The sequence below is a fragment of the Podarcis muralis genome, chromosome 14 (genome assembly GCF_964188315.1).
Source record: "Podarcis muralis chromosome 14, rPodMur119.hap1.1, whole genome shotgun sequence".
Lineage (NCBI taxonomy): Eukaryota > Metazoa > Chordata > Lepidosauria > Squamata > Lacertidae > Podarcis > Podarcis muralis.
Window position 1 is genome coordinate 31,140,239 of NC_135668.1, and position 119,420 is coordinate 31,259,658.

At 50.3% G+C, this 119,420-nt stretch overlaps 7 protein-coding genes and 1 long non-coding RNA gene across 15 annotated transcripts; 4 read left to right on the top strand and 4 right to left on the bottom strand.

Annotated features, from left to right (window-relative positions):
- Positions 1–3,730: 3,730 nt before the first annotated feature.
- Positions 3,731–28,508, bottom strand: COG7 (component of oligomeric golgi complex 7). Of its 2 annotated transcripts, none has more exons than XM_028705750.2 (18): positions 28,353–28,508; positions 26,731–26,942; positions 24,197–24,345; positions 23,043–23,159; positions 22,088–22,256; positions 20,757–20,839; positions 18,879–19,001; positions 15,675–15,873; positions 14,197–14,324; positions 13,414–13,568; positions 12,550–12,666; positions 11,193–11,258; positions 10,782–10,965; positions 8,786–8,923; positions 8,478–8,561; positions 7,301–7,415; positions 4,582–4,725; positions 3,731–4,109 (listed from the first exon to the last, which is right to left on the bottom strand). In XM_028705750.2, exons 2-18 carry the CDS (start codon positions 26,894–26,896, stop codon positions 3,943–3,945), a joined length of 2,304 nt encoding a protein of 767 aa, XP_028561583.2. In that variant the 5' UTR covers positions 26,897–26,942; positions 28,353–28,508; the 3' UTR covers positions 3,731–3,942. The 2 variants fall into 2 exon arrangements, with proteins under 2 accessions (XP_028561583.2, XP_028561584.2); XM_028705751.2 differs by lacking the exon at positions 28,353–28,508 and adding an exon at positions 28,168–28,189.
- A 595-nt stretch (positions 28,509–29,103) lies between these two features.
- Positions 29,104–32,482, top strand: LOC114584170 (uncharacterized). Its single transcript, XR_003703638.2, has 2 exons — positions 29,104–29,177; positions 31,411–32,482. It is a non-coding gene; the product is annotated as an uncharacterized LOC114584170 (long non-coding RNA).
- On the bottom strand, positions 30,648–48,050 carry GGA2 (golgi associated, gamma adaptin ear containing, ARF binding protein 2). 3 transcript variants are annotated; one of them, XM_028705752.2, is made up of 15 exons: positions 47,908–48,050; positions 45,003–45,087; positions 43,677–43,752; positions 42,459–42,557; positions 41,537–41,660; positions 40,552–40,655; positions 39,772–39,852; positions 38,837–38,983; positions 38,079–38,160; positions 37,186–37,290; positions 35,614–35,784; positions 34,416–34,559; positions 32,586–32,755; positions 31,722–31,832; positions 30,648–31,125 (listed from the first exon to the last, which is right to left on the bottom strand). In XM_028705752.2, exons 1-15 carry the CDS (start codon positions 47,948–47,950, stop codon positions 31,015–31,017), a joined length of 1,653 nt encoding a protein of 550 aa, XP_028561585.2. In that variant the 5' UTR covers positions 47,951–48,050; the 3' UTR covers positions 30,648–31,014. The 3 variants fall into 3 exon arrangements, with proteins under 3 accessions (XP_028561585.2, XP_028561586.2, XP_077775286.1); XM_028705753.2 differs by lacking the exon at positions 32,586–32,755; XM_077919160.1 differs by lacking the exons at positions 39,772–39,852; positions 40,552–40,655; positions 41,537–41,660.
- Positions 48,051–50,123: 2,073 nt separating this feature from the next.
- Positions 50,124–62,718, bottom strand: EARS2 (glutamyl-tRNA synthetase 2, mitochondrial). Its single transcript, XM_028706552.2, has 9 exons — positions 62,561–62,718; positions 60,920–61,075; positions 58,866–59,055; positions 56,955–57,427; positions 54,576–54,684; positions 53,944–54,097; positions 52,771–52,901; positions 52,140–52,275; positions 50,124–50,968 (listed from the first exon to the last, which is right to left on the bottom strand). Exons 1-9 carry the CDS (start codon positions 62,649–62,651, stop codon positions 50,885–50,887), a joined length of 1,524 nt encoding a protein of 507 aa, XP_028562385.2. The 5' UTR covers positions 62,652–62,718; the 3' UTR covers positions 50,124–50,884.
- A 1,384-nt stretch (positions 62,719–64,102) lies between these two features.
- On the top strand, positions 64,103–77,087 carry UBFD1 (ubiquitin family domain containing 1). The gene is made up of 7 exons (XM_028705570.2): positions 64,103–64,258; positions 64,968–65,243; positions 65,356–65,564; positions 66,297–66,362; positions 66,541–66,646; positions 69,243–69,325; positions 70,478–77,087. Exons 1-7 carry the CDS (start codon positions 64,234–64,236, stop codon positions 70,586–70,588), a joined length of 876 nt encoding a protein of 291 aa, XP_028561403.1. The 5' UTR covers positions 64,103–64,233; the 3' UTR covers positions 70,589–77,087.
- Positions 77,088–78,749: 1,662 nt separating this feature from the next.
- Positions 78,750–95,163, top strand: ERN2 (endoplasmic reticulum to nucleus signaling 2). 5 transcript variants are annotated; one of them, XM_077919161.1, is made up of 22 exons: positions 78,750–79,003; positions 81,055–81,172; positions 81,320–81,353; positions 82,318–82,390; positions 82,535–82,607; positions 83,738–83,860; positions 84,095–84,196; positions 85,662–85,923; positions 86,094–86,172; positions 86,271–86,421; positions 87,075–87,196; positions 87,406–87,579; positions 88,619–88,877; positions 89,056–89,149; positions 89,853–90,042; positions 91,634–91,733; positions 92,006–92,205; positions 92,424–92,571; positions 92,972–93,099; positions 93,231–93,354; positions 93,505–93,572; positions 93,788–95,163. In XM_077919161.1, exons 1-22 carry the CDS (start codon positions 78,917–78,919, stop codon positions 93,962–93,964), a joined length of 2,886 nt encoding a protein of 961 aa, XP_077775287.1. In that variant the 5' UTR covers positions 78,750–78,916; the 3' UTR covers positions 93,965–95,163. The 5 variants fall into 5 exon arrangements, with proteins under 5 accessions (XP_077775287.1, XP_077775289.1, XP_077775291.1 ...); XM_077919164.1 differs by having other exon boundaries at positions 78,982–79,003; positions 82,335–82,390; XM_077919163.1 differs by lacking the exon at positions 87,406–87,579.
- Positions 95,164–97,651: 2,488 nt separating this feature from the next.
- PLK1 (polo like kinase 1) lies at positions 97,652–109,255 on the top strand. The gene is made up of 10 exons (XM_028706148.2): positions 97,652–98,261; positions 100,199–100,367; positions 101,515–101,659; positions 102,305–102,398; positions 103,389–103,608; positions 104,472–104,630; positions 104,730–104,807; positions 105,876–106,030; positions 106,831–107,013; positions 108,492–109,255. Exons 1-10 carry the CDS (start codon positions 97,860–97,862, stop codon positions 108,696–108,698), a joined length of 1,812 nt encoding a protein of 603 aa, XP_028561981.1. The 5' UTR covers positions 97,652–97,859; the 3' UTR covers positions 108,699–109,255.
- Positions 109,256–111,007: 1,752 nt separating this feature from the next.
- LOC114584779 (ras-related protein Rap-2c-like) lies at positions 111,008–112,573 on the bottom strand. The gene has a single exon (XM_028706867.2). It carries the CDS (start codon positions 112,439–112,441, stop codon positions 111,794–111,796), a length of 648 nt encoding a protein of 215 aa, XP_028562700.1. The 5' UTR covers positions 112,442–112,573; the 3' UTR covers positions 111,008–111,793.
- Positions 112,574–119,420: the final 6,847 nt, after the last annotated feature.

Genomic DNA, 119,420 nt, shown 5'->3' on the forward strand with positions numbered 1-119,420 from the left:
AGCTGCAGAGATGGACCTGCCCTTTGCAGTAGGCCTAGAGTTGCCTTGTGCAGGAGGAGCCTTGCTGCAGCCTCCCAGAGGCTGGCCCTTCCCAACCCCCCCAGCACTGCTGTTGCAAGTCTCTCCCCCGCCCCGGGTGAATCGAGAGCTGAGCCACGAACAAGCCCATAAAAATGGGCAGGATGGCAGCGAGGGCAAAGTGATCCCAGGAACTAGGAGAGGCCACCTGCTGCAGACAGCTGGATCCGGTCTGTGCAGGCCACTTCTTGGCTCAGGCTGTCCGTCAGAAAGGGGCCAGCCTGACGGACCAGCCCAGGAGGAATGTCCACAGCCAGCCCATCCCACTTGGTCACCAGAGCACATGGCAAGGCTGCCCTCAAGAGAGGATGCTGTGCCAGGCAAGCAAGGACTAAGCCTCACAATCGTCGGCTTGCCTAAGCTCCTCCCCCTCTTCCCCAGCCTGTTTTGGCAAGTTGCAGAAAATGGCACCCAAACGCCACGTGCACAAAACTGACACCTGCCGCAAGGTGGGCTGGGGGGAGGAGAGGGTGCAGTCCAAGCCTCACGTTGCTCTCCTACCTGCTCCACTCATGCTGTGCCCTGAGCCTGGAGAAGAACACCCCTCACCCCCTACACTGCCAGGTTTTAATTTTTTTGTTACAGAGCCAGAAAGAGGGCCCTTGAAACAGGCAAGCCCCATCAGCTCACCTGCTTGCATAACCCACCTGACCAGGCCAGAGTTTGTTAACCCCAGACTTGGGAGGAGAAGGAACATTTTAGGTGCAAGCTTCACTAAGGTAAAAGGGTAAAGGGGACCCCTGACCTAAATTAGGTCCAGTCGTGGTCGACTCTGGGGTTGCGGCGCTCATCTCACTTCACTTTATTGGCTGAGGGAGCCTGCATACAGCTTCCGGGTCATGTGGCCAGCATGACTAAGCCGCTTCTCGCGAACCGGAGCAGCGCACGGAAACGCCGTTTACCTTCCCGCCGGAGTGGTACCTATTTATCTTTGACGTGCTTTCAAACTGCTAGGTGGGCAGGAGCAGGGACCGAGCAATGGGAGCTCACCCCGTCACAGGGATTCGAACCGCCAACCTTCTGCTTGGCAAGTCCTAGACTCTGTGGTTTAACCCACAGCATCACCCGCGTCCCTTCACTAGGCTGCACCAATTACAAGCAGATGCAAGTTTTGAATTTGACAAGAGCTCTGGCGGCTAAAGAATTGTGTGTGAAATGCAAAAGCCTGTCTGGCTCCTAGAAAAGTCAAGAAAATAAACTCTTGCTTTCTCTTCTTGCCGGTCCTTGTGAATTCAGAGGTTTTGCTGGTTGGAAGGTCACTTAGCCCTCATTAAGGATTTCCATTAGATCAGGCAAAAAGCTCCCATTGGTGAAGCACCTGCTTCTTGTAGTGATCAGCCAAATGCCCCAACCAGAAGTCCCAAAGCAAGAGATGAAGGCAAAAGCCTTCTCTCAATCTGCTGCCTCTCATGGGGAAGGGAGTATCAAGCCATTGTAACTGGTAGCTTTCGGTCATAGACAAGGATGGCCATTGAGTTGGGTGGCTTTACACGGGAATGAAACAAATTCATGGAGTTGAGGGCTATCAGAACACCTACTAGTCGTGATGCCTACATATTGCTTTGTGGGTCGCAGGAATCATTGCCTCTGAATACCAGTGGCTGGAAAGCCCAGGTAGAGAGAGTGTCATGGGCCAGGAGTCAGCTTCACCTGCTGAACAGCAGCCTGAAGGGGGTGAAGGCAAAGTGACTCCACCTGCACCTGATCAGCAGAAGGCATCAATGAGAACCAGCTGGCTCTGGGCTTCTTAAACAGAGCTCTCAGCAGCAGTCAGGTGCCGGAAACAATGCCTGTGGTTCCTGGCCCTACCTTGCTACTTCCTGCTCTCCATCTCAACCCTTGGCTCTGTGATTCCCTGACCTTTGAACTGTCTGACTTCACATGTGAATTCTGCTCTCAGGCAAGTGTTCCTCATAGACTCCTAGCCCTTGCTTGCTCGGAAACGAGACTTCGGTGGGGCTACGACAGAGAGTCCCTGTTGCGCTCAGGTCCAGCTTGGTGGCTTCTTCCCTTTGGGGCATCTGGCAGAAACAGGACTACGACAGGCCCTCTTTTTTTACCTGATCTAGCTGAAGCCAGACTCTCCTGCTGTTCTCAGCCATCCTGGCTGCCCTATGTTCAGTTGAGGCAAGAACAAATTAGGGCTTTTTAGAACCGATGACTGGATTTTCCCAGGAAGGAACAAGAGCATCGCATCCAAATTCCAAGAAAGGAGCCTGGGCCTCTCACAAGGCAGGCAGCGTTAATCTCATTACAGCAACCCACAGAACTGGTTCCCTGGCCTAGCGGGCGCAGCACAGACAGGTCCCTTCAGGAAGAGCCTCTACCTGCTGCATGAGGACACCCTTGAACAAGAGGTGCTTGATGCCTGGCAGGTATCGTGCCCCATCATGCCAGAGCCGGCACAGATTAGCAGGCCTGTCCCTTCTGCAGAAATGTGATTATGCAGCAGCCGCTGCTTGAAGGGATTAGAGGGGGCAGGCTGGGCAGTTTTATGCCAGTTGCTCCCTTCCCCAATTTGAATCCAGCCCCATTTATGGTCTGCCACACCTCTCGGCCTTACCCCTAGCCAGCCCAGCACACCTTTGGCTGGTTGCCAGCAATGGCATAGCATGGGGGAGCCACAGGGGCTGTTGCCCCCAGCGCAAAATTGTTAGGGGCACAAAATTTCAACACCCAGTGCTGCCTCAATACAGCTGCGCACTTCCATTGCTGGGCTCTGCTGAAAACAGCTTCTCCTTGTGAACCAGGAAGTGACCTCTCCAGATAATGGAACGACTCATCTTATTTCTAGGGCTGTGATCTCATGGGTGATGCAGAAGCCGTTAGATACTTGAATGTGCATGCGTACTCTGTCTGTTTCCCTCCAACCCCACCATGTGGTCACGGGTACTAGCAACTCATGCTACGCCACCGATTGTCAGATTTGCTGCAGTATTTGGATTCCACCTGAGGAAATGTTTGTTGGAACTCCCCATTCCTCCAACTCACTTCTGCCTGTTGTGGAGTTTCCAGGTACAGACATCCCCCCACATACACACACTTGTGCACGACCACGTATACACATGGCACCAGGAAATAATTAAATGGTTGAATTCATACCCAGAAATGGAGGGAGAGAGCTGGAGAGTTCCGTGGCTCATGAGAAGCACCTCCCCAGAGCCCAAAAAGGGCTTCCGTGAGGGTGGAGATGAGGCTGGAGGCGCAACGGGGCTGTTTAGGCTGCTCAACTTCTCCTGCAGCAGCAGCTTTTCCATGCAGCCTCCAGCCAGCCCCCGAGCTTCAATTCCAGTCATGGATATTTTTGGTACTGTGTTTTTTTTAATCTGTATTGGAAAGAGAGTGGCAGAGAGGGCATTTAAAGGGTGTTTAGAGGCTGTTCCTCACTTACGTGATTTTCCGGGGTGCCAGAACGTAACCCCTGCGTAAGTTGAGAGTGGTCTGAAGTTCCAATCAGAACAGCAGCTGGGTGCTGGTTGAGGAGCCTTGCCCCTTCACCCTCCCACCCACTTGGTCTGATTCCAGCAACCATTCTCCCAGATCTGATCAGCATGGTGATGGGTGCCTCCACCCCTAATACAGGTGACAGCACTGTTTGCATATGCCCAAGGTTTCCCCAATCTCCGAAGAAGCCTCCTTGGGGAACAGCTGCCTCTTTTACGAAATTTATTGAGCGACTTGCAGATAAACCCTCTCCCTCACAAGTGCCCACATCTCTTCTGTGATTCGACAGCGTTCCTCCACCTGGGAAGGAGTCCGTCCGTCCTGCTGCAAGGAGTTCTGATTCTCCACGCACCTCAGATGTTTCCGCATCCAAGTGCCAGTCTACGATTCTGAACTTTGTGCTAGGAGCAATCAAGGAGTTTAGTAGTCCAGGCCCCTCATGGATGCGATGCTGGTGGCCAAGCGACGGGGAAAGCTTTTGGCTGTCTGCTTGTAGTCCTCAGGCTTGGTCTTCAGGAGAGCCACCATGTTCTGCAGAGCCTTGGAAGGCTGGAGGCCCAAAGCATCCATCACGTTGGCCAGGTAATCTGCAAGGCCAAATGCCGGTCAGAGGGAAAAGAAAGAGGCCAGGCAGCCCCCTCCCCACCCCTGATTGGTCAGGACCAGACCTCAGCCTGATTCAAAGCCCCGATTTGTCCAAAGCAGCTGACAGCTGCACCCAGAGGAAGGGTTGAGTCCCAATAAGGTGGCGGCCAAAATCCTTGTCCTGGTGGAGATTCCCAGGGAAACTTCACTGACAGGCAGTGTTGTATAGTGGTTAGAGTGTTGGGCTAGGAACTGGAAGGCCAGGGTTCAAATCCGTGCTCAGCTATGAAACTGTCTGGGTGACTTTGGGCCAGTCAGTGTCTCTCAGCCTGACCTAAGAGAACCATGTATTCCACCTTGGAAGAATGGGATGGGATGTAAATAATGAAATAGAGGTTGAAAGGACAACCTCCTGGATCCTAGCCAGAGAGAAACCACCAGCTCCCTTCTGCAAAGAGAGGCAACCACCCTTACCAATATCCGTGGCCAGCTGCTTGGTGGAGTGTGGGGTGAGCTCGGGGATCTGGAGAATGACCTCGCAGTATGTCTGCATCGTGGCTCTGGCGAGGGAGCCCAGCCAGTAGTCGGCCATGTTGTCCAACTCGGGGAGGTCATCACCTGGGGGCGACAGGGTGGGGGGGGGAGAGAGAGAAGCATGTCAATTGGAAGTCACCAGGATTGAGTTCTGGCACCTCTCAAGTGGGCGCCATTGCCATTCTAAGAGAACAAGGGTGAGTGAAGTGTTCTATAGCCTGAAGGAGAGTGGCAGCCCTAGTCTCTAAGGCAGGGGTCTGCAACCTTTAAGACAAAAAGAGCCACTTGGACCCGTTTCCGAAGAAAAAAAACCTGGGAGCCGCAAAACCATTGCCACATAGAAAATTAATCAGGGCCCCAGTGTACCATAAATCATAATCAGTGCCTGATGTAAATAATAATTAATAATGAGGGCCCAATGTCATCCTCGTCATTATAAAAATAACTTTTTTGTCACTTTTTTATTATTTCTTTGTTTGACCTCTCAGAATTACTCCTCCTCATAGAAATAAACGTTAAATTAACAAGTTACCTTTTTTGTGTGTGTGTGTTCTTCACTCCCCTTCAAAACAGTGACCAGTGTACATGCCCCCTTTCAATGCAGTGACCTGCGTACATGCCCCTTACAATGTAGTGACCAGCATACATGCCCCTTACAATGTAGTAGTGACCACCATACATGCCCCTTACAATGTAGCGGGCGGGCGGGCAGGTGACGTCGGGACGGTGCGTGACTAACGCACGCACCGCCCCCATGCGACGTCACAACCAGTACAGAGCCCGCCACAGTGGGGAGTGTCGGGGCGCACAATGCGCCTCCTCCCCTCGCTAGTATCCACCCCGGAGCCACAGCAAAGGTGTAAAAGAGCCACATGCGGCTCCGGAGCCGCGGGTTGCAGACCCCTGCTCTAAGGAGAACACCAGCTGTCCCCAGCACCAGTTCTGGCGCCCCTTCACTATCCTGCCCAGGAAGATTTGCAGCAGGGCCACCTCGGACTAGGGCTCCCCAGCTGGTCCTGTGAGGGGAAGGGGTCATAGCTCAGGGGAAGAGCACCCATGCTTTGCACAAAGAAAGTCCCAGGTCCCAACCCCAATGGCATCTCCAAGTAGGGCTGAGAATGTCCCCTCTCCGAAGGAAACCCTGGATAACTGCTGCTCATGCAGATGGCCTGATCTAGAAAGACCAACAGCATGATGGTTCCTCAGTTCCAGCATTTGCTCAGCTGAAGGCAATGTAAGGAAGAGGTAGAGGAGGAGAGAAACCCACTCCTGGCCTGCTGGGGCACCACCGAGCAGGCTGCCAGCCTTCAATCCACACACCCCATACCACAAGCAACCTGCAGGTTTTTAACTTTTGCCCAACCCTTCTTTCATCTCTCGCTCTTTCCAAAGGTTAGCAGAGTATGGCTCTGGAGAAGACCTCCAGCGGGAGGGAGGGAGACAAATCACTAAGAACAAGTTACAGACAGAGTCCACAAAGGCAATGCTTGGCATCCAGAAGGACCTGGACAGGATTTTGGAATCCAAACAGCAGCCTAAATTATAACCAGAAGTCTAGTGCCAGGGCAGACTGCCTTACACTGAGTCAGAAAATTGGCCCATCTAGCTCAGTATTGTCAACACTGATTGGCAGCAATGGCTCACCGGGGTATCAGGCAGGGGACATTCCCTGGGGCCAGGGCGGTTTTGCATGCAAATCTGATGTTCTGCCACTGAGTTACTACAGCCTTCCCCAAAAGGGAAGATCCTGGGGCACCAGCAGCCCATTTGGCTTCAGGGAACATCTCAGGGAATGCTTCCAACCCTTCACACCAATAAGCCAGACCACAGTCCTCCCAGACAGATCTGGTCCACGGCGACTGCATGCCCTGAGACACACAGACAGCTGCCTTTGTGCAAGGGGCTGAGTGCCAAGAGGGAATTAGAACATGGTGACCTGGGCCACGGCCAACATTCCCCCCTTCCCAGCCCATGGGTAACAAAGGCAAGATTAGTCATGCTCTGCTAATGTTTCCCCGGCAGAGACTCCTGGGCTGAGCCGTGCGGTGGGTGCCCCACTCCCAGCACCCAACGCTCAAGAAGAAGTGAGGGGTGAAGAGGGGACCCTTAACGCAAGGATATCTCCCAAAGGAAGGCAAATCCTGATCCTGGCCAGGGTGAGGGTTAGGATGGCCCAGCTCCAGGCACAGCTGTCCAGCTCCATACTAGAATAAGCTTGGAGAAGAGGAGGTGATGGGACAGCCACCTTCAAATATCCAAAGGGAATATCTGCAGGGAAGATGGAGCCAGCTTGTTTTCTGCGACGGCTTCAAATGGCAAAGAAGGGTATTCCTACTAAACGTTAGGAAGAACTTGTTACAAAGGAACGGATGACCTCAGAAAGTGGCAGGATCTCCTTTTGTTGGAGGTTTTTTAACCGAGGTTGGGATTCTTGAGCTGCAATTCCTGTCTTGCAGGGGGCTGGCCTGAATGGCCTTTGGGTTCCCTTCCAAGAAGTTCTATGAATCGATCCCTGCCTGGCCTGCCTCGGGAGCAACACAGTCGACAACAGGATTCGCGGAGAGGTAATCCTGGACCATTCAAGCAAAGGAAAGAGCAGCACAGGCAGCTGTGGGAAATCCCGAGAGCAGATCCCTTTCAAAACTTCACCTTCCCCCACCTTGCTCTGGAGGAAAGGGCAGCTTCCCAGCATGCAATGCCAGCTCCAGAGCTGAGTCTTCCTGGGTCACAAACGGTTCCAGGTGGAGAGGCAGAGACATGATGTACTGGCCAATCTAGGAAGAAACAGAGGGCGCTCCATCGTCACACAGTCATTTATATAAGAAGTTTACATACCGCTCTTTGTCAAAAAGGCTGGTTTACAACATAACAGCATAACAAACAACACAAAGTACATACACACCATAATATCCGTAAAGTACACACAAAAATTAAGAACACCTGCAAAATGCAAGTCTAAGAACCGAAGACTAAGTAATTATCTGCGCATTTTAGGTACAACTATAAAGCACGATACATATTTAACAACAGCTGTAGTTGCTTTTTTAAAAAGTATTTCTGAATCCAGGACTCAAGTGCAACAGCAGCACTCTGCATGCCCGCAACTCCCAGCAATGGGTTACACAGAGGCATCTTGCCTCTGATGCTAAATGTAGCAATAACGGAAAATGAGCTGCTGGATCAGGCCAATCGCCCATCTAGTCTAGCCTCCTGGGCCAAACAGATGCTTCTGGAAAACCCACATGCAGGATTCAAGCCCAAGAGCACTCTCTCTGCTTCTGTGGTTTCCAGGAAATGGTTTTCAGAAGCACTGCTGCCTCTGACTGTGGAGACAGAGCACAGCCATTGTGTCTAGCAGCCATCAATAGCCTTCTCCTCCTGCATGAATTTGTCTAATCCTCTTCTAAAGTTGGTGGCCATCACTGCCTCCTGTGGGAGGGAGTTCCATAGTTCAACTATGTGCTGTGTGAAAAAGGACTTTCTTTTGTCTGTCCTGAATCTTCCAACATTCACTAGATATCCATAGATCTCTAGTGTTAGGAGGGAGAAAAGCTTTTCTCTATGCCATACATGATTTTATAAACTTCCACCCCGCTGCCTCTTACTCGCCTTTCCTCCAAACTAAATGCCCCAGACGCTGCAGTCGTTCTTCATGGGGGAATGGCCCCCATCATCCCCTTGATCATTTTGGTAGTGCTTTCCCTGAGCCTTCTCCAACTCTACAGTATTCTTTCCAAGGTGACACAACCAGCATTAGGGCAGGGCTTGTGTTGTCCTGCCTGCCTGCCTGTCTCCCATGCATGCGCGCACGCACACACACACACACACGATCTTACATTGCTGATGTATTCCAGGGGCGTGAGGCTGAAGTTGGGCAGCTCATCTGTCAGCATCTCCCCAGTGCCACTGGTGCTCCAGCTCTGGCGGGCAGCAAAGCAGAGAAAAAGGCAGCTGAAGCCACACAGGCACCAAGAGCGGCACCGGCATGATGGCTGGAGGGGGAGCCCACTGAGCAGGGAGGTTCTCCCCGAGATGCAGCAACATTCTTGGAAAGATTGCCCCACCCCCTCCTCACCGCAGGAATCCCCACCCACCCTAAACCTAGAGGAACCCATTGGAGTTTCCCTCGCAAGGTGCTGCTCACCTCCATCTTGGAAACCAACAAGAGCTGCTGCTTGATGCGAAGGAAGACGGAGTCGAAGGCCAGCTGGTGGGCCTGCTGGTTGAGGCGCATGAGGGCCGAGCGCGAGGCTGACAGCAGGTTGTGGCTGGTCCCTTTCTCCTAGGGTGGGGAGTCAGGGAGTCAAGGCCGGAGGACACAGGACACACTCAGCCCTACCAACGCCACCATTTTTGTGTGTGTGAGTCTTGTGCACCCTGAGGACCAGGGACCACTGGCCCATCTAACTGAGTACTGTCAACACAGCAGCTCTCTGGGGTTTCAGGAAAGTCACCCCCCCCCCCAAAAAAACCCCTACCTGGAGATGCCAGTGACCAGGGTCCTTCTACAAGAAAAGCAGGTCCTTTAGCCACTGAGCTACAGTGGTCCTTCCTTGAGCCAACACTGAGCATCTGCTTTGCCTACAGAGCCTGAGCTCTGGAGCCCATCATACAATGAAGCCTCATCAGGAGGATTCTTGCTTCTCAGGCTTGCAGGGAGGGGTGGAGGGGGCTTGTTTGGGCAAAGGACAAGATGGTGCCCTCCCCCAAGGCACTTACAGAAGCCAACTGGATTGACAGTTAAATTGGACTCCAATATTGGATAGGATAGTGTCTTCCACTGCACCTGAGGGCAGCTGGCTAGCATGGGTGGTACTGGGAAGGCGGCATGGTGCCTGGACGCTCACCCCACCTCCACATCTGCCGCTTGAGGCAGCTGCCTCACTCTGTCCCATCACAGGGCCGGCCCTGACCCCTCCCCTCCTTCCTGACACCATGGAGAGCTGCTGGGAGCCAAGTAGGAGATGCTTCGCCAGGTGTGACTTGCTCAAAAGGCCCCACACTGTGTGGCTTGAGGCAGCCTCTTTTGCAGCTGCACTGAGAAGGGCCCTTTTTGGGGCCACCTGATGCTCCCTCCGTCATCAGTTCATGCAACCATCCTGGCTTCTCTCCATGTCCCGCGGGAAGTGCGCCCTGCCCTTTCCAAAGAAACAACTGAACAGCAAAAGAGAGGTCAACTGGGGCCAGCCAGGGCAGGGCAGTCCCGGAAAGCAGAGCCGGCACACGGGGCTCTCGACACCCAGCAGGCACGTGGCGGGGCGAGTGACCTCAGCAGGGGCGTGCCCTGAGCGGCAAGAGATCCCAAACCCCCGTGAGAAAATAAGCAAGGGGGCAGGAGCGCCGCAAAGAGGCCCCCGGAAAAGCAAACAGGCTGCTGCAGGGAAGGAGCTGTAACCAGAGCTGCTTGCATCCCCTCCCCTGGGACAAGTTGGGAATAGGCAGAGACCAAGGGCAGCCTGGGAAAGCACCGGCAGGAAAGGAAGCCTCAAGGGTTCAGGGCTGCAGGCGCACCATGTATTTAAAGCACATCCTCCCCTTCCAAAAACAGAACCCTTGGGAGCTGTAGCTTACTCCTCACATAAGAAGAGCCCTGCTAGGTCAGGTCAATGACCCGGCTAGCCCAGCCTCCTGTTCTCATAGCGGCCAGCCAGATGCCTGTGGGAAGCCTACAAGCAGCACCCAAACACAAGAGCACACACACACTCCTCCTGTGATCTTCAGCAACTGGTATTCAGAAGCATTGCTGCCTCCAACTGTGGAGGCAGGGCATAGCCATCCTGGCTAGTAGCCATCGATAGCTCTCTCCTCCATGAATGTGTCCCATCCTCTTTTAAAGCCGCCTGGGTCACTGCCATCACTGCTTCCTGTGGCAGCGAGTTCCACAGTTTAACTCACAGAAGTACGGTTCCCTAAAAAAGCGCCCTGAAAGCTACAGTTCCCAGGATTCTTTTTTGGGGGGGGGAATGTGCTTCAAATGCACTTTCAATGTATGGTGTGTGCGCACTCCCTGGTTCCAGACGGCACATTCTCTCTCTGCATCTCCCCATCCACTTCAAGTGTGGGGGACAGCTCAAAGCCAGGAGGAGCCCAGTCTGCCCCCTAAGTACAGAGCTCTGCCAGCAACCAGCCGGAAGCCCCACCTTGAGCGTGTAGAGGGTCTCCAGCAGGGCAGCATACTCAGCAGGGCTCTCTTGCTGCAGGTAGTTGTGCTCCTGCCAGGGGTTCTTGAGGGGGCTCTGCTTCTCTGTGCTGGGGTCTTGGAGGCCGCTCAGGCTGCAGGGACTGTAGGAGTCCGAGAGGTACTTCCCTGCGGCGGACAGGATCCTGCAAACGGCAGGAGAGAAATGGAGCTGAAGCCCGTCCATGGGGTAAGATCCTTCCGCCTCCCCAAGCCAAACGCCACCACCCCCAACAGGTCAAGGCCCACCCAGAAGACCTCCAGATCTTACATCCTGCACTCTGAGCATGACAGACAACCGACAGCTGTCACAAGGAGACTGGCACCCCTGCTCCCCCTGAAGCCCACCCAAACTTTGCACAGAAGACATCACCTGTTTGCCAGCTGCTGCTCAAAGTCTCCACACTGGCGCAAGAGCTCCCCACAGGTGGCGATGATCCTGGGGGAGAGGAAAAGCACCTATGACATCACAGCATTCGTAAACCGCCACCAGGCCCAATGGCAGGAGAGAGCAGACATTGTCAGAGCATTGGGTTGGCCACTGTGAGAACAGGATGCTGGGCCAGGTGGGCCAGGCGATTCCCATCATGCAAACATCAGAAGACCCTGCATGGCCCATCTGTATCCTGTTAGCAAAGTGGCCAAAAGAGTGGGCACACTGTTTCCTTCTCATGCTGTATCCGAGAGCAGAGGGAGAACCTAGCCATTGTGGCCGGCAGCAGCTGCTTATATCTGTATCTCCCACTAACCTTTTAAAAGCCATTTCAATTCGGTGGCTGTCATTTGTCTGTACACAACTAGAAGCAGCTTGTTGGGGTATGAGTCGGTGGGGGAGTAGAGTTGCCTCCAAGAATCAATGGATGTATTTTTGATTAAGTTCTGCCCAGTTACGGGGCTTGGGCACGCTGCAAGCCCTGCGGTAAGTGCCGGCCCCCGCAGTGTGGCGCCCAGTACCAGCAGCATTTCGTTACGTTGTTGACTGAATTAAAAAGTTTCGTGAGCCCAATTTATTATTTTTATTAATTTTTTTGTCATTTTGCCACCCCCCCTCAGTGTTGACACCAGGGGCTGCCTGCACCCCCCTTCCTCCACCACTGCACAAATGCCTTCTGCAATGCACCTGGCTCTCTCCATGTGGCATGTGCTGGGGTGGTCTGAACCATTCAGGTTATTGGGGGGAGCTGGGGTTAGTGCAGGGGTCTGCAACCCGCGGCTCCGGAGCCGCATGTGGCTCTTTTACACCTTTGCCGCGGCTCCGGGGCAGATACTAGTGAGGGGAGGAGGCGCATTGTGCGCCCCGACACTCCCCACTGTGGCGGGCGCTGTACTGGCTGTGACGTCGCATGGGGGCGGTGCGTGCGTTAGTCACACACCGTCCCGACGTCACCTTCCCGCCCGCTGTCAGATCGCAGCTCCGGAGATATATTTGTTTTAAATGTCGCAATGGTTTTGCGGCTCCCAGTTTTTTTCCCCTTTGGAAACGGGTCCAAGTGGCTCTTTTTGTCTTAAAGGTTGCAGACCCCTGGGTTAGTGGGTTGGTACTGTAGAGGAGGGGGGGCTCAGCGTTATGTTTAAATCTGCTCCCAGCTTGCGTGAAACCACAGCTACAGGTACACCATACATTTAAAATATGTTCTCCTCCCGCCCTGCAAGATTCCTGGAAACTGTAGTTTACCCATACCAGAGCTACAATTCCCAGCACCCTTCATGAACTGCTACCCCACTCTCACCGGATTGCGTTCTGGAAAGCGGTCCAGTCTTCTTGGAAGAGTGAATCAGAAGGGATGTCCTCCAACTGACACTTCTTCCTGATTGACTGGAGGGCGTTGCTGAAGTCAGAGGTGTATCTGCAGAAAGACCCAGAAGGTCATGATGCACTGAATACCGTGCCAGTTTATGATCTTTGATGGCAGGGTCACATTACTGGTACGTTTCTAATTCTTCATGTGTTTTTAATACTTGCATATACGTTGCTTTGAGAAGACAACTAAGAAATCGACATCACCACCACACAGGGTGAGAGCTGAGCACCAACCCTCCAGGCAGGGCAGCCGTCACAAGAGAGGGAAAGCGGGGTGGTCAGGGCAGCAAGATGCCACATCCCCCAACCCAAATAACCAGGCTTGCATCTTCTCTGTGCTAAAACTCTCCCACCCCTCCAAAAAGCAAAACTCTGTGGCTTTCATATATTGCCCAGTGTGACACACTGGATTGCATCCAGCTAAGTTCTGCCCTGAGTGGAGCTCAGTTAGTCACGTCTAACAAGTTCAAAGGGTCTACTCTTAAGCATGAGCAGTGCTGGAATACAACCCACTGTTTAGGAGGCATCTCTTATTCTCCTTGTCACAGGAAGCAGCCAGGAACTATGTTGGGAGGGGATTTGAACAACCAAACCCCCAGCAACCCTGTGGTTTTTGGGAATCTGAATCCTTTGCTCACAACCACATTTGGGGATGCATGGGTGGACTGGCACTCACTTCCAGAGAATGACAAAATCCAGCTGCCTTTGCCAATGGCAGGGAAAGCTTCAAAGGAAGGAAGGAAGGAAGGAAGGAAATAACAGCTGACTTGGTAGCCAGCTCCCTGGGACTCACTTGCTGAAAAGGGCTCGCAGGGCCTTGAGGAGGCCTCCTACCCCCAAGCCGTCCGTCAGCTTGAGGCAATTGTCCACAGCCTCCAAGGCCAACCGGAAGAGCTTGTTCACGGAGTGGCTGAGCTCCTGCACGCAGTCGATGACCTCCCCGTGCTCCTGCACAACCACAGGACATAAGTCATACCAAGAGAAAGAGAGGGGGGGTACATCCCACTTCGTACTGAAGAGACAGGAAATCAAAGCAAATGTTTCCAGTCAGACCCAGAAGCCTCCATCATTCCTCAACGCATCCAGCAAAAATGAAAAAACCCTCAGCATTTAAAAAGAGCTGGAGGGGAAAAGATTCATTTCTGCCATCACTCACCTGGCAGGATAGGTAGGACTGGACCTAAGTAGCCTGGCAGGTGTTTTCACAAGATAAACACCCTCCAAAGACAGCAGAGCACCTCAGCGGTGCAAATACCCCCGAGGAAAAGTTCAGGGAGCAAAAACAGCCAGAGGCTTCAGCCGCCAGTGCAAGGGGTGACTCAGAAGCCCTGGCCTACAGGAATGGTGGTTGAGTTTCAATGACTCTTGGCACTGCACTTTTTGTTGTTGGTAGAAAAGTGGGATACACACACACACACACAGCGCTCACAGACAGGAGGGTCAGCCAATGTGGTGCCCTCCACAGCGTGCTGGACCGCCAGCCATCATCCCTGCCCCCTGGCCATGCTGGTTGCTGGGGCTGGGAGCTCAAAGCTCCGGGAGGGTCCCTTGGGGTCAGCAGGCAGGGCTCCCTTACCAAGGGGACAGCGCTCAACTGGATGAGGAGGTTCTCTTCCTCCAGGGCTCCATACTGCAACTGGAAGAGCTTGTAGGGACCATAGACAGCTTCCACCAGCTCTGTCACCTTCACCAAGTTGCATTCTCCTAAAAGCTCAAGGAAAGAGCATCACAGCACTTGTCCCCAATGCTTTTCCTCCCACCACAAAAGTCCCAGGACAGGTCCTAAAAAACCCCACCCTTTAATCCACTATAGGCATTTTCACGCACTCCCTGCCCCTTCCCCCCGTTAGACCCCAGAAGAGGCCCCCTCCCTCCATCCCCCAGCTCTTTCTGGGTCCTACACTGGCTCCCACTGCATGCCTTGCTGAAGCTCCCCACTCTTCCCCCCCAGTTTTCATCGACTCCTTTGTCCTGGGGAGGGGTGGGTTAGGTTGCTTTGGCACCTTCCTGGCACAGCCCAGTGTACCCCAATTTTTCCCTCTCCTGAAAAGGCCTACACAAGCAGGACAGGCAGAAGGACACTGTCCTGGCACAGAAGGAAACTGCATTGTTCACGGCACACATTTTATTTTATGATGGCGATGTGATGTCAGCTGCCTTGTGGGGCCCTAAAATGCTGCAAATCAAACAAACTGAACACCCAGCTTGGGAAGGGTCCCCCGGGGTGAGAGGGAAATAAAAGGCATCCACATGCTCTTAGCGCTGTGTTTTCAGCCTTCCTTGACTAGAAGTCTTCAGTGAGTTCCTCACAGACACCAGGACAGGCTGCTGCTGCTGCCAGCCAGAGCTGGGATGATGCAGATGCAGCATCTAAGCCTGAGAGGGAGAAAGGCCTGGCCTGCCCACTGCCGGCATGTGGCTCCCGGAAGATTGCCCAGGACAGACTGAGTACCTTGGGCTGAAGGAGGTTCCCCACCCCAGACCCAAGAGCAAGTGAACCCAGGCCGGCAGCTCAAGAGGTGGTTCAAAGGCTGCCTCCCCCCTCCCAAAATGCGGCTGGGTGGGAACAAAGCAGCCGCCTGTTCCAGGAGGGTGCTGGGATGCTACGAGAGTTTGTCGAAAGCAACAAGTGCGAAGATGTATTTACTCAAGGTAGTATCAGAACTGTTCGGCTTCAGCAAACACTTTAAGAACTGTGTCAACACCGCTCAAGTTAGTTAAACAAAGTTTGGTACAAATGTTATGTAACCGATAAATGGCATCAATGCAATGCTAACAAATTGCATTCCGGTAAGAATATGTATAAATATATCCCGTGCACAGAAAGGGAAAAAAGGAAGGGGGGACGAGAACAAAGATGTTATAAGAAAGAAAGAAAAACTTTCCACTTTCCCACTCTGTATCACTTTACTTCTTTATAATTTGAATTCTTTCTTTAATATTAAAAAATTTAAACAAAATAAAAAAGGAGGGGGGGAGCAATGTACTTAGAGGACTTGCACAGGGATGGATCGGGACAACACGCAAGCAGGCATGGCTCAAGAGGGCACTTACTCAAGACGGGCGACATGGCGACCTCCAGGCCGCGAGCGAAGTAGACTGTGGCATCGTACAGCCCCAGGAGGCGGCTCAGCCTGCTTTCAGGGCCAGCGCGCTCCATGGCAGTGCTGAGGCAGACAGGAATGGAGGGGACCAGGGCGCTGAGCACCTGGATCAGCAAGACAACCACGACTTGGTGGGGGTTCTTGAAAACCTGTAGGAGGAAGGGGTGGCAGGGGATGAGACCGGAGGCTGCAGTCAGTGGAGCTGTCTGTGAATGAACACTGGAAGCTTCCTTACGACAGTCAGACCAGTGGTCCATCGGGCTCAGTGTTGTCTGCACAGACTGGCAGCAGCAGCTCGCCAGGATTTCAGGCAGGGGCCTCTCTTTCACAGCTCTACCAGGAGATGCCATTGGGGGTTGAACCTGGCACCTGAACCTGCAAAGAAGAGGCCTTGAACGACACCCCCTATGGCTGGAGGCATCCCGCAGGCTGACCCATGTGGGTGAAAACTTGCCTGTTTCAAAAAGCTAGAAAAGGAAACCCACCCTGGAGGGTCCGTCAACAACAAGGAGATGCCGAACTAGAACTGGTCTCAAAGGCTGGCAGACTCACCAGGCGCTGTTAAAAGATGGGAGGGTGCTAATGGCAGCTGTGACACACAATCAGTTCCCCAACCAACAGCCTCTCTCTGGACAATCATTTTATAGATTCCTGCACTCCATGTGGAGCACACAAGCACAACACTTTCCACAGCCAAAGGGATGAAATATTATCCTACATATTTGCACATCTGGCCAGTTCAGAAGCGACTTGGGATCCATAGCAGCATCTTCTCGCTCACTCTCACTCACAAACACACACACACACACACACACACACTAGTTTTTCTCTTTCTCTCTCCCAGAGCTACAATTCCCAGAGTTCCCTGGGAAGAGGGGTCGACCATTAACCACACTGGGAACTGTAGCCCCGGGAGGGGAAAAGGGGCCTCCTAACAACTTTCGGCTACCTTACCAAACTACAGCTCCCAGAGTTCTTTGGGGAAGCTACAGCTGTTTCAAGTAGTCAAATTGTGCTTCAGGTGTATGGTGTCCACACAGCCCATGATTATCACAACCCGGAGAGGGGTGGGGTGGGTTGAGAACTCCCTCTGGGCTCCTTGCTATAAAGAGGCCTCCAACACACAAGAGATATACATCAGCTTTCTCCTTCATGGGTGATAGGTCAGCTCCAGTGGCCTAATCTGATGAAGTTGGCAGCAGCCTTCTGAAACTCCAGCCACAATAAACTAGCTGAGCCTCCAAGATATCGCAAGGACCCTTGGTATTATGCTACAGGTGCTGCTGCTGCAAATGGTTCCCTTCAGGGACTCCACCTGCCTTCTTGCTACAGGCACAAGCCTCCCACAGTACAGGCATTTATTCTCCCCAGAGATAAGAATAGCCCGGTGGCTGGACCAGGCCAATGGCCCATATCTAGTCCTGCATTTATTCATTCAGCCATTCATTTATTTATTTATTTCGCAAAATGTATATGCCGGGTGGTTGTTAAAAAAATAATAATAATCTCAAAGTGGTTTACAAAAAGGATAAAACGATTAAATCATCAATTAAGATAAAAAGCAAAAATAAAAGCAGAGGAACTTTCTAAAACACCCAAGTAGACTCGTCTAAACAAGAATGTTTTTAGCAGGCACCAAAAATATTGCCGTGAAAGCTCCTGCCTGATGTCAACAGGCAAGGCGTTCCAAAGTTGTAGGTGCAGCCATACTAAAAGATTGAGTTCTTACAAATGAGGAACAGGTATGATGTGGCATCTGTAACAGGGCCAGTTCCACCAATCAAAGTGGGACAGAGCTCATGGTTTGTTTAAAAAAGCTATGGTTTAAACAAAGCATCACATGGAAACCAATGTGTGCAACCTGTGAGAAATACGGAGGTACGGGGGCTCCAGAGGAACAATCTGAAGCATGGCGAGAGGTCACTGCAGCCTCCTATTCTCCCTAATTTATACTCTGCTTCTCAGCCAGCTTTAGCTCCCAGGGAAGCTGACAACTACAATTAAGTGCTAGCAGCACTTAAATACAAATGAGAGCCAGAGTGGTGCAGTGGTTAGAGTGTCGGACTGGGACCTAGGAGACCAGGGTTCAAATCCCACCACTTGGCCATGAAGCTCACTGGGCAAACTTGGGCCAGTCACTGCCTCTCAGCCTAACCTACCTCACAAGGTTGTTGTGAGGATAAAATGGGGTGAGGGAGATCTATGTACACCCCTTTGAGCAACTTGGGAGGAAAAGAAGGGATATAAATACCATAAATAAATTAGTGCCCCCTCTCCTGCCCCCACTCAATTTTAGACATATGCAGAACTGCCCACACTTCAGTCTGAAGGGCATCAGTAACACTGATATTCACACTGTATATATTCACACTGATATTCACACTGTATATCTGAAGAAGTGTGCATGCACACGAAAGCTCATACCAAGAACTAACTTAGTTGGTCTTTAAGGTGCTACTGGAAGGAATTTTTTTGTTTTGCCCACACTGTGTAATTCATCTGGTCCTGTTTGTCATAAAGAAGGATGAGGAGCCGGGGCGAAACGCCAGACAGAATCCCCTACTGAGCAACCTTCCTCAGAGACTCCTTTTAGCATTGCAAGGCTCCGCAACCACGAGCGTCAGAAACCTGCTTTTTAAAAATATATATATCTGAGTGAACATACACACAGAGGATGCCACCAGGATGCCAGCATCCACTTCACATGCCAAAATCCCAGACCTGCCCAACGCAATTACAGAAACACAGGAAAAACACCAGCGGAATCTTTTTGTAGAACCGGGCTCGAAAACGTTGGTTGCAACAGCCCATTTGCATTCAAGGCCTCCTTCGTTATCAAGATGAAAATGCTAAAAAAATTGCAAGGGAACTCTCCTTCGAACTAAAATCCAGCCAAGCTACACGAGCTGGTTGGGAAAACCCTGGAGGGGATATGCCAGGCGATAAACGAAGTGCGCATTTTGCAACTGCTCAGCTGAGCGACTCGGCTGCATTTCAAAGAGATGGAGGAGATAGAGCAGCTTCAGAAGCAGCTGCACTCCAAGACCAGACCTACCCCCAACCCCTGCCACCCTGGTTTGTGGCCAACTCTTCCACCTCCCTGCCTGGCCCAGCCCCTCCTCAGCCAGCCAGCCAGCCAGCCCCATGGCCATACCTGCGTGGCCCACTGCAGCTGAGAGTGCCACGTCCCCAGCAGCCCATCGTAGAGCTCCGTCAGCTGCCGGTCCAAGGGGAGGGGAGACTGGCACAGATCCTGCCACACGGCCACCAGCTGCACCTGAGGATGAGGACACATGTCAGGATCGCATTTGCACAAGAGATTGCTTCTATGGCGCCTCTGCTTGGTGATGTGTAATAAGTGGCACCATATGGATTCAATAATTGGGTTTTGTTCTTCCAAAATGACATGGAGAATAAGAGAGGCCCTAGAAAACAGCAGCTTTTTATGATTCTATAACCTGCACCCCAAGAGCAGCGGACTGACTTCAAGATTGCCTTTGAGCAAAACAGACGTTATGGTTAAGAGTGTCAGGACTGGGAGACCAGAGTTTGAATCCCCACCCGGCCGTGAAGCTCACTGAGTGATCTTGATCTGGTCACTGCTTCTCAGCCTGACCTCCCTCACAGTGTTGGTGTGGGGATTAAATGGGGAGGAGAAGTATTTATGCCCCCTTGAGCTCCTTGGACAAAAGGCTGGATGGAAATGTAATAAACACAAAGTAAACGAAGCTCATCCTTCCATCTGATGAGCTGTGGGCAGCAGGATGCCAGACATGGATCAGAGTTCAAGCCTTGGCACAATTTACAGGGTGGCCTTAGGTCTAAGCTGCTTAGCAGGGCTGTTGTGTGGACAGAATGAGACAGGGCCACACACCAGCCTGAGGATGCTTAAGTGGAAATCTGATAAAACAGCAACTGCTGCAGGGAGCACCGTTCAAATAAAGAAGCTTGACACTAGCATTGCGCACGTGGCCCCCCCAAAAGCTTGGAGACCAAGGAGCATTCCTGGAGCCAGCTGCCACTCTGGGCAAATCACACATACCCAAGCACAAACGATGTAAGAAGAGGGCATGGCTCCCTTGCCCATTTAATTAAAACTGGTATGTTACTGGTAACCAGGGATGAAACCAACACTACTCAGTCCAGCCCCAGCCCAGCTGCTGAACTGGCTGTGTCTCAGGGAAGGGCAGCCCAGAAAGAGGATTATTTGGCTAGGGTCAGCCCTGCCACCCAGAATGTATCCCTTCCCACTGCCAAGAGCGTTGCATAACTCTCACCCAGTGGGCGATGGGAATCTGGCGTCACAAAGGAAGGGGCAGGAAAGGCTCTTGGAAGGCACACAAGCAGGGGGGCGCAGGGGGAGCGGGAGGAGGAGAAGAGGGCAAATGAGTGCCACCCTTGCCTGCCCCCTGGTGTTTCTTCACACTGTTGCTTGTGCAGTTTTAGCACTAAAAACAGAAGGACAGGAAAGAACACCTGGAAAAAAGAGGTGCAAAGAGGCAACGGGAATTTGGCCAGGATTGCCACAGGGGACTGGCACCATCCTGATTTTCCCTTGCCACAAGGAAACAGGATTTTGTGTGTCATGGGCAGTAGCAGAGCAGAGAACTAGAAGATCTGACCTATGGGGGTCCAATCCAACAGGGCTTGTGGCGGATGCCATGTGAATCAGCAAGAGGTGCCATGACGCTGTACCAAACATTAGTCAGAGTAGATCCCCAGAAATTAGGGTGCATTAACTTCAGGGTGTCTACTCTGAGCAGATCTTAGTTGGATACAACCCACAGCAACCAAAATGCCATAAGCAGACCTGGGCGCCGAGGGTACAGGAGAAGCACCCCCTGCTGCCACCACCGTCACCACCCCATCTTGTGATCTGCCATCTCCCCAAGGCTGGCCAAGGAACAGGGCAGGCGGTGCTCAGGTCTGCAAGAGCAAAAGGAGGGATCAGTCTTCCTCATTCCACCCAGAGGAAGGCAGTGGGGGTTCGATCCACAGCAACTTGTGTGTTTCAGGGGGAGGAAGGGAGTACCTTGTGGCACTTGTAGTAGTAAGCCAGCAGCTGCGGCATCCGGTCGATTTCAGTGAAGACTTTGACGAAAAGGCGGGCCTGATCTAATAAAAGGCAAAAGAGCTTCGGTCAGCCAGTTTTGGGTGGCAGGTGGGGAGAGAGAGAGGTCAGCCTCTTGCCCAGGCAGAGCTCAGATCAAGTGGGAAGCACAGAATCCTTTGCCTAATCCTCTTTTGAAGTCCAAGTTGTTGGCAGCAGCAGCAGCAACTCTTTTGATTTCCTAAAGTCCCCCCAAAACTTGCAGGTGCAAATTAGAGCAGATCCTCGCTTCACAAATGCTGTCCGTAGACAACCCAGCCCCACTCCCCTCCCCTCCCTCCCACACATATGTGGGTTTGTATATTGGGGGTGGGCAAGTGGACAGGTAACCTCTGGACCAAACATAAAAGCAGGAAATGCTGTGCTGGATCAGGAGGGAAAGAAGCTCAACCTCTCACAGGGCCAGGCAAAAGCCTCATGTTCAGTACAAGGGTGCCCCCTCCTGGTGGCTCCCTAAAAATGCTCCAAGTGATCCACTTGTGATTGGAGAGTCTGCCAAGGATCTGCAATGGATTACTACAGTTCTTTAATTTATAGATCTAGGCTACTCAGGGGAAATTAGCCATTTAAAACAAGAACTTGAGTCTAAAGGATTTCTCCCAGGAAAGAAACAATTTAAATGATCAAACCTGAACAACTCACTAACAAGCCACCTGCTTCACAATTACTGGGGCAGCTTTGTGGCACAAGGAGCATCTCTACTCCAGCCATACTCCTTGGCCAGAGGACAGAATGACATGGGGCACAGCAATGCAGGGTGGTCCATCTTTTCATATCAAGTGGGCTCCAAGAGTACTTTGACACAGAACCCCTGGGGCCCCACACTGCCTTGTCACATCGGATGGGGGAACGAGGTCAAAATCTGACACCTCCCACCCTGCCCTCCCATTGCCTGCCCAAAGCCAGCTAAGCAAGGTGCCGGATTTTCAGAAGGAGGTGCAAGGCTCTGGCAGGGTCCTGGAGCCCTTCCACCTCCTTCCCAAAGCTGGGGAAAGCACTAACTAGGCTTTGGGAAGAAGGCCTAGTTGGACCATCCTGGTAGTATCAGACTAGGACCTGGGAGACAAGGGTTCGAATCCCCACTCAGCCATGAATGATCTTGGTGATCTTGGGCTGATCATTGCCTCTCAGCCTATCCTACTTCACAGGGTTGTTGTGGGGATTACATGAGGACAGGGAGAGCCACCTTGAGCTCCTTGGAGGAGGAAAGGGGGTATATAAATGAATAATAGGACCAAAGGCCACAGACTCACCAACAGACTGAGCGTTGAAGGCAGCCACGATCTGGGGGCTGGCCAGGGCCTCCAGCCGGTTTTTAAGCGCTTCCAGATGCACACACTTTTCCGAATAGTCCGGTGTGTCTACCAGGACTGCCAGGCTGCTTTGCATGCTGGTCAGCTTGGCTGAAATCACAGACACGTCCTGGACCCAGAAAAGAACACCACCACTTGGTCATCAGAACTGCCCAGCGAGCGCATGTTTTGCACATCCCACCCACACCCGCAAGGCACACTTCTGTTCCCCTTTCATATGAAGTGCAGGACAACCTCAACAGCTCATTTTGCTCAGGGCAGGGGAGAGGTGGAACCCGAAAAATAGATGGTGTCCACTTAAAAAGAAATAACCTTGCACAGTTCCAGCTTGAGAAGAAGCCAAAGAGGATAACCAGCCAGCAGCAGAAACAGAATTGGAGCAGAGTTCCAAACTCAACAAACCATGAGACTCTTCTGCCATGTCAGCATCTTACACAAATCAGTAGCAGAGAAGCAGAAAAAGTGCACAGGCTGCAGAGACAACCCAGACAAACGCCCAGCAGTCTCCTTCAATGGCTAAAAAAACAACAACAAACTGTTCCCCAGGCAGCAGCTCAAAGATCTCTCTTGCTCTCTAGCTGACCAGTGCCTGGTTGAAGGCTATCAACCCCAATGGCTCTTCTTTGCCTCTAGTCTGAGGCTGCAATACCAGTTGCTGGAAGCCACAGGAAGGGAGAGGGGTCTTGTGCTCAAATCCTGCTTGCTGGTTTCGCACAGGCATCAGGCTGGCCACTGTGAGAAAAGGATGCTGGACTAGATGGGCCATTGGCCTGATCCAGCCGGACCTGTGGCTGATGGGAACTGTAGTCCAAAACATCTGCACTGCAAGAGGTTGGCAAAGGCTGACATCTAGAGGTGAGATGCACTTTGCAGCCGTGTGAGAATATAGACATACCTGTGTTTTAAACGTCTCCTCGATGTCAGCACTGAGGGTGCTCCACTTGTCTGCCTCCTGGAGAGAGTCGGCGGCCAACTGCATCCTAGATTTCACATGATCCAGTTTGACCAAAACCTGGGAAAGAGGCAGAAAGAGCCGCAAAAGATGACAGCGAAACCTGCCTTGTGTCGCATCTTAATTTTGCAAGTGACGGTTGGTTGGTTTTTGTGTTTTTCATTTTAATGAAAAAGACACTCCCTGTGAGTTACACATTTCTCTGGGGCTGTTTCTAAATAACTAATGAATGTTGAAAACATATCCAACTAGAACAGAGAAATTTGGCTGCATAACAAAGCACAACTCTGGGATTTGGGGAGGGGGGGTGTTCCATCTACCATTAAAGAATATAAGGAGAGCCCCACCGGGAAAGACAGGTGGGTGGGAAGCAACCTGTATAGATCGGCATCCTGTTCCCCAGAGTGAGACAACCGGACATCCTTAAGAAGCTCTCAAGCGGGACACTAGAGACAAAGAGTCTCCCAATGGCTGCCACTGAACCCGAGGCAGCTTGAGGGCTTTTAAAAGGGGTTAACAAATTCACTGAGAAGCAAAAGGCTATCAATGGCTACTAGCCACAATGGCTTTGATTTTACCTCCACTGTTGGAGACAGTAAATGCTTCTGAATGTCAGCAAACAGCACGCAGGCAGAATGCTGTTGCATTTATGTTGTGCTTGTGAGCTGCTTCCCTTTGGGGCATCTGGTTGGCTACTGCGAGGGCAGAATGCTGGACTAGATGGGGAGGCTCCTCTGCTCTTCTCATCTATTCAGTGCTTTGCAATACTGTACTGTACGTACCAACGTGGCAGCCAGAACCAGCAACTGCCATGAGCAGAGCAGAGGTGCGAGTTCGGGAGTTGAACTGGCTTCAGGCAAGGGTGGGGAAACATCTGTGGCATCCCTCCTAATGTTCTTGGACTCCAGCTCCCACCAGCCCCAGCCAGCTTAGCCAATGGTCAGGGCTGATGATGGGAGTCAAAGAGCAACAATAGCCGGAGGGCTGCTGGTTCCCTGCGCCGGGCTGACCCCTTCCACGCTTCCGCCTCTTGCAGCCAGCCTGCAACTACTCCAGGAAAAGGACAGCCCGCCTGGCCATGCCAGAGGATCAAGTACCTGCATCGACTGGGCTGTATCCTGCTCCAGCTTCTTAATATCTTCCCTCACCAGGACCATTTGCTCCTTCAGGAAGGTTGCCTCCTGCTTCAAGGCCTCCATCTCCCGGAGAACTCTGGGCATGCTCTGGAGCGCCTGGTGGCTTGTCTCTGCAGAAAGGGAAAGGCAACCGTCAATGATTCAGTGGCTTGGTGTAAAAAGGAGAAGAGATTCCTTACTGAGAGTCCAGAAGCAGGGCAAAAAAAAGAGGAATTATATCCCAGAGGACGGGGTGTGGGGGAGAGAAGAGGAATCACCAAGTGGGGAAAGCAGGGGTGGGGGACACTGCAATTCAACACAGCACTGAAGGCTAGAAATACAAGGATATGAACAGCAACTTTAAATTCTGACTTCTCAGATCCCCCATTTCTGAGCATCCAGAACAACCTTGCAGGCTCACTTCTGACCTGTTCATCGGCTTTCTGGAATAACATGTCTCTTCCAGCTAAACTGGCACTCCACACTTCTCTCACCCACTGCTCAGCATCTTCAGCACAACCAGTTAGCACACACTGTGCCTTTCCATGACATCACAGAAGCTCAGCCATTGGCTGGGAAGGCTTCTGCACTCTCAGCAAGTCACCTAAAGAAGCACACTATGTCACATTGCAGACCAGCCTTCCCTAACCTACGGTTCTCAAGCTGTTTTGCACTGTAACTCCCATTAGTTAGCACAGCTGTGCGATGCTGGGGGGATGGCAGGTGAACAGTTGTGCTGGACTGGGCCGATGAGAACTGTAGCCTGCAAAAGCTAGAAGGCACCAGGATGGGTTGGCTGGCTCATTATTTGTGAGTCACAACATCTGCTTCTACTGTGGCTGCTATGCAGGATGTCACAGGAAAAACTTCTCAAAGACTCAGCTCATTCTACTCTCCAACAAAAAGACTTTGCATTTTTAAACTTTAAAGTCAACCAAGCTGCTTTCCTCTTCTGCGGTGTGAGTGGCCTCAGTGTGAAGCTTCAAAGAATCCCTCAGCTTTTTTCTCTCCTGTTTTCATCAGTTTTCCACCTCATCTAAAAACACACAGCAAACTGAAAAATTGCTACCTTTGAGTATTGCAATAGGGGTCAATGGTCACAAAACCAGGCTCCAGTAAATCCACTTGCCAAGTTAATTATGGAATCAGGGAAATAGAAATAAAAGAGCATGTAAAAGGATAAAAAAGGAAGATGGAACGCCTCTCTCCTTTCCTTTGATAAGCTTTCTACTTCTGACCGGCAATTTAAATGGTAAAACATCTTTGCAAGATAGTTTGTTATTTCAAATTAAAGCTAAAGGCTGCATTTCAGGAAATCCTTTGTGGAAGAAATGCTCAACGTGTTTTGCAAGTTGAACTCATGCACATTTAATCAAAAGCAAGCTCTGAGTTCAGTGGAGCTTACTTATAGGATTTCAGGCTAAGCAGCAGAGTGTGGTTGGGAACAATTGTAAGCTAGGTGGGGGTCTATAGTTAGAATACAGCAGATCTTTCTCCCATCTACCCCTCCCCCCATTTTAAATAGGGACATTTAAGCCATTATTTTATTCCCACAGAAGTGTTAAAACTCTAACATGAATTTTGGGTTTTCTCACAAGAGCAAAGTAGTACAGTGGTACCTCAGGTTAAGTACTTAATTCGTTCCAGAGGTCCGTACTTAACCTGAAACTGTTCTTAACCTGAAGCACCACTTTAACTAATGGGGCCTCCCGCTGCTGCCGCGCCACCAGAGCACGATTTCTGTTCTCATCCTGAAGCAAAGTTCTTAACCTGAAGCACTATTTCTGGGTTAGCAGAGTCTGTAACCTGAAGCGTATGTAACCTGAAGCGTATGTAACCCGAGGTACCACTGTATCTGTTTGTAATAGTTTGATTAGATCATGTATTATAGAGGACATAAATCACCAAAGGGGAGTTTACATGCCAAAAGTTTGGTCCTTTCATGAAGAAAATCCTAGTGTAGATTTCAAAATCCCAAAGACAGAGACATCTACTGATCCAAGTTGGGGGGGAAACACATTTGAGAAGCAGACTCCAGCCTATGAAAGCTTGTGTCACCAAAAAATTTACTCTTTATTAAAGTGCCACGGAACTGCTAAAGAAACTAGCCATTTTCTCTACATTCTTTTGCAATAAAAATTTTAAAATAAGCATCTCACTGGCCAGCTTCCACACTCTGTGGCTGCACCAGAAACGGCAATGTAATAGTGTTTTATTATTTTAACTAACTTGTTTAAACCACTGCAGTGGGATGGGACAGTCTTTAAATTTTGAAAAGGCGAAAAACTTGTCAACAGCTATAGAACAAATTTCAGATTAAAGGTTTCTTTTTAAGTCAACCTATGTAAAGTCTGTTGCATAATTTAATCAGTCAACATCCATGCTGACAAAATCATACAATATTGCTGTGCTGTCAAGGTGAGATTGGACTTCACAGCTGGCTTGCAGAAACTAATGTTTAGCTACTAAGTTCCTGCCATGGAACCCCAAGTTGCGCCTCCTTAAGTTGCCATTACCTTCCACGGCATTGTTGACCTCTTGGATAAAGAGCTGCAATTTCATCACCACCGTGTTTGCATGGGCATCCAGCTTCCCCGGGGCCTCCTGTTGGACTGCTCGGAAGACCCCGTTCACCCAAGCCTTCACCTCAAAATCATCAGCCAGGAACCTGGAGAAATCCATGCTGTCTTCCACGCTCTCCCCTTGCGTGGGAGCGAATCAGCAGTACCTGGAAGGATACAAGATGGACAGATGTGAACAAGGACAGGGTTGCAGCAGCTCAGTGGCAGAGCACCTGCCTGACATGCAGAAGGTCCCAGTTTCAATCCCCACTGGTGGCATCTCCAGGAACAGCTGAGAAAAGTCTCCTGCCAGAAGCCCTGGAGAGCAGATGCTGCCGATCAGGGTAGACTAGGAGGTTGGCTGACTTTCACAGGTCACAGGTGTGAATAGGTAATCAATTCAGAGTTCTGGCAAGAGTAGCCTCTCTGTCAGCTAGCAGTCAGAGTGGATTGGAAGGACACAGGGAGACAGAGGGAGAGCTTGGTGCAGTGGTTAGAGTGTTGGACTATAACTAGTTGGGCTGTGAAGCTTACTGGATGACCTCAGGCTAATGGCCACCTCTCAGCCTAGCCTGGCCCACAGGGCTGTTGTGAGCAGAAAAGGGGGAAGAAAAACATGTATGCTGCTGTCAAACTTCTTGGAGGAAGGGTCGGGATACAAATGAAATACAGAAGTATGCCATAGTGGTTAGAGACTTTGACTAGGACCTGGGAAACCAGGGTTTGCATCCCCCCTCGGCCAAGAAGCTCACTGGGTGATCTTGGGCTAGTCACTGCGTCTGAGCCTAGGCTACCTCACAGGGTTGTTGTGGAGGCAGAATGAGGTAGGCCACCTTGAGCTCCTTGGAGAAAAAGGTAGGATAGAAATGCAATGAAATAAAGATGTGAGATGAGGAGGAGAGGGCAAGACCATGCCACTGCCGTCCTTAAATACAGTATTACTATTCCCTAATCCAGGGGATGCGGGTGGCGCTGTGGGTTAAACCACAGAGCCTAGGACTTGTTGATCAGAAGGTCGGCGGTTCGAATCCCCGCGACAGGGTGAGCTCCCGCTGTTCAGTCCCAGCTCCTGCCAACCTAGCAGTTCAAAAAGCACAAAGTGCAAGTAGATAAATAGGTACTGCTCCAGCGGGAAGGTAAACGGCATTTCCGTGTGCTGCGCTGGCTCGCCAGAAGCGGCTTAGTCATGCTGGCCACATGACCCGGAAGCTGTCTGCGGACAAACACCGGCTGCCTTGGCCAATAAAGCGAGATGAGTGCCGCAACCCCAGAGTCACGACTGGACCTAATGGTCAGGGGTCCCTTTACCTTTATTCCCTAATCCACACTTATCTATATAGAGAGAAAGGGGTGGGTGTCAGTGAGAGCGAAGGGAGAAAAGACGTGACTTACTCCTGAAGGAGATAAAGAAAAGAGGGCGCCCCTATGTGGCCCTCACCCTGACTTCCTCATCAGGAAATAAGAGGCGTTCAGCACAAATTTCCTTCCCCCCCCCCTCGCCCGCCCCAGTGCTCTGCCTCTAGGGCTTGGCCCTGAGGGATAGACTGCCCCTGTCCATGGCGGATCCGCTGTCTCACCTGCCCGCCCGGAGCCCACCTGCGCGCACGCGCACAGCCCCGTCTATCTCCGTCACTCTTCAGCCCAGTGGGCCGCCATCTTGACAACGGGCCTGGGCTGGCTGAAGCTCCGCCCCCGCCAGCTTCACGCCGGGCCCCGCCCTTCCATCCCGTGGATTGGCTCCGCTCCTGCCGTCGTGGCTCCGCTGAGGGAGACCCCGCCTACACGCTGCGTGCTGCTTGTCTGGCGCCGGGGCGGAGACGCCTCGAGGGGGTTCTGCTGCGTTTTCCGTAAGGGGCGGGCAGGCAGAGAGCCAACAAGCGCAGTCTTTTCCTGGCTGAGTTTCTGCCCCTGATAGGCTAGGCAGCACAGGCACACGTTGGCTGGCAAAATAATAACGGGCAAATAATAACGGGCTGTAGGGACGCGGGTGGCGCTGTGGGTAAAACCTCAGTGCCTAGGACTTGCCGATCGTCAGGTCGGCGGTTCAAATCCCCGCGGCGGGGTGCGCTCCCATTGCTCGGTCCCAGCGCCTGCCAACCTAGCAGTTCGAAAGCACCCCCGGGTGCAAGTAGATAAATAGGGACCGCTTACTAGCGGGAAGGTAAACGGCGTTTCCGTGTGCTGCGCTGGCTCGCCAGAGCAGCTTTGTCACGCTGGCCACGTGACCCGGAAGTGTCTCCAGACAGCGCTGGCCCCTGGCCTATAGAGTGAGATGAGCGCACAACCCTAGAGTCTGTCAAGACTGGCCCGTAGGGGCAGGGGTACCTAAAAAAAATAACGGGCTGTATGCATTGCTAGCCCTACTTTGGGTAGATCCATTGAAATGAATGATCATGACTAAGGTAGGTTCATTTATTTCAATGAGTTTGCCCTGAGCAAAAGGTAGCTGGATATAACCCAGAATAATGATCGATTTATGCCTCTTTTTACATTCATTTCATGTATTTTTGTTATGAACCTCTTTGATATTTTTCATGAAATAGTGGTCTATAAATTCTTTGTCGATTATGATGGCTTTTGATTTGATTTCATTCTGCAGACAAAAGCATTCCTCTCCTCCCTGGCATTTGGCTCATTAGCAGTCTATGGCCTTTTAAACAATATTACGTGTTTTTGTGGTTTTTATATTGTGAACCACCCTGTGATCCTCAGATGAAGGGCAGTATAGAAATTGAATTAATAATTCTGAGCCATTTCTCCATATTTATTTCTGAATGCTGAAATTGACTGTTTACACTTCTGCACTTCACTCAGTCATAATTACGGTTACAGTTACAGTTTTTTGACTGATCAGTATGTTGACTTTTTGCAGTTGTATACTTAAAAATTAAGAAAACCGTGTTAGAAGTCGGGCAACTCAAACAGAGGCAGCCACTCAAGACCCCCCTGAAGGCAACCTAGGAAGAGTCCTTGCCCACGACAGCTGCTCTTGGGTTGAGAAGACACAGAGAAGACTGACACCTTTGGAAAACCAGGCCATGCACACTCCACGTGCTTGCTCCTAATGCAAAAGGAGTCACACAACCAGCAGCATCTCCCTGGGAAGCAAGGGTGCTGCTACCTCACCACCAGCTCAAAGGAAGAGGCATGCAAACCAGTTTTCTCTAGACCTCTTGGCAAGAGGCGGCTACCCAGGGCAACATGTTTTGATTGGGTGTCATTAAGGGAGGCCACAGATCGAGCCCACAGGGCAGAAGGCTTAAGCTGTTTTCAGCATTGTCTTTTAATTGTTATAAGCTAAACCTGGGACTTTAGGATGAAGGGTGGGTAATAAATTATACTAATGTTAGCCAGCAGCTCTTCTGGGCAAGGCGCTCTGTGCCGGCGGCAGCAGAGCATGGGTGGTGCAGAGATAGAATCAGAATTGTAGAGCTGGAAGGATCTGGAAATGTCATCCAGTCCAAACCCCTGCAATGCAAGAGTCACAACCAAAGAACCCTTGACCTCCAATGAAAGAGAGTCCTCCACACAGACGCAGAGGTTCCTTCTCCACTCCCATCCTCTCAATAGCAAACTGGTCCACACAAGGCACTCTGCAATTTCAGGCAGGCCCCTCTTTAAAGCAGGAAGCCAAACTCTTTGGAAAGTAAAACAAATCCAGCCTACAGCAAAGCATTTGTCACACATGTGCATCGCGTCATGTGTTCTGTTGGTCACATCTTGCTCCCTCTAGTCGTTCCCATGGCCCTCTTTCATCTCCGCTTTTCAGCTTCCTCCACAGCCCCAAATTCTTTATTTCCAACAACCCTCTTGCCAGAAATTAGCCAGTATATTCTGTTGTTTGTTTTCCATGTTTACTTTTGACTCGTGTCTTAGAAATACAAAAACTTTATTATCAATATTCTATGGACTATTGGGTTGCACACATTCCATGACATCACAGCAGCTCAGCCAACAGGTGCGAGGGTAGCTTTCATGTGGACCATCCTCAGAAACGAAGTGATCCCTTCCAAGATTATTGAAGAAAAAGTGTCCAGTGCTGTTTACATAGTCCAAATGAATATAAAGATAGCTGCATTTTTAAAAAGGTACTGATTGGTATACGCGACGAAGAAGGTCTCTTGCTCCAAAGCGTAATTGGCATTGAATGTCTGGGCCCTGGTGAGGCTCATCCCGGTGCCCTGAGGCCATGAAGATGGTGCTCTGGGGGATCTTCTGAAGTCACCAGGCAAGCAGTCACTAAATCCCACCCCATAACTCTGCATGGGGGAAATCAGATACCTCCCCAGTTTCTATGCAAGGTGTCCCATTTTGGACGAAGGACAATCTGTATCTCAGTCGGAGTGGAGCCTGGGGACATGGAAAAAAAAGATATAAAGAGGAAAGACAGACACATAGACACTCTGCAATTTCTGGCAGGCCCCTATTTAAAGCAGGAAGGCAACATCTTGCCCGTTCTCTCTCTGGCGCAAACCTGCCAAGGCAAATTCAGCTGTAGTGGAGGTCGTTCCACTCCTATCTAGAGCACGGTAAATCTGGGGAAGGGGATTCTGCCAATGGACCTAAAATGGGCCTCTCTGTTTTTCCCCAACTTCCTTCCGGCAGGCTTCTAAATCTGTTTCTTTCAAAAAGCAGGCGCTGTGATCCTATCTTGGATATGGGCTTTACACGATTCCCATTCAACACTCTGAGGAGAAGCTGAACCCTCATCAGTTTCAAAATGTTCCTGAAGTTTGCCTTGCCCCATCCCCATCTTCTAACATTCTCATCCCTACATCTCAGTCAGCAGGGCCAGTGGTCAGAGGTGATGGCGAACAAGCACAGATGCTCCCCAGCCCTGCCCCACATTCTGAACAGGCAGCCAAAGAAAGGGGCCACTGGCACCCAGCTGCTGCTGGGCAGTCTGCTGCCCAAACCACACACCCCAACCTGATCCAGCCACATACCTGGTGAGGGTTGGCCAGAAGCAGAACTTGAGATATCACCGTTGGGGGAAGGAGTGGGTTGAAGGCCGGCAGCTCGGAGCCTGTGGCCGGTTGCAGCTTGATGGCCATCGACTATCATTCAGCAGCAAGGAAGAGGAGAGGGAGAGAGGAAGAAAGATGAGCTCTCCTCGGGCACAAGCTCAGCCCAAGTGGGGTCGCTGGGACAACTCCATGGCCCAGTGCCCCAGCAGCATATCAATCACAACATTTTATAAATTATCCCCTCTTTCTGCTTCAAGTTGAAACCCCCAAGGAAAATACACCCTCATACCACAAAGCAGGAAGGCAAGGCAAAGGTGACAAAAACAGTGGTCAGGCCAAAGACCTGCTGGAAGAGAAACGTTTTCTGCTGGCCTGGTCTGTATGGAAGCCTAAGATCCTTGTGACATCAGGTGACTGACAGGTGGGAAAAGCCTCACCCTTCCCTGACAGCAGCAAGAAATGGAACCTTTAGCATCGTCGGCCAAGTCCTGTGGGACCTTCTGCCACTGGAGATTCAGCAGGGGCCATCTAACGCCTGCTGAAAACCTTTATTTTCTGCCATACCTGTGCAGGCAATTAAGAATAGCTCCTTCACAATGGTTAACTGGTGTCTGCTTTTTAACTTTTGTTACGGCTTGTATTGTATTGCTTTATGTTTTTATTGCTATAACCCGCTTTGTTAAATTATTTATGGCACTGCAGCATACACATATTTTTATAAGTAAATAAATGAAGGGCACCATGTAACTTCCTTAATAAAATAAAACAATCCACAGGGAGGAAGGAATCCTGCTGATCAGGAGCACAGCTCTCTTGCCTAGATTAAGAGCCAGTTCCTCTCACCTTGGGCACGGCAGCCTGGAAGACGATGTCCTGGACTGGGTGAGGGGCAGTGCTCAGCAGGGAGAGAACCAGCACCCTGGTGGCTGGTTGGCCAGGAACCGGGTCCCTGGAGAAGTGGAGCATGGCTTTCAGGCCCTTCTCCTCATAGACCGTGACCGGGGGGATCGTGCCTGTTGGGGGCAAGAAGGCAGACGAATATGGGAAGCTGCCTTATACAGAGTGAGACCACTGGGGTCAACTAGCTCCACACTGTCTCTACATTGACTGGCAACAATGCAATGACCCTCCAGGATTTCAGGCAGAGGTGTCTACCAGCTATACTTGGGAGATACTAGAAACTGAACTCGAGACCTTCTACCCCCAGAACAGATAGAATCATAGAATTGTAGAGTTGGGAAGGACCATGAGGGTTATCTAGTCCAACCCCCTGCAATGCAGGAACCTTTTGCCCAATGTGGGGCTTGAACCCACGACCCTGAGATTAAGAGTCTCCTGCTCTACCAACTGAGCTATCCCAGCTATGCTGTACCACTGTCCTTCGGCAATCTGGTGGCTTGGATGAGGATGCCAGGATCCAGAGGGAGGGGCGGGGAAAGTGGCGGGGGGGACGGACGATTTATTTATTTCATACAATTTATATACTGCTTGATTGCAGAAATCTTCATCCCAGTTTGCATAAAGAATAAGGCAGTAAGGTAATTAGTAAAAACTATTACAGCATGGATCACTGCCTTGCCGTGGCGAAGGGGCTTGAATAACTCAGAGAAGCTATGAACTATGGCGTGCAGGGCCATCCAAGATGGACAGGTCATAGTGGAGAGTTTTGACCAAACGTGATCCACCTGGAGCAGGAACCGGCAAGCCACCCCAGTATCCCTGCCAAGAAAACTCCACGGACAAAGACAACAGGCATATAAAAGTTATGACGCTGGTAGATGAGCCCCTCAGGTCGGAAGGCGTCCAACATGCTACTGAGGAGGAGAAGGGGACGACAGAGGACGAGATGGTTGGACAGTGTTCTCGAAGCTACCAGCATGAGTTTGACCAAACTGCGGGAGGCAGTGGAAGATAGGAGTGCCTGGCGTGCTCTGGTCCATGGGGTCACGAAGAGTCGGACATGACTAAACAACAACAAATTACAGCATTCAAAAAAATTAAAACCATCCATAGAGCTAAAAACACACCAGCATCCCAAACATCAGGCTTGTCTAAAAATGTTTTTGGCAGGTGATGAAAAGAATAGAGAGGCAGGGAGTTCTCATGTGTAGGTGCTGCCACACTAGGAGACCGATTTCAAAAAAAAGTGGAATGGGCATTGTGTGGCACCTATAACAGGGCCAGTCCTGCAGATCAAAGCAATCAAGAGGGTGTATAATATGGTCTCAGATCACTGGGGGCTCTGTATACTAATGGTGTAACACCTTGAGCCTGGCCAGCTAGCAAATAAGCAACCACTGCAGATATCTGAGCACAGGCGTGAAATCCTAACACAGCCTCACTCCCGTCAGCAATTGTGCTGCAGTATTCTGCACTAACTGCAGCTTCTGAATCGGGCGCAAGGGAAGCACCGCACAGAATGCATTGCAGTAATCTACTCTGAAAGTAGCCAGCGCATGAACTACTTGCAGCCAAGCCTTCCCGGTCCAGGAATGGCCATAGCTGTCATGCCAAATGCAGTTGGCAACAGGTAGCCACAGAGCCTCACAGAGGGGCAAAGCCAAACCCTATACGGGGCTCTGTCGCCCCACCAGAGTCCACATCCCACCACCAAATCGGGAGCAGCTGCTCAGCTCCTGCCCTGTGAAGAAAAGCTGCCATCCTGGCACTTACTCAGAGTAATGGAACTCAGCGGAATTGAAAGCTTAGCCAAGGAGCTGCTGGAGGACGCAGGACAAGGCGGCAAAAGTGCTGGTGCCATTTCAGGTATTTGGCTGGAGACTGGAGGAGCTGCCGCTGTCGGGCTGATGGGGAGACCTGGGGAAAGAGAGCCACCGGAACGTAGAGGCAATGTCATTATCCCAGCAGGGAACTAACCCTTTCCTTCCGCAGCTCCCCTCCCCATGCCCTGGTTGCCTCTTGCTTAGATGCTAATGCTGCAACAACATCCCCAAAGGCTCCTCCTCCAGATTTGGTTATCCATGAAGACCCTGGTCCAGGATGCGCAGCGGGATCTGAAGCCAACGAGGGTGCAAGCAGCTCAGACCCACTACTCTTCCTTTCACCAGCCCAGGAGAAGGAGGATGGCTCTTGAGGCCCCTGGCCTGGTTTTCTCATAGATGGCTATCCCTGGGGGGCTCGGAAGACCCCACCGGAAGGAAACAGGGTGACTATAACAAGGACAGTTCTAATGGATTTATTTATTTTAGGGTTTGGAAATGGTTCCACAGCAGTGTACAAAAACAGAGTCTAAAGCATAATGGAAATCATAAAGTGGTGTTGAAAACATGGAGCCAACTACAGCTTGTTATGTCCTGGTTTGGAAAACACATAGAGTTGCATTCAATCATATTCAGAACCAGTGTGGTGTAGTGGTTAGTGTTGCACTAGAAAGTGGGAGAGCCAGGGCTTTTTTTGTTTCGGCCGGAACTCTCTGGAACTGAGTTCCAGCACCTCTCAGAGAACCAGGGAGGCATTCATAGTGAGTTCTGGCACCTTTTTTTTCTAGAAAAATAGCACTGGGGAGAACTATGTACACCACCTTGGGCTAGTTGGAGGAAAGGTGGAATATAAATATAATACATAACATCATCATAATAATAATAATAATAATAATAATAATAATAATAATAATAATATTTTACCCAGAGTAGACCCACTCTGAGCCCAAGTTAGTCATGGCCAGGGTTTACACTGCATAAAAGCTAAGTCTATTAATTTCAATGAGTCTACTCTAAGTAGGGCTAGCACTGAATACAACTACTGACCTCCTCAAACACTCTCCTCCTTCCTAGACACAGGAAGCCAGAAAGCAGGGCTTTCTACATCAGGGAAGATGCAGCCCCTGAGAATTCCAGTCCAAGACACTAACCTAACATCAGCTCCTCATCCAGTGAGTGGGTAGAAGAGGAGGAGAGGAGCCTCTCCAGAAAAGGCTCTGTCTTTGCGTTCTCTTGCAAGGGAGCCTGGCACCCAGCACCCAGCTCAGAGAGGTCGATGAGGGTGAGGCTGCTTGCAGCGTCTGGAAGGGGCTGAGGTCCAGCTGAAATAATAATAATAATAATAAAAAAATAATTATTTATATCCCGCCCTCCCCAGCCGAAGCCGGGCTCAGAGCGGCTAACAACAATAAAAGTAACACAATTTACATAAAATCACAATCAATTAATTGAAATGCATTCTAAAATCAATTCAAAATCAAATTAATGGCAATCATTGGGCTAGAGTTCTATGTGGATTACCGAAGGAGGGGGTCAGACTGTGCCTTGGCCAAAAGCCTGGTGGAACAGCTCTGTCTTGCAGGCCCTGCGGAAAGATGTCAAGTCCCGCAGGGCCCTAGTCTCTTGTGACAGAGCATTCCACCAGATTGGGGCCACAGCCGAAAAAGCCCTGGCTCTGGTTGAGGCCAGTCTAACCTCCCTGTGGCCCGGGATCTCCAAGATGTTTTTATTTGAAGACCGTAAGGTCCTCCGTGGGACGTAACAGGAGAGGCGGTCCCGTAGGTATGAGGGTCCTAGGCCGTATAGGGCTTTAAAGGCCGTATAGGGCTTTAAATAAAGCAAGATTTGTTTTTTAAACAAAGTAGATGGCCATCCCAAGGAGGCTTAGCTGGTAGAGAACGCTGGGGAAAGGGAAGATCTTCCACCCACAATTTCAGATTGCTGCCAGCAGTTCTCCCAACACAAAGGTGGGACTCCCTTCCTCTCCGCCCCCCGCCCCCGCCACTCTACCAGGCTTGCATTTCACTTGTCTATTACTGGGTAAGGCAGACAGCCAAGAACTAAACTGAGATCCACCACTCAAAGCAAAACGCTTCTGACACAAATCCGTTCTCTTGGGAGCAAGTTAGCATAACTTCAGCCTTGCTAAACAAGCAAGAAAACCAGCAAACTGTGTCAGGCTTTTGAAACTGTAGGTTGGCTAGCTGCTCTGGTTTAGCAAAGCTTCCCAAAGTGCTCCCTGACTGTTCTGACCTGCAGAGCAGAATGTTTTCGTTTACTGTGGTGCTTCAAAGCAAAGACTTAAAGAGCTGGCAGCTTTTTGAAAAAGGGGGGCCATCCTGCAGTTCGTGGTTCGCAAAACGGAGTAGTCACCTGATGTGGTTTTCTGCTCGCCCTTCTGACCCTCCTTTTTTCCTTCCTTCTCGAAGCCACCTCCTCACCCCCCTCTTTAAATCCCTTCCCAACAACTCTGAAGAACAAAAAAGGCACCTGTATGATAGCTCAGTCAGTAGGGCATGGGACTCTTAATCTCAAGGTAGTGGGTTCAAGTCCCACATTAGGCAAAAGGTTCCTGCATTGCAGATGGCTGGACAAATGTGGTCCCTTCCAACTCTACTATGATTCACCCTAGCCCATCTCAATCTGCCCCTTGGCTTCACTGCAAGCAGGGCCTCCCCCAGACCCTTTACAAGACAGGGACAGCCTTGCCAACCTTGACCTACCAGCAGCACCACCAGAACTGGTCCCAGAATCCCCAGCGGTGCCCACAACGTCCTTGTAAAAGCACAGCGCCCGCGTGAGCCTGTCACTTGCCTGCAGAACCTCCCCTACAGAAGCAACAAGAGCGAGAATTTGCACCACGGGCTTCACTCAACAATTACAAGAAAACAATTGTTATTTGTAGGGTGGGGGATGCTTTGTTCCATGTGTTCTGTATTATTAGCATTTTTTAAAAAAATAAGTTATCCCTGTTAACAAATTAAAACCCTGGAATTCTAATTCTCGGGGCTAACAAAACACACACAAACCCCATCTAATAAAATTGATTTCATCCCAAAATGGAAAACGAGCGAGGTCCCAACTAAAGAAGAATGGCAACTTAAGTTGACAGAATATGCACAACTCACAGATTTAACAAATAGAATAAGAGAACAAGAAGAACATACGTTAAAAGAAGATTGGAAAACGTTTGCTGAATGTATGGGAAATAATGAAGTACAGCTGAAAACGTTGGCAGCATTAAGATAAATTCAACAGTGTAAATAAGTTTTGATGGATGCAACAATGGAATACTGAATGGTATAGTTTTTGTAAAATATGCAGGGATTTATGATATGTAAATGAACCATGGAAAGAGAAGAAGGGAAGTCACTGATATCTTAAGGATGTAAAATGAGTATCTTAAATTGTAAAACAGATAAAAATTATATACAAAAAAATAAATAAAAGTGATTTCAAATCCAGCAGTTTCCTAATTTGAGGGTAGAGAGAATAGGGGACAGCTGTTCCCTTCTCAGCCAGGACAAAACTGCATTTCTTGGGCCTCTGTAACACCCCTCTCTCTACACACACACCCCTGCCCAGCCCTTCCCTTGTTTGTTGTTCCTGTTCTTACCCAGAGCCTCCTCGTCTTCCACCGTCTCGCTGGCCACACGGAAGAGCAGTGGCTTCAGCCTCTCGCACTTGGCAAACGTGGCCTGTGGAAGGACACAGCCAGAGTGGAAGTGCCGCTGGCTCAGCCTCACAGCCCAGCTGACCCAGCCCCACCCCACCCCAGCTGTGGCCTGAGGGGAGGAGGAAAGCGCACCACACATGCTCAGAGGAACTTTATTCATCATGTTATTATAATATTCCGTTACGTGTTTCAGGGCAGATTCCAGGCACCCAGAATTCAGTTAAGCCCAGTCCATCTTTCTAGCCAGAGGGTACATATGCAACCGAAGAACATCAGAAAAACCCTTGCAGCCAGAGGTCCATCAAGCCCAGCATCCTCTCCTCACCAAGGAGGCCAACAAAATGCCACAATGGGAAGCCCGCAGACAGGACCTGGGTGCACCAACGGCAGTGCTTTTCCACCTTGTGTGATTCCCAGCAAGTGGTATTCATTGAGAATTGTGGGAAGGAATCTGAAAACAGAGGTCCTCTCTCTCCCCCAGTGACAAACGAGTCAACCAATGCATACTGCAGAGGCCCCACCATTGTCCTCAAGAGCCCCCTCCCCATGGCCAGGCAGAGGGAGGTCCTGGAGCATATGGGGCTGCCCTGGAGAAAGGCCTTACAGAGCATGCTAGCTGCAGTGCCTTTCATGCCTGGACTTCAGAGGTGTTCCCCAAGGGCTGGGGGGGGGGGGGTAAGGGAGAGAGTAGGATTTACCTGCAGGAGCTCCAGGGTTGATGGGGTGGTCCCGACTCCCTTGCTTTCTCGCCAGCTTCTCAGCATCTCCTCCAACGCCTCTGCGCTGCTGCGGGCTTCCTTCAGAGCGTTCAGTCGCCTGGAGACCTTGGCCGATTTCTCCTGCTCCTGCAATGGGCCAAGCACACTCAGATTCTTTAGCTGTGTTGCAGAGGGTTGGGCCAGATGACCCCTGGGACCCTTATTCCAACTCTACATTTCTGTGACTCTATGATTCTAGGTCACAAGGCATTTTCCCGAAGCAATTAGCAGCCTCAGCTTGTTCCTCTCATACCAAGGTCTGATAATAAACTGAGCCCTAGAAAAGCCAACCAGAGAAAGTTTGAAGACGACCTAAGAATCTGTGCTTGCATTTCTTTATTTGTTGCCTTTATATCTTTTTCCTTCCAAGGAGCTCAAGGATTCTCCCCACTATTCATACATGGTTCTCCTGCACTTCATTTAATCGCCACAACGACCCTGTGAGGTAGGTGAGGCCTCAAGGAGTGAAGTTACAAGGAACCAGGCAGAGGGCCTTCTTGGTAGTGGTGCCCAACTTGTGGCATGCCTTCCCAACAGATGTCAAGGAGTTAAGTAACTATACAACTTTAAGAAGACATCTGAAGGTTTTTATATTTGTTGGAAGCCACCCAGAGGCAACCTAGGCAGATGAGTGGGGTAATAATAATAATAATAATAATAATAATAATAATAATAATAATAATAATAAAGCAGTAATTGGCCCTAAGTCACATCCAGTGAGCTTCATGGCTGTGGGGGGATTAGAACCCTGGTCTCTTCCAGGTCATAGTCCAGCACTTTAACCATTACACCACACTGGCTTCTCCATGAGCATGGAGCCCTCTGGCACCAGAAGCTGCCAGACAATGGGGGGAAATGGCAGAGAGAAGACCTACCTCTCTGATCATCCCTTTGATCAGCCTGTTTGCTGCCTGAAGGTCCTCTGGGTTTTTGCTTTTCAGGAGCCTTGTTAAAAGCTGAGGAGAGGAGGGGAGAAGGTGAAGACCAGGCCAGAAGCATATTTACCAACAAGGCTTTCAGATGGTCTGTTTTTGGATGGAAAAAGTAGCATTTCTCAGAATAAAGTTTATAACTAGGATATTTAAAAAACAAAACAAGGGAAGGGCTGTAGGCTCAGGGGACAAAAGTCTGCTTTGCATGCAGGAGGTCCTTGATTCAATCCCCAAAAGGTTTGTCAGGGCCCCCGTGGGTCACCCTGTCCGCACCCACTACCCAAGTCCATTATTAAAGGTAAAGGTACCCCTGCCCGTACGGGCCAGTCTTGACAGACTCTAGGGTTGTGCACCCATCTCACTCAAGAGGCCGGGGGCCAGCGCTGTCCGGAGACACTTCCGAGTCACGTGGCCAGCGTGACATCGCTGCTCTGGCGAGCCAGAGCCGCACACGGAAACGCCGTTTACCTTCCCGCTAGTAAGCGGTCCCTATTTATCTACTTGCACCCGAGAGTGCTTTCGAACTGCTAGGTTGGCAGGCGCTGGGACCGAACAACAGGAGCTCACCCCGCCGCGGGGATTCGAACCGCCAACCTTTCGATCGGCAAGCCCTAGGTGCTGAGGCTTTTACCCACAGCGCCACCCGCGTCCCGCGTCCATTATTAATGGTGAGCAATAGTGGCGGTGCAGTGTCCAGCTTGACCACAAGGAGGAGCAGGTTACCTTGGATTTCTCATCATCAGCATCAAAAATGGAGCTAGCCGGCCGTGGAGAAGGCGGTGGCAGAATTTTGTCTTCCGGTAGTTTGGGGTCTTGTTTGACGATCCCTGAAATAAAGCTTTGCAGTGTTGGCACACCCACAGTTCAAGGATGCTTAGGGGCCATTTAAAGTGACAAATCACAGCAGAAAAGGCATTTAAAGCTAGTTGCCCGAGCCTGGAACTCAGAGATTCAAAATGCAAGAAACTAAAAATTGAAAGCAAAGGAGCAAAAGCTGGCCTTAAACCGCCCGCAATTTGTCATCTGCAAGGCTTCAGATTCTACCACAAAAACTTTTGGATGCAGCTATTAAGAGTGTCAGAGTAGAATTTGTTTTTTAAAAAGGATGATCATTACAGAGGAATCTGTGAAACAAGTAGTATGTTAAAGGGGATGAATTGGAATATATCTGAAAGTGGGAAAACAGTTTGGGGGGGAAGGTATTTAAATTAAATTAAATTTGGTTATGTTGTTTTATAAATTTGAAAATGAATAAAAATTAATTGGCAAAAAAAAAAGTGCCGGACTAAAACCTGGGAGACCAGGGTTCAAACCTCCCCACCTGGCCAATAGGTGTGACCTTGGGCAGTCACCACTTCTCAGCCTTAGCCACCTCACATGGTTGTTGTGAGGAATAAATGAGGAGAACCATGAAGGCCAACTTGAGCTTCTTGGAAGAAAAAGGAGAGATACAAGGGCAATAAATAAATAGACCCACCAGAGTAAGTAGTTTAAAAGAGATAAGAGAGGTAAACACCAGCTGCGCAACGCCTTTTTTGTGGTCCCAGGAAGAAAAATACTTTGTTCTGCTTTCTCACGGAAAAACCTCATGAGGGAAAAGAGTGTTAGAAGCATTTTGGTCAGCAGGCTTGTGGTTTAAGACCATGTGACTTTGAGATGGGAAGGAGGTGGGGGAGAACACAGACAGAAGAACCAGCTAAATGGAGACCTTGTTTCTTCAACATTTGATAAGCGTCGCGGATTTTCACTTCCTGAGGAAACCACACCATCCAACTGAACAGAAGCTCGACGATGCGGGATTTGACTCTGTCCGTCGACCACTCTCCGAGATACTGGGAAGCCCAAAGTAAAGATGGTTGGAACCAGAAGAAGAAAGACCACCACCTTGGGGAGTCCCCCGCTCCTCACAAAGCAAGACTGTGCCCGCAGCATCTTGTACTCCCACCCACGCAAAATAAATCCTTGTACATTTCAGATGTTTTCTGCCTTCAAAGGACGAACCTGTACCCTTAACAGTGGGAACAGGGGATAACCAGTGGCCCTGCAGATGTTGCTGGAAGTACAGAATCCACCCCTCTTTTAAAAATAACCACACACAACCCCAACTTTATCTTGACCTTTAGGACTCTGAGGAGGCCCTTCTGAAGGGACCTCCCAGCCACCCCTTTTCTGACAAGGGCCTCCTCCCTTCCAGGCTTCTTTTTATATATAATAATAATAATTTATTATTTATACCCTGCCCATCTGGCTGGGTTTCCCCAACCACTCTGGGCTGTTCCTAATAGAATATTAAAAACACAATGAAACATCAAACATTAAAAACTTCCCTAAACAGGGCTGCCTTCAGATGTCTTCTAAAAGTCAGATAGTTGTTTATTTCCTTGACATCTGATGGGAGGGTATTCCACAGGACAGGCGCCACTACCAAGAAGACCGTCTGCCTGGTTCCTTGTAACTTCACTTTTCACAGTGAGGGAACCGCCAGAAGGCCCTCGGAGCTGGACCTCAGTGTCCTGGATGAACAATGGGGGTGGAGATGCTCCTTCAGGTATACTCGGCCAAGGTCGTTTAGGGCTTTAAAGGTCAGCACCAACACTGAATTTCTGAGCTTCACCTGCCTGGGCACTTACCTTGGGAGAAAGGACCTTGATGAGACCGTTCAGAAATCGGAACTTCCCCATTTCATGATGGAAATTCTCTCCGCAGTTGTTCACGCACATCTCCAAGACCTTGTAGGGGGAAAGAGGCAAACACAAACCTTGATCCTAAAAGAGCAGGCAAATCCACAGGGAGCCCCCAAGACCCCATCATGCCAGCCTTGTCCTTAGGCAGTGAGGTCACCAAGCCATTCAAGGTGACAACAAAAGGTGCAGAAAACAGAGCCAGGTAACTTTCTCTAGGTAAAGGCAGCAGAAAAGGGGACCCAGGGGTGCAGGGAGGGGGAGGTGCTATTTTCTCTGAGTCTTCATAACTCCAAATAGAAGTGCAAAGGGCAGCCATCACTGGCTGGGTGCTCTCCAGATGTTTTGGACTGCAATTCCTATCAGCTGCAGCCAGCATTTGTGGCAGAATCTATAGTCCAAAACACCTACAGGTCAGTCACTAGGTTGATGAAGGTTGGCAGAGAGACTCTGGGTTGGTTAAAATCCATATCTGCCCTTGCTCATCTCGATATGGGAATTTCAGGAAGGAGAAAAATACTCTGCACATGCTCACAGATGCTGCATTTTTAATAACTTCACACTGGCCACAACTGACCCCTGGCACTGAGAACTGATTCGAAGCTAAAGCTAACAGGCTATTCAGAATAAGCAGGGAAGGTGTTCCAAGCAGTGCCAGTTGTCAGGCATAGCTCAGTGAGCAAATGAGGTAGGAGAAGGTGGACTCAGTCAGGCTGAGACTGATTGGGATGGGTGGGGGTGGGACGAAGGTTGTGTAATGCAGATGTGACAAGCTACAAGAGCAGGAAGCTCCCCCTCAAAAAGAGGGGAAAAAAGAACCACCAAACTGCAGAATTCTCAACCCAGATGCTCATCAGCAGCTGCTCTGTCCACACAACAAATGGGGGAACAAGAAGCCTGGACTCCAAAGAGGAAATGCAAGGCCTTGCATGCACAATAACCCTGTGCCCAGGATACTGCAGGACACACTGGGCTGCACAATGCTCACACTTATTTATTGCATTTATATCCCACCTTTTTCTCCAAGGACAGCAAGTACACAGCTCTCCCTCTTCTTATTTAATCCCCACAACAAACCACTTATGGGTCCGAGAGGCAGACCCAAGGTCACCCTTCATGTCCAAGTGGGAATTTGAACCCAGGATTTCCAGGTCCTGGTACACTTACGGTTAGCGCATGCAGAGCCTCTGCCTCCTGCGGCGACTGGATCTTATGTTCCAGCAACTTCAGAGCTGCAGCAATGCTGAGAGAGAGGTAAAAAAGAAAAGCAGTCATGCCATAGTCCCTGAAATCATTCTTGAATTCACCTTCACAACAACCAGGGCTATTGCTGTCGGGGGGGGGGGGGCAAAGCTCAATGGGAGAGCATCTGCTTGGCATGCAGAAGGTCTAGGAAGGGCTGGGGGGAAATACTCCCTGCCTGAAAAACTTGGAGAGCCACAGCTGCCAGTCAGCATGCACACAATCCTGAGCTAGCACAAGGCAGTTTCCTATGTTTTCAAGAGGAAGAGGGCAGTTTGCTCAGTGATGGGCAAGAGAAGAGCTGTACTTCTGCACCCAAGACCAGCTCTCTGCTTTTGCCACACAAGATCCAGGGATATCTCATAGGCAGCTGACACCTGCCACTTCCAACTGCATGACATTTTAGGGTAATATCTGCTGAACCCTGTTATTTGGGTTTTTTTCTCAGTCTCTACAGGAAAGTAGCTGAGGAGTGGAGGTAAACCACTCGTTTCTTCTCTGAGAGTGTTGAACGTGGTTTGTAAGAGTGATCACTGCTGCTCGTGATGGCTAGACATGCTCCAGTCTGGCACCTTGCCACAGGTTGTACAGGCTTTTTAAGCAATATAGAAGAAGCCAGCTGAACCTGTTTGACCAGAAACAACTGCAAAAGAAAGCAGATAGGTGCTTGAGCCACAAGAAGTGAAACTGCTCCTCAAGAAACAATAGATCATCTCCGCCAAAGGAGCTCAAGCACACTCTTGGCATGACATAAAATGCCACGCAAGAAAAGGATGGAATGAGCAGAAATTGTGGCAGAAAGAGAGCTGAGGTTCGTTCCAAGCCCATCCCCAGTCAAGGAACATTGCCAGACATTCAAGTTTCAATCAGCTGCTATGTTTTAGGAGATGCAAACGCTCTCAAGAATTCGTTTGCTTTCAGCAAACAGTGCCCAAGGCTCAAGGGATTCCTGGGCAAGGAAACACAAGCAACCCACACACAACGAAACAACTGCAGGCCAGAATCTGACCACACACCGCAAGAAGAGGACAGAGGCGCTCTCTCCCCTCCTGCTCTGCCTGGGAATCTCCCACAATCTGCCCTGCTGTAGTGCCTCTGCACATGGACAAAGGGTAGCAAACAGAACTTTGGGGTAACACAAGCTCTTACCATCTCTCCACGCTCAAGACAAAACCTTTGCCAACTTCCACATCCACCCCAAGCTGGAAGTGGCCTAGAGCAAAAGGTTCTCCTCACCCAGTGCAGCCTTACCTGTCAGCATCTGCGTTGACCTGGTCGCTAAACCTCTGGATACATTCCCAGTTTTCCTCGGAGTTACTGGGATCTGTGGCTTTGTCTGCCATGGAAGACAAGGTTGGGAAGAGTCACAACAGTGCAGCAAAGCTGGGCAAAGCACCAATGTCTGATCAGCCCCAGATGTTGCCTGCTATCCAGCCCCAGCCCTGCTCTGTTGCCAGTGAAGGGACACAGAAAAGAGAAAGGGAGCAGAAAGTGAAATGGCTTTATGCTGGGGAGGCAGCCTAGTCCTCTCCCCCAGGCAACCATATCTAAAGGGGCTGCAGTGTATTTAGAAAATAAGCTAGGAAGGAGAGGAAGAAAAGTTACCAGACAGGGTCCTTTTTAGTGGTGGCTCCCCAGTTGTGCAATGTCTTCCCTAGTGAGGTGTGCCTGTCTCCATTGCTAGCAACTTTCAAGAGGAACCTGAAAACATTCTTGTTTACCTGCGCATCTGTTGGTAGCTATTCCTGGAAACTCCGAGATCAGTGAATGGAAGAATGTTATTGATTGTAATTGCTTTTAGACTATTTTTAACTGTAACTGCTTTAGGATGTTTTAAGTTGCAACTGCCCTTAGAATGTTTTCATCCATTTTTGCTTTCGTTTTCAAATTGTGTATCTATTTGCTAGCCTGGGCTCCTTGGGGAGGAAAGGCGAGGCATGAATTCAGTAAACATTAATAAAAATAGATACTGATGGGAAATTTGTGTTAAAAGTCTCAAGTGGGAGGATGAAAATAACAACCGTAAAGTAAATGATACACAGAAAGGAAGGCCTTTGTTTAAAAGAAATTAGATACTTTGAAGAGGATGAGATAATATTGGATGGAGATTTTAAAAGCTTTAGATATGCCCACTGATAAAACAAAGAATAAACTGAGTTTTTGGTGTGTGTGTGTGTGTGTGTTTACATTTTTTAGCTTTGTTGGCAGCCAAGAAACAACAGGGAAGATCCAACCTTTCAGTTAGAAAAAAGAAACAAGACCAGGTTTGCTATGAAAGAAAGAGACAAACTGGGGGCAGTGTATCTTTCTTAGAAATCTTTTGTTTCTGAGAGTTTTGAAGACTGCAGATTTTTAAGGGAAGTTGGAAATTGTTGCAATATCCTCAAAAGAGAGAATGATGCTTAATAATTCTGTTCAGTTGACAAAAACCAAGCTATTGAAAGAAAAATGAAACCATTGCACTTATAGGAGAGTATACAGCATTTAGGCTGCAGTCCTAGAACTACTCACCTGGGACTAAACCTATTGAACTCAACAGGACTTACTTCTGAGTAGACATATATAGGATTGCACAGTTAACAAATGAATGGCCAGGTTCTTTAATTAGGAAGGGAAATCCAGGTGTAAAGAGGATGAGGTGTAAAGAGGATGGAGAATGTTCTTTCCACCAGTTCTCTCCAGCAGCATTTTGAAATACTTTCTACTGTATTGGCAAATTGACTGATAAATATACAGGCGTTGATCAGATGCATTTTCATGCCTGGCAGTAAAACGTCAGATTGCATCAGATTACTGCTGGCTCAAATCAGAAAACAGAAAAAATTACAGGGTTTTTTTTCCTTGCGTCAGAGAAAGCTTTTTATAGAGTGAGAAAATAATCTTTTTTTCTGTAATGAAGGCATTTGATTTAGGGAAGCATTTATACAACAGACAGCCCTGAAGCCAGAATTAGCTGGGAATGTGTACTCTTGTTTTTATATATATATAAAAGTAGGCAAAATACTTCTCCTGGGAGTTACTCTTATTTGCAGAAACTAGTCAGAGGCAGCAATGCACGTGAATGCCAGTTGCTGGAAGCCACAGGAGGGGAAAGTGCCCTTGTGCCCAGGCTTGCTTGCTTTGCTAGCTTCCCATGGGCATCTTGTTGGTAACTGGGAGAACAGGATGCCAGCCCAGATGGGCTTTGGGGCAGATTCCAAAAAGGCTCTTCATATGTCTTTAACTTTGAGCAAGAGCAGTAAGAAATTGCCCATGAATAAAAGCAGTGAGGATAATGGGCCAATAAAAAAAAAACCTTACTTTATTTATTTATTTTATTTATTTATTTATTTATGAATTTATAATCCACACTTTCAGGGAGGGGAAAAACACAGCAAGGTGGAGTACAACATATAAAGTTATAAAAATCAACAAATGGCCATAAAAACCTGGTTAAAATTTATCAGTGAATATCAATAGACACTGACTGATTAAAACAAAACATCATTTTGTAAAGGCCTGTCTGAATAAAAAAAAAAGTTTTAAAAAGAAGGGAGAATGATGTAGTATTTAAGCCTGACTAAGCCCACCTGAGTCAAGAGTGGAGATCGAATAAAAAAAAATTATGGCAAAATATCAGGTTATTAAGTCCAGGAGGCAAGAAGTACCTCAAACATGACGAAACTAGAAGATCCCCAAATTATCTGCCCTCAAATGAAAAAGAGAGAGAGAGAGACGGCAACATTGAATGAAAGGAATATCCAAACAGCTTTGACGGGGGGGGGGGGGGGAATCGGAAGGCAAAACTGTTGCCTTTCAGGGTCCCCCAGTCTGGGTTGAAAAAACACGCAGCCACTTTGACTCCGTCTTGCCGAAGGGGGCCAGTTTAAGCCGCCTGGTGCAAAACCGCTTCCGAGTTGCACCGTTTGACGCTTCAGGTGGTTTGCAAGAAAAGCTCCCAGGGGAGAGCGCTTTCCAAGACACCCCCTCCAGGCTCATATGCCAGATTTGGGAGCGAAGGGCCGGCCCGGCAGGGTGGGGTGTCCTTTCTTCCTCCACCCGCGTCTCAGGAGCCAAGGAGCCAAGCTCCGCGCAACTCAGCCCGGAGAGGCGCCCAGCCAGGCGCCGTAGCCTCTGAGCGCGTGCAGAGCGCCCTCCCTCTCCTCCCCACACTCACGCAGCAGCAGCTCCAGCGTGCCCGGAGGAGCCGCCCGCGCCATGGCCTGCCTCCCTCTTCCTCGGCCGGGCAGAAAATTGGCCCGGCACGCCCAGCCCCGGGTGGGACGACCCTCCGGCGCCCAGACCCCGCCTCGGCGCCCGCCCGGGGCGGGGAGAGGCAGCCGGAGCGCCGCCCCCGCGCCCGGCGCTGGGCAGCAACAGGCCTGGCACTGAAGCCCCGCCAGGGAAAAGCACACCAGCAGCCGCCGCGAGGGGCCGGGCAGCCGCCCAGAGCAGCCTCTCCCCGGGGGCTCCGCGCCTTGGCCAGCTCGGCCAGGGGCAAAACATTGGCGGGGGTGGGGGCAAGGGGCGCATAAGGGGAGAGAGGACAGCGGGCAGATAGATTTATACATCGCTTTAAAAGAAAACAGCTTAAAGTGGTTTACAAGGGGGGGGACAACAAAATTATCAGTAAGAAAAATGAACAGCAATAATGTAAAACTTTCGAGAAGTTAAAATGATAGACTCAAAATGGATTAGTGTTCACATCAGGTTGGAAAAGCACAATTAAAAACCAAAGCCTCCAGCCCACAAGAAAAATAACGATAATCCGTATTACAGCAAAGTTCTTGTTGGGCTGGAAGTGGGGAAAAGTTTGCCCACTCCTTTGCAACATTTGGGTTGGCCTAATGGAGGTGATGCTCTTCTAAGGATTTGGATTTTTTTGGTTTTTGGAAACGTTTGCCTTTAGCTCAGTGGTTCCTAAGCTATTTTGGACCTCTTGGTCGCATAAACCCATCCTCAGACCCTCTGCCCTATGAAAAGCATTACTATAGTCAGAATAGTGGTTATCACCACCCCGAGGAAGATAATAATGCAATACAATTCAAACTTAATAGATTGCACATTTTATTAACAATTACCTTAAATGCACATTTATGCAAAACCCAATTAAACTCTGTAGTTTGAGTGATTCCACAAAACTGAGGAACTTGATCAAGTGATACCTGCTTTTCAAAGTCAGATAGTGATTGACACCCCAAAGCCCAGTGCCTCACTTAGCTGGGCTGCCCTAATCTAGAGAGAACTGGAAGACCCCAGTCAGAAGAGAAAAGTGGGCTGAAATAGAGAAGTATCAAAGACAATGGCCAAATCTATTAAAGATAAAGGGGGGAGTGATTTAGCATACTGTTCCTCTCCCCACCCCCAACATGACTGGCCTTAGGACCCTGCCTGGGTCAGCTTATCTATTGTTTGTTTTGTGCCCTATTCTTCAGCCAAAAAGGCCTGACAGTCCCTACCCTCAGGTCTACAATCTTGAGAGAGATGACACGACACACAAGGAGAAAGGGACAAAGTCAAAACTCAGGCATCCATTGCTAGACAGTTGTTCCTGTAATGACCAGCTGGCCCAGTTTAGGGACAGGAGGTTCCTCATGGAGCTGGGCATTTAGCAAAGCTGATTTGGTGAGCCTTGCTGCCCATCTCTCTTGCACTGAGGGAGTCTGCCAGAATGGCTGCCCCCAGGTGACAGCAGAGGGGAGAGGAGGCCTGGTGGGAGCTGCCACAGCAGATCTGATAGACTGAGCTCTGCTTCCCCGGCCCCCCACTGCTTGCTTACCTTCCAAGCCAGCCTGTAGCCACACCTGACTTGGAAGAGTCACCTTCCTTCACCACAAAGGGTCGCAGGCTAAGCCATTCAAGGTTGCTCATATAGGGATGTCTGAGGAGGGCACCACCCTTGTTCTGGAAAGACATCCCAAAATGGTGCTCAGAGGGGCATAGACCTTTGGAGGCCCTATGCCATGAAAAGATTTTGGTGCCCCCACATATATCTACAGTGGTGCCTCGCAAGACAAAATTAATTCGTTCCACGAGTTTTTCCGTCTTGCAAAGCACGGTGTTGGAAAAGTTTTGGAAAAGCTTCAAAAATCACCAAAGTCTTCAAAAACCTCAAAAAAGGCTACCACACCGCGTGCTATGAGTTGCTCCTCGAAGTCAAGTCGCAACTGTATTAACGGTGTTAAGAAAAAGGAAACAAACTTGCAAGACGTTTCCGTCTTGCGAAGCAAGACTATAGGGAAAATCGTCTTGCGAAGCAGCTCAAAAAACAAAAAACCCTTTCGTCTTGCGAGTTTTCCGTCTTGCGAGGCATTCGTCTTGCGAGGTACCACTGTAATTCAAAATATAAACAATAATAAACTGTAAAATAATGAAATGAAACGAAAACTACAGTAAGATGGAAAGTAATGTTTATTTTTGCATAGTTGTAGAAATGATGTTTGTGTTCAGCTGCACCATATGGTCCAAGGGGAAATTCCTTCTCTTGATGCCCTAAACCCATACTTATTTTGCTTAATGCTTAATCCAGCCCTGGGCAGAGAGACTAGGCTGAGCACAGGAGATGCTGTTACACCCAGCAGGACCACGCATCTCTGCGGATTTATGGCTGATGGTGCAAACGTCACATTAAAGATTCATATTGATTTTCAATTGTATTTTATTGCTCCTTTTCACAGAACCAGAGAATTGTAGAGTTGGGAAAGTCCCCAAGGGTCATCTAGTCCAACCTACTGCAATTAATTATCTCTGAGACTGTAATGCAGTAAAAATACCCTTTGAATTCTATGGAACTGGACCCTTGGAGCTTACTCTCCTGAGGCTTCCAAGGTTGACGCTGCTCCCCAGCCCCGGAGGAATGCCCAGCTGCGAGGCCACGTGGAAAACAGTCACAACGGCACTTTGACCTCCAGCCAGTGTTTTTGCTTTTTTTATTAATGCCACGGCAGACTCAACTAGAACCGGAAATCCCCTTAGGGTCTCAGTGCCAATGCCAGGCTGCCAACCCCAGAGCACTTTTAAAAAGAGAGAGAGAGAAGTGGTCAAGTCCGTGGCTGTGGGATGCTCTGCAGTCCACAGGAAGGTGTTTGAGCTTCGTGGAAGGCTTGACATGCAAGCTCTATTGAAAGTTCGGTTGGCTGTTTTGCTTCAACAGATCAGCTGCAAAGGGCTCTCTGGATCCGTGCACTAGCCTCTCTGGGCCCCAAGGAGACGATCATCTCAGCAACGCTGGGTCCTTCCTGAAATGGACAGGGAGGTTACTCCAGAAAGGGAGGGGGAGCCCTTGCCAACCAGGAAGGAACACCTCCCTACTTGAAAACAAGAGCTCCTGAAGCTTTGTGGAAGCTAGAGTCTGAGAGGCCTCCATTACAGCTTCCCTCTTCCATATTCCTACCACAATTCCATTGACGGAGTGCTCTACAACTTTTCTAGCTGCAGTACCACCACCCCTCCTGAGTAAACGGCCTCGGCCCAGTATACCTGAAGGGGCGTCTCTACCTCCATCGTTCTGCCCAGACACTGAGGTCCAGCTCCGAGGGCCTTCTGGCGGTTCCCTCACTGTGAGAAGTAAGGCTACAGGGAACCAGGCATAGGGCCTTCTTGGTGGTGGCGCCCACCCTGTGGAATGCCCTCCCACCAGATGTCAAGGAAATAAACAAGTATCTGACTTTTAGAAAACATCTGAAGGCAGCTTCCTATGATTTCAGCACTGCCCAATAAATGGAATAACATTAAAAAAACTGGCATCCTGTATTAGGTGTTTAGCTGGCATCTTCATGTTGCCATTCAGGCGCAAAGTAAAGACTTGCTTATCAGGGCATGTCTTGGGGTGGGGGGAGGGCTCACAGAATCATAGAGTTGGAAGGGACCCAGAGGATCGTCTAGTCCAATCCCCTGCAATGCAGGAATATGCAGCTGTCCCTGAATGGAGATCGAACCTGCAACTTTGGCGTTGTCAGCACCATGCTCTAGTCTAACCAACTGAGCTATCCATCCTTATTCTTGGTTTTATTCTAGCTCTAGCTTGACCTGTGGGTTTTTGCTCATACCTTTTCATTATTAATTGTCAGGAATGGTCCATCCGTGTTAACTGATTTCACGTATTTTTATTGTTATAAGACACCGATTTGCTGAAAATGAGGTACAAATAATTTTAGGTCAGCCTTAGTCAATGTGCTGCCCTCTGTGTTTTGGACTACAACTCCCATCAGCCCCAACATGATATGGCTAGGGCTGATGGGAGTTGTAGTCCAAAATACCTCAGGTCTACCAGGCTGGCTCTTTCGATTATTTTAAAGAGATGTAGCAACTACCACTGAGGTCCATTAGCAGAGCCAAGCCAGCTATTGGCTTTCAAAGCAGAGCAATTCAGATGATGAGATTTGGGAAGCAGGGCCAGGGGAAATTTACCTTCTGGCCACTGAGGGCCAAGCGGAGAAGTCTCATCATGCCACTGTACTGGGTCCCACTTATCTGCTCCTGCAGCCGCCTCAGGTCTTTGCCCAGCTCCTCTGGGGTCAGAGCAGCCACCGGCTGTTCCAGCAACCTTTGGGAAGAGAAGGAGAAGAAAAAAGGATATTACTTTAAACTCGTTTTTCTAAATTGTGGCTCAGCTTTCACTTGGAAAAGCTACTGCCAAGTGATTTATAGCATCCATTTTGCAGGGCAGGTTATTTCACTTGCAGAAGACCCTTCATGTGGCAAGGGTCATAGAATTGTAGAATTGGAAGGGACCACGAGGGTCATCTAGTCCAACCCCCTGCAATGGGGCTCAAATGGGGAATCTTTTGCCCAACGTGGGGCTCAAACCCACAACCCTGAGATTAAGAGTTTTATACTCTACCAGCTGAGATAATGTAACGTTCTACTGTTTATTTACCATATGAGGGAGACCGGCTGAAAACAAGCGCTTACTCCAGCATGGAAAGTACCTGGTGTCACTCAGGTGAGGAGGGAGGTGGAGGAGGGCAGACCTCTAGGTGGCTTCAACATCCCAATGGGTTAAAAAAAAACCCCACAGGCAAGGTCCAGGGCAACTCACCTGAGAACCAGCCTTCCTATTTTGTCTGCCTCTGCTGAAATGGTGTGCAGCTCCTCGTGAGGCACGGAGGGCCGGATCCACAAGAAAGAATACTTGGGTGACACCAAGTCCTTGAGGTGGCTTATGTGACCCTGGGGAGGAAGGACCACTGAGGATCAGAGAGACAGGCTGATCAGTTCCCCTGGCTGGAGCCCCCACCCCACACCCCCAACACCACATCTCTCCCTGCCCCACGGCACCTTCTTACCTTCAAGCTGAAGAGTTTCCAGCTAGGAAACATATATAGCATGAAGTTCGCCTGGCACCTGCATTATACACCTTTAGGCGCCAGGCAAAAATGTTCCTTTTTAACCAGGCCTTTGGTTGGTCTGTTTGACATTCTATACCCTTCTAAAATGTGGCTCTTTTCAGGGTGTGTGTTGTTGGGTTGTTGTTTTTATTATGATTATACAGTGGTACCTCTAGTTATGAACTTAATTATTTCCGGAGATCCGTTCTTAACCTGAAACGGTTCTTAACAAGAGGCGTGCTTTCGCTAATGGAGCCTCTTGCTGCTGCTGCTGCGCCGCCAGCACACATTTTCCGTTCTCATGCTGGGGCAAAGTTCTCAACTCGAGGTAACTCTTCCAGGTTAGTGGAGTTTGTAACCTGAAGTGTTTGTAAGCTGAGGTGTTTGTAACTTGAGGTACCACTGTATATGTTGTGATCTATTCTGTGAACCGCCCTGAGATCTCCGGGTATAAGGCGGTATATAAACTCAATTATTAATAATAATAATAATAATAATAATAATAATAATAATAAGTATTTCTTATGCAAATATTGAGGCACCCAGTAACTCAGTACCACCAGTGTATGGAAATCATCTGGCTCATTTAAGCCTATGTTATTTCATAATGATGAAACTCACAGGTGGAGGACACTCTTATTTTTATATATCTTTATTATTTGTAAAGGAAACTATGTCTGAGTTAACACTTCGTTATCCCTTTGGAGACGTGCTGTATCTTTTGTGCTTCCAGGATGTGATGCTTTGCGGTGTTAAAATTTAGGGCCTTTGTTTCCTTTCCTTTCGTCACGTTGACATTTATTTAAAAACAAAAACACACACAAGAAAGCAAAGAGGCAGGCGCACTTGCGCACAGACACACACACCCTCTTTGCCTGACTTACCATTCTAAGCAGCAGCACCTGCTCCACGTAGCCCTTCTCAAGGACCTCCCGGTCTACCACCTGGCTCCCATAGGTCTCCTCCACAGAGGCCTGCACCTCTGCCACCAGCTCTTGCCGTTGCAGGTCATCTTCAATCCGACGGGTCAGGTGGATCCTGTGCACACACACAAAGCCACTTCATAGAATCATACAACTGAAGAGTTGGAAAGGACCCTGAGGAGAATTTAAGCCATCCCCCTGCAGTACTAGAATATGCAGCTAGAATATCCACTTGGGTATCAAACCTGCAGCCTTGACATTGTCAGCAGCATGCTTTAACCGGCTGAGCTATAAGGGGTGGGATGAACTTTTAGGGATGCACTTCCTCAGTTTCTCAGCGATGCCTGTTTGCACCCTCTGTAACATCTTGCTTTTTCTTCCCTGAATGCAGCCTGACTTCAAGGAGGAGGCAGAAGAGACCCCTGAGCTGGAGGGGGACTGGGCTCCAGGGAAGGGAACAGGGAAGGGGACCAAAAGGTGATGCTCAGCAGATGCAGACCCGCCCCCCCCCCCGGGATAAACAGCCCGCAGATCAACAGCCAACCAGGAAATGCATGGAAGCTGGTGCTACCCTGCCCCTCTGGTTCCTCCACCTGTTGAACTCGGACAGCTTCTCAAGATCCAGCAGGGCCGAGTGCCTTTCGATCCTGCTCACGTTGAACTCCTCAGTCAGCTCCTTCAACGTCCTGCCCATCCGGTTATCTGCAAAAGAAACCAAGAGTTCTGATTAGATTTTGATTAGATTGATTAAAATCTCAAACAGGAATGGAAATGTGTAGAAGAATACATGACCAAAACATGCTCCAACAAGAATTTATTGATATGTATAGACTGATTTCACAAAGTTAAGTTAAGCTAAGCAGATATATAAGACTGAATGTTTAATTATTAAGATACAAAAATACTATCTCAATACAGTGGTGCCCCACAAGACAAACGCCTCGCAAGACGGAAAACCCGCTAAACAAAAGGGTTTTCCGTTTTGGAGGCGCTTCGCAAAACGAATTTCCCTATGGGCTTCCTTCGCAAGACGAAAGCCCATAGGGAAATCTCCGGGACAGCGGGGAAGTGCAGCGCGTCTTCCCCACTGTCCTCGGACCTCCTCCGAAGGCTGGCGGCGGGGCGGAGAGACCTCCTCCCGCCGCCAGCCTTCGTTTCTCCGCTATCCCGGACGGCTTTTGAAGGCAGGCGGGGGGGAGCAAAGACTTTCGCCCCCCGCCGGCCTTCAGAAGAGGTCCAGGATCGCCCCGGACAGCGGAGAAGTCCTCCGCTGTCCCGGGGGTTTTTAAAATGCTGGGGGTGGGAAGAAAAGCCCTTGTCCCCCCCCCCAGCCTTCAGAAGAGGTCGGGGGACAGACTGTCCCCGGACCTGGTCTGAAGTCGGTTTCCATAGGAACGCATTGATTGATTTTCAATGCATTCCTATGGGAAACCGTGCTTCGCAAGACGAAAAACTCGCAAGAAGAAAAAACTTGCGGAACGAATTAATTTTGTCTTGCGAGGCACCACTGTAATAAAGTTATAAAATAATAACAAGGAAGTCACGCACGGGTGGAGGGAAGACACAGGGCAAGAAATAAGAAATGGATAGATGCTGGTACATAATGAAATGTGATAATGTGAATTTACGAATGTAATGTATATGTATCATTATGAAAAGATTTCCTATATGTATTGCAACATTAATAATAATAATGTGCTCATCTTTCACAGCTGCCCACTGGCTGCCATCAGGAGCTCAGGTGAAGCCCATCTTCAAGCAACTCCAATGCAGGCCTCTTGCAAGTGGACCGCCAAGGCCACGTCTCTCAGCACCCATCAGCTGATCGGCACTGCCTCTGATGCCCTTTGGTTTGCAAACAGACCTCAAAGGGATGGCAGCCACCAGCCCTCTGCCACACCTTCACCTAAAGTCACCTCTGATGTGGGGAGCAAAGGGGAAAGGGGTATGTGGTCGGAGGTAAACAGCTTTGTGGGCTAATTTAGGCCCACAAGATGCAGATCTCCCACTCCTGGGTTAGGCGATGCTTTAGAAACACAGGAATCTGCCTTACCCCATCGGACCTTTGTTCCATGTAACTCAGCACTGCCAACACTTGACAGGCAGTTGTTCTCTAGGGTTTCAGGCAGGGACTCTTTCCTAGCTCTACCTAGAGGTGCCACTGTGGATTGAATTTCTGAGCTGCAACCCCTTCTCCAGAGTCTGGGCTTTCTACATTCAGCAAGGGGTTAGACTCCTGCTGCCTTGGTTCCATAAACACATCCCCAGTGGCCCCACTTTACCCTACAAAAAGCATTATTCAGAGTAACAGTTTGCACAACCCACAATTGCACAATTATTCAAAATTCAATTACAGTTGTACCTTGGAAGTCAAATGGAATCTGTTCCAGAAGTCTGTTCGACTTCCAAAACGTTTGGAAACCAAGGCGTGACTTCTGATTGGCTGCAGGAAGCTCTTGCAGACAATCGGAACCCGCATTGGATGTTCGGGTTCCAAAGAATGTTCGCAAACTGGAACACTCACTTCCGGGTTTTCGGCATTCGGGAGCCAAAACGTCCAAGTCGCAAAGCATTCAACTTCTGAGATACAACTATTTAATTTAATTAATTCATCAACCTTGATGATAATTATTTCCAGCTCTAGCACCAGCCTGCAGCTCCCTTGCCCAGGTAATCCAACTGCCCCCCACTTTGGGACCCAATGGAATCGATGGCACACAACTCTAGGATTCCACGGAGAAGCAACAGTGATGGGCTAAGCAGAAAATGTCCTGGAAGGCCTCAGGAAGCCCAGGGACTACCTACTGAGGAGGGACCAGCTCCAGGAGAGACTCCACTGGACACAGTCATTTGCCAAGACAAGGTGGAAAAGCGGGACACCCATAATTTTATAAGCAGGATTCAAACATAAGCAGAGAATTCACACCAACTGAGCCAGCCGGCTGGGGTGCCAAGGGCTACGGCCTCCTTACCTGCAAATCCAGAGCCACAATTTGTCATGATGTCCAACAGGGCTTCGGGCAACCAGCCATCCTGCGCAAGCTGCTCCACAAAGATGTCCCCCTGCCTCTTGGAAAGCTTGCTGCCGTCTTTGTTCAGGAGCAGCGGGAGGTGGCCAAATTGAGGTGGGTCCCAGCCAAAGGCCCTGTAGAGGAGGAGGTGCTTGGAGGTGGAGATGAGCCACTCTGCCCCCCGCAGGACATGGCTGATCCCCATGACGTGGTCATCCACCACGTTGGCCAGGTGGTAGGTGGGGAAGCCATCGCTCTTCAGGATCACCGGATCCCCTTCGACGCTGGCGACAACGTGCTTGCTCCAGCCGTGGATCAGGTCGCAGAAGGGTTCCGAGTTCTCCTCCAGGCGGAAGCGCATGACAGAGTCAGCACCCTGAGACACCTTCTCAGCCACCTGCTTGGGGCTCAGGTGGCGGCACCTGTTGTCATATCTGTAAGGAGAGGGGCAGGGTTAGGAATCACATTGGAAGCAGCAGCAGCAGCAGCAGAAGGCTTCATCTGTAACCTAAGCTGCTGGTTCTCATTCAACTGAACCAACACAAAACTCCAAGGCTTTGAGAAACCCAGAATCCCAGCTGACTGAACCACCCTGCCTTTGATGGAGGCAGGAAACTTGTCTCCAGAACTTGTACTTCTACAGGGGTCGCACATTGGCACTTTGGAACTCCCTGCCTGTTTATTTATTTTTTATTATTCATTTGCAGTATTTATAGCCCACAGTATTTTCAATCCCGGAGTGGGGAACAAAGCAATGAAAACAGAGAAAAACAACATATAAAAGTCACAAAAACAATAAACAACTAAGGTAAACAAGGAAAATTACAGGAATGCAAAGCCTGTATTTCCAATTTAACCAAATACCTAGGTAAAAACAAGCAAATCATTCAAACAGATTTGTTTCAAACAGAGCCAGTGTGGTGTAGTGGTTAGTGTGTTGGACTAAGACCTGGGAGGCTGGGGTTTGAATCCCCACTCAGCCATAAAGCTCAATGGGGCCCCCCTAGGCCAGTCACTGCCTCTCAGCCTGGCCTACCTCACAGGGTTGTTTTTAAGGACAAAATGAGGAAAGGGAAAATTGTGTATGCCACTTTAAGCTCCTTGGAGGAAAGGTGGGATATAAACATAAGAAAAAGAAAAAAGAAGACAAACAGATGGTCTTAGTGATAGTTCCCATCCCCTTTTCAATTATGGCTGCTGACTCTTTCCCTCTCTGTCTCTCCCACAAAGAGAACCTGTACTCTGTGGCTTTTGAACAACTTAACACATTTTGCCCCCGCCCCCAAACCCTCCAAGTTCTCACTCTGAGCAGGATAAATTGTTGCCCACAAGCAGCCATAGCAAAAGATCTCCCAAGCCCTTCTCCACAGTAGCAACAGAGCAATGAACATATACTAAGGAAATTTGGGGAGGGGGCGTCAAGCCACAGCTAGTGCTTCTTTCTCCTTCCCTCTTAGATTCACAGAATTAGTCCAACTCCTTGCAACGCATAAGGCAAAGGTCCTAGCTCTATTGTTCCAGATACTGCTGGAGATTGAGAAACAGGCCCCTGAAGCCGATAAGCCTGATAAGGCAAATACTGGCCTTTCCCGGCCATCAAGGCCATCCCTGAGTGTAAGCATGCTGGATCAAGGCCAGAAGTCCACAGAGCCCCACACGGACAATTCTTTGGACTCACCCAGCCCTGCCTCCTGATTCCCCATCAGCCAAACATCAGCCCCCATCCCATCCACATTCAGGACTCTCCTTGGAAGAACGCAGAATTGTCAAAGGCAGAGAGACATGTAGCAATCCTGCGGCTGAGCAGGACCCAGGTTGCGTCAGCAGCCATGCAGAGAGCACACCCAGGTCTAACCTCCACCTGATCCTTACCGCGGCGTCTGCCGGTTCCTCAGCGCCTCTTTCTTCAGCAGCTCCAGGCGCTGGGGGGTGCAAAAGCAGCGGTAGGCAGCCCCCTTCTCCAGAAGCAGCTCTGCAGCTTCCCTGTATAGGCTGAGTCGCTGGGATTGCTGGTAGGGGGCTGCTTGGCCGCCCCGGCGAGGGCTCTCCACGGGTGGGATGCCTGCAAGGGGAGGCAGGGGACAGCTCTTCAGAAGCAACCAAGAGCAAAGGGGTCCCAAACGTGGTCCACCCTGCCCTCCCGTGGACCACTTGGAAATTGCTGAGGATGGTCAAGAGCTGCCGCCAGGCGTGAGGTGTGCCGCCCACTCGCCTGCCATTTTGTCACCCCCCTCAGTCATGACACCTGGGGATGCACCCACCACCACCCCCTTCCTACGCCTCTGGGGGAACTCGAGTGCACATTTGGAAAAGTGCAGACAGAGATAGGCTTACAGTAACTCAGATCATTTAAATCCCAGAGAGGCTCAAAGTCCCCATATCCCATAATCACATGATGATTTTATCAGGTGAAGGAGTGGTGACTCTATCTGCTCCCCTGATTTAAAAAAAATCCCCATTCCCAGGTCACTAAAATCCCAACTCACTGGACTGTGCTGCAGCCCAGTGGTCAATACACACATTTCCCCCTTTTAAACAAGGCTTTTCTGATGGAAATGCCTGTAGCAAGAGTTAGAGGAAGATAGTGGTACCTCGGGTTAAGTACTTAATTCGTTCTGGAGGTCTGTTCTTAACCTGAAACTGTTCTTAACCTGAAGACCACTTTAGCTAATGGGGCCTCCTGCTGCCGCCACGCCGCTGGAGCACGATTTCTGTTCTTATCCTGAAGCAAAGTTCTTAACCTGAAGCACTATTTCTGGGTTAGCAGAGTCTGTAACCTGAACCGTATGTAACCTGAAGCATATGTAACCTGAAGCGTATGTAACCTGAGGTACCACTGTAGTATAAAAGGGCAGGCAATCTTGTGGGCACCCCAGTGACAAAATCATCAAGAAGTAGGCAGGTGAGTTAGGCACCTGTGAGAGTGCAGCCACAGGGCGAGGAGGCCAGAGCAATCAACCCTCTCCCTTTCTGGATCTTGCAAATCCCAACTTTCCAAATAGAAAAACTATAACAAAGAAAATGCACATTATGCAGGTGGAAAAATCAAGTGTGGGAGGGAGCCATCCAGTTTCTGAACACAGAGTGTCAGATGTACAATTCTTTGCTTGCTGGACAGAAGTCACATGTGTCTGAAGTGTGGTGGATAACTCACCATCAGCAAATAAATTTGTTTCCTTGAGGCCAAGGCAGCTGGCCTGGAGACTATGTTTTGCTTAGTTTTTTTGCAAGTAAGCAAGGAAACAAGGAGAGGGGAGTCTGAGCCCCTTTCTATGAGGTTAAGCATCAGGGAGGGTGGATAACTTGCTGAGAGTGATGGGGCAGCTGTCCTGTTCTCCAAGGTGGTTTATGATGATGCTGGGAAAGAAAAGTGGGGGTGGCGAGAGGAGGGGGGTGGAATATTTTCTATTTCCCCACTCCCTGGATAAGACAGAAAAACCAAGAACAAAGAGACCTACATTGGCTCCCAGTACGTTTCCGAGCACAATCCAAAATGCTGGTGCTGACCTTTAAAACCCTAAATGGCCTCGGCCCTGTATACCTGAAGAAGCATCTCCACCCCCATCATCCAGCCTGGACACCGAGAGCCAGCTCCGAGGGCCCTCACTGTGAGAAGTGAAGTTACAAGGAGCCAGGCAGAGGGCCTTCTCGGTAGTGACACCCACCCTGTGGAACGCCCTCCCATCAGATGTCAAAAAGATAACAAAGTATACAACCTTGGGAAGACATCTGAAGGTAGCCCTGCATAGGGAAGTTTTAAAATGTTTAATGCAACCCAGTCAGATGGGCGGGTTATAAAAAATAAAAAAATCTGATCATCTTGCACTGCTTCCCTGAGGAAACCTGGCAAAGGATGCAACCCCACACACTGTTTGGCCCCTGTGTTAGAGCCTGAACTGCATGCATGTGTAGGGAAGCAGAATTACCTGCCCATTCCAGCATATCTTCTATGCCTTCAGCAGCCCCGGGAACCACCCGGCTTTGGTCTGTGTCCTCCAGTCTGAGGATGAAGCTCCCTTGGTGTTTCTTGGCAAAAATGTAGTTGTACAAAGCAGTCCGCAGGCCACCTAGGTGCAGGAACCCTGCACAGCACGTAGAAAAGGAAGAACAGGGTACATGAGGCACAACTCTGGTGCTATAATCAGAGGTCGTTTGCTGTTCTAGCTGAAAAGAGAACCTCCACATCAAGAGTCATTCCACTTCCAATTACATGAGCAGGAGAGAAGTGAACGGTTTGAAATGTGCAAGCAGTTGAAAAATATCTTCCTTCTCAAAATAATATTAGAATTCAGGCTGGCTGGTTCAGAACATGCAATGCATATCACAGCCCCAAGAGAAAGAGGAGGCCGTTTACTTAGTTAACTTTAAAAAGAGGAATAGGCAAAAGTAGGGAGAAAAGGTGTGCTGAGAGATGTTAACAATGACAGCTGAAATGGAACTCCCGTGTTCAAGAGCAATCTACCTCTGATTAACAAAGGAAGGCATTTTTATGAGCTTCCCAGAAACATGCACTTGGCCTTTTTTGGATGCAGCTGTGATGGAATAGAATTTCCACCTTCTGCAACCAGCACTGTTATGATGGCAGTTGCGAGGCAAACTATATGGAAATCACCAGGTTCGGGAAGGCTGAATAAGATAGGTTTTCGGTCTGATCCAAGCACCTGGGCAATTCTTGTGCTATCCCCACATATCCAACTTCACCTGGATTCAGGGACCTTCAACCACAAGGGTAAGCAAACTTCAGGCTTCCATGATCTACTCTGATTTCTACTGAGACACCTTTGACAAACCCCCTTTGTTTTTGTTCATCCCACATCAAGAGCATAACAGCAGCATCTCAGCTCCAAGGACAGTCATAAAAACCAAGAGGCATTCAATTAGGCCTGCACAACTCATGATTCATGAAGCTGACTAGATCCCACCATTGGTATTTACTTAGATATAACTCAATGAGCAAGTGTGTAGCGGTCAGAGGCCTAGGATCTTGGGAGACCACATTTTTTTAATGACTAAGTTGTTTTTAATATAGTTTGAATGCTGTAACCCATCCTGGGACCTTAGTGTGAAGGGCAGGTAAAAAAATTAATTGATACCTATTAATACTTGTTATATGGCTTGCATAATCATTTTGCCATAGCGTGGTTTCCATTTATAACCAACAATAGTGTATTACACAAACCTCCAATGGCTCATGCATTGCTATGGAATGGGTTATTTGCCTTTCCCCTGATGGGTTCTCTTAAACCTGTTTCAGACTATCCCTTTGTTGTTGATGATGATGATGGCACAGTTACAGCTGCGGGGTTTGTTCTCTTTTTATTTCTCTGCACATCCTATTGACTTTTTACTGTAGTTTTACTGTAGCTGTAGTTTCAGCAAACCAGCAAACACGTATTTTTTAAAATATGATAACAATATCCGATTTGGCGAATCGCTTTTGCAAACTGCCCGGGAAGGCAGCACGAAAGCACCCGAATAACCCTAATCATGTCAGGCAGCGGCCCAAGGAAGTCCCCGCGGCTTCGGCAGCTAGGCGAGGAGCTCCGCGTGGCTCCGGGGCAGCTCACCTGTGGGGCTGGGCGCGAACCTCACCCGCACGCCGCACCCCCGGACTGCGCCTCGCAAGGCATCCCCCGCCGCTGCAGCCCCCAGTCCCATGGCGGCAGCGGCAGCAGCGGCCTCCCAGCTGTAGAATCAACAGGCAGCGGCAGAAGCGCACGTGGTCTAACACAAGGCCCCGCCCCCCGCGCTCCATTGGCTACATCCTGTCGGTCATTCAGTTTCCGACAGGAACAAGGGGCGGAGCCAGACTTAAAGAAACAGCGTCCTCGCTGCGGCCGCAGAAATGGGGCAACGCCGAAGTGGGACCAAATACTATCAGTTTTACTTTTTATTTTTTTAATTATTTTAAATTTTCAATAGTATCTTTATTTTTCTATTCTATATTAAGGGGAGGAAGAGAAGGTGGATTTATTTTTTATATACATTATTTTTGCGGGGTTTTTTGGCTAATAGAACCTGGATCAAGCTGCTCCAATCAATTTATTCTTTATATATACGTGTGTGCGTATTTATATTATTTATTTCATAAAATGTGTACACTGCCTGATTGTAAAAAAACCACAACTCTTCAAGCAGTTTACAAAAATAAGAAACAATATATATGAAACAATTATCAATAAGACAAGTTAGCAACAATAATCTAAAACTTTAGTATATGGTAGCACAGCAAATTAGCTAGAAGGCTGACCACTGGTGTTTCCTTTGCATCCTGCTTGGGGGGGGGGGCTTCCCAGAGGAGGATGCACCTAATTGGCCACTGCCCCTATAAGAGACAGGCTTGCAGCGGAGCTCCAAGGGCCACCCTTCTCTAGGTAAGACAACCTTAGCTGAGAGGCAGAGCAACTGCCTGCCATGCAAAAGGTCCTGGGTGGGAAAGAGTCCCTGCCAGAGTTCCTGGAGACTGGCTGTGCTAAGTAACTATGTTCCTGTAAAAGCAACCAGTCTGATTAGCTTCCATTTATTGGCTGTCTGGTCCTGTGTTCTCCTGCTCCACTGAGGCTCTTTTGAGGCGTGTTGAGAACTTGGCTTTTGATAGTGCTGTTTTTATTAGCTGTATTGTAATGCACGTATTTTTAATATTGTTTTAATTCTGTCAGAGTTTAATTACTTTTCAATGGTTGTCTTATATATATATATAGCTTTTTTGTATTTTATCTGTGTTGTTTTTATTTGTGGAAGCCACCCTGAGTCGCCTTGGGGGGTAAAAGCAGGATATAAATACTGTAACAAGAAGAGACAGAGGCGGCAGCAAGAAGGCGGTGGTCAAAACTGTGTCAAATATTTAATAAATAATAATTAAATAATATTTATTTTTACTTTTTTTTAAAAGCGTCATTCCCTTTTCTATCTTTCTTTAAGGCTTTTCCACCGCCTCTCCAGCTTGGGCGACTTACAAAACCAAACCACGTGTAACTTCAACGCTACAGCGGAGCAGCCTCCAGCAACCCTCCACCGGGCTTTTGGACTACAACTCCCATCAGCCCTTGCCGCCACAACATCCATGTTGGCTGGCTGACTGCGGGGAGAAGGAGGTGGCGGGAGCCGTAGTCCAAAACATCCGGACCGGCGAGCGAAGGTTTCGAGGCGGAAGGGGCGGGCTACGGAGGCCGACGGAGGCCAATCCGGACCGCCCGGCGCTTTTCCCGGCACCCCCCCGGGCGGGTTGTACACAATCATCATGGCTGCCGCCTCTGCCACCCCCGGTGCGCGCGCGAGAGAGCGGGGTCCGCCAGGGGCGGGGGCGCGCGGAGGGAAACAGGGGGCAAGGCCTGGGCTGTACACATTGGGGGTGGGCGACCCCCGGCCTTCCCTCTCCCCTTGCCAGGGCAGCCCCAAACTCCCCCCTCAAGGCAGCGACTAGGCTGGGTTGGGCTGGAGGTTCACCCTCACCTGCCTCCCCTCGCTCGGCCTCGTGCCTTGAGCCACTTTTTCCTAAAGCGCCACCCACCCAGGAAAGCTTCGGAGGGTCTTCCTCGGGGGAGGCGCCCTGGCACGAGGGAGGGGAGTTTCCCAGGCGGGTAGCCGAGCTCTGCCTGGCTTCAGCCCTGACACGGGCTGGGCCCGCTAAATTGGGGGCGGGTGCAGAGGCGGGGGATGTAGGGAGAAAGACAGCAAGGCATAGGAGTGAGGAAAGTAGGGTTTGCTCACCAAGCGGGTACAATTGGGGGAGGCACTCCAGTACTGGAATAAGTGCTATTAAACAAAGAGAAAATAGTTACTGTTGGGAGTGTTTTGAGCTGACACTGTACCTGCCGCTGACATAATTCAGCCCCGACTGAAGTCTTAATCTGGATTGGTGGGGGTTTTTGTTTTTATTTTGAGTGTTGTCCCAAAACAGCGCATAAGGAGTGTATGTATACAGATCCCACCTCTCTCAAGGGGGCTGTTCTCATTTGTTTCCTTTCTTTGCAGATTCGGATGACACCAGCATGGATGCAGAAGCTGAGAATCCGCCTCTAGACTGCAGGGATGGCAGCGATCCTCTTTCTGCTGAGAAACCTTTGGAGACTGATGATCCTCAAAGTGATCCACCTGACCCACAGGCTTCTGTCAGCAATGGCGGAGATTCTGAGATTGGGAAAGAGCTGGTTGAGCTAAAAATTATCTGGAACAAAAATAAGTATGACTTGAAGTTCCCACTTGATAACACAGGGGCTGACCTGAAGCAGAAAATCCACTCACTCACAGGTGAGGCTGTCTGTGTTTTATGGAGAGGTAATTCTACCACGTGACCTTCCCATCATATCTGGAAGAAATTCCTGCGTTAAAAAGTCTTCCCTGTTGATTCCTTCTTTGCTAGGCCTTCCACCTGCAATGCAGAAGGTCATGTTCAAAGGACTTCTACCAGAGGATAAAACTTTACGGGAAATCAAAGTGATCAATGGAGCAAAAATAATGGTGGTTGGCTCAACTATCAATGATGTCTTGGCAGTAAACACACCGAAAGATGCTGCTCAGCAGGAAGTGAAATCAGAAGAGACCAAAAAGGAGCCCCTTTGCAGACAAAAGGTTGGTTACAACTTCCAGCCTAGGTAGCTTGTTTGGACTGAAAGTGTACATGGATCTCCCAGGTAAAATGGGAGTACCCCTTTTGACCATAGACCAGTTAAAAGGAAGGACCTTGAGGTCCATGTGCTTCGGTGAAAGGTTAACTTGAAGCTCCTTATCTTGATAATTCCTGCAGCAGCCTTCTGGTTAGATCACTATTCCAATAACTGAGAGAGCAAGTTGCCTAAAAACTATCTGCAAGTCCAAGGTTGAAGAGCCATTTGAACTCTATTTAACTTTAGTGGAACGGACAGTGTAGTGACTGTAATTTAACAATAAATAACATTTTGTAGCCAAATGGTGCTGCCCTTTAGGTAGTCCTGTTGAATTTGGCCTTTGTCACCTTCAGCCGATAGCTAATTCTGCTATCAACTGGCCAGTTTTGAGGTGGGAATCTCGGTGAGACCTTTACATGCTTTCCTTTGCAAAGTTACTAATGTGATAGTTTTCACCAAAGTTGTGGTGTAAACTCTTGAATTTTAGGGAAGTGTGTGAATTTATAACTACTGATAGACAGAATACATACTATGCATTTCTTGATTGCATTTGGATTGTGTGACTAAGATAAGAGGTAACTAGTTGCCTGTGTATCTTCTTCAAATTCTTAAAAATCTCAGTATGTTAGCAAGTAGGTAGATGGGAAAATCTTCTAGGCTTTTGTCATGTTTATTTTTTATTTCCGCTTTGTTACAGCAACACAGGAAAGTGTTAGATAAAGGAAAACCTGAAGATGTGATGCCTTCTGTCAAGGGTGCCCAGGTGTGTGAGTAGGCTGTATCATTGTCGAGGTCCATAGGAGCCAGTGGCAGTTTCTGGGGCTCTTCCTTCTCTCCTACACTTATGTCCTGTAGAGGAGGGTGGCTTTTTTAACTTTGTGCTGTAAAGCTGGCAGAAGCTTCCTGTTGTTCACAGAAGACCTCTGTTCTCGACTTCTTAGGAGCGCCTGCCAACTGTTCCTTTATCGGGCATGTACAACAAATCGGGTGGAAAAGTGCGGCTCACCTTTAAACTCGAACAAGATCAGCTCTGGATTGGCACTAAAGGTAGGTGCTCAAAATTATATACTTTGGGGGGACCTGAAGACTTATCTCTGGGAGAGTACAGTGGTGCCTCGCAAGACGAAATTAATTCGTTCCGCGAGTTTTGTCTTGCGATTTTTTTCGTCTTGCGAAGCACGGTGTCGGGAAAGTTTTGGAAAAGCTTCAAAAATCACCAAAGTCTTAAAAAACCTCAAAAAAGGCTACCACACCGCGTTCTATGAGTTGCTCCTTGAAGTCAAGTCGCAACTGTATTAACGGTGTTAAGAAAAAGGAATCAAACTTGCAAGACGTTTCCGTCTTGCGAAGCAAGCCCATAGGGAAAATCGTCTTGCGAAGCAGCTCAAAAAACCCTTTCGTCTAGCGAGTTTTTTGTCTTGCGAGGCATTCGTCTTGCAAGGTACCACTGTACTGATGCCATGTTTAGTGTTTCACAGCTGACCCCTTGCAAGATTTCTGAGCCTGTAGAGTCATCCTGTTCGGGTGATGGTTTAGGAGCAACAAGTAGAAATATGCTACAGTTCATGTGAAGCTTGAAGAGCAGAAAAGGCATTGGTGATTTAGATACCCTAGAGCAGTGTTTCCCAACCTTTTTTGGGCAAAGGCACACGGAGGTAGGCTGGTGTGCCGTGGGAGGGAGGCGGGCGGCGAGGGGCGGCGGCGGCGAGCACACGCGGGGCGGCGAGCGAGCTCCCTCCCACATCCCATCGCCGCTCGCTTCGGCCGGCCTACTGGGCTGTCGCAGGCGGAAGGCCTGCGCATGCGTGAGGTTTTCGCGCCTTCCTCCAGTAGGCTGGCCGAAGCGAGCGGCGATGGGATGTGGGAGGGAGCTCGCTCGCCGCCCCGCGTGTGCTCGCCGCCGCTGCCCCGCCTCTCGCCGCCCGAGTCGCCCGCCTCCCTCCCACGGAACACAAGGCAACGTTCCGCGGCACACTAGTGTGCCGCGGAACACCGGTTGGGAAACACTGCCCTAGAGTGCATTTCCTGTACATCTTTGGCCAATCAATAATTTGGCCTGCTTGAAGGGTTTGACCTACCTAATATATGAGGGCTTTTGTGGCTCTTCAGTGTTTAATACTCTGCCTGTGCCCCTTGTGTTTGTTGTGCAGGAGTCTTTTTGTGGTAGGGAGTTGAGCTGCTTGTGTCCCAAGAACCATACTGGAGGGAGGCTCTGAAAGTGCTGAAACATTGAGAGCACTGGCATTCTGCACACACACACGCCAGTGGCACTTTATTTATATACCACTGTCTCATATCAGAACATTGCACAGGGGCTGGGCAGAGTGGGGGACCATTAAAAGCAGAACTTGCAGTACAGAGGGTCCTTAGAAAGAGATTTTGTTGATCTGGCTGGCTGGTTGAACTCTGTGTAGTATTTTAGTGGCTCTGTAAGCTGCACTTCCTGCTTGTTTGCAGCCCCAGGCTTTCTTTAGATGCAAAACTGGATTGAGCAGGCATGATGCGTGGAGTTGAAAGGGCTAAAGAGTCTGTGGGAAATTATGGGTATTTGAGTTTCATTTAACAAGGCTAGTTGAGGAGCAGCATACTTTTGCTACACTCTGGTTTCCATTGAAAGCTGGGGCTTACTAGTTTAGATGTTTTTGACCCTCACACAGAGCAACAGGCACCGTGTAGCCCATACTAAGCTGTTGTATGTCCCATTTGGTTTCAATAGCAGCTAAGCTCATGCTTAATTCTCACCAGATGAAATTAATGGGCACAAAGTGCTTTTGGCCTCAGTCACAACTGTGGTTGTGTAATCTCTATATTATGACTTCTTAATGGTTACTGATATGACTGAATAATATTCTAATGCAGTAATGCCCAATTTCATTATATGGGGTTTGGTTTTTCCCAATCCAACTCCTTAGCAGTAGGAGCACTTCAACCATCACCTGTTTTTGCAGCAGCCCACCTGGGGAGGGTCAGGCACCTGGTAGTTCACATCTCTGCCTGACAAATGGCCCTACCATTGGGAAAAGAGAGAGACCATCAGAGTGCCTCAGCAGGGGGATCTTCTCCTTTTGCAAAAAGGCACATCTGTTGACTAGGACAGATGTGAAATTTGACACTCTGTTATGCTGGCCTTGGACCAGCTTCAAACACGGAGGAAATATGCTGATAAGAGGTTGAAATGCATTCTCATTTTGTCGCTGTGTGGTCTTGCAGACAGACCATGCTTTTGTTTTGTTTCTTTAATTCTATCTGATTTCTTGCCACAGGAATGGTTTAGGGGGTGAACTAGGGGAACAGCAATAACTTTCAGGATTAAGCTGCATATGGGGTTTATAAATTTCTTTTGTCTTAGCAGTAGAAAGCCATTTATTTATTTATTTATTTACTTACTTACTTACTTACTTACTTACTTACTTACTTACTTACTTCCAGTGAGTTGGGTGATGCAAAGAGCTTTTGGGGTGGAGGGAAGGTCTTCTTTGGAAAAGGAGAGGCTGTTGGGATCAGGTATTGGGGCTGGTGCAGCTTTGAGAAAGCCTTTCCTTTTTCATACATTCTGATGGGATGGAGAAGCTCTGGAAGGAAGAGCGGAGGAATGGTGTGAAATGTCCTCCTGCCCAAGTTGACATGTTTTATTTCAATGCAGAAAGAACAGAAAAGTTGCCCATGGGGTCTATCAAGAACGTGGTGAGTGAACCTATCGAAGGACATGAGGATTATCACATGATGGTAAGGAACGGTCCTCTGCAAATACTGCACCTGAACTTTTGCAGATGTTAAGCCCAGGGTTTCAGGAGAAGACTACATTCCTATGAGCAAAAGCAGTCAGCATAAGGGCTAATTCAGAGAGAAGCCTTTCTTCCTTCTGCAGCACTCTCCATAGAGAGGATCATATTCCCTGCTTTTTACCCTGCAAGAAGACTCAGCATTCAGTGAACTCCTGTGAATTGTCTGCCTCTCTTCTATTTTCTACGGAATAAGTACTTCTCCCTTCAGTGGACAGAAACATACAGGGACACAGGGCCTCCACTTACATAACAATCTCATTAACTCTTCGGTTTATTTGCCACTTGAAAGGAGAGTTTATGTGTCTCCTTCTCTTTCCTCCTCTCACAAATAGAACTGAAGTTGGTGTTGAGTTGAGGACCAAGGGGTGTGTTTGTGGCCCTCTGGATGTTTCTGAACTACAACTCCCATCAGCTAGCATGGTCAGCGGTCAAGAAGGATGATCATGATTGGAGTTGTAGTACAGTTTGGATGCAGCAGCTGACTGGTTTGCACAAGTGCAGGAGTAAATAATTGAAGCAGAACACCTGGGGGGGGGGGGAGGTGCAATGCGTGAGCCCAGTTGGCAAAATTCTGAGCCCAGTTGGCAAAATGCATAATGTCTCTGCGTGTAAACAAAGTAGTATCCGGTTAAGATTCACCTTGCTTGAGGCAAGCCAATATTCTCTGCCTCAACTACTATGTCTGTAATATGGAGATGCTGGTGTTAGTGATGGCCTACATTGCTTGGTTGTTGTAAGGGTTTGGGGATAACGTACATGAAATACTTTGAACACCTGAATATGTATAAACAGAAAGTGTCTGATACCAGTTGCTGAAAACCACAGGAGGAGAGAGTGCTCTTGTGCTCAAATCCTGCTTGTATGTTTCCCAAAAGAGGCATCTGCTTCGCTACTAGAAGAACAGAATGCTGAACTAGGTGGGCCATTGGCCTGATCCAGCAGGCTTTTCTTATATTCTTCAATGTTTTGAGAGAGACCTGCTGCTCCTCAGGAAACTGCTGAATCTGGCTTGGTCCCAGTGTTGAATGAGGTGGCCATAGTTTGAGGGACCTTAATCCTGAGCCTCCTGTTCTTCTTTTCCCACATCTTCCAGGCCTTCCAGCTGGGTCCTACTGAAGCCTCTTACTACTGGGTCTATTGGGTGCCTACTCAATACGTCGATGCCATCAAGGACACAGTGCTGGGGAAGTGGCAGTATTTTTGAAGGCACGCTCACCTCTGGCACTGGAGACTGACATGAACCTAAGGACACTGCTAGGAGAGGCCTGGACATGGGTCGTCCTGGAACTTCTTATCGATACGATCTCAAAGAGGCCTGGGAGGACGCCAGAGGTGGGGATCTCTCGCCATTAGTTTATTTTTAACTTAAAAAGTGCAGCAGCAGCCTTTGTTCGGCAGCCCAGCTTCAACCATATTTAAAAACAAAAAGCAAATATGATGGAAATCAATAAACCTTAATTCACAAACCACTGTGTGTAATACACTTTAACTGTGCCAGGTGTAGTAGCCCTTCTGGTTTTCTGTTTCTGCAAGGAGAAAAACGCTGACACACCGCTGAGGATTTTCTACATGATTTGGACAAGAGACAGATATTTTCGTAACTCTTCATTAACAAGCATTATGGTTTGTTTTGAGGTATGCGCTTGTGACTGGGAGCTTGAGAAGTAGGTTTCTCTCTCTCCTTTTTAATACTAAAAGAAAACTTTTAAATGGTATGCAAACTTGGGGTTTCAGAAGCCATATCTTCCTTGTCCTTAAGTTTCCTGGTAGCTTTTCTGGTAGCAAAATGGGACAACTCTCACTCTTAACCCAAAGATGCTTGACTCCTTTTTCAGATGCTGGCAGTGATTCTTTAGTGGAGTTTTTCATGCCTGTTACTGAGAGGAAGGAAGCTTAATAACGCAGGAGACTTGCAGCCATGCTGGACTGTTGCTTACTCTGTTCTGTTCTCCCTTTCCCATTATTCTCCCTCCCATTATTAGGGGGATCTAGACTGCCTTAAGAAGCATTTCTTGGCTATCCCTGTTGTTACCGAGAATTACTTTGCAGCTAGCTTGTGGGTTTGTTATCTCTTGTTTTACGTATAACATTTGCTCTGCATCCAGACCGCATCCAGTATCACCCCAGCATCAGTGGGGCCTCTGAATGTGTGTACAGTCACACAGCTGCCTCAAGGTGCTCAGAAGGGAGGACCCTCCCTGTGTTCAAAGAAGAGACACGGCTGGTCTGTGTGAGCATATGTGCTCTCCTGCGCATTCTAGAGATGCTGGGTTTGCAGCTGTTATCTACAGCAAGAGAGCACATTCTTCACACCCTTTAATATGAGGTTAGCGGCATTGTCAAATGTTTTAGCAACTTTTCCATAAAATGGTGGTTAAAATTGAACAAAGTGGTAGTCACTTGCTTTTTGTTCATTATACCAGAACTCTGGTCCACTGCGTGGCCTGTGGTGACTGAGGAAGACACAAATTTGCTTTAGAATACAGGTTTTTTCTGTTTGGTGCTCTTTATACCATATTTTCAGCTGAGCGAGTAGCTGGCCATCACCCTGTTCCTTGGCCCACTTGGGGGACCCTCAGGTGTCCTTGTACCCTATCTTCCAAGTAGGTGTTCCTTGAGTCTTTGCCTAGGTGAACTTGGAGTGTGGCTTAACATCATGATTTGCATTGATCCTGGTAGGAACTGAACCAGAGTGAACTGTCATTCCAGCCTAGCTCATTCAGGATAAGTTCCCTGAGGTTCATGTTTTTTAAGAACAACTCAGACAAATTGCATCCATAGACCTCCCTTGTTCAGTTGAGTTGGCCATCTTATTTTCTGCTGAGCTATTGTATAAATCTTTTTGTGCCTGGTGGGGGCACATTTCAAGAACCCTTGAAGTAATTTTGACTTCTGTGCCATCTGATTTTGTGGAAGTGACCAGTCTGGTTTTGATGATTGATTTCCCCGCTACTAAACATCACCAGGTGTGAATAGAGATATATAAAACTTCAAATGTTAATGCCATAGTTTGGTCAGGGCATGTTTTCCTGGAGAAAAAACAGGCATTTGGAGAAATTGAAATTTATGCAATTCTTTCTTACCAAACCTAAACCCAAGGCTATTACTACTAACTATCCTGCATTTCATTCATGAATCTAAGAAGTATTGCAGCAGTCAATTGACTATAATCCTTCAAGTGCTACTTTCAAAAGCTTTTTATTCATCATCCTAGTAGTAGAAAAATATTCCATTACAGTTTTTTCAGTCTTTCCTCAAATGCCAAGTTTTTACAATACCCCCCCCCCGAGTATATGTGTTAGGGTACCCAATTATTTTACACATCTCTACTAGTAACTCATAACTCCTACTTGCAACTAGTAACCTTAAATACTTACAGAGTAAGGTTGGCTGCAATTTTAGCATTGGGAACGTAAGATGCTGTCTTACCAGTTGCTAGGAATCGCAAGTGGGCAGAGTGCCGCTGCTCTCGTGTTTCTGCTTGGAGGTTTGCACAGGAATTTGGTCAGCTGCTTTGAGAACAGGATTGTACTAGATGGGCAACCTTTGGCCAGACCCAGTGGGCTTGTCCTCCATTCACCAGATCAGACAGTTGGTCTATATAGTTCAGTATTTACACTGGCTGTGGCTGTCCAGGGTTTGAGGCAAGCGTCTTTTTCCAGCCTTAATTGGAGGTGCCATTGGGGACTGAACTTGGAACCTTCTGCATGCAAGGCAGACACTGTACCACTTACAGCTCTTCTCCCTTCTGATTTCCTCATCCCAGGCTCCTTTGAAGGAAGGCTGTCTTTTAACTACCTGTCTACCATGGTATACTTCTCCTTAGTGCTGTAGTTCAATTCAAGGGTCGTTTGCCTCTGGTTTTCTTTGATCCCTGTGGTGCCCATCGTGAGCATCCTTTGTTGTGCATGGAGGGTGAGCCTCAGTCTGAGCTTTAGCTGCACCTGAAAACACCCCTGGCCCAGGTCTGTACCTCCTGGATTAGAAGACTACTTGATGTGAGCATTTCTAAACATTAGCGATCTGGTGTCAATGTCACCTGTCTTCTGCAAACATGTATCCCTGTCTGTTCCATTTCCATGAAAGTGACCTTACGGGATGCATCCACACAAATAATTACAACTAGTATTGAGGTTGTTTGTGCTTTAGGGGACGAGTGGGAAGCTGTAAGAAGGTGTGTGCCTTACATCTGTATTGTTGGCAGCTGTTTAGGAGCAGGAGTCCCTTTCCCCCCACAAGGGGAACAATACCGAGTGATGCTCAGGTGGGGCAGGGGCAGAAGAGGCCACTCTCTTTTGGTCTTTCTCTTTTGGTCTGCTTTCTAGAGACATCCTGCTTTAGGAGAACAGGAGGGACATCAGGGCACTTTCAGGGTTTCAATGTGAGTGAGGGAAGTGTTGTTGCTCTCAATTCCTGGTTGTGGGCTTCCCTTTGGGGTATCTGATTGGCCTCTGTGAGAACATGAGGCTGGACTTGATGGGCCCCTTTGGTCCTGATCCAGCAGCCTGGTTCCTCTTAATGTTCTTATATTGAAGGTAGTGGGTAATTGTGACATGTGGAAGGGAGTCTGACATGTGTAATACCAAACTGTTTGGCTGTTTGCTCCAACTCCTCCAAGTGCTTCAACCCACCTTCTCAAGGAGTATGGCTTCTCTCTAGAAGGCAAAGCAACAATGCAAGTAAATGGCATAGGAGTCCTGACAGTGGGTTGCCTGCTTCCTTGTGTACAAGGGCAGCTGAAGGTTTCCAAAGGACTTGCACTAGGCTGGTTTCTCTCCAAAATTAACATTAAAGTGGCTCAAATCTTTCCCAGGAACATGGAGTTTAAAAGTGACTATGTACTTGCAAATTTCCAAGTGCTTCCTATTTGTGCAGCTAAAGGCACAATTTGTAACGGGCCATAAGTGCAGATAACGTGGTTGACATGGTCTATCCTTTTATAAGATGATGTGCTGATGCTTTGAGTTGCCTTCCAGTCTTTATATGTGAAGGGCATGTCTGCATAATTGGGGATGTGGGGAAACATCTGCATGGAATAGGCAAATGATTTCTAGGTCCAAGCATCTGTTGTCTTTTTCTCTCTCTAGAAGCAAGCCACAAATTCTTAGTCTCCAGTCTTCCTCAAGGCTCAACCATTTTTCAAAAATTTATCTGCATCATGGGCTAATGCCTTCGGAGCCCAGGGGATTTACTCAGCCCAAGCCTAAAGATCCATCTGAACTTTTAACATCTGCATTGTGGCTTTGTTTGAGCCACGGCCTCATTGAACTTAGTCCCACAGCCTGTGTTTAGTGCCAAGACGAAAGCCTTGGAAATTGGGAAGTAAAGAAAATATAAGCAATTACCTCTGAGCATAAGCAGAGTGCCTTTCTCTTAACCTATCAGGCTCCTCTTCTCTCTCCTTCCGCCTCCCCCAACACACCTGGGGCGCTGTATCCAACATCAGCTGTAACTCAGAGCAAACCCATTGAAATCAAAAGACCACATGTCCATTACTTTCAACAGGCCTCCTCTGAGTACAGTTAACATTGGAGCCAACCCTTGGGGTTATCGGGCAAGATTCCCTAGTGAGAGGGCTAGAGCTTCAGCTTGGCTTGAGTTCTTCTTCTGATCTTTGGGCATTTGGAATGCAGCTCCAGGCCCGCTTGAGCCTTTATAAACGATTCCACCTTTGACCCTGGAGGCAGCTCTTGCTTCAGGTACTGACTATGAACAAGCAGCTTTTTCAAGCTTGCTGCGTATTCACAACATCCTGCGGTGTCTTTTTCAGTCCATGTGTGTATCTGTACCCCTCTGTGATTCCTTCCTTGCAGGGGGGTTGAACTAGGTGTCCCTTGGGGTGCATTCCATCTCTACAGTTCTATGATTCTATGACTATTCAATTGAACACATTTTGATAGCAGTGTGGCTGACCCTTGTAGGTGTTGGTATTTGCAGTCCATAACCGCTGGAAAGCGCCAGCTTGTGGAAGAGTATCTAATCTGACAACTTCTTGTGCCCCATGTGCTTAGGAGAGGGCTTCTTGAATTTCCTCCAGCATGCCAATATTAATTGGGTTTCTGTGCAAGAGAGGGGCAGCCACATTGATGCAGAAGGCTGAACTGGATGGCCTCAGTAGAACTGGCTTCCTAGTGCTGCTGGTGCTTTTGTTTTTCCCCTTCATTGTCTGCCCTGTCCTGCTGCCTGAGATATCATTCTTTGCCTCTGCATGCTTCCAAACTGCAGTCCCTTTCTGTGAGGGAGTGTCTTTCTGCAGTTTGAAAGCATCGCTGCTTAAAAGCCTCCCTGGTGCCATGTTTACATGCAGGTTATATTCAGATCATTTAATGAGCCTGTTGGAAAACATTTGCTTGTGTGTGTACCTTCTTAAAGTGTCTCTGAGTGGAAAATGAGGTGTCTCTTCTTAGTGGAAGGAAATATCGAAGGACTTGACTTTAGATTACAGGTGCTGCTTTGGGCTGCTTATTAGGGAAGGCTTCAGCAGACACAAATAAGTGGGCGGGTGTTCCCCTGGGGGGGGGGGTTTAATGAAAAAACCACCTTGGGAGCATATCTCCTTTCACCACTCCCATGATCTCCATCCTTTTTGAGGCAGATTTTCAGTTCTTTCTTTTTTTTAAAAAACTGCCAGGAGGAAGAAAAAAAGCAGCCTCATGTTTCCAGCCCTGCTTTCCCCAATCAGGTATACTCCAGATGTTTTGGACTACAGCATTAATCAGCCCTAGCCATCATGGGAGATGTAGTTTAAAACATCTGGAGGACCTCTGGTTGGGAAAGGCATTTGTCTCAGTCTCATGGAGCAGAAACATCCCATGTAATGCTGGTGATTAGGAAATTACTCTGCATTTGGTGCCTAGGAAACGGGGGTGGTGTCCAGGGCTAATCTTGCTCTTGCTGAGTTGTTGATTTTCTTTCCATTTTCTTAACCAGGGCCAAAAATCTCGGTTATGTTGTGCAATGCATTTCTCCCACCCAAGGTGCCATATTTGGAGAACTCTCCTCCTCCAGACTTGCAGCCATAGGGAACCTCAGTATGCCCTTCTCCCAGCACGGACACATGCTAGCTGTTTGGTCTTACAGGACAGGCTTTCACCACTTGCCCTCCTCCCTCCTAGTCTCCCAGTCCTTCCAACAGACAAGAATGACCTGCCCACATCATGCCCACCCATTGTGGGCAGCTTCACAAGCAAATGGAGCGCCCAAGAAGGGCCCAAGCAGTGAAAGCAGCCAGCTGGGGTGTGGTTGGCATGCACATGTACACACAGACCTGTTTAACACTGGTATGGATGCATTTCAGGGGCTGGGATCTTGGTGTTCAGTATCAGGAAATCTTCCATCTCCCCCAGTATCCCTTCCTGTGTGAAGAGTTGCCCTGTGCTGGGGTGAATTTCTCTTGCGCCATCATGTGCCTGCCCTCTGAATCTTAGCCAGTTCCTTGCATGGGCAGAAGCTAGGCAGGCAGTGTGTCTATCCCAAATAGCCCAGCCTGATTCACCCTCATCCCAGGTCCTCTGCAGAGCAGCAGTTTATCATTTCCAGGGCCGGTTATGGAAACAGGGAGGCATGAATGAGGCTGGGTGAACATTAAGTCTTAGACGTGCACTGCTGAAATATTTTTAAGTGTAACTTTGTCCGGCAATTATTCTCCTTGTTCTATTCTGTAAGATCAATCAGTCTTGTCAATTAAACTTTGATAATGAACACTTTTGGTTGTGTTGAGTGGTTTTTCACATGGTACCTGTTCCGCATAGTGCTATTGAACTTGGGGGGGGGGGGTTTGGAGGTGAGGAGGATGGCATCTCAAGGTAGCGTTGGGAAAGACTCGCTACCTGGAACCCCAGAGAGCTGCTTCCAGTCAGTGTTGACAATACTGAGCTAGATGGACCATTGGTCTGGCTCCATATAAGGCAGGCTTTGAGCGATGAAAGCCCCCCCCCCTTCAGCAGTGAGGATATTTGGTAGAGAAACACATCTTTGTTGGGGATCCTCACATATAATGCTTATTACAAGTATCTCTAAATTACTAAGTAGGTTAAATAATACTTAAGAACGTAAGAACCACCTGCTGGAACAGGCTAGTGGCCCATCTGGCTCAGAATCCTATTCCCACAGTGGCCAACCAGATGCCCCAATGGGAAGCCAGCTAGCAGAACCAGAGCACAAGAACACTCCTGTGATTTCCAGCAACTGGTATTCAGTTAACTGTAGATCCAAAGCAATAGCCACCATGGCTGGTAGCCATCGATAGCCCTCTCCTCCACAAATTTGTCCAATTTTATTTTAAAGACCTCCAAGTTGATGGACATCATTCGCTGCCTCCTGTGGGAGCAAGTTCCATAATTTTAACACTGCACTTTGTGAAGGAGTACAGTGGTACCTCGGGTTAAGAACTTAATTCGTTCCGGAGGTCCGTTCTTAACCTGTAACTGTTCTTAACCTGAAGCACCCCTTTAGCTAATGGGGTCTCCTGCTGCCGCTGGGCCGCCAGAGCACGATTTCTGTTCTCATCCTGAAGCAAAGTTCTTAACCTGAGGTACTATTTCTGGGTTAGCGGAGTCTGTAACCCGAGGTACCACTGTACTTGGCATCCCTGTTGAGTGGATAAAAAGCTACTCTGTCTTGGGCACAAAGGTTTAATATAACATCATGGAGCTGCTGGACTGGTCTTGGGCAGCTGTTCATGCAGTGAAGGCCAAAGAGAAGAGTTCCTGGTTGGCCTTGTAACGTCCTTCCAATGTGTTTCCTTCTCCGCCTGCGCAGTTTTTTGTCCAGCACTTCCTGCTAGTGAGATCTGTGGGCAGATTGTGGTTTCAAGGATGTATCTGAAAAGGTGTGTGAGAGCAGCACTGCCAGCTCATAACCCAGCTCTCCTTACTTTCACTGGGAGGGGGATCTGGAGTTCAAAATGCCAGCTGAGGAGGGGGGTCTGGACTTGGGGGAAGGGCTGTTCTTTTTTCCAAACTCAAAAAAGGAAGGGCTCTTTGCACATGCTCACTCTGTGCTTTGTATATGCTCCCTTGTTGCCTTTGCTTCCTTCTGCTCTCTTCATTAGTGCCAGCAGCCTTCCTTACCACCCTGCCCAGGATGTCCCACTTCCTGGTTCTGGCTGGGTCTGAGCAATGGAAAGCCCTGACCCTTAGAAATAGGAATCTCTCATACACACATGCACGTGTGTTTGCAAAAGCAGCCATCCTCATAAAGAATTGAAATCCTCTGTGTGCCTCTGGGCGCGTGCAGAGTGCCTATTCTACTGGCGTTAGGGGGGGGGGGGAGTGTTTGGGAAGGGGAGAGCCCCGTCCTCCTGGCTGTTGGTCCCGGCAGGGCAGGGCAGGGACCCGGATCTGGGGCGGAGGCGTGTGCCAGGTGGGGCAGCAGCGCCCGGGAAGGCGGTAGCGTGGCAGGTCCGGCTCCTCCCTGCGCTGAACCTGCCGGAATGGAGCCGGGGCGTCGGGCTTGCGGGGGTCTCGGCTGTGGTCGCGGCCCCTGGAACAAATGAGGAGGAGGATGCCCGGAACCCGCGGCAAGAGCAGTCATGCGCCACTCTCCGGAGCAACAGCCCCGACGGGGCACCCGCGGACCGCGTCTGCTGCTCCTCCTCCTCGGCGCCCTGCTAGCCCAGGTAAGGCTGAGTGGGGCGTGGGGTGTCGCCTCCTAAGATGTGATGCCCACCAGCCCCAGCCGAGCCCAGCTGCAGGAGTGGAGCGGATCCTAAGCCCAGGGCTGGTGGGAGATGCTGTCGGGATGCCCAAGGCTTCCCCCCGTAGGGCGTTGGGACAGACCCCCCTCTCCCCGCCGTGGGTTGACTCGGCCCACTGGGAAGCCCGCGGAGCAATCCACCCCCCCAAAAAAAGAAACACCATTCAGCGCTATTCTGAGTCCCGGAGCCCTTGAAGACAAGAGGAGACGGCTTTCTTTCCTGCTCCCCTAAGTCTTCTTTTCCTGAAGCAGAGCATGATGCCGGCCCCGCCAAGGCGCTAGTCCTTCGCGAGGACAAAAAGAAAAGTGGGGCGTGGAAATGGGGCGCTTTCAGACAGCAGGGTGGGGGACTGAGGAGAAGGCTGGCTTTTTCCTCCTGGTCCCGAGGAGGAGGAGGAGAAGGAGAAGGAAGACTCTCGCTCTCCCCTCCACCGCCGTGTTTGCTAAGCTGTTTGCCCAAAGGGTGCGCCCGGCTGGAGTTGGCAGGCGGGCGCAGCAGGTGAGCTGGCACAAGTCCGGCTGTTGCCCTCCAGGAATGCGCCCGAATGTGGCCGGTCCCCTCCTGCAGGGGTTTCTCTGGCAGACCCGGAAGAGGGGCGGGGTCGTGGGGTTGGACAAATGTCACACAAGCAAACCACTTCGAGCGTTATTGTTCCTTTCCCCGAGAAAGCGTGGGAACTCGTTTCTTCAGGTATCTTGGGAGTAAGCCTTCTGGATCAGCCCATGGCGCATCTAGTCCAGCCTCTTGTTCTCACAGGGGCCAGCCAGATGCCCCAATGGGAAACCCCTAAGCAGGAGCCCAGCACAAGGGCCCTCTCCCCTCCTGTGCTTTCCAGCAGCTGAAGCATTGCTGCCTCTGACCAAGGAGGCTGGGAATAGCCACTCTGGCTACTAGCCATTGATAGCCCTCCATGGATTTCTCCAATCCTCTTTAAAGCCATCTATGCCATCCTCTTTTAAAGCCCATCTGCCTCCTGCAGGAGCAGGCTCCAAGGCTTAACTGTGCTCCATGCTTCTCTGAGTGGCATAGGAGCTCTTCAGAAATATGGGGTGGATGTGATCTTTAGGGCACACATCACTGGGTGCCACCCAGTGCTCCCCACAGGGTCCCCTTTCCTCCCCACTCCCCATTTTGGCTGGCAAAACTAGGTCCTCTCTTTTACTTCTGGAAGAAGGTTTAGGGTTATAAAGGCCAGGACTAGCCGCCTGAGAAACAGTTTCTACGCAAATGCAATTCTGGTTCTAAACGCAGCATAAGGGGTCTCTATAGTATAGTGTATTTTAAAATGGGGTTTTAGAGTTTTTAGGGGTTTTTGAAAGTTTTATGTAATTTTGTGTAGTTTTTATGTAGTTTTATGTAGTTTTTCCATTTCATTGCTCTGCATGGGACAATGACAATAAAGATATCGTATATCGTATACCTGGGAAGGCTCTGCTGCCAGGGTTGGAGGCTGCAGGCAGGACCACCATGAGACTCAAATCAAGCTTCGAGAAGACCATTGGTCCATCTAGTTCAGGACAGCCTACACTGACTGGCAGCAGCAGCAGCAGGTCTTGGGGGAAGACTTTCCCCAGCCCTTCCTGCAGATGCCATGAGGGAACTGAACCTGGGAGATTCTGCATGCCAAGCACATGTTCTGCTCCTGAGCAGAGGCCCTTGGCTTGAGCTGCCTTAGACTGAGTCGTAGAATCACAGAAGAGCTGGAAGGGACCCAAAGGGTCATCTGGTCCAGCCTACCACCATGCACCCAGTCAGCCACCTAGTTGGCTCTGCAGTGCTGTCTGGTACCTGTTGAGATGGGGCTGCTGAGTTCTACTAGGGTAACCCTGATAGTAAGGAAGAGGAGGAAGCTGGCAGCACAGGACCAGCCTCTGGAGCGACTGTGCACAAGAAGGCAGGAAAAGGACCTTGCTGTGGCTCTGTGTTCCAAATTCACCCCACTTCATCTCTTCCGGGCCTGCCCCCCCCCCCAGTGTCTTGCTGGCAGCACATCCACTGTTGCAGAAACGCTGCTCTTCGTGTCAACCCTTGACGGGAACCTCCACGCAGTGAGCAGAAAGACAGGAGATGTCAAGTGGACCCTGAAGGATGGTGAGTAGCAGCAGAAACCCATGGATGCTGGGTTGGGGTTTTGCACTGGCTAGGTGCCTTTCACCTTGCTGGGCTGGCCATAATAATAATAATAACAATAATAATAATAATAATCTGAGTAAGCACCCCTCCACTTTCTCCTTCCAGATCCACCTCTGCAGGTGCCGGATTACGTGGCAGAGTGAGTGTAGCCTCCTGCAGGAAAAGGTCTGGGGTGCTTTCCCCTTGGTAGGAACAGCTGTCTTCCCAGTCCACAGCCCAACTCCCACGGGCTTCAGCAAGCCAGCCAGATGGGTTCCCAGTTTTGTCTGGAGGTGACAGTCATAAGCATCCTCTTTCCATGCCCTAAGAGTAACCTGGATGTAGTTAGTTTGTACATCCCACCTGCCTGGCCTGTTTCCAAGATGCAGTCCCAGATGTTGTAGGACAAGAATAAGGAACCCTTTTCAGCCCAAAAGCCATTTTCCCTTCGGGGCAACCCTCTGGCAGATGCTCTTCTGTAGTGGGCGGAGCCATAGGCAAGAGTGGGCGTGGCAAGAAATGCAGATTTCATATCTGGGCACTAGGTTAGTTGCTACACACTCACACCATTCTATCTTCCATCCAGGCAAGGGAAAGGCATTATCAGGGTTGGGATAGGAGGTGTGGCCTGGGGAGAGTGGGATGGAGAGGCTTGGGAGGCCACATTTGGCCCCTGGGCAAGAGGTTCCCCACCCCTGGTGTCAGAGGCAGAAGAAAGAGACAGAGAGGTGGGGTAAAAGGTTTGGAAATGGTACTTAAACCATCAGGGAAAATAAGAGGGCAGTTACAGCTCCAGGGGTCCAGACAATGGCTGTGAGAATCAGCTCTGTGAAATCTGCACAAATGCTGGGATTTTTAAAATGAATGAGCTTTTCCCGATGCCAAATTCTGCTCTGGGTGCCAAGTTCAGACTGGGGTGCTGGCAGAGGGCTCTGGGATGCATTGCCTGCTGGCTGGTGGTATGTGAATCGGTGGAGGGGTGTGTGTGGATCCCCTGAGTTGTAATTCTGAGCGTAGCAAAGTAGCCACTTGCCCAAAGGGGCAGGGAGCACTTTTGCCCAGAGGAAGAGGAGCAGCAGCAACAACTGAGCAGCTGTTGTCTTTCGCCTGTGTTCCTGGCTCAGGCCAGCATTTCTTCCAGACCCAAATGATGGCAGCTTGTATGTCCTGGGAGGCAAGAACAAGGAAGGCCTTATGGTGAGTGGCCTGGGAGCAGCGGAGGGAGGCTGGGTGGCTCTAGGGGAGGCAGGCTGGCTCTCTAGCACAGGAGGGCCCCCTCAAAGTAAGGGGAGGTGGCCCTGGGCTGCCTTTTTACTCTTAGCCCATCTGTCTCTGCTACAGAAGCTGCCTTTCACCATCCCTGAGCTGGTCCAGTCTTCTCCTTGCCGAAGCTCCGATGGGATTCTCTACACAGGTATAAGCTGGTGGGATGTGTGGGGCAGCTGTGAGTCAGGGAATGATGATGGTAACTACTAAAAAATCTGTACCACTTAATATATAAAATATATCTCTAAGTGGTGTACAGAGAACTAAAGCAACAGCAGTCAACTTCCACAACAATTAGGATCCTAGTTAGTTTCTGGATGGCTGAGCAAGTATGTGAAGCAGAGGGTATTGTGGAGCCTGTTTGCATTTTGAATCAGAGTGCCTCTGAGTACGTGTGGAGTTCCTTTCCCTCACCAGTGAAGGACTGTAGAAAGTCATCAGAACAACCATCCTAGAGGTTTTATTTACAATGAAGTGGTGTACACAGTTTTATCAAATAAATTCCAGTGGGGGTGGGATTACCTGGGGGGTGGAGCTGAGAGGCAAGGGGGTGGCAGACAGGTGCACTTTTCACACTCTGAAAAGCTGGCATCACTGGATCAAACTCATCAGGTTTTCTTGAATTATAATTAAACAAATCTGTTTTAACTGGATTTTGAATCAATGCGCCAATAATGGTTCCTGTTTTGAATTTTATTGTGTTGTTATCTTCCTTGGTGGGTCATGCAAACCACTATTCTGAATAATGCTTTTTATGCTGCAGCGTAGGAGGCATTGGGAACCAAGGGGGCAGTAGCCCAGAAAAATTCAGGAACCACTGAAATAAACAAAAGATTTCTTAAGTGAGAAGGAGATTTGATCCCCAGCACTTTTCAGTTTAGAAATGAGGCATGAGCTTGTGTGGGCCACTGTGCACATTCAGATATAATGAGGCGGATTATGCCAAAAGTGCCACTCACCCACTTATGGGATGGCTGGTCCCTACTCCTGCCATCCTAGCAGTTCGAAACCATGTCGAAGTGCAAGTAGATAAATAGGTACCGCTCCAGCGGGAAGGTAAACGGCATTTCCGTGCGCTGCTCTGGTTCGCCAGAAGCGGCTTCGTCATGCTGGCCACATGACCTGGAAGCTGTATGCTGGCTCCCTCGGCCAATAAAGCGAGATGAGCGCCGCAACCCCAGAGTCGTCCGCGACTGGACCTAATGGTCAGGGGTCCCTTTACCTTTACCTGCAATGGGTACCAAGCAAAAATCCCTCTCCCCACTGCAATTTCCCCAGGGAAAAAAGAGGACACATGGTTTGTTGTGGATCCAGCATCTGGGAAGAAGCAGACCACACTGTCTACCGAGGCTTGGGATGGTCTGTGCCCCCAAACTCCACTGCTCTACATTGGACGCACTCGTAAGTCTGGGTTCCCCTTTTGGCTTGTAAACGTGATAGTTTATTGCAGGAGGGATCAGGAACTCTCTTCTTGGCTCCTGAGCAGAATCCCACAGGAAGCAGATATCCACACCATTTGCCCAACGCTGGTGCGGTCAAGAACCTGCGGGCCTTGAGTGTGCCTTGCTCCTGGAAGTGGGTGGTGGGTGGGATGTGACAGGCTCTGTGACCACACCAGTTTTTTTCCACCTGCAGAGTACATCATCACCATGTATGACACCAAGTCCCGCCACCTGCGCTGGAACGCCACCTACCTTGAATACTCTGTCCCGTTTCAGGACCAGAACAATGACTACGGTGGGTAACTGGAAAGGCAAAAGGAAAGGGCCCTGGCTGGGCAGGTGATGTGGGTCTATCCATGGGCGTAGCCAGGATTGTTAGGGAGTAGCCAAAGTTTCTGAGCTTCTTTTAGAATATCCCCCTTCCCCCCAAGTTTTTGAGCTTTTGGGGGGAAGCCATGAGTAAATACAGTCACACCTTGGGTTACAGACGCTTCAGGTTGCGTTTTTTTGGGTTGCGGACCACCGAAACCCGGAAGTTCCAGAATGGGTTACTTCAAGGTTTCAGCAGTCACGCATGCGCAGAAGCGCTAAATCGCGTTTTGCACATGCGCAGAAGTGTCGAATCGCAACCCGTGCATGCACAGATGCGCCACTGCAGGTTGCGGACACTGCGGGTTGCAAACGTGCATCCCGCATGGATTACGTTCGCAACCCAAGCGTCTACTATATACCCCAAAAAGAGGACATTGCAGGCGGCAGGCTTTCATTGGAGGGAGGGAGGCTTCTGCTGGGGGAGGCAGAACCTCAGCTAATTGACTGCTTTCTATGCTTTCCAATACTTTTTGTGGATCTAGGGGGTGCAGCTCCCCCCACCCATAGCTCCCCCCATGCTCCACCCCACCCTCAACTTTCTTTCGCAGCTGGGTTTGCAAAGAGAAGGTTGGCATTGCTTCAAGTGCCCCACAAGTGACCCTCCTCAACCCCCTCTTTTTATCCTGCACCCCTGAGCATTTCCACCACCACAGCACCAATGGGACACAGCTCACATGCCCTCCACCATCCTAAGAAAACCCATTAATCCCATTTTTATTTGATTTTATTGTTTGGTAGATTTACAAAAAGAGAAAGACACACGAATACATAAATTTAAAAAAAGGGGTGAGATTAGACGTGGATGCACAAAGCATTTAAAACAAAAACAAGACTCCTTGCACTCTGCTCCCCCTTTCTTCCCACCCAGGGTGGCCCTGCCCTCTGCCTGCCCCTCTGAGCTGGGGCATCATGCTGGGCTGGGCCTCAGTGACAGCAACCTCTCCTCCTCCTTGCCTGATCTCCAGCAGCCGCTACAAGCTGCCCAAGGGAAGAGGCTGGCAGCAGCAGCAGCCATGGAGAGGCAGTGGGATGCTTCATCACAGCTGCTACTGCCATCGCTCAGGGCAAGCTCTGGCTCATCCTCTTCTGTGGATGCTCAGTGGCAGCGTTGCTGGGAGGAGGGAAATAGGGATATTATTGGATCAAATCAGAAGCTGAGATTGCTTTCATAATTCCAGGGCTGTCCCTGGACAGTTAGGACACTTGGAGGGTATGCAACATAGAGCCTTGTGGCACATTAAAGACAACCTTTTCTTCTTGCATCATAAATGTGCACGGACTGCAGACCATTTTACCAGATGCACCAGGAACTACCCTTCTGGAAAGCGAGATAACATTGTTCAGGGAAGCCACTTACTGGTTTTCCTTAACCTTCACCCTCTGCCCAGAAATGGCCCACTTTGCCTCCAGTGGAGACGGCCTGCTGGTGACGGTTGGCAAGGAGAGTGGGCAGGTGCTGTGGATGCAGGACTACGGCTCCCCTGTGGTTGGCGTGTACACCTGGCGCCAGGACAGCTTGCGGCGGATGCCCTACCTCAACGTTGCCGTGGAGAGTCTGCGCTACCTCGTCCTGCGCTCCCAAGACACTCATTTCTTCATCCACTGGAACTACCAGTCCACCAAGGACTTCACTGCCAAGACTCGGCTGCTGTGGGTATTTGGGGGGTGGGGTGTTCTGTGGCAGTGAGTTCCGCAGGCTCAATCCACAGCAAGCGGGAGACTGCTCAGGTTGTGCTGGCAAGTTCTCTGCTAGAATGTTGAGCTTTGCCCTACGGTGTGACTGATGTGCACTCTCTCCACCCCACTTCCCAATTTTCTAGGCCAACTCTGTACGTGGGCAAGTACGCGGCAGGTTTCTACGCCTTGACGTCCTTGGTGCACGAGGGCACAGCTCTTGTTGTGAGTGCCTCTTCACCCCTTGGGTGGCCCTGGGCAGGTGGAGGAGGAGCAGGGTGCTCACAGAACCTTTTTTGTGTGTGTGTCCCCACCTGCTACAGCCTCAGGGGCTGACACTGGCCCGCAGCAGTGGCCCCACCACGGAAGACGTGACGATCCAGAAGTCCGGCGAGTGCGAGATCACGCCCAGCACGAGCGTCAAGTACCCGCAGGGCAGCATCACCATCCCCCACAGCCAGTGGCTTCTTATCGGTGGGTCCCCTTCCTCCCTAAACAGGCAGGCAGGCAGGCACACAGGCAGGCACACAGGCAGGCAGGCAGGCAGGCAGGCAGGCACACACACACACACACACACACACACACTATGAAGCTTTGCCCCCCTTTTTAAAATTTTGCTCTGCATACAAAAGAAATGGGGAAGGGATGATACCTCCCACTTTGGGAACCACTGCTATGGCTCCAGGATGCCCCCTCAAGCAGCAGCAACGTGACTCCATTGGGCAAGCATTGCAGATTGGATTGCCGATCAGAAGGTTAGCGGTTCAAATCCACACAACGGGGTGAGCTCCTGTTGCTCTGTCCCAGCTCCTGCCAACCTAGCAGTTCAAAAGCACGCCAGTGCAAGTAGATAAATAGGTACCACTGTGGCGGGAAGGTAAACGGTGTTTCCGTGTGCTCTGGTTTCCGTCACGGTGTCCCGTTGTGCCAGAAGTGGTTTAGTCATGCTGGCCATGTGACCCGGAAAGCTGTCTGCGGACAAACGCCGGCTCCCTCGGCCTGAAAGTGAGATGAGCGCCGTAACCCCATAGTCGCCTTTGACTGGACTTAATGATCCAGGGGTCCCTTACATTTTTATCTTTACCTGCAGAACCACAAATAAAGCAGAATGTTTTATTTCCCTGCAGGGCACCACGAATTGCCACCCGTGGTCCACACCACCATGCTGAGGGCTTTCCCCCAGACTCTGCGGAGGAGCCCAGAGGTCATCCTGTCCCACAGCTCCTCTCCCAGGACCCTCTTTGATGATGTGAGCGGAACAAGGGTGGGGTGTGTGTGTGTGTGCATGCTAAAGCTGCTTCTGTGATAGAGAATGGAGTGTGTGTGCTTGGACAGGGTGGGGGTCTGGATGGCGAGAGGGGACGCTCCAGAAGGCAGGCTTGCCAAGGGTGTCTGTGTGCCTAATATGTAGGTACAGGGGTATGTTTTGCTTATCATTATGGCATTTGCCTGTTTCAGTTCCTGGCCTCACATAGCCAGAGGGCACATGATGAGGATAGCTGGCACAGTGCAGACCCCCGCTTGGAGATGGAGCAAACAGAGATTTACCCCGGGTTCAGCCGCTTGGAGCTGGCGACGGCTGGTGTGGCTGCTGTGTTCCTGGGCGGGGGGCTCTTCTTCCTCCTTCTTTGGGTGAGTGGGCTTTGGTCTTTTTCCCCTTTGGGAAGTACTGTTCACCCCCCCACACACACACAGCAGTGAGTCCTGGCTCTCTAGTCCTGCCTAGGCCACCCACTTTTCTGCCCTGAGATCAGCCCTCAACTTCAAAGAAGAACGTGCTTCCTTGTTAAACTATGGAACTCACTCCTGCAGGAAGTGGCGATGGCCACAGACTTGGGTGGCTTTAAAGGAGGATGTGACAAATCCATAGTCCTGAGGGCTATCTCTCGGTGGCTACTAGGCATGAGGGCTATGCTGTACCTCCATGGTCAGAGGCACTAATGGCTCTGGATACCAGTTGCAGGAGGGGGAGAGAGTGCTCTTGTGCTTGAATCCTGTTTGTGGGTTTTCTGCAGGCATCTTGGTGGCCCCTGTGAGAACAGGACACTGGTCTAGATGGGCTATTGGCCTGATCCAACAGAGCTCTTATTATGTTCTTATATTAACCTGCCCCCTGCGCCATGATGGGAAGGGAACCTGCTGTCTGCACAGCAATGAGGACTAGTAACTTTGGAATGCTAAATCCTGCCTCGGAGGTCAAATCCCAGTACCTGTGTACTCTGTGGCAGGGTCCAGGCAGCCCAGGATCCAGGTAGCCCTCCCACTCCCATACTGGGGAAGGGGCTAAAGACATGGGTGGTGTGTTTCATTCCTGAAGGAGTGTATCCACCCCCATCGTTCTGCCCAGACGCTGAGGGCCAGCGCTGAGGGCCTTCTGGTGGTTCCGTCACTGCAAGAAGCAAAGCTACAGGGAACCAGGCAGAGGGCCTTTTCAGTAGTGGCACCCACCTTGTGGAACGCCCTCCCACCGGATGTCAAAAAGATAAACAACTGCCTGACATTTAGAAGACATCTGAAGGCAGCCCTGTTTAGGGAAGTTTTTAATGTGTGACATTTTGATGTATTTTTAATCTTTGTTGGAAGCTACCCAGAGTGGCTGGGGAAACCCAGCCAGGTGGGCGGGGTACAAATAAATCATTATTAATAATAATAATTCTTATCTCCCACCCAGCAAATGCAACAGCAACAGAACCGAGAGCAGCAGCGTCAGCAGCTGCTGCACCAGCAGCTGGAGGAGAAGTTGCAGCTCCTGCAACAGGAGCAAGGCATGGGGGGGCCCCCTGCCAGTCACAGCTCTGGGGAGCATCCCCCCACAGCCTCCAGGGATTCACCAGGAATAACTCCAGACCAGAGTTTGGGCCCTTCTTCTTCTTCTGAATGGATGGATGGGGAGATGAGCCAGAGTCTTCTTGTCAGAAGCAGCAGCCCAGGTTGGTGTGGTCAAAGTCCTGGTGCAGCCAAGGTTTTCATTTTGCTTGCGGGGGGGGGGGGGTACTGAGCTCCCTCAGCCAGGTGGGATTCAGGCAACACCTGGCATTCTGAGCCTGGAGTGGCCTCCACCTGCCCTTCTGAGCATCAGCCGCTCTCCCTCTCCCTCTCTCCTCGCAGCGGGTGCTGACCTAGAAACCATCCAGGTGGGGAAGATCTCCTTCAATCCCAAAGATGTCCTGGGCCGTGGGGCAGGGGGCACCTTTGTCTTCAGGTAAGAGGTGCCTGGGTGAACCCGGAACAGAAGGACCTGCCTTCTCCTGGAAGGTCCGCAACTCGGTGGCAGAGAAGACATGCAGAAGGATCTTGGTTTAGTCCTCAACAGCTCCAGGTAGGGCTGGGAGACAATCCTTTCTAAAACACTAGAGAGCTGCTGCCAGTCAGTGTTAACAATACTGGGCTACGTAGAGCAATGGTCTGACTCTTTATAAGCTTCCTATGTCCTGAGCCAGAGTGTTGGTCCATCTAGCTCAGCATTGTCTATATGGACTGGCAGCTGCTCTCCAGGATTTCAGACAGGATTGTCTCCCAGCCCTACCTGGGGATTGAACCCGGGGATTTTCTGAATGCAATGCAGGTGCTGGCTGTTTCACTACCATTTCCTTTTGCTCTGTGACTGATCTCCAAGCAGAGAGGGAGCAAGAGCTCAGCAGGGCATCTCTGAAGGTGTTGCCTTCTGGGAGAGTTGGGAGATTTATTGAGAGAGAGCTTTGGCAGGAGAGAAGGGGAGTGGTCCAACCTGCAAGCGCAGACCAATGTCCAAGAAGGCTTCCTCCCAAGACACCTGGAGCCCAGAGAGGGAGCTCTCCTTGCACCTGGGAGTTTCCAGCCCTGGGGTCTAGGTGCAACTGACTGGGCGCAGCTGAGCCAACCTGGTTGGCCGAGCCATGGACCGCTTCTTTCCTCTCCCTCGCCAGGGGTCACTTTGATGGGCGCCAAGTGGCAGTGAAGCGCCTGCTTCCTGAGTGCATCCACCTGGCGGACCGGGAGGTGCAGCTGCTGCGCGAGTCGGACGAACACCCCAACGTGGTGCGCTACTTCTGCACAGAGATGGACAGGCAGTTCCACTACATCGCCATTGAGCTGTGCTCTGCCACGCTGCAGGAGGTGAGCTGTGGGGAGGAAGAGGGGTGTGGGGAGGAGAGGGCTATTGATGACTCCTAGCCTGGATGGCTACGCTCTGCCTCCACAGTCGGAGGCAGCCGTGCTTCTCAATACCAGTTCTGGGCACATGCAGGGGGTCCCTGGCTGTCCTTTGCATCTGGGCATCTTTGCCACACATGGCCTGGATGGTGATGGTGATAACAACAACAACAACAATTTATTACTTATGCTCCGCCCACCCATCTGGCCAGGCCTCCCCAGCCACTCTGGGTGGCTCCCAACAGAACATTAAAAACACAATAAAACATCAAACATTAAAAACTTTCCTAAACAGGGCTGCCTTCAGATGTCTTCTAAAAGTCAGATAGTTGTTTATTTGCTTGACATCTGATGGGAGGACGTTCCACAGGGCAGGCACCACTACCGAGAAGGCCCTTTGCCTGGTTCTCTGTAACCTCACTTTTCACAGTGAGGCAACCACCAGAAGGTCCTTGGCATTGGACCTCAGTGTCTGGGCTGAACAATGGGGGTGGAGATGCTCCTTCAGGTATACTGGGCCAAGGCTGTTTAGGGCTTTAATGATCAGCTCGGAAACGTATTGCGAGCCAATATAGGTCTTTAAGGACTGGTGTTATATGGTCTTGGCGGCTGCTGCCAGTCACCAGTCTAGCTGGATTCTGGATTAGTTGTAGTTTCTGGGTCACCTTCAAAGGTAGCCCCACTACAGACACAGCAGGATGATGGGAACTTCATCTCCATTCATCCTCTGGAGTAATGAGAACTGAGGTGCTCCCACTGCCCAAGGCCAGTTGGATGGGCTCCTTCTGTTCTCTTTTTGTGATGGTATCTTGGGGGACTTAACCACACACACACACACACACACACACACAGGTGTCATCTTGCACTGGTTGGATAGCTCAGTTGGTAAAGCATGAGATTCTTTATCTCAGGGCTGTGGGTTCGAGCTCCATGTTGGGCAAAGAGATTCCTTTTTGCTAACAATACAAAGGAAAACCCTGCTTGCTGGCCATATTAGAAACAGTATACTTTTTGACTTGCATCCCTACCAACAAAAATATTTGAGATGGGGCAGGGGAGCAGAGGTTAAAAGCCCACATCCGTATACTGAAAAGTAAACTTTGATGAAACCGTGAGTACATGGCTTGCTTTGCTTTTTCAAGTTCTCTGGTTGCAATTTGAGTCCCTCCAAAATGTTATTTGTTTGGTTTGTAAGGAATGGGTTCATCTCTGTGCTCTGAGTTGGGCCTTTAAGGTTACCTTTCTGAGACTAAGTTTAATCAGTGGCGTAGCGTGGGTTGTCAGCACCCGGGGCAAGGCAAGTAATTTGCGCCCCCTAACCCATGGATTTGCGCCCCCTAACCCGTGGATTTGCGCCCCCTAACCTGTGTATTTGCCCTAACCCCAGATGTTGCGCCCGGTGCGGCCGGCCCCCCCTGCACCCCCCACGCTACGCCACTGAGTTTAATCACATATTTATGATTCTTACAGGGTCTACCAGGAAGGTAGTGGCAGAACCTCCCTCCTTGGCTCCCCAGCGAAGTCATTCTGCCCTGTCTTTCTGTCCCCCTTTTAGTATGTGGAGAGCCCCACTTTCAACCGGCAAAGTCTGGATCCCGTCTCGCTGCTGCATCAGACCATGTCTGGGTTGGCTCATTTGCACTCCCTCAGCATAGGTAAGGGCAAGCTCCCTATCCGCACACCTGAAGACGGGTGGTGGTGTTCCTAGGTGACCCATCAAAGGGCACAGGAACCTAGAAAGTTGCCGGGTCCACCTAGCTCAGTATTGTCTACACTGACTGGCAACAGCAGTAGCTCCCCAAGATTTCCGGCAGGAGTCTCTCCCAAACCTACTTAGAGATGCTGTTGGGGATTGAACCTGGGGCTGTACCCAGAGGACCAGCTGCCTCCCCACTCCATTCGATGAACACTCTGTGTGTCTTCTCAGTCCACCGCGACCTGAAGCCCTGCAACATCCTGATCTCGGCCCCAAACAGCCACGGGAAGATCCGCGCCATCATCTCCGACTTTGGCCTGTGCAAGAAGCTGCAGAGGGGGCGGTGCAGTTTCAGCCTCCGCTCCGGCATTCCGGGCACTGAGGGGTGGATTGCGCCCGAGGTGCTGAGGGAGGACCCAAAGGAGAACCCCGTGAGTAGCGTCTGCCTCGAGCCCTCCTGCCCAGGCTCCTGTGTTTACGATGCAGGCAGGGCGAATCACGAGGTTCTCTGCAACGGAGGTTGGGGATGCCAGAGGCCTGCTGGAGACCTGACGTGGCCTGGGATGGGTGGTGGTGGGGAAGCAAAGGGTCTGGCTTTGGGAGCAAAGAAAGAGGCAGTTTCCCCCAGGACTCCTTTTGTCTACGGCAGACGAGTGCAGTGGACATCTTCTCGGCCGGCTGCATATTTTACTATGTCGTGTCCAGCGGGCAGCATCCCTTTGGAGACGGCTTTCACCGCCAGGCGAACATCCTCACCGGGGCCTACCAGCTGGCGCATCTCCAACAGGAGACACATGGTGAGGAGCATCACCCACGATCATATGTGGGGCAGGTGGGGAGGGGGGCATGTCTGCTAACAGAGAGGAGCATCCCTGACTCCTCCTCCTTTGTGCATGGAGAGAGTTTGACCTACCCTCTGCCCTGCAGGCTTCATTTGCAGCCAAGCTCACCTGGAGGACAGGTGAGAATGGATCTAGCTATCAGGGTGAAGCTACAGACTGCGATGTCCCTGAACCAAACCTTGCCTCTGCTCTGCAGACTCAGCAGCTGACTTTAAGCAAGTCACTCTCAATCTCAGCCCCACCCATCTGCAAAGCGTTGATAATGTCCAGGATACCTTGCATGGGTATTGTAAGCTTAACCAGGAATGTATGGGAAGGTCCCAGCTCACTTTCTGCCTGCCCCCTTCCACCCCAGACAACGTCATCGGCCGAGAATTGATAGAAGCCATGATCAGCAGCGACCCCCGTTTGCGTCCGTCGGCCACGCAGGTCCTCCTGCACCCCTTCTTCTGGAGCCACGAGAAGCAGCTGCAGTTCTTTCAGGTGAGCGCCCTAGAAGGTGAGCTGGGGGGTGCAAGCCAGGCAGAAATCCAACAGGTGCAGCACTCTCCTGGTGCTGGCTTCACCGTGCTTGCAAAGCTTGGGGGGCTTTTAGCAAACTCCTCTGCATCTAGGATGTCAGCGACCGCATTGAAAAGGAGCCGGCGGATGGGCCCGTTGTCCGTGCACTAGAGGCCAGAGGGCAAGTGGTGGTGAGAGACAACTGGCGGACGCATATCTCCATCCCCCTGCAGACAGGTACAGGCTCTGCTTCTGGGGTTCCCCTCCCCCTCCCCACCGGTTCTGACCCACAGGGGGCAAGACAGTCTCCACCCACCATGCAGAACATCAAATTATCCTGGAAAAGCAGCTGCGAAGGTGCTCACCTGTGCCATTTCCCTCCTGCAGACCTCAGGAAGTTCCGTACGTACAAAGGCAACTCGGTGCGTGATCTCCTGAGGGCCATGAGGAATAAGGTACCTTTGTGTTTTCCCCCCATTACCCAGGTGTGTCCCTGCCCTAGAGCAGTGGTTGCTGGTGGGGCAGAAAGCAAGGAGGCCAACAGGAGGTGGAACCAGAAGCTGTGCAAAGGATATGCCTATGCAAACATGCAGCCAGCCTACGGCCTCCATTCCACGGTGGTTCTGTGCGATGTGCCATGGGTGGCCCTTGACTTCCTTTCTCCCTACAGAAACACCATTACCACGAACTGCCCAGCAGCGTCCAGGAAACCCTGGGGGCCGTCCCGCGCGGATTTGTCCAGTACTTCACGTCCCGCTTCCCCTGCCTCTTGCTGCACACATACCAGGCCATGCGCATTTGTGCCACGGAGAGGCCGTTGCAAGCATATTACTCCCCTCCGTCATGATGGGAACCACGCAGGGACATGTAGGCGGCAAATGGCAGGAAACTGATCTCCTTGGAGGATGGAAGAACTGGCTGTGGGGCCCAGGCTGCCCTGTTACGGAGGGGTGATTTCCTCCATTGTTGAGCAGCGGCATCAGCGTACACCAGCACGCTCTCTGGACCATTTGCAGGAGGACCCAGTTCAGCAAAGCCGCTCCAGGATTCTGCCATCATTGTGTTTTCGGCAAAGCAAATTTCCTGTAGAGCAGAAAGCACCTTTCGGTAGAAGAACAGTATGCAGAGGTGTTCCTTCTCAATCAGACCACTGGGCCATTTAGCTCATTATCATCTAGTGACAGGGAGTCACTCTTTGGGGTTTCTTAGCCCTGCCTGGAGATGCCACTGATAAGAGCATTTTTCAGGGCTTCATGCAAGAGAGGACTGCTTTATCTTCAAGCAGAGACAGCATAGGTATCAAAGGGAAGTCCCTGTCTCTGCAGTCTGAAGCTACCTCTAAGCTGCCACTGCAGCGAGGGGGCTTTCTGGAGCAGGTTTCATGCCAGGTTTATGGAGGGGGTGCCCACCCTCTCCTACAAAGGCCCATTGGTAGGAGAGGGTGGGCATCTCCCCATCTGTCATGGATGCTTTAGCTGAGATTGCTGCATTGCAGAGGGTTGAACTAGATGACCCTGGGGTCACTTTCCAACTCTAAGATTCTATGATTTTTCCTGAGTAAAATGCAAAAGGGCATTGCTGGCAGATAGGGTCATGTATCACCCTGGAAAAGCAGGGGAGGTACCTGAGAGGTAATGACTGAGATTAAGCCCTGCAATAGTATTTCCTGGGTAGAAGGTGAGAAAAAAAGTTGTTCCTGGTAGCTGTATTTCAATTGGGGTGGGCCTGGGGGGTTGGATCTTGGAACAGGTTCTCTGTGGCCTCCAGTTCTCCCTGTAGATCCTTCAGCTCATGGGGGTCCATTACCTGACAAAGGCTGGTGGTGTCAACATGGCTCTATCAATCTGGCTACTTCCCTCTGACCTCTCACATCAACCACTTGTTAAATTGCTGAGCACGTATTTGGGTGGAGTTTTATCCTAGCAAGTGACAATTGCTGCAATTTGTAGGTACACTGGTAGGATGTCTTGCTGGCTCATAATTTGCCTCTGAGTGTTTTTGTAATGCAATGTTTTTAAATAAAAGATTTTTTTGTAAAAGAAACAACAGTATATATTTAAATGTAAAAGCAAGGGAGGCTAGAGTGTTGTGTGTCCCCACCCGCGAGACAGGGGCTTTCTCAGACATTTTGCTTACAGAATCACCTCAATGGCTCGATGTCCAGCGTTTTGGATTACTGCTATTAATTGGATTTCTTACCAACCCTTCGCCATAAGATACCAGGGCGGCTTAGAGCAAAGTAAACAATCAGTGCTAAAATCATTTTTTTAAATTTGCAATGGAAATAACAGGGCAGGTACTATAAACATGCATCTCTGTCACTCAGGTTAAGCTGGTGGTCCTTCAGATGCTGTTGGATTCCAATCCCGATTATCCCTGGCCTTTGGATGAGTCAGGACAGATAAAGTACTTATTCATGCAGTATCTAGTTAAACCAGAGGCTTTCAACCTTTTGGGTGGTCCACGGCTCCCTTGACCAACTACATTCTTTCTATTTCACCGCTGTGGGGCTCAGGAGCCCAGTCATGTCACCCCTTGCCTGCAGAGTCAGCAGCCTCTCACCCTTTTTTGAACACCCTCCCTCATGTAGTGTTCTCCTCTCTTCTCCTTGGGAGTCCTCTGAGCAGCCCCAACTGCTGCCCCTGGTCTACGAGGTGCCTCTTCACACTGCCCCACAGGGGCCTGGGAAGCACCCCCTGGCCAGCCCCAGCGGCATCATTCGCCTGGGGAGCTTGTAGCCATGCGAGCCTTTTGGAGGCAGAAATGCAAGAGGGCGGGGGGGGGGGGGAGAGGAAAGAGGGACAGAGGCCAGTGTTGCCCACAGCACCCCGAGCATCATTCAGATGTCAAGGAAATAAACAACTATCTGACTTTTAGAAGACATCTGAAGGCAGCCCTGTTTAGGGAAGGTTTTAAGGACTGATGTTTTTCTTATGTTTTTAGATATGTTGTAAGCCGCCCAAAGTGGCTGGGGAAACCCAGCTAGATGGGCAGGGTATAAATATTCTTCTCCTCCTTCTTGGCACCCCAGGATACCACAGCACACTGGTTGAAAACCACTGAGTTATACTATGGAACTCACTGCCACAAGAGGCAGTGATGGCCACCAATTTGGGTGGCTTTAAAGGAGGATTGGACTAATTCATGGAGGATGAGGCTATCAATGGCTGCTAGCCATGATGGCTATGCTCTGCCTTCACACTCAGAGACAGTAGTGCTTCTGAATACCAGTTGCTGGAAACTCCTGGAAGGGTGAAGGCTCATGATCAGGAATCCTGTTTCTAGGTTTCCTATTGGAGCATTCCCCCAGGATGCTGGGGGTCTTTGGCCTGATCCAGCAAGCTATTCTTATGTTTTTATTGGCTGCTGTGGCTGATGGGAGTCTGACAACAGATCTGAAGGTGACTGCCCCTGAGCACCAAAGCAATGGCTTATTATTCTCTTTGTGATCACACCTAACTCCATCCCCATTGTTTTTCAAGTGAATAATATTGGATTATAAACAATTATAACCAAATTGTAAATTCTCCCTGGTATTGATAGCCCAAAATTCTTCAAGCTCAAGGTGGCTTACAAAGTTCTCCCTCTCCCCATGTTACCTTCAGAACCACCTTGTTGGGTAGGGTAGGCTAAGAGACAGGTCTCAGGACACCCAGTGAGCTTCATGGCAGTGGGGATGTGAACCCAGGTCTCTCAGGTCCTAGTCCACTACACAACACATCTTTATAGGCAACCCTACCCATGTCCACCCAGAAGTCCTATTGAATTAAATTCAGCTTACTCAGAAGTAAGTGGGGTTATTTATTTTGTGTATAAACCTATTTTAAAACCTATATATATATATATATATATATATATATATATATATATATTAGAGCGCTCATTAGGGCCATAAAATTATAAACAAGGGACAAATGTATCGACACTGAAATCAGTTTAGTACCGGTATGTTAGTTTGCCTCTTGCCCTTTAATGTTAACATTTCCAGCCCGGCTCACAACAATAGAGAGATCGACAGCAATAAGTTCAAAACCTCAACCGCCAATACAACAACGGCTGAAAAGCCGAGAAGGCGGAGAAGGCGATGCCATTCTAGGCGAAGACGCGAGCAAGCACTTGGCGGAGAGCCTCGACTCGCTCCGCGGGGCCCGGGTGAGGCTCTCCAAAAAGATCCTACGCCTGCAGCCCGGCCCGCTCCATTGCATTGCACTGCAGCGCCCGACGGGGGTCCCCAGAAAAGACCTACGACGGAACTTGGGAGCGCTCCCTTCCGCATGTTTACTCGGGAGTAAAGCCCTCCAGCTGCGTTAGACGGGTCGGACTCCCATGGATGCGCGCAGCAGCAGCTTTGCGCAAACCGCACTGGGCGGCTGCGCTGGCGCCGCTTTGCCCGCTGCTGTCGGGGCGGGGCTGGGACGGTGACGGATTCCCGGTCTCGCTCCCTCCCTCCCTCCCTCGCGGGCTCCGGTTCCCGTCGTGCTCCGCGGCGCTGGAGGCGGGTTGGAGTTTAAATCCTGCCGGCCAATGAGGAGCGCGCTCGGGGCTCCGTAACGCTCCGGCTCTAGGTTTGAAATTGGTGCAGCCACCGAGCAGAAGCCGTCGGCCGGGTCGCTGCTGCTGCTGCTGCTCATCGCTGTCACGGAGCCTGGACGGAGCGCACAGCAGCGCCATCCTCATTCTCAGGCCCAACGGGAGCGCAGCGCAAGGAGCCTCCGGAGCAGCATCCGAGGAAGGCGTCGGGGATGAGCGCGGCGGTGCCCAGCAGAGGGTCCCGCCCGGGGGCGTCGGCGGCGCCTAGCGGTGGTGCCGGGGGGAGCCGGGCGTCTTCCGCGGCGTTGAAGGAGAGCAAGGCCATCCCGGAGGTGCTGCTGGACCCGCGGAGCCGCCGGCGGTACATGCTGGGGCGCTTCCTGGGCAAGGGCGGCTTCGCAAAATGCTACGAGATCACGGACGTGGAGAGCCAGGAGGTCTTCGCGGGCAAGATCGTGCCCAAGTCGCTGCTGCTGAAGGCGCCGCAGAAGGAGAAGATGTCCATGGAGATCGCCATCCACCGCAGCCTCCACCACCGCCACGTGGTCGGCTTCCACGGCTTCTTCGAGGACGCCAACTTCGTCTTTGTCGTGCTCGAGCTCTGCCGGCGGAGGGTGAGGACCCGGGAAGGGGGAGGGCGCGCAAAGGGCGGCGGCCGCGGCGGGCTCGGGGTTCGCTGTTCGACGGGGCTGCCGGAGGGGCGCTGCAGAGCCCCGGGCTGGGGGGGGGGTTGAAGGGACCGACCCTCCAGCAGCCCCTGGCTAGGCAGGCCTGGGAACTGCCAGGCCGTAGCCATAGCTTCGGTTTGGCAAGGGGAGGGCGTGGATCCGGTTCCCCAGGCGACGGCCTCTCGGTGGGGTAGGGTGGGCGCCTTTGTTGGCCGCGTTCCCAAGCGACTGGATGTGTCGTTCCAAGTCGCTGTTTTCGGCACTTAGGGGATAATGCAAGCCCTTCTCTGAGCACCTGCAGAGTACCTTCCCCGTAATCGCTCACCACGACCAGCCCCCATCAAACAACAGCCAGGCTAGGTGGTCCTTCTCCTTAAGTCTTGACCTATCTGCTTTGTAGGAAGATTCCCACACTCCAGAAATGGAGGGTTCCATCAATAGCCTTTGACTTATGTTCAGCTGCTGCTGTCATCTCCTTCCTAAGTTAAACTTATTTGGGGTTATTGGTTTGTTTTTGTTTTATCGTGTATTTTGTGTCCTCATCTTGTATTTCTGTGTTGTGAACAGCCCTGTGACTTTTGGATGAAGGGTGGTATACAAATTAAATAAATTGAATAAAGGAAGGCTTGAACCTTCCATCATTCTCTCATCCCTGGCTATGGAATGAGATGACTGGTTCTGAACAGCCTCACTGAGATCTGGGAAGTTGAGCAATACATGAAAGCACCAGAGTTTAGCTGTCAGTTTTTAGCTGGGAAAGATGGCCTTGGTGCCTTAGGGGTGATGAAACTGGTCCACATTTCAAAGGTCCCAGAAACTGCCTGTAGTCTACCTGTCACCTGTCAACCCCTCTTGCCCGCTGGCTGAGCTGTGGCGATCCTAAAATCATAGAATTGTAGAGTTCGAAGGGATCCCGAGGGTCATCTAGTCCAACTCCCTGCAATGCAGGAATCTTAACAAAAAAGCTGGGGATGTTTGCAGACCTTTAATTAAAAGCGGGGAGGTTGGTATACCACACAGCTTTTGTGACAGGTACCAAAGGCTGGTGTGAATGGGGAAGCAACATCACATAGGACCCACTCGGAGATGGCAGGAACCCCACTGTGAGGAGGAATATGGGGCAGGGCAAGGAGGTTTCAGGTGGGTTTGAGGTTGACAGAAGTAGACTGTGGGCAGAAAAGGTAATATTGGCGTCCTTGCATTTGCCTGCCAGTCAGAACATCAGAAGAGACCCGCGGCAGAAAGCCGGTGTGGTGTCGTGTTTACAGTGTCAGACAAGGACCTTGGAGAGCAGGGTTCAAATCCTCACTCAGCCATCAAGCGCACTGGGTGTGACCTTGGGCCAGTCGCTACATGTCAACATCTTGCTAAAATCAGTGATTTGAAAAGCACAATCCACTCTCATGCCCTGGCCAAACTTTCCAGGGGTGGCGAGAGAGTTGCTGTGAACTGCATCATATTCCATTCCAGCCCCACACTTATTTGTAGGGAGGGGGCTGTCTGTCACTCACTGGACGGAGCTTCCTTGGCATCTCCACATAGGGCTGGGAATGCCCCCTGCCTGAAACCATGGAAAGCCATGGCATTCTCTGACTCTGTATAGACAGCGCTGATCTAAATGGACCTGCAGTCTGACGGTCTTCTAAGGCAGTGTTTCCCAACCTTGGGCCTCCAGCTGTTTTTGGACTACAATTCCCATCATCCCTTGCCACTGGTCTTGCTAGTCAGGGATGATGGGAGTTGTAGTTCAAAAACAGCTGGAGGCACAAGGTTGGGAAACACTGTTCTAAGGCAGCTTCCTGGAGAGGAGCTCCTGCCCGCCTTGGTCAGTTCACTGACTATCTCCTTAAGGTGCTTTTCTCATTCCTCCTCCCTCTCCAAAGTCTCTTCTGGAGCTGCACAAGCGACGGAAAGCGCTGACGGAACCCGAAGCTCGCTACTACCTGCGGCAGATCATCCAGGGCTGCCAGTACCTGCACAGTAACCGGGTCATCCACCGTGACCTCAAGTTGGGCAACCTGTTCCTTAATGACGACATGGAGGTGAAGATAGGTAAGGGGGTTGTGCAGGGTGGGGGGCCTGGGAATTATATGGCCATGGGCTCACTGCCTGGGGAGGGAGGTTTCCTATCGTGCTGCATGTGGAGGGGAAAGAGAGCTTAAGCAGCCTGGACACAAAACAATTGGATGCCGGCTGGTGCACCAGAACACCTGTGTTTTTTGCTCATTTAGCTTGGAGGCAGTTCTTACAATCTGATGGTGTAATCTAGGAATTTTAGTGGGCTTTATCTGGCTTCAAAATGTAGGGTTGACATATTTCAATACAAAAATGCCAAAAAAAATGTGATTTTTCAATTGACCCCTAAGATCCAGGACAAAGTGCTGCCTTTTGGAAATTCCCCCCAGATGTCAATTCCACCTTGAAATCCCGGTAATGTCCGGACGTATGGCAGCCCTACTCCAAATGTGTATATTTGCCTTCTATTGCATTATTTCCCAGGCTGAGTGCTTCTTGGGATGGGACAACTGTCCGGTTTCTACCTGTTTGAACTAAATGACTCTTATTCTTATTCATTTATTACCCACTCATCACCCAAAGGTCTCAGGGTGGGTTTCAGCATTCAAAGCAATATTTAAAAAAGAATTAAACAGTTTACAACCATATCGTTCGGAGCCATCAGTATTGTGGAATGGTACTTTCCCCAAAGTGCTGCTTGGGTGCAGAGCAGGCGCCCTGTACCAAGAGGTGTGACATCTTCAGAAAACCTTGTTTCCCTCTCCCTATGCTTTCAATTAGGCTGAGGGCTGTAGGTTCCCCATCCATCTTCTAGTGCTTTCAAACTCCCATCAAAGGGCACTAAAAGGAAGCAGACAGCAATTCACAATTCTCCCCTTACCAGGTTGTGGGAGTGGATTGGAGCATAAAAATATTTATACTGCACCTTTTGAAGGAGCAAATCTGCCTTAAAACAGCACTCTGCTCCCTGCAAAAAAGGAAACCTATCCTGTGAGAGTTCTCCTTGCCAGCGTTCCCCAAACCTTCCAATGTGAAGCGTGCTTGTGTTAAAAATCCCTTTCCCTTTATTGGGCCTTTACATCTCTGACTGCCTCTGAAAAGGAAGCTACTTAATGCTTCCATTTGTGGCTTCTCTGGCGTAGCCTTGACCAAGGAAGCCTCTGTGTTCCTCCTGTTTGTCCAGGGGACTTTGGCTTAGCCACCAAGGTGGAGTACGATGGCGAGCGGAAGAAGACCCTGTGCGGGACGCCCAACTACATCGCCCCAGAGGTGCTGGGCAAGAAGGGACACAGCTTCGAAGTGGATGTCTGGTCCCTCGGCTGCATCATGTACGTTTTGCTGTGTAAGACTTGAGTGGATTTAATGGATACCAGGGGTTTTCCTCATCAGTGCTGGCGGGAAATCAGTAAAGGGGAAGTTGGGGTAATAAAGTCAGGTGGTGTTAGAACTTCCAATCTTTCTCTTCCCTCCACAAGTTGCATAAAAATGTGCAGTCCCGTCCCCCTAAAACACTTCCAGTTTCCTTTCCAGGGGTGCCTCTCACGGGGGAGGGACTTTTCAGGGATGTGCCTGGTTGTATCACTTGTTCTTGGTGGGGATGACTGCCCAGGACAAATACCTTTGGTGTTGGGAATTCTCGCCCCAAACATCTGGAGAACATCAGGTGGGGGGGCTGGTTTAGGCACAGCCTGTCTCTGTTCCGCTCTGCACAGACTGGAAGGAAGCAGGGAGTCTCTTACGTTCTGCTCCCTCCATCCCCACCTTGGATGTGCTGGGAAGGGGCGAGAAGCAGGGTGGGTCATGCTCTGTGCATTTTGAGGAACAAGAGTTTCAGCGGTGTAAACATGGCTTGTTCCACGGAAGAGGGAGAGAAAGGTAGCTAAATGTTTGGGTGGGCAGTGGGCTCCCTAGCGTTCCTCTCCACCCCCAGCACCCGCAGTTGATGGGTTTCCATATATGGTCTCTCCTTTCAGGTACACTCTCCTGGTTGGGAAGCCCCCCTTCGAAACCTCCTGTCTGAAAGAAACGTACATCCGAATTAAGAACAACGAGTACACCATTCCATCGGTACAGCCTTCCCTGGATACGGGAGAGTCTGGAGTTGACTGGGGGGGGGGTCAGAAGTGGGCACCCCTTAACTCCTGAAACTGGAGTTGGCAGCAACTGGCAGGGGAATTTTGACTCAGATTTCTAAGCTGAGTCGTTTTGAGGGCTCAAGGTGGGGTGAATTTGGGGGAAACAATCGAGTCTGCACAAAACACAGAACTGAAGCTGCCCCCAAAGCAGTTTAGGGTTATGTCTACATAGCAGAATTCCATTTAATGAACAGAACAACATCTCTAATGGGCCAAAGTTTCCCCAATGCTGATTATAAGCTAAAGATAAGAAGAACACAGCAGTGAATTATTCGGGCCTCTTTTCCCCCTCAACCTCCTACTTCTTGCAATCCCTGCTCCCCCCCCCCCCCCCATTTAGCCATGGTTGCTTGCTTCCTCTCCCCACCCTCCATTTACCTTACCACAAGAGGGGGGCGGGGAGGTGCCGGTACTGAGTACCGTTGAATAGCGCCAAAAAGAAAGCCCTGCCCATATGGAACCTAGAACCTGGCCTTGTGCTCTGGGTGCGAGCAGAAGAAGTGCCTGCTGTATTAGGCCAAACAGGGCTGAATCTAGTCCAGCATTCTGTTCTCAAAGTGACCACCCAGATTATGGGAAATGTTCAAGCAGGATCTGATCCCAAGAGGCCTCTCACCTGCTGTGGTTTCCAGCAACTGGCATTCAGAAGCATTGCTGGCTTCAAATGTGGTGGCAGAGCATAGCCATCCTGGCAAATAGTCATTAATAGCCTTCTCCAGTAATTTGCCCGATCCTCATTTAAAGACACCCAAGCTGGTGGCCATCCCTGCTTGAGTGAGTTTCATAGTTTAGCCGCGTGCTGTGTAAAGCAGGACATTTTAGCAGCTCATGCCCTGCTTAGAGCTCATGGCTGTGGGGCTGGTGCGCCTGCCTGTGTCTTGTGTTTGTTCCATTTCCCAACGCTACTCTTCCTCCTTTCCAGCACATCAACCCCATAGCTGCTACCCTCATCCAGAAAATGTTGCGGTCCGACCCGGCTGCCCGCCCCACCATTGATGAGCTGCTGACCGATGAGTTCTTCACCACGGGCTACATCCCATCACGGCTGCCCACCACTTGCCTCACGATACCCCCTAGGTTTTCTCTGGCCCCCAGTGGGTTTGATGCCAGCTTGAGGAAGCCTCTCACAGTGGTCAACAAAGGTGAGGGAGTGAGCAGGGGAAGGCTTGGGTGTGCTTGCAGCCCAGGTAGTAACTTAATAAGGGGGCTGGGGGGGGGGGGAGTGATACAACAACACCTAGAATATTCCATAAGACTCATCAATAGACAAGGAAAATGCCTGTACAGTTGTACGTTGGATCCCGAACGCCTTGGAACTTGGACGGTTTGGCTCCTGAACGCCGTAAACCTGGAAGTGATTGTTCCAGTTTGTGAACATTCTTTTGGAACCCAACATTTGAGAGGGCTTCCACGGCTTCTGATTGGCTGCAGGAGCTTCCTGCAGCCAATCAGAAGCTGCAATTTGATTTTTGGAAGTCGAGTGGACTTCCGGAACGGATTCCGTTCAACTTCCAAGGTACGACTGTATTTATTTATTTCATGAAATGTATACACTGCTTGCTTGTAAAAAAACAACCCCAACCTCAAAGCAGTGTACAAAAAAAGGGTATAACAATAAGATTATCACTAAGAACAATTAACAACAATAATTTAAGACTTAAGTTAAAATAACAACGGGCCGAAAACAGATTAAAGCTCGCTCCAACTTTCTAAACATCTGGGCCAACAAGAATGGTTTTTAGCAGGCATCTTACAGCAAAGATGTAGTGCCGCCACACTAAAAGATTGAATACTTACAAGTGCGGAAGGGGGATAATGTGGCACCTGTAGCTGTGCCAGTTCTGCCAGTGAAACCCAGGCAAAATGGAGTGAGCCGAACTTGTGGGAAAGGTGTGTGGGTCTGGCTGAGGCTGCACAGGGTGTGATCTCCAACTGGGAAGCTGAGGTCCATGAGCCAAGAGTGGAACAAGGCAGCATCCCATGCATCTCTCTCTTTCCTACACAGGACCAGAGAGCCCTGCGCTGGAGAAGGTGCCCGAGAAGGAAGAAGAGGTGGCCCTGCGGGAGCCCAGGAGTCCTGTGGACAGCCACTTGGCTGACCTCCTGCAGCAGCTGACACTGGTCAATGGGTCCAATCCCGCAGAAAGAGCACCCATCAGACAAGGTGTGGTCCGTGTGTGTGTCTTGTACCTGAGCCAGCTTTGCTTGCCTGTGGGCTCCACTTCCTTAGCCTCCATTTGGTAACCACCATTCTCTTTTTCAGAGGAGGCTGAGGACCCAGCCTGCATCCCCATCTTCTGGGTCAGCAAATGGGTGGACTACTCGGATAAGTACGGCCTAGGTGGGTAGTCGACTGGGCACAGCAGCAGTCGGGGGGGGGGGGAGTGCACCTTGGGAAACAGGGCCATGAGGCAAAGTGAAGCAGTTGCCTCTGGTGGCAGATCCAACCTCCGCAGGGTGTGCTGCTCACCCTTCTCCAGCCTCCTTTTACTCCCTCTCTACCTTCAGCTCAGGGAGGCGGTTGCAAAGGAAGAGGTGGGAGGGTATTTTATGTTTTGCCTCAAGTGGCAAAACATCCCAAGTTGGTCCTGTTGGGAACAGACCAAAAACTCACCTATCAATGAGGCAAGCCCATGTTCCAAGCTGCCACCCTTACTACTTCTTAATCATTTAAATTTTTATTTTCCTGAGAACAAGAATAATAAGGGGGGGAGATACATGGAGGGCAGGGGACGGGGCGAGACACAATTTCAGGAACCGGGGAAGTCCGCAAGATAAAATAAAGAGTTGCTGGTTCCCTTTATGATGCTAATGTGGTTTTTGTGGCTATACACATTTTTATTTGCATGAATTTTGCATGACTCAGATTAAAAATGTTGGGGGGAAATACCAAAAGTAATTGGGAGAATACCAAAAGAAGCCTTGACCTAAATCCAGGGGTGGAACATCTGTCCAGAAATTACCATAAGCGAGATGTTGGCAGGTGGAGCCGTTGGTCAGCATTTATTTTATTCATTCGTTTGGGTTCAAACCTTCCTCCCAAAGGAGCCCAGGGTGGTAGGACTCACTAAGGGGCAGGAGCTTGCAATGAAATTGTCCAGATGTGATGTTATTGTCTGTGGTGCCTGTGATTAGTTGGTGCTTCCTGTATGAAAGAGGAAGCCTCGGAGCTCTGCTTCAGGGTCAAAACTTCTGCCAAAGCATGACCAAGGGGCCTCTGAGATCTGGTGGCATTGATTGATTAACAGATAATAAGCACCTGCTTTGCGGTTAGAGCCCCTGGCCACTCGGGTGGGAAAGAGTCTTGGGTTCTCTGCGGGAGACAGCTGAGACCACGGAAAGGCAAGATTCTCCTTGGTTTGGAATTAAGGCAGGTTTTGAGTGCTCCCCTCTGTTCTCCGCACCCCAGGCTACCAGCTGTGCGACAACAGCGTTGGGGTCCTCTTCAACGACTCGACCCGCCTGATTATGTACAACGACGGGGACAGCCTGCAGTACATTGAGCAAAACGGCTCTGAGTCGTACTTCAACGCACGTTCCTACCCAGAGGCTTTCAGCAAGAAGGTCAGTGACTAGAGCCTCGTGGTGGTGGCTAAATCTGACCATGTGCAAAGTGCCCCTACCTTTGCCACTGAGCAGCTGCCTTTCTGTATCTGAGATGAAGGTGTGAGCGGCTTCCAGCCATCGCTCGGCCCCAGGGTATTTTTTTCCCCTTGCGAAAGAAACCACCATTCTCATTTTGGAGAAGGGGCAGCATCGATGTGAGGTTGGGGGTCTGGTGGCAACAAGAGGGCTGTTGGCTCTTGCTGGCTGCAAGTAGGAGGCTACTTAAGAACGTAAGAGCAACCCTGCAGCTGGCCCAATGACCCATCTAGTCCAACATCCTGTGGCCACTGGGGGCCAACCAGATGCTCCTGTGGGAAACCAGCAAGCCGGATGGGAGCCCAGGAGTCCTCTCCCCTGCTGTGGTTTCCAGCAACTGGTATTCAGAACATTGCTGCCTACAACTGCAGCACAACCATCATAGCTTATAGCCATCTCCTCCCTGAATTTGTCTAATCTTTTAGAGTCATCTAGGCTGTTGGCCATTTCCGTCTCCTGTGGCAGTGAGTTCCATAGTTTAACTATGCGCTGTGTGAAGAAGGACTTTCTTTTATACTATTCTGGTGTCTGTGTGGCTTAAGGGGGGGGTGGTGCATTTAAATCCTGCTGGGCGGAGGATGCCTTTATGAGCTCTGGGCTTCTGTTGCCAATAACCTTTTATCAAGCCTTGCAGGGTCCTTTGCTGGAACGTAGCGTTTTGAGGCCTCCCTCTGCTCTGCCGCTGTTTTGCTGACATGGGTCCTTGTTTTTGTCTCCTGCAGATCACGCTGCTGAGCTATTTCCGCAACTACATGAGCGAGCACTTGCTGAAGGCGGGAGCCAACATCACCCCCCGAGAGGGAGACGAGCTGGCCCGCCTCCCTTACATGTGCTATTGGTTCCGCACTCGCAGCGCCATCATCCTGCACCTGAGCAATGGCACTGTGCAGATCAACTTCTTCCAGGTGACCTAACAGGAGCGGGGAAGCTCTCTCTCTCCCCACCCTGCCAGCTTGCATGTATTTGGGGGTGGGTTTTGAAGCTAGAAATTATCCCCCCCACCCTCCAAAAGGGACAATCAATGGGTTCCTTAGGGAGGAAAGGTGGGCTTAGAAGTTGAATTAATAATAATGGCTAGCTGGCTGGCTGGCTGTCCATGCTGTCAACTGGTTCAGCTTGGGGTGTCACAGGCATCTCTTCTTGAACAAGTTTAATGCTGCCCCCCTCCCAATACTGTACCTAAAAGGACCCTGATGGATCTGGTCAATAGCCCATCTAGTCCAGCATCCTGTTCTCACAGTGGCCAACCAGGTGCCCCCTTGGAAACCTGCAAGCATGACCCGAGCACAAGAGCCCTCTTTCCATCTGCGGTTTCCAGCAACTGGCATTCAGAAGCATTGCTGCTGTCAGCTGTGGAAGCAGAGCACAGCTACCATGGCTAGTAGCCATTGATGGCGTAAAGGTGGAACTGAGAGCAGGCAAAGGAGAGGGATTGTGTGGTAGATGCCTCCAAGGGCACAGAGGAGGATGCCCTGGCTTCTTTGCCTTTGTCTCTCTAAGGGGCAAGATTTGAGTCTCTTCCTACTCCAGTTCCTTTGGCTTCAGAACTCCTCTTGGGATCATGAAGCCGACGTGTTTGTGGAATGCTGTTCTGGCATCATCTCTGACTGCTTACAGCAAAGTGCAGGGAATCCTTACAGCCCAGGGGCCGCATTCCATTCTGGGCAGCCTTCTAGGGGCCACATATCAGTGGTGGGTGGGGCCAGAGGCAAAAGGGGCGGAGCAACCGACACAAACATCACCCTTGTGCAGCAGGCTAGATTTTGACATGCACTCATCTCCTCCATCCAGGTGAGCATGAGGCATGAACAGAGTTGAAGGGTGCATCCCATCCAGGCATATCTGAAGCTGGGCCAGTGATGAGGGTGGCCTAGGGAGAGTTCTGAGCACAAATGGAGGATTGCATTCAGGCCCTGGGCATGAAGTTACCTGCACTGGCTTAAATGGATCTAGAGCAGGGCTTCCCAAACTTGGGTCTCCAGCTGCTTTTGGACTGCAATTCCCATCCTTGACCACTGGTCCTGCTAGCTAGGGATGATGTGAGTTGTAGTCCAAAAGCAGCTTGAGACCCAAGTATGGGAAACCTTGATCCAGATATTCCTTATATCGGGAATAGCCAGGTTTTCATGGGCTCCAACTCCCACCCACCCCCCTCCTTGGCCAAGCTGATTCTAGGACCAACAGGAGTTGCCAAGGCCCAGAATAGTCATCATAGGCACCGCTGGTTTCCCAGCTTTGTCTTGTTATGTGGTTTTACAAACTGCTACCTCGTATTGCATTAATGCCACCATCCTAATCCCCTGTGGCTGCCTCTCAGAGCTGAAGGAGCCCAGCTGGTGCTAATTTGCCTCTTGCATGTCTCTTCTCCATCCTCTGCCCACAGGACCACACCAAGGTCATCCTGTGCCCCTTGATGGCAGCCGTCACCTACATCAATGAGAAGCGGGAGTTCCGCACCTACAAGCTGAGCCTGATTGAGGAGTTCGGCTGCTGCAAGGAACTGGCCAGCCGCCTCCGCTATGCCCGCACCATGGTGGAGAAGCTGATGAACTCCAAGCAGGGCGTTCCCTGCCCCAAACCTTCTACCTAGCACCTGGCTGCTGGGGTTGTGCAGCAGTGAAGGACTCTCTCGCTGTCTCTTCCAGTTCCAATACCGTTAAGGGCTGCGGCATTCCTGCCCTCCCCTCCCAGCTGGGGTCACCTCTGCCTGGCTGTGTCCTGGCACAGGGGTCAGGCCAGGGAGTGGCTTCTAGCTGGGCGGTGCTCCTTACAGGGGGGCTAAATGCCCCCCCAGCCCAGCCTAGAAGACTCTTTATTTTTTAAAAAAACAACAACCAAGGATTTCTTTTCTCCCGATTCTACTGGAGAAAAAGCCCCCATTTCTCCCTCCTCTCAGCCCAGCCCAATGAGGCCTCTGGTGCAACTTAAGAGTTGGGGGTTTCGGTTACACCATGTGAGTTACTTGTACGTGGTCTGTCTGCTGAGCCTTCCTCTTGTGGGCACTCTCCCTCCTCTTCCTGCTGTAGTTAAACTGTCTGGCATTTTGTTCTTTGACTCTAAGCAACCAGATTTTTAAATATTGAAACTAAAGTCTACACCAACTAAACTTTTTGTACATTACTTAATAAAGAAGATTCTCTGGAAGCATTCAGCGGGGTCCTCCACACTGCCTTCTCCACCCTTGTAACTCTGAAAGGGGTTTTTGGCCGCTTTTGCACATCATCCTCTAATAGAGTTGCAGATCCCAAGTCCTTGGCTGCCTTTACTCCCTGATGTTTCTTGCCTGGGGCTGCAAGTCTCCTTCCCCACAGAGAACAGGTTCCTAGGGGACATATTGAAATGGCTTCTGCTCTGCTGTAAGAAACTGTGGCCCCTTCGTGCCTTCCCTGCATGGACACATTGGGAGAAGTGAGCCAGGTCCCAAAATGACAAGCCCAGAGGATTGGGGCACTATCGAGCAACAAAGGATTGGTTCCCTTTTAGATTCAGAAGAGCCACTTCTGCAACTCCTACAGAAGAGACTCATTGGCTGCCTCTTCCCTTTTAACCTAGCTAGGACTGCCCCACAGCTGAGCTCTCCCTTTCAGGTGAAAAACGTCCACCAGCCCTTCACAGTTGTGATGCTTAGACCTCTGGTCTCCAACTCTGCAGCATGACTAGTCTTAGCTTTGGAGGGATTCAGCAGGGGGAGGGTAGTGATTGTGCCTAAGCATCATCAGTGTTTCTTCTGCGAAATGGGTATCTTGCAGTGCGTACAGCAATCTTAACAGTAAAAAGAATTAAAACTTGCCAACCTTTAACATAGGGTGCTGATGCCATGCCTCAGGATGTTTCACAGAGCAAGCGTTGGATGCAGACATGAGGAAGATGACCATGAATATTAATTGCAGGGGAGGAAAAGCAGGAGGGAGCCTTTGCTTTCCTACTGCCCTCCAGCTTATCTGAAGTGAAACTCACATCTGCTTCAGGCAGCAAAGCTGTAAGGTGTTGGCACCAAGGATGCACCTCCTAATTCCTGGACCAGGTATGGGGAAACCGTGGCCTTCCAGATGTTGAACTACAGCTCCCAGCAACCTCGGAAAGCATGCCCCCAAGGATCATGGGAGTTGTGGTTCAATATCACCTGCAGGGCCAAAGGTGCATCACCTGTCTAGTGCGAAGGCCAGGGCATCCTGAGCAAAGGGGCTTCAAACAGCTGTGATGTGGTTAGCCGCCTCCTGAATGCTTGAGGGGAGGCTGCAGCTGCCCAGTATTGGCAACTCATGTTGCTGCCCGAGGACACACACCCTGCCTTGAAGGTGACTGGGCTTGCAAATGGCAGCATACATTTAAAGTGATGATATTGCAGAAAGCAAAGAATCCTGGGAGCTGTAATTTGTTAAGGGTACTGGGGGTTGTTAGGAGACCCCTGCTCCTTGAGCTACAATTGACAATCCTCTGCAAACTGGGAATTGTGGGTCTATGGGGGGAGGGTCTGCTAATGTTTCGAATTTAATATGCCATTCGGGCTGAATATCCTAGAATAAAGGTCAGTCTCATGCCACACCTCCTAACAGCAATTTTCGCAAACCTGCTGCCCTCCCAAGGTCCTTTCAGCTCAGTATTGTCTACACCAGGCACCCCCAAACTCAGCCCTCCAGATGTTTTGGGACTACAATTCCCATCATCCCTGACCACTGGTCCTGTTAGCTAGGGTGATGGGAGTTGTCCCAAAACAGCTGGAGGGCCAGGTTTGGGGGTGCTTGGTCTGCATTGGCTCGCAGCATTGGCTCTTTCAGACACTGAGGACTGAACATGGGACCTTCCGATCTGTTCCTGAGCTGGCCTCTGTGTGGCCCCCCACCCCCAGCTCCTGACTCAGATGGCCCACCCACTTGGTTCACCACAGCACTATGAAACAACAGAGTAACAGTTTATTCTCCAAAACAGGATTACATACTGTATTATAAAAAACAAGTCACATTCCTTCAAGTTCAGAATGGTCTTTAAAGAAACAAGTACAGGTGCAACCACTCTGTCCAGCCGGCCCAGACCCCATACTCCATCCTAATGGATCAGCCCCACAGCCAGGAAAGCTGTTAAGGTACAGCAGTAAGTACTGTTTCCACCCTACACAAGTCAAGAACAGGCAAGTGGACAATGCCTTGGAAACAGCCAGCTGGAACTGAGTGCCAGGCAGCCAGGTTTCCTGCAGAAGTCCGGCCTCCGGAGTCTCCTGTTGGGCTCTGTCCGAGGCCTGGCTTCTGGAAGAGAGCGCCCCCACCCGGTTGCCAAGAGCGGGCTCGGCAGAGTCCATGTCCTGGAACGGGCCACCTCGATGGCCAGGAAGCTTGGCACAAAGGGGTGTCTCCTTCCCTCGAGCCGAAACTCTTGCGCTCCGAGACCCAAGTGGCAAGTGGGGGAATGTGCGCAGTCCGCCGCGGGGGCGCCAGATGCATAACAAGGGCACTTGCTTCTGTCGTCCCGTGCGGTTGGACGTGTGTCTTTTGGGACTCGATCCCCTAGCCTCAACCCACCGGGGAGAGGCGTCTCTGCATGGCTCGCTACTCCTGAGAGGCAAACGCGCTCCGTTTCTTCCTCCTGCTTCACTCGTGCTCGACGACATTCGCTTCCTCGGCCGCCCCGTCGGCTGCCTAAGAGGAAAGGGGCGCCGCAGCGGCCGCTGGGCTTCCTCCGACGCTCCGGCTAGCAGATGGCGCAGTTGGGGCTTTTGCTCGGGCGTCGCCGCGTGGACGCCGTCGGCTCCTTGGCCAGCGGGTCGGGGATGGAGCGGCGCCGGAGGGCCGGACTCAGGCGCCCGCTGAGCACGTCGACTTGGCCCAGCAGCTCCTGGAAGAGCCCGACCACGTTGCAGCCCTGCTTGGCTGACGCCTCGACGTGGCGAGCGCCCCACTCGCGCTGCACTGTGGCGGCGGCCAGGCGGTCGCTGTTGCCGGTGGCCGGGCCCAAGTCGGACTTGTTGGCGACCACTACAAGGCGCACCGGGGCGCCGGGCTTGGCTTCCAGGATCTCATCGCGCAGCCGCTGCAGCTCCTCGAAGGAGCCCGGCTCGTGGGGCGAGTAGACGAGGGCGAAGACGTCGCCGTGTTGGATGCAGAGGCGGCGCATGGCCGGGAAGCTGTAGCTGCCGCTCGTGTCCAGCAGCTCCAGGCGGAGGCGCAGCGTCGGGCCCGGTGGCTCCAGGTCCAACTCCAGCACGTGCAGTTCCTCCACGGTGCGACGGTGGCGGGCCTCGAAGGCGTCGTGCAGGAAGCGGCGGATCAGCGCCGTCTTTCCCACGCCCGCTGCGCCCAAGAACACCAAGCGCACCCGGGCCTCTGGCTTCAGCGACATCGTGGAGCTGTTTATCTCTGGTCCGTCCGCTACGACGGGGCGGCCGCTTTATCTGCTGCGGCTGCAGCCCGCGGCCAATCGAACAGCCGGAGGAGGGGCTCGGGCGGGCCGGTCTGCGGTGGGAGGGGCTGCCTGCTGGCCGCCCGCCAGCCCGGGCAATTGTTTGCTTCGCGGGCGCGCCCCGGAAGGCTCTGCGCTCTGGGAGCCGAGCACGCGCTAAGGGGCTTCTCAGCATTGGCGACAGGACTTCGCTGCGTGGTTTCCCCTTCCCCGCACAAAAGACTAAGCCTCTGTTCTGGTTTTTTTTTTTACAGATGGCAGCAGACTGAGGCAGTTTTTGTCACAGTAAATCACTTCCAAGCACTTAGAGGTGATGGATGATTTAAGCAAGATATAAATCCTGTTCGCAACAAATCATGGGTATTCTCTCAGCATTAGCCCCCTGCATCTGCAACAGGGGTGTGTCACTGGCCCACCTGACAAAGGTGTTGTGAAGCTTGCTTTCGTAGGCAAAGCACTTTAAACACACCAAAGAACTTATTACAGTACTAATAATACCCAAAGCTGCATACAGGCTGCACACACGCGGTGCATTTAAAGCACCCCAACTCCTGTAACTTACCCCTTAGGTAAAGGTAAAGGGACCCCTGACCATTAGGTCCAGTCATGGACGACTCTGGGGTTGCGGTGCTCATCTCGATTTATTGGCCAAGGGAGCTGGCGTACAGCTTCCAGGTCATGTGGCCAGCATAACTAAGCCCTTTCTGGCAAAGCGGAACAGCTCACGGAAATGCCGTTTACCTTCCCGCCGGAGCGGTGCCTATTTATCTACTTGCACTTTGACGTGCTTTCAAACTGCTAGGTTGGCAGGATCAGGGGCCGAGCAATGGGAGCTCACCCTGTCGCGGGAATTTGAACCGCCGACCTTCTGATCAGCAAGCCCTAGGCTCTGTGGTTTAACCCACAGCGCCACCCCTTACAAAGCTACAATTCCCAGCACCCTTAACCTACAGTTCCCAGGATCTAGTGTGGGTGTGGTTTAAATTTAGGTGTGAGTTTCTAGTAGAGGAGGGACTTGACCCCTGGGGTGCTGTCCATAGGCATAGCCAGGATTTATGTTAGGGGGCAGGCTTCGTGTTGGGTGGAGCAGAACCTCAGTTAAGTATTTTTATTTATTTATTTGATCTGGGCCTCTTGGCTATGCACATGGTGCTCTCTGAGTGAATTTAAGCTTGGACGCCACCAGCCTCTCCCCTCTCCACCCTCAGTGCAAGGAGTGAGCCTTTGTCTAGTTTTGGCCAACACTTTCTCCTCCTATAGTGGAAGGGGAAACAGACAGACTTGGTCTTATACTGCAATGCTTTCGAAATGTATTTATTTATTAACTGTAGTGGCCAAGAAAGCCTGGGGCATGTGTGGCATCTCAGCCTCTCAAGGCAGAAAAATTAATTCCCTGGAAAGGAAGTTATCCGCAGATGGAAAACTTTCCTTCTGCCAACAACCTTGGCTTGGAGTGCCCAGAAGGAGAACATTTGTAGAGTCCTAGGATGAGAAACTGGGTCAGGTTTACTGGGACAGGAACAGGGGGTGCTTAGAGATGCCAGTGCCAGGAGCTGCAAAGTCGTCTTAACTGAAAAGTGATGCTTTGTCAGGCTGTCCTCGGAGTCCTGCCAGAGCTACAGGGATGGTGCGTTTTGTCCTGCCATACTACCTCTGGCAAAGGAAGAATGTGTTTCACATCCCCCTCCCCGCAAAAAAACCTTTTAAAAGCTGCCCCACTCTGATGGTTTCTGGAACCATTTGCCTGTGCCCCCTCTCAACAAAATGATGCGAATCAGCGGCCGGTGTTAGACTTGGATGGGAGGTTGTCTGCAGTCAGGTCCAACTCATTGTGTACCTCCAGGCAATAATGAAAAGAAGTGGGGACCTGCAGCCAGTGGTGCCTGGTGCCTACTAGGCAGAGCTGGTGGGGCAGCCAACAATAGCTAGTGTCAGTGATAGACAGAGCCAATTAATTCTACTTTCCCCCACCGCTGGCCCCATCCTTAAGGAGGAGGTAGTTGACAGCCAGGGCTACCCCCTGGACTGGTTGTAAGAAGGCAGCGTAGCTTGGAGGAGTCAAAGCTGAAGTTGTGGGGCCATGCCCCATTTGCCCTAATGGACCAGCCACCACTGCCATCAGCAAAGTTGCAGTAAAAGCCCATTCTCTAAAAAGTGTGTTCCTATTCAGGCTTCCATCCAGCCTTGAACAGGAGCATTGTAGTCCTGTTTGAGGGCTCCTGGGGGTGTGGGGAGAGGGTCCCCCCCCCCCGGGAAAAATAAAACTACCTTGGCAGCTCTTTCCTCTGCTGTGATATAAAACTTTAAATGATTTGGATTAGACGGTGTGAGCCAACCCGCCAAAGCCTTCATTGCTATACAGCAGCAGAGAGGTCGCTAGGAAAAGGAAAGGGTGCAAATTCTGCTTCCCTTCTTCCTGAAATCTCTTTGTTTAGTACAGAGAAGGAAGGTCCTTAACATTACAGTGTGCACCTGGCGCCATCCGCCCTCTAGGGTACAATGAACTCTTATGGCTCAAACAGGCCAGAACCCTGCTCAGCCATGACCACCTCCTTCACTGGAGCAGAGCAACCCTTCCTCTGGCTATTTCGGCTCTTGTTGTTCTGAAGAACAATGGTTGCTCTGATACGGCTGAATCACTTTCGCTGGGAAAGCTGTCATTCACTTGGGCTGACCCACCCTGTTTGGGTTTGGGATTAGAAAGCCAGAGCCTTTGAAGAGGCCCTGGGAAGTCAAACAGAGAGGGAGATGCCAAGCCCTTGGCATGGGCCAGCCTGATGGCCTCCAGCTGTTTTGGATGACAGCTCACAGCATAATGGCGCTAGGATGGGGAAGGCTTGCATATACTCTGCAGGGTTGGGGTGGGGGCACAGGAAAAAGGAGCAGGCAGGGAAGTGGCTCTCATAATACTATAGAATTGTCAAGTTGGAAGAGATTCAAAGGGTTATCTGGTTGCAGGAGGTTGGAATGATTGGCAGGTGTCACATGACTGCCTTGGGGATTCAGATTTCCTAGTCTTCCCCACCTCCTCCTGCAATTCCACCTGCACCTATTGCATCTGGGAGTTCTTCCTCGGGTTACCAAATTTTCTGAGGATGATGCACGTGAAGGCAGAGGAGTTGGCTGGGGAGAAGGAACTGACCCACTTCCCCACCATTTAATTGTGCAATAAACAGGTGTTTTGTTTCTGGAAATGACTTGACCCTGACCTGCATGATGTGCATCCCTCTGTTGCTTTGCTTGATTATTTTTATGATGTCTTTACAGCTGCTTTTTAATTGTTTTTATTGCCTTTTATAGTATTTTATTGCCTTTTATAGTATTTTGATTCTTTTTGGAATATAGGTCAGCAACAAGTCTTTTATATAGAACGTCACTCCAGAAGAAGGAGGGAAGCTTTGAGCTACAAATGCAACGTCATTGGACCCCAAGCAAATGACCCTTTTCATACCCAGCATGGACACATCAGAAAACCTTTCTGAGGATTTGGATGCAGAGGATGTTGTGGAGCTGTGCTGAGACAGGACACTCAATAATATTTTAAACTATTTGTTATGTATTATTGCTAGTTGGTTGTGATTTCCCACCTCAAAGTGGTTGGGAGGGTGGAGGTACAGGAGAGGAGGCTGTGTCTTAGCTATTCCAGAGGTTCCATAACTGGGGTCTGTGGCCCACTGGTGGCCCCCCCATAGGATTGCAGAATTGTAGTGCTGGGAATGACATCAAGGGTCATCAAGTCCAACCCCCTGCAAAAACCTGAATCCAACTCTGTTTAAAACCCAGAGAGTCCTCCTCCTCCTTCATTGAGGTATCCTATGGGAACATTGCAGAACAGAATACCTGTACTTTGGCCAGCGATACCTGTGCTTGGTTTATTTGTTTCCTGCTGACAGATAATGCATTGTTTTGGTTTACAAAAGGATGTTTCTTTCACTGAGCCCTCGGGAGATGAAGTGCGTTGTCCACACACAAATTTATTTGCCAAGTGGGAGGTGGCTTGATATTTTCCTGTCTGGCCTTGTGTACACATCTCATGCTGAGGGGGAGCTCCTTGCCTGGGCTTCGGTCCACGACCTCTCCCCTACTTCTGAAGGGAACAAAGGTTCTGTAACACCCACCCCACCCACCACCCCCAGATGTGGTCCATGCCTGGCAGCTGTGTGGCTCTGTCCCCTTTGCTGCGAGTGCCAAAGTCTGGCTTGATAGCTGGGACCAACCAGAGGCGCCACTGTCACTTGGGTGGCAAAGTCTCTCGGCCTGGTAGAAATCACAAACACGGGGCAGGGTTTTCTTATACTGTACCAGCATTAAGAAGGTAAGATGGATCTGCTGGATCATGGCCCACCTAGTCCAGCATCCTGTTCTCACAGGGCAGATGCCCCAGAGGAAAACCCACAAGCGGGATTTGAGCCCAAGAACACTGTCCATTCCTATGACCCATGGAGGGACAGCATGGCCATTGTGTCTAGTCGCCATTGATTGCCCTCTTCACGAATTTGTATTGCTCCCCTTTGAAGCCATGTGGCCATCACTGCCTCCTATGGGAGCATGTTTAATTGCATTTCACTTTTAATTTGTATTCCGCCTTTCTCTATTACTGGACACAAGGCGGTTTACAAGCTGAAGAAACAACAAAATAGACAGCAAAGATCACACACCTAATAACAATCTGATCCAATACAAAAAAGGTCACAGTAACTTTAAAATAAACAACTTATATCGAATAAAGCAATATTCAACAATCCATGGTTATGTGGTTTGACTCTGCACTGTGTGAAGAAGGACTTTCTTTTATCTTCTCTGAATCTTCCAGCATTCAGCTTCCTTGGGTTTCCCCACTGAGATCTAAATGTTATGAGAAAAGGAGAAAAGTAGCTTTTCTTTAGCCACTTCCTCCATACCCGGCATAATTTTATAAACTTTGATCATGCCACTTTTTAATCCCCCTTTTCTCTAACCTAAAAAGTCCCCTGGGCGGCAACCTTTCTTCATAGGGGAGTTGCTCCACCCTCTCGGTCATTTTACTTGCCTTTTTCTGAACCGTTTCCATCTCCACAGTAATGAGATGACCAGAAGTGTTCACATTTGCCAACCAGCCCCCTCCATATGTTTTGGACAAACTCTCACCTGCTCCAGCATCCTATGGTCTTGGATACAAACCCAAAACACCCGGGAAACCCTAGCCTGCAGTAGGCTGAAGTAGACCACAAGCCATGTTGATTTATCCTAATGGTAGGGGACTTTTGTTTGCTGCTGAGAGCTACATCCCCTCAGGGAACTGTTGGGGGTCATGTAGGGGCAATGGGCAGGGTTGAATCCAGCCATGGGCAGGGCCAGAGCTACTGTGGGCTTGGAACCCCACTTTTCTATCTCTAGGCCACCCCTTTTCACCCTGTTCCCCCCTCCCCACCTTGTCACCTTTATGAAATTAGGCTGAAAAGTACTGTTTACAACAAGTGCAAATTTGACTAATGTTGGGTCAGTCTTTTCAGGTCATCTCAGACCAGCATCTCTCCCTTGCTTCTTCACATCCTTGGGGTGCAGCTAGAACTGGACCTCAGGGCTAGAGTCCAGGGCCCCCAAATGATGACCCAGAGAATAGGAGACAAGCAGCAAACAGGCCCCATGTCAGCATCCGAGCACTTTTTGCCTTCTTACTTTTAAAAACATTTTTAGTTGTGGGCTGGCTAATCATGCAGATAGTTACAGATGCTCGTTTTGTTATTTCCACAAGCTGTTTGTGCACCTGATCCCTGCCTTCTCCTCTGAGGAAGCTACAGGACATGGGCAGGACCCTTCCTCTCTGCCCCAGTGCTGTGTCGGGCCCTGGTGAGAAGCCCTCTCTTCAAAGCAAGCCAGGTGAGTTATTGCTGTTGACAGCGGCCGCCTTTCTTCTCAACAGCTGGGATCTTGCTGGACAGGAAACCTGCCAGCTCTCTCCTGGACAAATATTTGCCTTCTCAATCCCTTTGGCACAGGTCAAGGGGAAGAGGCAAATGCCAAGATGAAGAACAGGGAGGGTAGGTGGTTGTCAAGTCCCAGAATCAGTACCACCACTGGCACTCAGCAGGGCGCCCGGGTGATCCAAGCAGATCACAAAAGAGCTGCTGAGATAAACAGCTTGGCCAACGCAAGTGGAAGCAGAGGGAGGAGAGGCAGCAGGCTTGGCCTTTCCCCGTGGGTGGTGTTTACTTGTTCATTGGCCTGCTCCCTGCCTTCCCAGCTGGAGATTTAGGCCCAAGGGGACCTTTGAGGAGTACACTGAGGAGACAAGCTTCCCTTGAACTTCAGCTGCCCACCCCCGCCCCACATCCTGGTTGAGCTTCTCCTGAAGTGTGCAGCCCAGACATCAGGAGACTGTTTTCGGATGCATCTGGGCCACAGCCCATTTTGTGATTTAAAAATTAACCCTGCTGGTTTAAGAGCAGAGTTAAGGCTGTCTCATGTTGGGCTCTCAGGATGCTGGACCCTTAGGCTAAGGCCTTAGCAGGCATGCCAGCTGTTGGAAACCACAGGACAGGAGAGTGATCTTGTCCTCAAATCCTGCTTGCAGGCTTCCCATTGGGGCATCTGTTTGGCCACTGTGAGAATAGGATGCTGGGTCCCCTTTGGCCTGATCCAGCAGGCTTTTCTGTTCTTATGCCTCATGATCCGTGGTGATGCTGTGCAATGCCACAAGTTGTGCTTGATTGCAATGGGAGCTGTAGTCCAAAACATCTGGAGGGCAGCCGGGTTGGGGAAGGGGGTGGCACCTGGCTTTTCTGCTTCATATCTCAGGTTACCCCCATTTGCATCTTTTGTACGTATTTGGAAAATTACGGCATTGGGAAGATAAGTGTAGCTGCCAGAATGTTGGCAAGAAGATTTATAGTCAAAGGCACTCTGGGAATCTCCATCCCATATCACACAAACAAAGGAG

Bases quoted from the DNA above. Each gene is read 5' to 3' on its own strand.
- LOC114584779 (XM_028706867.2), bottom strand. From the start codon at position 112,441: ATGTCGCTGAAGCCAGAGGCCCGGGTGCGCTTGGTGTTCTTGGGCGCA.
- UBFD1 (XM_028705570.2), top strand. From the start codon at position 64,234: ATGGCTGCCGCCTCTGCCACCCCCG. The intron at 64,259-64,967 runs GTGCGCGCGCGA...CTTTCTTTGCAG, and splicing joins TGCCGCCTCTGCCACCCCCG to ATTCGGATGACACCAGCATG. The intron at 66,647-69,242 runs GTAGGTGCTCAA...ATTTCAATGCAG, and splicing joins GCTCTGGATTGGCACTAAAG to AAAGAACAGAAAAGTTGCCC.
- COG7 (XM_028705750.2), bottom strand. From the start codon at position 26,896: ATGGATTTCTCCAGGTTCCTGGCTGATGATTTTGAGGTGAAGGCTTGG. The intron at 12,667-13,413 runs GTGAGTCCCAGG...GTCTTTCTGCAG, and splicing joins CTGCGAGCCCTTTTCAGCAA to ATACACCTCTGACTTCAGCA. The intron at 7,416-8,477 runs GTAAGATCGTGT...GTTTCTTCCTAG, and splicing joins CCCTGGAATACATCAGCAAT to ATTGGCCAGTACATCATGTC.
- PLK1 (XM_028706148.2), top strand. From the start codon at position 97,860: ATGAGCGCGGCGGTGCCCAGCAGAGGGTCCCGCCCGGGGGCGTCGGCG. The intron at 101,660-102,304 runs GTACGTTTTGCT...CTCTCCTTTCAG, and splicing joins TGGTCCCTCGGCTGCATCAT to GTACACTCTCCTGGTTGGGA. The intron at 107,014-108,491 runs GTGACCTAACAG...CTCTGCCCACAG, and splicing joins TGCAGATCAACTTCTTCCAG to GACCACACCAAGGTCATCCT.
- GGA2 (XM_028705752.2), bottom strand. From the start codon at position 47,950: ATGGCGCGGGCGGCTCCTCCGGGCACGCTGGAGCTGCTGCTGC. The intron at 40,656-41,536 runs GTCTCCATTTAG...GCTTTATTTCAG, and splicing joins TCAAATGTTGAAGAAACAAG to GGATCGTCAAACAAGACCCC. The intron at 39,853-40,551 runs GTAACCTGCTCC...TCCTCTCCTCAG, and splicing joins CTGATGATGAGAAATCCAAG to CTTTTAACAAGGCTCCTGAA.
- ERN2 (XM_077919161.1), top strand. From the start codon at position 78,917: ATGCGCCACTCTCCGGAGCAACAGCCCCGACGGGGCACCCGCGGACCG. The intron at 82,391-82,534 runs GTGAGTGGCCTG...TCTCTGCTACAG, and splicing joins AGAACAAGGAAGGCCTTATG to AAGCTGCCTTTCACCATCCC. The intron at 88,878-89,055 runs GTTGGTGTGGTC...CTCTCCTCGCAG, and splicing joins TGTCAGAAGCAGCAGCCCAG to CGGGTGCTGACCTAGAAACC.
- EARS2 (XM_028706552.2), bottom strand. From the start codon at position 62,651: ATGGGACTGGGGGCTGCAGCGGCGGGGGATGCCTTGCGAGGCGCAGTC. The intron at 59,056-60,919 runs GTAATTCTGCTT...CTCCCCTTGCAG, and splicing joins AGATATGCTGGAATGGGCAG to GCATCCCACCCGTGGAGAGC. The intron at 54,685-56,954 runs GTAAGGAGGCCG...TTTCTTTTGCAG, and splicing joins TTGTGGCTCTGGATTTGCAG to ATAACCGGATGGGCAGGACG.